The sequence below is a fragment of the Protopterus annectens genome, chromosome 3.part1, assembly GCF_019279795.1.
Source record: "Protopterus annectens isolate FY-2018-M chromosome 3.part1, PAN1.0, whole genome shotgun sequence".
Taxonomy (NCBI): domain Eukaryota; kingdom Metazoa; phylum Chordata; order Ceratodontiformes; family Protopteridae; genus Protopterus; species Protopterus annectens.
This window is the reverse complement of record NC_056732.1, coordinates 857,980,264-858,124,442: the sequence shown is the minus strand read 5'-3', so window position 1 is coordinate 858,124,442 and position 144,179 is coordinate 857,980,264.

Sequence of the window (144,179 nt, the reverse complement as noted above, 5' to 3'; positions counted from 1 at the left end):
CAGGTAACCATTTGTATGCCTTTCTGCCACACACAAAGAAACAGTCCTCTACTTTAGTAGTAACCTTGCTATGAATATACACTCGCCCTGCATGAAACATTTTTCTATCAATTATAGACAGCTGTTTATAAAGAACAGAATTATGTTTTACTTCAAGTGTTTTGTGCATCAATCCAAGAAATGAATCATAGTTTGTATTACAATAAAGATCTAGATTGTTACCGTTAGTGTAACATTTATAAGGAACAGTCACATTGCAATTGCTCCAACCCACCTGAACAGTATCATTTTTATAAAAACACACAGTTCCCTTTTGTGGAACAGACAAGTGCAATGCTATTTTATCTTGTGATGTAATGATTGAGGTATCATAAATCAAGTTCTTCCAGGTCTCATTGACCCCTAGGGGACTGTAGTCATTAATAACCACCCGTATGCTGTCAGCAAAGCTGTGCAAATCCAGCAATTCAAAACATTGAAAGTCTCAGCATACACATATTTAATTGCCTGGCAAGTGTTAAAGTTTGGATGCCAGTCGATGAGTCATGCTTCACATTTATTCAGTTCAGTCTGTGTGGCTGGGAAAAGGAAAGGCCACAACAAAAATATTATTGTCACTAGTACAGTTAACAGGACGATTATGCAATACTTCTGAAGAAACGGTTGTTCTGCATTCCTGTTTCTTCTGGACTCTATCATTTTTACTCTTGGCATGTGACATGATTTTTGTCCAGTTCAAAGTTCTTTACTAATTTACAGTGCGTCAGGTGGATCCAGGAGGCGCGCTCCACTATCTTGACTGCAGTGGGTGTCGACAGAAGCACATGATATGAACCTTCCCACTTTGGTGATGCCCAATTCTTTCTCTTTACTGTCTTCACCCAGACCCAAGTTCCGGGGGACACTGCCACTTCTGACGGTCTGGTTCATTCTTTATCTGAAACAGAATTTGACTGCAACAAATGTTTAGAATTTAACAGGTTTCGCATGTACTTAGCTAGTGTACTGTCAGCTTCCTGGTCTGTGGGCATGAGAGATTTCCACTGAGGTATATAATAAGCCCTTCCAAATAACTTTTCAAAAGGAGTCAATCCTTTTGCATTCGGAACAGTTCTCATGCTCAACATTGCCAGGGGCAGACAGTACACCCAATTTCTCTGCGTTTCTACTATTAACTTCCTTAGCTTATTCTTTAAAATCCCATTATGCCTTTCTACTAGCCCTGCAGATTGTGGTTGATACGCACAATGATTTTTTAAAGAAATACCAAAATGTCTACTTAACTGTTGTATGGTCTGGTTTACGAAGTGTGTGCCGTTGTCACTGTAGACCCTTTCCGGAATGCTGAATCTAGAGATGATTTCTTTAACAAGGACTTTGGCCACAGTTGCTGCATCTGGTTTTTTAGTTGGAAAGGCTTCCACCCATCTGGAAAACATATCTACAATGACAAGACAATACTTCTTATTTTCACATTTATTCAACTCTATGAAATCCATACAGATAGTAAGAAATGGATACGGTGGTGTAAGGAAAATCCCTTGCTTGGGCTTTAACACCCCTTGTGCATGATGTATTTTACAAACATGGCACATCAAACAAAATTTTTTAGTATAATTTAGGAATCCATATGTCATGAACACTTGGTTCACCAGCTGTACCATCCCCCCTGTTGAGACATGGCACTGTCCATGGCTCAACAAAGCTGCATATCTAAACAAATTAGACGGCAATATGGGTTTCCCTTTTTTAGAGATGTACAGCCCCTTTTCAAGAATTGCTCCTCGTTTTACCCATCTTTGTTTTTCAACTTGCGTAGTAAGAGTCTGCGTTGAGTTTAACATTTCTAAGTCTAAAATCTCAGAGGGTTGTAATTCCTCATTCAAAAGAAATAATTCTGAAGCTGCCTGCTTTGCAGCTGTATCAGCTCTCACATTACCTTTTGAAATCCTGTCCTGTTGCTTGGTATGAGCTGTGCATTTACAAATAGCTACTTTCTGAGGTAACTGAATAGATTCTAAAAGATCTAAAATAAACTGTGCATGATTGATTGGTTTGCCAGTAGATGTTATCATTCCTCGATTTTTCCACTGTTGCGCAAAAACATGTACAGTAGAAAAAGCATACTGGCTGTCAGTAAAAATGTTCACTCATTTACCCTTTGCTAAGGTACATGCCCCTGTCAAGGCAATCAATTCTGCTGCCTGTGCAGATAAATTGTGTGGTAAAGATTTTGCTTCTATAATCTCAATATCAGAAACTACTGCATATCCTACTAGGTTCTGTCCTGCAGGACCCCTTTTGCATGAGTCATCCACGTAGTATGTCACCTCGGCATCATCCAAGGGAACATCCATAAGGTCTTTTCTAGGCAGTGTCTTTTGCTCAATCACCTGCAGGCAGCTGTGTGGTGTGCCATCTGCAGGGGTTGGGAGCAAGGTAGAAGGGTTCAAAGTCGTACATCATTCAATTGTCATATGAGGTTGGCATAACAATATAGTCATACAGGAAAGATGCCTAGCAGGGGAAAGATATGCTACCTTCTCTTGCAGTAAAATAATTGCGACTGCATGAGGCACTCTCAATGTGAGAGGGTGGAACAAAACTACTGAGGCCGAAGCCTGTACTGCCATTGCAGCTGCAACTACTGCTTGTACACAGTGAGGTAAAGACCGTGCCACTGGGTCCAGTTGTGATGAATAATAAGCAATAGAGCGTTGCTTGTCCCCATGCTGCTGTGTTAACACTGATGTCATATAACCTTGCTTACAATCTACAGTTTGGAAAAAACGTTTATGATAGTTTGGTAATCCCAAAACTAATGAGGACGCTATTAACTGTTTCAGTTTGCAGAAAGCAGATTCTGCTTCTGGTGTCCATTGTAACAAATCCTGTGCTGCCATAGGCTTTTTATAAATCAGGTTAGTCAACGGTGCAGATTCCAAGGCAGAGTTTGGAATCCAACTCCGACAAAAATTGGTCATACCCAGGAAGGACATAATTTCCTTCTTGGTAGTGGGTTTTGGTGCTTGCAAAATTGCTACTTTTCTGTCCTCATCTAATGTCCTACCTCCCTTGGATATTACATATCCTAGGTATTTAACTTGTTTTTTCCAAAGCTGCAATTTATTTTTGTTTACTTTATGTCCTTCAGTGGCTAAAAATTGTAATAGCACTATGGAGTCTTCTTTACAATCTTGCTGGGTGGGGGACGCCAGCAGGATATCATCAACATAAAGCAAAATCTGGCTACCTCTTGGTGGGGTAAATCCCGCCAAGTTGCTTGCCATTTCTTGTGAGAATATTGTTGGACTTTCACAATATCCCTGTGATAGTCGCGTACATGTATACCTTTTCCCCTGAAATGTGAATGCAAACCAATACTGGCTGTCAGGGTGTATCAGTATAGAGAAGAACGCATTGCCGATATCTACCACAGAAAAATATTTCTGTTGAGGTTTTAAATAATTCAACAGGGTATGTGGGTCTGGCACCATAGGTGCCCTTGGTATTACTGGGTCATTTACAGCTTGTAAATCTTGGACCATACGCCACTCTCCATTCGCTTTCTTAACAGGAAGTAAGGGTGTGTTACATGGTGAATCAGGAGATTCCACCAGCACCCCTTCCTTAAGTAAAGCTGCTATAATAGGTTTGATTCCTACCTCTGCATCTTTTCTTAAGGGATACTGTCTTTTTTGTGGTCTAAATGCTGACTTTGGCATAATAGTAACTGGTCCCGCTATACGAATAAGTCCTACATCTGATTTTCCTGTTGACCAGAGAGTTTCTGGTATATTCTGTAAGGCATTCTCTTCTTCCTTCAATAGGAGTGCTAATCAGCTGTCCTTGCTAGACTGCAGGTGTACAGCTGGGTGGGTCTGAGTTATCCAATTCAACTTCTGCATTTGTATTCCCTGTTCTGACAGTTCTAACTCTGTCTGTTTTTCCCATCTCGTGACATTCTCTCCTAAGTCTACCCATTTTACATTCTTGTCCTTAGTTAAGCTAACATCTGGTAATCGATTAGATTCATAGAGTGCAAAGAACTCCTGGGGCAATGAACAGCTGGCTACACTGTTCCCTTCTGTGTCCCAGTACAGATTACGTAATATCAGTCTGTTTGTATGATTTCTAAACAATTCTTGCTCATATTCCTTATCAGGTCCTGGTGTGTTACAATAATACAGAGTACAGTGCAACAAATGCTGTTTATCAATGTCAAGGGAGGGGAACTTGCTGATGGCTATGTTCATCAACTCTTCGGTCACTGCCCCTGGACCAGTCATAACCAAGTCCTGGCTGTACCAATAAAACATTTTACCCTCCGTTTGCACTGCAAAGGTATCAATTTGTCGCTGTGCTTACATACCCTGCATAGTCGGAACTACTGCTATACCAAATAGCTGCATAAGGTCTCTGCCCAAGAGGTTTACTGGGCATTTTGCAGAAACAACAATTTTGCTTTTTTGGGTCAATCCTGAGACAGGATCAGTTATCACAATATTATGGGAGAGGGGCTCCCAATACAGCTGTCCATTAGCTGCTTTCACTAATATGTAATCAGGTGACTCTGAGTTCTCTGGCAGTTTGGAGGGATGTATCAGGGTCCGTGATGCCCCTGAGTCACACAAGAATCTGACTTCCCTCCCTTCTACCAGGAGTGTAACGTCTGGTTTCATGTCTGCTAAATAGAGCTCTAAGCTCAATAAAGCCAAATCTAATATTTCATTTTCTTCACTATCCGTGACTTCCTGCACTTCCTCTATTTCTTCTGTCACATTCTCTACTCCCTCTATCACATTCTCACTTGTCCTTTCTCTGCTATCCCCTTCTAGTGATTCCTGACTATCATATAGTCAGTCCTCACCCTCCTTGTCTTCCATGGTTGCTTTCTTGGTTTTTCTTGCAATCCCTTGCCAAGTGTCCCTTCTTACCACATTTAAAATATTCACCCCTTTTCTTTCGCCCTTCAGAGTCCTCTGATCACTGATCAAATTATTTGTTTCCCTGGGCATTTCTCTTGCCCTTTTTCCCAGACTGTACTACATAAACTTCTGCTCCATCTTCTACAGAAAATACTTGGGCTTTCTTTTTCTTTTTGCTATTAAAATGCCTTTCGGCATGCCTAGCATATTCAAGTAATGACTGTAGCCTGCTTGTACGATGATCTATCATGTGCTTTGTAATAAAGCTGCTTATGGGTGCAATACTGCCTTTTAAAAATGCATTCTTTAACTGCTGCTCATATGGGGAATCGTGTGTCTGATCTTCAGGAACCTGCATTCCACAATGGTTATTAAAACATTCTAATAGTCTGGCATAATATCTGTCAATAGCTTCACCTTCCTGTTGGATGCATTGATTAATACAAGTCCAGTCTGCCCTCGGCTTCTATTTCTCAGAGATTCGGTCTGTAAGACCTTTCACTCTGTTGTCTAATTCTGCGCTGGTATGTGGGAGGGGCCTGAGCGCAGCGTCACGGGGATTCCAGTTGCCACTAATCATGTGCCAATCTGGTCCCACAATTTGTCTGACTACTTTTTCTACCTCTTCTCCGTTTAAATTATAACTTAGCCTCATTCCTTGCAAATCTTCTAAGAACTTTCTAAAGTTAACTTTTGGATGAGGAATTCCCTCAGTGGATTTCTGGATGTCTTCCGGAGTCCAGGGTCTAAACACTAGAATAGTCCGGTTCTGACCTTCTTGCCCTGCCTGAGGATTAGGCACTTCTATAAGTGGGCATATTTCTTCTTCACTCATAAATCATGAATTTCTACCTATTTGATATAACTCAATGTCCACTTTTGAGTTTCCTGCCCGTGTTCAAGACCTGGTCTCGAAGGGATCTCTAATAAACGGTTTCGCTTTTGTAGTGTCTCTACTTACAGTGACATCAGGATATCGCAGGGGTGGACTAACTCATTCACTTGCCTCATATTCTGGTAAGGGAGGTGGAGGGGCTGACGCTATTACTAAGTTATTGTCCTCCTTATCTAAAAACATTGCTTTTGAATTATTACTCTTTTGTTTCCTTCAGTTTACTTCCTCAATCCACCTGTGTGCCTGAGGAATTCCTAATTCACGTTGCTTTTTTACCCGACCTTTAGAATTGGTTTTAAGCTGTTTGACAAGTTTAATGAGCGAGGATTTTTCTAGTTTACCATCAAATTCATACTTATTAACCCATTTTGAGTAGTATTTAATATTATCAGCACGCTGTGACTGCATGTATTTCACGTCTTCGGTTAACGGTGGATTTTGGGATCTTTTTGTACAATTATTACCCATTTTGTTCTACCCTTTTAATCATTATTGTAACTCCTTATTTTTAATGTGGTACCACGGATTTTGTTATAGTCTCTTCAGAATGACTGCCTACCTGCTCTGTTTCCCTGATCTATGACAAGACAGTAATCTTTTTGTCCCTGACTTGTATAAAGTCTTAACAAAACACAAATCTAGTCCCTGATCTAAAACAGAAAAAAGTAGATTCACCTTACCTGAGCCTTTGTGATTGATCACCTGCTTCAAGTAAACCCGTCCTTCAGCAGCAGATCAGAAAGTGGCTGGCCTCTTTTGTACGACAATTCAGTCGGAGGGTTTTTCAACTAAGAAGAACCGATGTGGTTTCTTCCCTGTACGGTTTCAAGCCACCTGGCCTGTCTGATCCGAGGCGAAGTGAGGGTTTCCGGTCCGAAGGACCAATCTGTCAAAGGAAAAAACTTCAAAGACCAATACACATAAGGTTCAGTTAAGGTATATTTATTTACTTGCCGCAAGGAGACAAAAACATGCATGTATAACTACTAACAGGAAGTATGTTTATTCTTATACTGTTTTACAAAACATGGCCTTCTATGGCTGACGTAATCAAACGCAACTTTCAGTATTGTTCTACAGCAGATGTTACTCAGATTTTCTGCTGACATGACTAGATTTGTGAGAAACTTTTGAGAAAAACAACCTGGCTTTGGCGGGCTCTAATTCGTTTACAAGCTTCCATTGTACAGTGTTACATTTCAAGGTACTGTTCTAATTCAGATACAAGCAAATGCTGATTGTAGTTCATATTTTCAAACAGGCTTTGTCCTAATTATCTATAGCTTCTACAGCTGTGTATTTTCTCACAGCACAAACGGAACTCCTTGTCTAAGCTTCATACAAGTAGTATTGTTCTATTCATTATTTTCCTAACATAAGCAGAAATCATCTGCTTCTCATTAAATTTCCAAGGCACAAGCAAGATTTTAGCTAACAATACAAGGTCAGAAAAGCATCTTCAGTTTGTACAGATTTATGTAGTATTAAATAGAATAAATGTGTTAACCCTTTTCAAGCTCTAAATGCACTAAGCATATTACTAATACACACATTAATACATATTTTTTCTGACAGAAACAAAATTTAAGAGTACTGGACGTGGTTGCCAACACAACGGAAGCTTGGGTAAACCCTTTAAATAAAATGTACATGGACGTGCTTTCTCTCGTGCTCCTATGCATGTGTTGTAATACCGCCATTAAGCCCTGAAATGCAGACTGCTGCCTAACAAGCAAAGTGCCTTCCATAGACCATTCATTTAAATAAAAGCATTTAAAATGCAAGACTCGAAAATCAGTAAACACATACAAATATAAATTCGTCCTCTGCAGCAGTGTCCTCCTTAGTTCTTGTATGATTAGCTCTTAATAAAGCACAAACAAAAAGTAGAAGCTCGGGGGATAATATGATCGTTGATACAATTCAACATTGTTTTAAGCCGATATCAATTACAATATTAACAATGAACATGTGTCACAAGCTTTTCAGTGAATATGGACCAAAAGACAAAAAATAGGGACATATGTTTTATTTATAAGTGGCTACAAACTTCTCCATACACTAAAACATTACTTTTTGAAACGGCCGTTTATTGTGGTTACTACAGAAATGAACCACAATGAACGATGGCAGTAAAAAACAACATTTCAATATATGGATGAGTTGGTAACCACTTATAACGGGCACTTCGTGCCATACCTCTCATCATCTTAGAGCAAGCAACCTGGACACAGAGTAAAATAAGTGTGTCTGGGGGCAAGGAAGAAAAATAGGGGCAGGTGATTTAGTTATCGGAGCTTACCCACTACTCCTGACTGTAAGTTTCCTTTTTAGAACGATCGTTCATTGTGGTTACTGCAGAAATAAATCACAATGAACGATCATTCTAAAAACTAAACAATTATCAGGAGTAATTGCTAAGCAGGAGGAACTTTAGAACTCCATGGCATACTTCTCAGCCGTTGAGCTCAAGTCATGTGGACCAAGCCTAAAATAATGAGGGGGGTGCAGGTTAAATCTTGTATAATATGCTAGAGCAACAGTGATGCAGAAAAATGTTAAGTCCGCTTCAGTTGGGAACGTAAAACCCAATTGTAGGTGACAGTGGGAGCCAAAACAGGACTGGAATTGAAAGTATACCGGACATTTGGAAAAAAAAAAATGATACTGTGGGCAGGAATGTTTGTTACGTGGCAAAGTGGGTGTTACTTTGATCAGCTTTAGTATGGACCCGAATTTTCAACACTGGGATTGTCCCTTTAAGACCTGAACATGATGTCAGACCACATGCGCACATGCACACATGCACACATGCACATGTGCACATGCACGTGCACAAACACACATGTGCACATGCACACATGTGCACGTGCACACATGCACATGCACACACATTCACATGCACATGCACACATGCACATGCACACATGCACACATGCACACATGCACACACACAAATACACTCCTCCCTAAAGCAGACACACACACACACACACACACACACACACACACACACACACACACACACACACACACACACACACACACACACACACACACACACACACACACACACACACACACACACACACACACACACACACAAAACACCAGCAATCTCAGAACATACACAATATAGGTGATGGTGGGGTACAGTATCACAAGCAAAACAGTCATATCACACATGTCAGCATGCAGGACATGTGTTGCTCAACAGCATGCAGTGCAAGTGTAGACAGTCCTTGTTACTAACAGCATACATGGCTTTGATGCATGTGTTTTGTTATTAGGTGATTGGCCTCCCCCGGAATGCAATGCATACATGGACACAACATTGCTGTGCAAGTATTCAAAACTCTGTAATGTACTGTGCACCATAACTCACAGGTCGACATACCATGGCTGGATGTGTATATGTATGTCAGATAGGTATCCAATGCTGATTACAGCCTCTGTGTCTTTAGCAAATAATTGTGGACACAGTTTTAGCACATGCATGATGAGTATTCACACAACATCATCAGTGGTGCATGTATAATTGATGGAATACCATTCGTCCACATACCCAATGTACAGTAGTTATGGTGAGTGTAGATCATATTGTGGACATGCCAGTGTCATCCATGTCATGGCATGCTAAAACACAATTGCATATTTAAACATCACACATACCCAATGTGTGTCATATGACCTAGCCACTCAATAGCATCACAAGACATATATGTGTCAGTTATGCAAATTGCGATTGGTATGCATATTGTTTAGAGGTGTGTATGTTTGCACACACACAACATTGAGGTGTATAGCAATGAAAGCTATGTGTAGTACTGTGGTTACAATAACTGGATTGGGTATAGTACCATAGGTCATCATCATGAAGCATCATGTAGTCACTCAAGGCTACACATGTTTCCCAAACCAGCACTAATCATGCTGTACTGAAACTGTACTACCTTGGCTACAATCACCATTTCACAACCAGTTATTACAAGGGTTTGTAAGGAGGCCAATAAGGAGCATTCCCTGACATGAATGTGTAGTGTGTTGCAGAATGTTTAAATGCCCCATGATAAGCCTCTACCCCTCAGGTATATTATGTTTAATGTGTGGATGAGATTTTGGAAACTGTAGTGTGTCTTTTCAGAGGGTTTGTGAATCCTTTATGTGTAGCATGTTAAAATGCTCTGTGTATGACACAGTTGTGTATGTCATTGCATGTTGAGTATCAACTTTGCCTTTCCAATGGTCACTACAGTGTAGCCACATTTGTTTGAGAAGGTCTGGGTATTGCATGTGTTTGAGGCAGCTAATCAAATTAGTGAGATGTGCGTGGTCTTACACCAAACATGCACAGCATGTATTATGGGTATGTGTGTTACATGTGTACATGGCCTACACCTTAACTATGACATGCACTTTTTATTTACAATAATAAATGTAGAACACACTCACCAGCACCTGTCTGCTGCCTTGATGTCCCCCCAGAGGGACCTACATAGAGATGAGACAGTTGGTCAGTGGCCACAACTGTGGCATTGCTACTGTGTGTTTGCAAACTGACAGTAGAACAACAGTTTACATTCACAGGCCTACAGATTATGTTCCAAATGATCAGTATTGCACAACAACAGTCTCCACATCTTCTAACTACACACTCCACATCTTACATATGCAGGATCTTCAAATGCAGATAACAGTAGTCTACAGATATGCCATGTTACCTGCATGCTCCATGTGTGCTTGCTGGGTGGCTCCAACCTCCATCATGGTGTATGCCTGCTGCTGTTGTTGTTGGGCAGGTGCCATGAGGCTCAGGAGCAGCTCCTCCACTCTGATGAGGGGGGATGGATATTAACACCACCTCCTGTTGCAAGCTGTTGTCTCCGCACATCAGAAGCACACTGACGGACATGTCTGAGTAGATCACTGCAGTGGTGGCGTACCTGCTCATATGTCCGGTTATGCAGGCCTACCTCATTTACCCTCTGGACAACATCTTGCCACATTACACTACGCTCCTGCTGGTTCTGGCTGGTTTGTGAGAACATTAGACTGTAGTGCTGAATCATACAGCTAGTAATGATCTAATCTTCAGCACTACTATAGCTGGGATTTCTGTGATGTGCCATGATCCCTGGAAGACATATAGAAAAAATATGTCTGAGCACTGAGCAAGTCATATGGCACATTTAACATTATACAGTACAGATATCAATGAACTGCCATATATAGCAACCTATTAGCTAACTGAGAGTGAAACACTTTAACTACCACTTATCACTGCTCACCCCATAACTGCTTGAAAGTGCCTGGCTCACTCTATCTAATGAGCCATGTTCTGCACAGCAACAAAATAAAATCACTATATAAGACCATACAAGAGTACCTGGCACACTGTATGCAACACAATGCACCACCTAGCCACAGCAGATATACATCAAGCTGATGTGTAAAGAAATATGTCATACAGCACAATGAGTGTAAGGTCCAGTAAATGTATTACTATTATACCACACAACTTGTTAATGGCAATCCTGTGGCCAAAATATGTGCACAATTGGGAATATAGGTTGCATACTGCTGTAGTCCACTATAAATGTTGCTAGATATGCAGTTATATGTTTTACCACACATATGATAGAGGACATGTTACAGACATACTCACACACACATCAGACATAATTACAGGACACAAAGTTATGGCAACCCGGATAAGATTTACGTGTGTACTATACAGTACTGTGTGTCAGTACTTACAAAACCTTAATCTTGAGGAATGTAATCTGTGATGAATACAGGGACCACACAAAACAGTGGATGCAAGCAATGTGGACATACACCATACTTTGCTGTACAGGCCCAGAGCTTCAAGTAGTACTACAGTACACACAGGATTTGGATTCAACATCAGTGCCAATCAATAATCATAGATGTAGTGCTTTAGCCTCCAATGACACACCCCAGCTAAAACCAAGGGACTTAATCACACTGTATGCCATAGCAATTTTTCTGCCTAGCAACAGAATACACAGCTTTTGCTGGGATCAAAGTAAGGACCCATAATACCATGACATAAACAGCTTCCCACTAAGCTATCCCACAAATACATATCTTTGACGTATTCACAAACACATTGACCATCACAGTCAGTCAACAGTACAGAGAATCTATTGCAACAAGTACATGTAGGTGTGTATGAATATATATGACTCTCTCTCTCTCTCTATATATATATATATATATATATATATATATATATATATATATATATATATATATATATATATATATATATATACACACACATCCATTGGTATACATATACATATATATGTAGGCACATATACATTTCACCTTTTATAGTGGGAATATCAATTATATAAAGGATGTGAGGTGTACAGTAATGTAATAATATCGCACAGTCTTGTGATAAATGCATTGAAAGTGTTCACAGTCCAGGTAGCTTTAGCAGGCCTCACTGGCTTCAACATTGCAAACTGAACAAATCACCCACACTGTTTAACCACCACTTGTCATATACCAGCACTGTATGCTGTTTTGTTTGTCACACACTAAAACCTACATACAAATATGCGCATACTAACCTTCACCAACAAAAATATATCTCCCCCCTTCAAAAACAGTTGCAATATGTCCCCTGCTCTATGCACATATACAGATGTGAATATACATGACACATATATATCTCTCCGTATGTGTGTGGCATACACACACAAGGTCCACACTGTTGTAAGTCCCTGGACCTCACAGCTGAACTGTTGGGCCTTGCTGCAACACAAACAGGTGTCACATGTGAACACACACTAACATTAGAGGGGGTATATAAAGCTAAAATGCTAGATAAGCATACTAGACTGCTACAGCAGTTGCCAATGCTAAGCTACACTTTAATATGGCTATCATGCATGTGCTGCTCTGTCACACCCATGTTTATATAATGGCAGCGCTAATCCCCCCAACAGTCATTGGCCACACTACTGTACAGAACACAGATAACATGGATCAGATCTTTGACATTTAATGCTGATCTACACATTTCACAGGTATATCCCACTGCCCACAGGTACATACTGTATTGTACATAGCAGTAGTTAAGCAGGACATCTGTGCATAGATAAGTACTGCTGCCACATATGAATGGTTCACATTATGTAGACTACTCTTCAAAAACTTCTACTATATGCTAATAAATACATATGTGTCACATACCTTTCCTTTGTATGATTTGGTATTATTTCTTTTTCTTTTTCCTTTTCTCTGTCTCTCTCTCTGTCTCTCTCTCTCTCTCTCTGTCAGTCTCTGCAATAGAGTAATTGAGTTTATTGGCAGCGATCACAGCCTGCTTTTGTAGGTATTTGCACATGAGCATGTGATAGCCTCTGCACCAATTAGTGACCACCATTTGCTAATTGCATGCAGCCTGCTGTGTAGTAATTGCAGTAATCACTGTCATAGCAACCCAGTACTATAAATTGCTAACTCAGGTAGGCGTGGCCCTTTCAGCTTTCCAAGATGGAGATCATCCTTGTTTGCTGTGGACATCATTGTTTAAGACAGAAGTTTGGGTATAGCTCTTATTTCAGAAGCCAGGGGTGTAGCCAGTGATTTACATTTTGTACTCAGACCTAAATGTTGCTGCTTCCAGTACACACTTGTCAGTGTAGAAATTTACTCACCCCTCAAAATGCTAACCCAAGATACATGGGAAGATGTACTTTCTTTTCAAATTTTACAATTAACTGCCACACAAAGCTAGTAATTCAAATGTATTCCTTTGGCACAAGAATTGTTTGTGACCTGCTATACTGTGAATATTCATTTACTCAGTTCTAAACAGTTTGTGCTTTTTTAGTGTTGACATTAGCACAAGCTGCTCAGAAAAACTGGACACATTTCAGTACTGTGATATGCTTACCTACATCCTTGGGAGACCCTGCACACACAGGTATATTCTACATTTGGGTAGGGGTGCAGAAGTACAGAGAGAGTACGTATTATTGTGTGAATTTTATCTTGCTGGACTTACAGGGTTGCTGTGTACATGTTAGTTTATCAAGGCAAGTAGTCTATCTGTGTAACTCCCAACTGTGGACCAATCCACATGGTAGACAGAGAGTAGCCTGATATTCTTTGTCTGTGCACCACACAGGTCTCTTCAGCACTAGAGCAATGGCATTGTTACAGTTGGTTGCTACCAGTACATGACTACATCCTTTTGTAGTTCAGTGTTGTATTCCTACATAAGGGTATGCTTCCGAAACTCCTTCCAAAGCTATTTGCACAGTGTGTAACAGCAGAAAGGCTGATATGCCTCTGTGCTTCTGCCTCTGCCAGACCTCTCAAACACTCAGGTACATATTTGAACAGACTCAGGGAAAAGTAGAGAAAAAGTCAGGGACACCTTTAAAATATTAGTGCCATTAAGTTGAGACTTTGGGAGAATCAGAGCATATGGATTAATACACCTTTTCTGAAGTAAAAGAAGTGTCTAACTCTTAATTATTGTCATTACTCATTACATGTAATTCACCACCTTTCTGGCCAAAATCAGTAGTTTTCGGAGGGATCCAGAGGGACAGAGCTAATTTTTTTTTCAAAATCAGGGACATCCCTGAAAATTAGGGACAGTTGGGAGGTATGGCCTCTGCCCTAAACAGATATGCCAGTGTTTGTCCTGCTATGATACTGTGTGGGGGTTGTAAAGTGATGGTGTAACATTATTTCCTGCTAGAATGGCTGCTTCTCTTATCACAGTCATGTAATGTAATCCCACAACAACTGTTGGTAAAGATCCACAGAACAAGTTGTGTGGTATGGCATTCCTATTTTTTCCTTTACATTCACTCATTCTGATGTATGATATATTTATTTCAGCACCAGCTTCTTGTATATCTACCGTGGATTAGTGGTACTTCATGCAGTGTAGTGTGTACAAGGTCCAGTGTTCGAGACTGACCGAGGTGTTTTATTTTGCTCCTGAGCAGAACAAAGGCCCTCACATACAGAGTGACTAAGGCACTTTTAAGCAGTTGTAAGCGGGTTTGATGGGTTTGCATGATGCTTAGCAATGCTTAAATAAGCGCAAACAAGTGCACACTTGTACAAACCCGCTATCTACTACTTAATGGTGCTTACTGCCACTAACCCCCGCGCTCAATTCTTTGAAAGAAGAGAAAAATAGGGAGATAGGAAAGTGGTGCAAAAGGGGCACAAAGATGGAAAGACAGTATGGAAAGTAGCTCAGGATGTGCAGGATGGGTGTAGGGAAGGTCCATAGCTGCCCATTTCTTTAACAGCAACAGCTGTGTATATGGAAAAAATTTGGAGGTAAATATGAAACTTTCAACCCCTGAGAGAGGGGTGAGAACAACAAAGTATGTTGTAATGCCAATTAAATTACATTTTATGTGTCCAGGGGACATGTGTGCAAAATGGGCAGCTATGTATGGGGTGTAATATTTTTTAGGAGCAGATTGCCCTTTTTTTTTTCATTTGAGAGTGGAATGTGGGGTAGGGGAAGTAGGTATATTTGGGGAGGTAGGTTGGGGCGGTAAACAGACAAGACAAATAAGACACATACAGGGGTGGAATATGACACATGTAGTGGGAGAACAACATTGACGGGGAGGGATGTTTGGAAATTGCAAGCCCATGAGCCCACAGATGGCAACAGTGGAACTGAAATCCCCACCCATGGGCAGTCACTACTGCACCTTCACAGCCCAGAGGGTGGCTGTGCTGGGGGCTGTGTAGGAGGGGCAGGCTGACCTGGGAGTTGCGCCACTCATGCCTCAAGCTGGCATAGAGATTCTGCAAAAGAACGCTCAATCTCTCTGTTTGAAGAGTGATAGGTGGCCCTCCTCTGCCCACGCTTGCAGGGGGGTGGGCATAGCACCATCCCCTGCAGTGTTTCCACCTGAAGTTGGCACAGGGCCAATGGAGGAGGAGGTCCCAGGCTGGGCACTGGACCTGCTGGTGCCAGGTGCCATGGCCAGCTGAGGTGGGACAGGTGGGTCCGCTGGGACCGGCCTTCCCATACGAACTATGTTTTGGAGAATTTAATAAAGATATGGGTTAGTAACAGACAACAACATTCCCAGTTAGTTATAACAGCATGCAGAAGTATTCCCATTAACCCAGCACACCAGAGTTTCAACAGTTGAAAAGCAAGCATAATGCATGCATATATAGAACAATAGTGGACATTACAACAGCCTGCAGGTTTAATTGATAGAAACAGGCCACCAATATTGTGGTATTTGAACAGGGCGCATGCATAGAAATGAATGCAAATATTTATAAACCAGTAGGACATATGTCCCAACAAATGTTTTGAGATTAGACATATCCATTGAGGTGTGGAATTGCATTTTTTATGCATGTACAGTAGGGTGGAAAAGATAGCTCAATTAACAACTTATATATCCTTCTAGTTTACACTACATTCCTATTAACTGCAGTTATATGTCCCTTGCATGTATTATTACACTACCCAATGTCCTTCTATTGTGCAATTGGATTTTGCTAGATCATTATATACATGAGCTGTATCTGACATACAAACTGTCCAGGATGCAGATGTTACTGCTACATATTTTGAGAGTTGCTCACACACACACACTACTGCTGAGATGGTACACTGACAGCTCTACTTTCATGTAATTATCTAGATATGTTCAGGTGAAAATGTTAACAGCTCCCTACATTTCTGGCAGCACACTGACATTTCTGGGGAACACAATACCAAGCTACTCATGTGCCAGATTAACCTGTACATGCTGGGCATGAACCAACAGTTAAGGGCTGTAAATATGCATAAAAGCTAATGGCACTCCCTTCTTCCACTTTATATGGGACTACCCAAGTGTGGGTTAACTAACACTGCTTAATACAACAGTACTATTTCTATAATGCAACAGTACAACAACATATCAAAGAAAATCACACAGACGCACTCCAGGAATTATACCGTTATTAAAGATTTATCACACCTTTATTTATTGGATTAAAACACTTTTTTGAAGGCTCTCTCATTTATTTTATATAACAGTACATGCAGAATAATTATTAAAGAATTATTATACCTTTATTTATTGGGTTAAAACACTTTTTTGAAGGCTCTCTCATTTATTATATATAACAGTACATGCAGAATAATTACTAATCTGCCTGGTGATGCAGCCTTTGCAGCCTATCTTCATGAGCCTGCTGATTCATAGCCCGGACACCTGCAGCTGTGAAGTAAATGCAGTGATAATGAAACATACCTACCCATAGTATAGACAAGAATAGCAATTCTTAAATGCTTAATACAATGGCTACTTACTCAGTACTGGGGCATTTGCCATCCCACGGGCCTCCTGGATCCACTGGTCCAGTTGATCCTCCTTACGTCGCTTCAGGTCAGAGGAATGGTGCCTGACTTGCTCACCAGTCCGAGGAACACCAGTGGCACTGGTGAGATTACGAGCTAGACAGTTCCAGGCCTCCATTTTGTATTGGGTTCCCTGGTACTGGCCGCACAGGAGTCTTTCCTCATGATTGTGCACAAGGAGCCAAACCATTACTTTGGTCTCTTCAATGCCCCAACGTTGCGCTCAAAATCGAGTGCCTTCTCCAACACCAGCCATGCTGACTGCAGAAGGGAGCTACAACCAGTTATGTCAAGTATTCCCTCCTGTGGAGCTAAAATATGCCTCATTTCCTGCACTTATTTGTGATTGGCCAGTTTTGAAAAAATTCAGCTGTAGGCACACCTGCTTAGCTGATGTTAGCAATGTTTAATATTCCTTTGACAGATATGTGTCTATTGAAAGTGAATGGTTATGAAATGCTGTCATGTCTTAGTGGTTATGTACTGTGACTATAGTGCACAGTATTCTGAATTCAAGCACTGTCACTGCTTTTTATTTTCCTACTGGCCAGACCTGAATGTAGGTGTGGCCATGTTTAGCCGTCTTTGCTCAACTTTGCCCGACTTTGCTCAGCATTGCTCGACGTTGCCCGATGTTGCCCGATGTTGCGCTGGTTAGTGCGGTGCACAGCTATGCACAAACATGTTCTGTTTGCGCTAGTTTGCACGATGCGCAGCTCCGCGCAAAGACATTGCGCTAGTTAATGCAGTGCTCAGCTACGGGCAATTAAATATAAATATGCTCAATACTGGTAAAATATGCTTAGCAGTGCTTTACATTGCTTAAAATAAGTTACTCATACATCAGAATGCATAACCATTTCACCTTCCTATATATATATATATATATATATATATATATATATATATATATATATATATAAAATTAGTTCACTATTACATATTAAATTTCAATGCTTTTTACATAACTTTAAATAATACATCTCAGGAAATACTTTTGTATACAGATTTCAAACAGAAAATGAAAAGTGTAGTGGTGGGACTCAAACCGGGAATACCTCCTCTTTGTGTGAAGGCTCTAACCATTACGCTAATGCTATTTCACTTAATTTGCATATATTTTTCTTATTATCCTCTTCGGTGTCTAAACTGCTAACTGTAGCTAAGCAATGGGCAAACCCGCACAAACACGTGCAAATAAGGGCAACTATATTGGAAATGAAAAAAAAAAAAACATTTCTTTTACTTTTTATATTTGTATGACATTTACTATATGGGGGAGTGTACTGTTAGAATGTACACATGTGAGCGGACTTACTCATGTAACTAGACATTTCCCGAGTTACAAACTTGCAGGGGCGTGGATTTTTGGACTGATCGGCAGTCCGACACGCCCCCTACACTCATCCACGATCCGTGTTAGTTTTAGAGTTGAATCAGCGCGCCCTCATTAATATGCATGGTGCACTGCCATCTTACTCTTAGACTGGCTCTTCCATGTAAGACTAATTTAGTCTTACACGGAAGATTAGTGAATCCTGGGGATATACTTTCTTGCTTACTGATAGATAAATCACAAAATGCAGAACACAATGATCATGAAAAATCTAATGTACGTGAGGAAGTATTTCATTCTGGTGCCCTCTTTGCAGTTAAGTTTAGTTCAGCCTTGATACAACTGGCAAAGATGTTAAGTGATTTCACAGAGTGAATATAAGCTTTGCTGGAATGCTATTCCAGATTTTGTCATTAAAACCACAGCATGTCTTTTTGTTAGACTAAGAGCAAATAATTCCATACATGCAGTTTGTTTCATGTATCAGATCATTTCCATGAACATATGGCTGCAGTATTTTCTATTTCTTTATATGAGGATTTAATTGCAAATTAACGAGGATTTTTTTAAAGTACTGCTTATTATCTTTCCATGTAACCAATATATGTTATCTGATAAAAATAACAGTAGCATCTGTACATTTATCTGCCAATGTTGCTAACGGAAGTTTATTATCTGTATGTTAACAGCTATCCCACTGTCCTATTATAAAATGTTGCCTATGCATCTGTATTATTCATTTGCAAACACCAGTCTTTTGTTTCATACAGCTATTAAAATATCTTTAAACCAACCATAAGTTTTGCGCCCTAAGTCTAGATTTTTGTGCTGACTGCAAAATAGCTTGAACTGAACTATATATATAGCAGATCCTGTGCCTACTGTAATTTCTTCTCTTGTCAACACATCATTTACTGACTTATCTATTAATTTACATCTAATTTATGTAATTTTCCTTTGACTTTCTGCACTTTGATTTTAATCAGTTCTACCCTACCATGTTGGAGACATGCCAAGTCATAAATCTGCTTGAAAATCTAATAATTTTCTACTAGTTTAGTATACCATATATAATGATCATTTCTTCCTGTCTGATCTATGCATTTTGTCAGAACTTAAACAGACCATGCCCTCTCACTATAAATTAAAGCATTTGCTCTGAATTATTCTGCGTGTCTAGCTTTATAAACATTAATTCTATCAGTTACACAGAACTTTTTCATCAAATAACTACATCATGTATCAAATGTTTTCTGTCTAGGTGCACCCTAGTCCCATCTGCTGCTTCTGTGTCATATTCTCTAAACAACTTATGTTTCATTATTTTGTTTATTCTGATTTTATTTATTTAAAATGTGTTTAGTGGAGTATAGAGGTGATTATTATCACCAACTCCCATTTTTCACATTTTCTACATGGGGCAGGGTGTCATGTTAACTGTTGTCATCCCTCTCGATTCAATGCCACTCTCCTACTTTTTTGACAGTCATGCCTTACTGTCTCAGGTCTTTCACACAATCCATCCATTTATTTGCTAGATGTCCTTGTTTCCTATTGCATTCTTCCTGTCTACCTGAAGTTTTCTTCAGCAGTTGTTCTTCTGCTTTCTGCCACGTATGACCAAACCACTGTAATCTGCTTTTTTTGACCTGATCCTCATTTTGATCTTCTTTAGCTACTACCTTCTTTAGCGACTGTCCTCATTTCCTCACTGTCCCACATTCGGCATCCAAGCACCCTCTGAAGTACTTCATCTCTATCAGCTCTAGCTTCCACAGCTGCTATGTCTTCACTGCTCAGGTTTCTTGTACCATACAGTAGTAATGGTCAAACCACTGTTTTGTACACCTTACCTTTCAGGTTCTTTGGTATTCTTTTGCCATATACTAACCCAGAGACTATTGACACCATTTGACTGTAGCCCCATTAATTCTTGCTTTGATCTCCTCATTCAGACTTCCTTTTTCCTCAATCACCCCTATCAGGTACTTGAAGTTTTTATTTTGTTCCACTAGATTCCATTCCAGCTCAGTTTTCAGCATATTCTGACCCCCCCCCCTTTGCTGCCATTACAGTTGGCTTATCTGAAATTGGTTTCATCCTGTGTGTCTTTAGTTTTTCATTCTATTCCCTTATCCTTTGATGAAGTTCTTGCTCAGAGTCTGCCTATAATACCACATCACCGGCATACAGAAAATGTGTTGATCTGATCCCTCCAACCTGTTTGGTAATGAAGTCTATCAGCAATATGAACAGCTTTAGGCTCAAAGATGAACAGTGATGAACTCTGTTTGGGAACCCCTGTGTGTGTCCAAACGCTAATCATATTTGAGTCACTGGGTCCCTGTACACAGCCTGCACAAATTCTACCAAAGTTTCTGGGACTTCAAACCATTACATGGCTGTCCACATTGGCTTTCTTTTGGACTTTGCCAAATGCATTTTCCAAGGCCAGGAATGCCCAGTTGGACTCCTTCCTCATTTTTAGCTTATTTTCAATTATCTCTCGCAAGGCAAACAACTTGTTCTGTTGCATACTAATCTTAATCTGAACTGCTTGTCTTCCATCTTAAATTCTACTATTCTGCATTTTCATTCATCACTCATTTTCTGTATAACTTTATTGCAGTTTGATAGGAGTTTTATACCTCTGTACTGGCCAGTGTTATGAATGTCCCCTTGTTCTTGTACAGTGGCAGTAGTATGCTTATTCTCCAGTTGTGCGGATTGTGCCTTTCTCTCCATACTGTTATGAGTTCCATTTGGAACCATTTCTGCACTAACTCACCCAACCTCTTGATCATATCTGTCTTTGCCTCGTCTGAACCTGCTGCTTTCCCTGTCTTCATTTTCCTTATTACTGTTCTTATTTCTTCATAGTGTGGGTTCCTGTTCATCTTTTGTCACAGCCTCTGTCTGGGGCTTTACAGCTTCTGTAGTGTATTCTTCACTCAAAACCTACTAGGAGTACTCCTTCCATTTGACATTCATGTCCTGTAGAATGGTGAGCATGTTGTTACTGTCATCCGTTACAAAGGGTGTCCAGCTATAATTTTTATCTTTCTGTCCTTACCTTTCAACATGATAGGGATTCTTTGTCCCATTTACTGAGTCACTTTGCAGAAGCTTTTATACTGCTTCTGATATCTTGTTCTGAAATATTGCAACTGCTCTCTTAACCTTTTGTTAGCCATGCAGAAATCATTCTTAGCCTGATTCATCTTTTTCTCTCTCTCAAATTTTCATACACTCCTTTCTTTTAATGATTTCCTGCACTTCTGCATTCTGCCACCAACGTTACTTATGCATATAGCTTCCATACCTGGATCAGCAACATATCTGTTCTATAGGCCCTACACATGCTGTTTTGATGCATTGCTATTCCTCTTCAACTTCACCTATTTACACTTCTTCCTGAGGTGTTAAAGCCCTAAATATTTCATTGAGCTCTTTTGGTTTACTGGGGGATGACTTTGCAATTGGTGATTCTATCCTAGTGCCATTTTCTTATTAGGAGGAAGTCTACATAAGTTTCATGTTGGCCACTCTTGTATGTGATCTATTGACTGTCTCTCTTGCCGAACCATATGTTGGCCACCGTCAAGTCATTCACCAAACAGAAGTCTAGAATGGCCTTTCCTTCTTTATTCCTGTTGGCCCACCCACATGGACTCAAGCAGTCCTCATAGCCTATTTTGCCTGACCTGGTATGTGCATTCAGGTCCTCCATTTTCAACTACAACTTATGTTGTCCTGCCTTATCTAGTAGGGCCTGCAACTGCTACTTGAATGCATTTGTTTCCTTGCTGTCACAAATCTGCAGCTGGGAAGGAGTTTATATAATGAATACTGCCTTATCCTTACACTGGAGACTGATTGCCAAGAGCCTCCCTATAATTATGATAACCTCCCTCACTGTCACAGGGTATAGGTTTATACTAGGTGAATGACCACCATGGCCTTTACAAGCCTAGCCATTCAACCCAACCAGGTTTGGTCTCAGAGTTCCTTGGAAGCCTATAAGTTGGGGTATGTATGTAAAGAGGCAGTTGAGGGTTATGTGTGTCTTTGGGGGGTATGCTAGTTGGGAATTAGTTCACTTACTGCCGACCTCTTCACAGTTCTCACACAACTTATCATCTGTCCCCTGAGGAGTGGACTCTGAATCTCAAGCCAAGCCAAGTTGCTTTGCTAAACTCCCCTTCAATTTCAGACTCAGCCTGGGAATACAAAGAAAGTCAGAACTACGGGCATTCATAAAAGCACCATGATGTGTACACCTTCATGTACATGTTGGAAGTAATCTTTTTGTATTCAGCAGCAGTCCTAACATGGTGCTGCATTGTGCTTTCGCATAATGATTTGCAGAATCACACAGGGCTGGTTGCTTGGCTGTGCTGAATGATAATGAGGCAGTCCAGGGTAAAGGCATATGCTAAATAGCCATGCGTTCTCCCCTGCAGAACTACTTTCAGTAGGCATTTATATGCTGAATCATTCAAGAAATCACTCAACCATGTAGATAAGCACTGCTGGCTCCATCGCATTGTGGTAGTAAACACAGCCAAAAGGCCAAATTCATCTACTGAATATGATAGGAGTACAGGGATTGGGGATCTACTTTAAACCAAGTGTCATAATGGCACATACAGACGTGCAGAGATGGGGAGGGAAACACTAGCCATCAAGCATACTAGACACATGCCATAATGGAAGTTCAAGTATTATGGGGATGGGGGGGTGTTTGGGGACACACTAGCCACAAGGGAAAGTACAGTTATGCCCTACCAACACTTCCAAATATACAGGGATCGAGAATTGGGGGATCCAGTAAATAGGAGGAAGGCAGATAGATCATGGACTGGTACTGGGTCTGTGGTATGAGTGTGTGTGTGTGTGTGTGTGTGTGTGTGTGTGTGTGTGTGTGTGTGTGTGTGTGTGTGTGTGTGTGCACGCGCATGCGTGCGTGTGCACATGCATGTGTATTTGTGCTTTAATGAGCATTTATGAGTGAGAGAGTGATTGATGGGAAGAAAGCAAATGCCTACAAGAGCAACAGTTAAGTACTGTGATGTGCAGATTGGCAGTGATCTGCACATCACAGTTGTAACCACAATTCAGAGATATTGTACCCACAATTTAGAGATATTAAATTATTTATTTATTTATTTATTTATTTATTGGAATTTGTTTACCTGGAAAATCTAACTGAGCAGTGACCTTTTTCAGTGGAGGCCCAGAGAGAAAAGCCCCATTAGGTATTGTATGAGGAAGCCAGGAGTAGCAAAAAATAAGAGTGGTACATGATATGTATGAGGATAGTGTGACAGTGGTGAGGTCTGCAGTAGGAGTGACAGATGCATTTAAGGTGGAGGTGGAATTACATCAAGTATCAACTCTGAGCCCTTTCTTATTTGCTATGGTGATGGACAGATTGACAGATGAGATCAGACAGCAGTCCCCGTGGACTATGATGTTTGACAATGACATTGTGATCTGTAGTGAGAGTAGGGAACAGGTTGAGGAGACCTTGGAGAGGTGAAGATAAGCTCTACAGAGGAGAGGAATGAAAGTCAGTAGGACTAAGACAGAATATATGTATGTGAACGAGAAAGAGGATAGAGGAATGGTGAGGATGCAGGGAGTAGAGTTGGCAAAGTTAGATGAATTTAAATACTTGGGATCAACAGTTCAGAGTAATGGTCAGTGTGGAAGAGAGGTGAAGAAGAGAGTACAGGCAAGGTGGAGTGGGTGAAGAATAGTGTCAGGAGTAATTTGTGACAGACGGGTACCAGTAAGAATGAAAAGGAAGGTCTACAAGAGAGCAGTGAGACCAGCTATGTTATATTGGTTGAAGACCATGGCATTGACAAAAAGGCAGTAGTCAAAGCTGGAGGTGGCAGAGTTAAAGATGTTAAGATTTGCAATGGATGTGCCGCGGATGGACAGGATTAGAAATCAGTATATTAGAGGGTCAGCTCAAGTTGGATGGTTTGGAGACAAAGCCAGAGATGTAAGATTGTATTGATTTGGGCATTTGCTGAGGAGGCATGCAGTGTTTACTGGGAAAAGTTGGCTAAGGATGGAGCTGCCAGATAAGAGGAAAAGGGGAAGGGCTAAGATAAGGTTTATGGATGTGGTGAGAGAGGACATGTAGGCAGCTGGTGTGACAGAGCAAGATGCAGAGGACAGGAAGAAATGGAAACAGATGAGCTGCTGTGGCAACGCTTAATGGGAACAGCTGAGACAAGAAGAAGAAGATGGAGACATCATGTACATCATTTGTATTGTTCCATCATTTACTGTCAGTTTCATTCATGAGAAGCAGTTCCATTATTCCAAAATCATTTACAGTCTAGATTAAAAAAGCAGCTGCATTGTTTCATACGGATACAGTTTTTTAAATGCAGGGAGGTATGTGCAGTGCAACATCATCAGTATGCATAGATTGCCAGGACTTATGTATTTGGTACTATAAGGACCTGTTCAAAATCTCAAGACATAGGATGATAAGATAAAGCGTCAGAAAAGTTCAAAGAAAGGAAGGAATGAAGGAGGCAAAAGGAAGATAAAGAAAATGAGATTATACTGGATGGCACAGTTATGATAGCAGTACCTGAAATTTTGTGCAACAGAGAGTTATGGCACAAATACATACATCTGAACAAAGCCATAAATAATGAGAGGACAAAGGGCCAAAAATAAGGGCACTTTTTAAATACTGATCTTACAAACTTAGAAAGTGGATAGAATAACAGGTTTTGCATTAGCATGAATTTTCTTTTTTTTTTAAAACAGATTTTATTTATCTTTACATATAGTCAAATAATCTTGATAATTTTAACATTCAGTTATTTCAAAACATATATTAATAAATTAACATGCATAAAATAACTAAAGTATTTTAAAGAACATCAACTTTCATAAACTTTCATTGATCTATACACAAATAGCATTTCATGGATTAACTTATTCCTTTTTTAACAAATTCTGTAAGTTAACCCACATATTGTATGCATATGTTTTCCCAGATGTTCATGATTTTAAAGTCAAAATTTCTAAGTGACATAAATCAGTAATACCATTCTTAAACTCTATAAAAGATGGAGGGGAGTCTGAAATCCAATATCTAGTAGTAATCTTTCTGGATACAGCAAGTATTGACCAGATTAAAAGAAGTTTTATTTTTTTAATGCAATTTGGTATGGATGTGTTGAAGGGAACCATAGATCTATTTGTGGTAAAACTGTCTGTAGACAATGCTGGTAACACATTATTAACTTTCTCCTAGTAAACTTTCAGTTCAGAGCAATCATAAAACATATGTGCCCATCCTACATTTGCCCTTGATTTATATTTCTTACATATGTTATCATTTTTATTGATCTTATTCATAATTTGTGGGGTATAAAATGATCTATACATAAACCTCCAGGTGTATAACTTCCACTTAAGAGAATACATTGTTTTACCTGCTGATTCCAATATATATATTTTATCTTGTTTTTAGGTGTTTCATTGTTAATTGAATAATAGTAATTCCAAACGTTTTCTGGGCAACTATATGTTTCTTCTCTAATGATTCTGTAAATGTAAGAAAGTTTACCTATATGACAGGATTTGTGTTGTAAATTTAATCCCAAGTAGTCTATCAAAATAGGATAATCTTGTCTAGTTGCAGGAGACATTAGGTCAAGTTTTTTATTAGGAATTGTCTAAAGGCTTGCATGTTTAGCCAGAGAAATTTGTCCAGTTCAAATTCTTGTATTATTAAGTCTATAGTTTTAACGTTTCAGTCTGATATAATCTGAAATCAAAAATTGAATTCTTTGTATTTGTGTGATAAATTCTTATTTGGATCAGATGATAACAAACTTTCTTGAGTAAAGGCTATGGGAAATATCAAGAAAATCCATTATTTGTAGATGGGGTGATTACACATGAAATTCCTAAACATTGTTAAGATATTAGAAATATAATTTGTTGGATGTTTTGGTGTAACATAAGTAGTAAAGTAATATTTTAAAATCCATAACATGGGATTATTTAATATATCTGTTTTGTATGTCTGTGGATTTGTAATTAATACCATGCTTATTGTTTCCCAGTAATTTTTCGATTTGGCTGAATAGGTTGTATCCACTAATTGAGTTATAGTTTTGATTATGGAAGAAATTAAATATAGGTTTAGGTCTGGGAAGGCTGTTCCTCCTTTGTTCCAACTGTTCAGATGATATTTAAAGGCTATTCTTGGCTTTTTGGGAGTCCAAAAGAATTTTAACAACATTTATTTTTTTAATTAATGATTTGGAGGGTAATAATAAGATAGATTGAATAATATAGAGAATCTTGGGAAGAATTAGCATTTTAATTATAGTAAGTCTTTCTTCTGTTGTAAAATAAATTGTGTTCCATCTCGTTATGAGTGTTTGTATGTTTTCAAAACATTTATTATAATTTAGATGTATTATGGTCTTGATATCTTTGGCTAATATAATTCCTAGATATGTAATTTGTTCAATGTTAGATTCATATTTATAATTTTTCCCCTTTATTTTGTTTTTACTTGACTAGATGGGGAGAATTTTTGTTTTATCCCCACTGAAGGTTTAACCTGATATTTTTGAAAACTATCTATAGAATTGAATAACGAAGCTATGGAAGAATCATTTCCTTTTTTAAGTTATAAGAACATCGTCAGCAAAAAGCTGAATTTTGGAAGATGTTTCTGTGTTAATATTTAATAATTCTATGTTTTTATTTTTCCTTATTTCGTTAGCCCAGGGTTTCATTATCAAGGTAAATAGTAAGAGAAAGAGTGGGCAACCTTGTTTAGTTGTCTTTATGATTGGAATGTTTAGTGATATAAATGTACCAGTTTTAATGCATGAAAACGCCCCTTTATATGTGTTCTATTAAGTTTACAAAGTTATTTGAGAAGTTTAGACATTCAAGAAGTACAAACAAATAATCCCAATTTACCAAATTAAAAGCAGAGTTTATGTCCAGGCTTATTTAAGTCAGATCGTTTTTATTCTTTTGAGAATAATCAATTAATGCTAAAGTTCTTTGAATGTTGTCAAATGTATTTCTGTTAACTATAAGCCTGTTTGAGCTTATTCTATTAAATGTGGTAGGAATGTTTTCAGTCTTTCAGTATAAATATTCATGAACATTTTATAATCAATGTTCTATAATGAGATAGGCCTATAGGAGGAATAATACATTGGGTCTTTATTGGATTTCAGAATAGGTGAAATAAATGTTTATTTCCAAGATGGGGGTGTTATAGATTCTTTCTGGGCTTTTAGCACTACATTATGAAGTAAGGTAAGAGCATGTTTAGGCATTATTTTATACAAATCTGGTATGATACCATCATTACCTGGTGCTTTATTTGATTTAAGTTTATTAATTTGAGTCTAGATTTCTGAATTTGCCATTTGTTTATCTATAATATCTGCTTGTTGTTTATTAAGTTTTTTATTAATGTTTTTATTTTCTTTTGGCTCAATTTTGACTGTATTTTGGTTAATTTTAAGAACATTATCTCTGAATTTGTCTATTATATCATGTAGATTAAAGCATTTCTTTTTTTTTCTTTGCAGAATAAATCTCTTTAATATGATTATGTTTATTCAGTCTTTTCATTTTGTTTTTAAGATGATTTAAATGTTTGGGGTTCATTGAGAAAGCAAGAAATGCATATTTTTCTAAGCAAACCATAGTCTTATGATTTAATATTTCCCTGTATTCATTGTTTAGTTTATTTATTTCTTCTTTTGTATCTTTATTAATAAGTTTATCATTATTATTAAGCTGCAATAAGTCTAATTTATTTTGTATCTCCTTTAAGTTGTTATCCCAAGTTTTCCTTTTATTAGAGTACCGCCTGTTGATTTGTCCATATACATATGCTTTTAAGGCATCCCATGTGTATATATCTGAGATGTCTGGAGAGGAATTTGTTATTATAAAGTTTTGAGTTTATGGGTTTATAAATTCTTTGAATTCTTTTAGTTAAGACAGATAGGCAGGAATTCTTCTGATTTGCACATTAAATGCTACATTGATAGAAAGTTCAAAAACAATTGAGTTATGGTAGGATAACGGGCATGAAATGATTTTAGATTTAGTTAAGTCATTAATTATTTGACTATAGATCAGAATTCTGTCTATCCTAGAGTAGGAATTATGTCTAGTTGAGAACGTATATTGTAGTGATTTAGGGTCAGCATGTCCATATATGTCATTTAAGTGATATGAACCAATAAAGTTTATTAAATGTTTGGCCTGAGAGGTTATTACTTTTCTCCAAGGTGCTGGACACATTTTGTTTTAGGATACAATTAAAATCTCCTGCAATAATGATATTTCCTTTTGATAGGAGAACTACTTGGTTTAGATGTTGTTTTACTGTAGTAATGCCTATAACAGGCATCCAATATATAATGATCAATGTGAACAGTTTCCTATTTCTTTCTACTGCAACTAGACAAAAAATTCCATTATCATCTTGATAAGTCTTTACTATTTTGGGTGACAGTAGTGATTTATTCCAAAGGAATGTGCTCTCAACTTGTTCAGACTGTATATTTGTTAGTGTTTAATGTTTTTATATTTGCTTCAATAAATGTGTTTCTTGTAAAAAAAATTGTTAGATATATGTAAAGCTAAATATCTGAATAAACTCCCTCTTTTACATGGGTTATTTAAGCCACTGATATTAATTGAAATACCATTCAGTGAAACCGTTCTAAATGTGTGTGATTGCTAGATAAACCACAAAAGGAGGGGGAGTATCAATATTCATCAAAGATACCCACACCTCCAGGCTGGTGGCACAGCACGAAGCATCAGAGACTATCCATGTGCAACTAACAGTGGGTAAAACTGCCTTCCAGTTTATAGCCTGCTACAGACCACCCTCCCAAACCCAGGAACCCCACTCAGCCTTCCTGAGAACACTGGAAAATATGAAGGTCTCTCCAAACACCATTATATTGGGCGACTTCAACTACCCTAACATAGACTGGGAGCATTACTCTAGCTCCAACACCCTAGCCCAAAGGTTCCTAGAATTTATAAACTCAAACGCTATGGAACAACTTGTTGCCACTCCCACAAGAGGGGAAAACATACTGGACCTGATCATCACCAACATGGGGACTCTATGCTCCAGACCAGAAGTGTATCCCTCACTGGTAAGATCAGACCATAAACTAATCTCACTAGATATTCACATCCCGACCCCAGCCCCTGCCCAGAAAACCACAGTGAAAAACTTCTCTAAAGCAAATTTCACACTCCTCAAAACCGAGGTGAAATCCTTCAAAGCCCCCGGGCCTGTGGAAAATACGTCCCAGACCGCAGAATCCTTTATAAATGCATTCTATGAACACCTTCAGGAATGCATGGATCAAGCAATCCCAAATAAAACCAAGACCCAATCCTCCAAGGTTAGGCATCCTGTCTGGTGGACCCCAGCCATAAACAAACTATACAATAGAAGGAGGAAGCTACTACATGATAGAGCAAAATCCCAAAAAGGGAAGGCATCTCTGATCAGTGTTAGCAAAAAACTACGGGCACTCATAAAATCGTCTAAGGCCAGCTTCGAGAGAAAAATTGCACAGGACACTAAGGATAATCACAAGGCTTTCTTTAGTTATGTTAGGAACCTGGGTAGGAATTCCCAGATATGCTCAGTATTAGTCCAAAATTACAAAAAATACACCAAACCCACAGACATTGCCAACATCCTATCTGACAGGTTCAGCGCAAACTTCTCCCCCCCCTTCCCCACCAAAAGGGCAAATATCTATCCCAGCAGAGTGCTGCCCCCCTGACATCTCAGATGCTCAGGTAAGAGCCGCCCTCTCCAAAGCAAAAAACACAGCATCAATGGGACCAGACGGTGTCCCGGGCTGCGTCCTACATGAACTCCAAGAAGAACTAAACCCAAACGTAAAACTACTGTTTAGTCTCAGCCTTACTACAGGATATGTACCCAAAGAGTGGCGTACAGCAACAGTGGTCCCTCTCCACAAAGGTGGTGCCTCAACGGATCCTGGAAACTATCGCCCCATAAGCCTGACTAGCTTGTTCTGCAAAGCTATGGAAAGGATCATCATGGACCTCATAAATAAAGATATCAGGGACCTACAGACACTAGATTCTACCCAGTTCGGCTTGGTTAAGGGCAGATCCTGCCTCTTAAACCTGGTCAATTTCTTTGAAATAGTCACCAAGGCCATTGACGAGGGGAAGGTGGTCCACACAGCCTACCTGGACCTTGCAAAAGCCTTCGATACAATACCCCACTCGGGCATTATAGATAAGCTCACCAGCTTAAATATAAACCCCTATGTCACTAGATGGGTTGCAAACTGGCTCAAGGACAGAACCCACATGGTTAGAATTGCTGGAGCCATGTCAGACTCCAAACCAGTTACAAGTGGTGTCCCACAAGTCTCAGTCCTGGGACCTCTCTTGTTTGGTATATATTTCTCGGAGGTACAAGCCAACACGGAAGGACTGTGGCTGACCAAGTTTGCAGATGACTGCAAACTGGGCGCCATAATCGACACTCCAGCCGACACAAGCATCCTCCTAAAGGGCCTCATAGAAACAGACAACTGGTGCCAGAGCCATGGCCTCAAGCTAAACGCCATAAAGTGTATAGTCATCCCCTTTGGCAAAAACAAAGTGCCCACAAATTACCACATAGGTGGTAATCCATTAAGTATGGAAGAAGTAATTAGGGTCCTGGGTACCCAAGTTGATAGCAATCTCTCATTTGACAACCACGTGGCCAAAGTGGTTAGAAAAACATTTTATATAACCCACCTAATCATGAGGGGATTCACATCTAGATCAGGGGAGGTCATTGTGCCTCTTTACTCATCCTTCATCAGGCCCATAATTGAGTACAATGCCTCTTTTGGGATGTACCTTACCAGACACCCGCAGCAATTGGAAAGACCCCAAAAGTACCTCACCAAGAAGATCAAAGGGCTCAAACAGATGCCATATGCTGTCCGGTTAAAGAAACTCCAGCTCTACTCAGAAACATACCGCCTGCTCAGAGGCGATCTGTGCCTGACATATAAAACCATGTCCAACCCGGAATTAATGGACATGCTGCACCTCAGAAAATCCAAATCCCATCGAGCTACATGCTTGAGAGACTTGAAACTCAGCACTGAAATAAATAGGACATGCTGGAGGGACAGATTCATAACCCAGAGGCTCCCTTCACTCTGGAATAAAATCCCAGTCCAGGTTAGGCAGATTCCCTCACTGACTCTCTTCAAGAGGAATCTTGATGAGTGGATGGGAGATTGTAGGTTTACCCCGGGTATCACTTCTGTGTCACTGTTAGACAGAGGCAGAGTATACTAACCTCAAAAAAGGGCATAGCAAAATTCACTTAAAATGGGTGGCGAAAGCCAAACACATTCTGGCTAGGCTTATAAATGCCCTAGGGCAGATAGCCTAGTATGAACTTATGAACCTATGAACCTAAGTATGATGTGTCATTTCCTAATGAGTTTCTTATATTTTCCCCTCCTGTATAAGTTATATTAGATCTACATATCATACATAATGATTTATTGTTGGTGAGATATGTTTTGGAATTCTTATAAATTATAATCTTGTATGTAGTAAATATAGCGGATGTCAAAAGTGAATGTTCATTATAACTATGAGTACAATGAAAACTTTAAAAAATAAACTACTTAGATTTACTTCCCTGACTATAACAGCAGAAAATCAGCATCCACCTTATGATTGTAAATAGTACTTGAATCAAATTATTAATTTTAAGTACTGCTCCTTTAAGTAGTTTAACTATATTGATATATAACTCATTTGCTAAGTTCTGCTAAGTTCAATATTCTTATTTCTTCTGATAATACAGACTCTAATGAATCCCATAAAAGAGAAAAGCACAAACATTAAAGGTCTAAATAAGCATATGAATTTTTAATTATAAGATTAAGACAAATAGTCATAACTGTTGCTAAAATATCTCCCTTTAACTAGAACAGATTCCATTTAAACAGACTAGAGAATAATAAACAATGAAATTAAGTCTGCCCTTAAGTAATCTGTATTATATTTTAGTCACCATGCGTTTACTAATCTGAAATATAATATTCTCATGAACCATGTTAATTAATGTCAATGAAAAGCAGTGTATGTAGTATCTTCTTATAAGTATGCACAAACTGTATTATATCATGGTACTTGTTCCTTTTCACACTAAAGAGTGGAGTGAGAAAGAAAAAACTATGGATATCTTATATTTTATACACATTGGTTGTACTTTTTTTCATGTAATATGTTTATATCCCCTTCTCTCTTCTGTACTCATTTTGTCAATCATTACTTTCTTCTACTTTGCCTTCCCACTTCCCAAACTTACTATATAATAACTTTTAACATCTATTATGATTTTAACAGCACCTTCTTTTTCTATTTCTTTGAGGTACGTAAATTAACATATGTATTAAGAAAGTTACAAAGTCTATTAAAATATATACAGTGTAAATACGGTATTATAAAGTTCCTTTATAAGTTAAATAAAAAGTTATCATTGTTTCATATATCTTTTAACATTCAACATATTCATTTTGTTTTAATACTTAAATAGCTATCATCAATGAGATGTTGTTTTAGCCTCTAGCAGGGCTTTATACCAACATTCTTACCTTTCCTCATTGGTTCTCTAATTAGAAGACAATACATAGATTAATTTGTGATAAATAAAACATGTATTGAATAATATGAAACTATTCCCCTTTTCTTTTGAAATAAAGTGTACCTTAACTTCACCACATGCAAGGGGAGAGTCTCTGCATCTCTTACATTAGAATGAATATCCCAGGTATTAACTTGATATCTAATATAAAAGGCATTTTCCCTGAGGCAACAACTTAATATAGCACCAAAACAGCATAAAAGTAATTTAGAAAATTAAGACAGATTAATCTTGTGTTAGTGTGTTAGTATTTGAACTCATATAAATTAAATTAAATGCTTCAATTTTCTGAATAAACTCAAAACTATAAGCCATAAGTATGAGTTAAACATTGTATATAACTATTTTATCTATATACATACTTCACTGACTTGCATATTTTATATACAAATTTAAACAACCAAAAAGTCAAACGTTTGAAATTAAGATTTTTAGGGATCTCTAAAGAATACAAATTACATGTTTAATTAAATAACTCACTTTTCCTTTTCAAAACTGTAAATGAAGATCCGTTTTCTTTCTTCTTTACTTGCGAATGCATGATTTCCTGGTTTTAGTGGTCTTGTTGCATTTGCATCGCGTAAGTCTAAAAGTAAAATGTATGTCAGTATTTTCTGACTTCAACCCTCAACAATCTGCCAGTGATTTGACAGAAAATAAAAATTTTATGAGAAAGTGAACAAAAATAAGAGGAAATAATCTGGGCATTCTGTGAAAATCTGTACAGTTGAGACATATGCATGAGAGACATTAATAGTGTTATTAGTAGGAAAAAAGAGAGAGAGGGTAGCTCTGGTGAGGTTGTATGGCTGGATGGGAGACAATGACATTTGGCTGATAAGAAGATGTGGGCCTTTAGCTGAGACTGAAATTTAACATAATATGAGGTGCCTTTTATTTGTGAGGGAGCAAGTTCCCAGAGTATAGGACCTAGTATAGAAGAGCAGTGATCTGCAAAGTGGTGCTTAGATTTTGGGGAGCAGAGTGGTTGTGGTTTCTGATGCTGTAAAATCAATGTTGTCTAAATAGTTTAGCTGCGACAGAAGAGAATATCTGATTATCTAGGAGTTTTAGTGGTTGGCATCCTTGGAAAAAGACAACTCTTTATTGAACAGGGAACCATTTTGCTTTTTTTAGTGTTTTACAGTGGCAGACTTAATTGGTGATTGTTTAAATTTATGTGAAATTTATTTTTAATGCTAAAGCTATGGGGGAGGGCTGTTTTCAAATTGAGTGAGTAGAATGCCTTTGCTTATGGTTTCTCGTGAGGTCTTGGTAAGAAAATGGGAGAGACTGTTGGCCTAAAATAGTAAGGAATTAACATTTTCCTTGTGTAGGCCCCCCTGCACACCCCACACACCCTGCTATTTAAATATACCAACTCCGAGATCACACTACATTGCATAAAGGGAAATCTTTCCATTGCACACTCAATGGAGATCCCCATTCAGACTGTTTGAACTTTTAAAAGCTTGATCATATGGTCCCGGCCATATGAAAGTTGAGCTTTTAAAAGTTCAACCATCTGAAGGGGACCCATATATATATATATATATATATATATATATATATATATATATATATATGGATTTACTTCATAATCTCGAAATACTGAAATCTCGAATTTCAGTATCTTGAGACCATGACCCAAAAATCCATAAACTCGAAACCCCAGAAGTGTGAAACTTAAAATTGTGACTTCTACACTAAACATACCACAGACACAAACACAAACATATACCTTCCTTCACATACCCAAACACCCACCCTACGTAAAACCCTCCACACACCCCTTACTTAAATATACTAACTCCGAAGTTGCACTACACAGACAAACACACAAAAATACCACCACAAGCTACATTACCCTCCAAACACACATAACACTAACAAAACACAAAGACACACACACTAAAGCCCCTACCCAAAACCCGTAAAACACAAACACTTACCTACATCTTCAACCACCCAGTCACACACGCAACACCAGAACCGCTAATTCAAACTCTCCTAACTTCGGGATTTTGAATTTCGTGCTTCTGGGGTTTTGGTATTCTGCACTTTCTCCCTTCTTTCTCGGGTTACTGAAACTCGGGATTTCAATAGTTTGAGATTTTGAAGGGAACCCATATAGATATATGGATCTACTACACTTTATTGAGTTACCAGAAGACTGAGTGTGAAAATCTTAAGACCACAATGTCAGAAGATGAAAATACTGAATGATTATGAGATTGAATCCCATAATACTGAAAATGGTAATGGTCTTGTTTGGTGAGTAGTAATAGTGCAGTATTTTTTAAGTAGTTGTAAACCTGTTGTAGGGAGACGTGGCAGATACTACGTGTACTAGTGAAGGGAGTTTGTAAGCTTGCGTAGTTTTACTCTTGCAGAGACGGGTAGGTTTGTGGTGTGAATGTTGTTTGCGGTGTTGGTATGAGTGAGTAAGAGTGGATGTGTTTCTGACGGCAGTGTGTACAGGTGCATATTTTTTTTATTATGTGGATATTTTTTGTGGAGATTTTGAGGAGTTTGCGGTACAGTGTGGATCAGTAAATTTACCTTTTTTCCACTGTACTGCAACCTCAGAGTTGGTATATTTAAGTTGCAAGGGGTGTGGGGTCTCCTCCCCCCCTCCATAAACATTTGTAACAGCATATGCTTAATGTTTGTTATCTTTATTTGGAGGGAGTGGATTTTCACTTGTGCTTTAGGAATTTCGATGTTCTGCAATTTGAGATTTTGAGGGTCAGTGTTATGAGTTTTTAGTATTGCGCAGGCTTGATGTTGTGGTCTCGGGATTTTCACACTCCATCTTCTGGTAATTCGATAAAGTGTAGTAGATCCATATATATATATATATATATATATATAAATATATATATATATATATATATATATATATATATATATATATATATATATATATATATATATATATATATGTGTGTGTGTGTGTGTGTGTGTGTGTGTGTGTGTGTGTATGTATTTAGTGGTGCGAAAAATCATAATCTTAACTTGAGAAGGTGGCTGTTGTTGAAGATCCTGTGGAACAGGGTTAAGATATCATCTTTCACTTCTTTCTGGACATGTGGAACTGACTTGTTTATGTGAAATATTATTGTATTATCAGCACTGAGTAGGATTCAGGGAGAAAGCAGGTCCATAGGAAGTTTATTTATAAAGATGGAGAATAGCAGAGATGAAAATATGGAACCATGTAGTACTTCTTTATGAAGGCAGACCAATTAGGAAACTGAGGTATGCATTTTGACAGAAAACTGGTGATTTGTGAGGTAGTTTTGAAACCAAGGCAGGAAATTGGGACTTATTGGGATTTGAAGTAGGTGATGGAGGAGGATGTAGTCACTGATGTTGAAAGCTTTTGTAAGGTTGATAAAGATGGCATCAGTGAGCTGGCATCCATCCACAGCTAGCAATATCTCATTGATCATGGCTACAGAGCTCTGACTGTGCTCTGAATGGTCCAGAACACATATTGGTTATAGCAGACGAGGTTGTAGGAAATGACATATTGAGTGAGTTGACCTTAGATATTTTTTTCAAGCAGTTTGCCAAGAGCATGGGAATAAAGACTGGTCCATACTGAGAAGTTCTTTTGGGGTTAGATTGCTTCAGGATTGCCTGATAGTTGCTATTTCCATTTATATTTCATGATATTTTGTGTTAATCAGAGACAAGTAAGACAATAAGATGTGATGCATAAAGATTTTGAGAAAATCCCTGCAGTGGTATATAAAGCATGGATAGGGCCCATCTGATTCTGGTGAGCTGTCAGTGTATATTTGTTGCAGAAGAGGTTCTAGCCCTCTTGTTCTGACTTATTTATATAAATATTGAGGAATGTAGCAATGTGATTCTGGCAGTGTGGTGACAGTGTGACTGAGAGGGAGGGTAGGTTGGAGGATTCAGACAGAAAGACAGACAGAATGTAGGTACTGTGTTTGTTGAGTTATTTTGAATATGCCTTTCTGTGAGTCAATTCACATCTCTCCTGATAAGTTTTGGTGACAGCTATGGATTTTTGAAATTGTTTCATATGTTGACTTTTTTGTCATCATATTGTTTGTTTTTCATGCTTGTCTTATTCCATCTATATCTTTTAAAAGATGTTTTATTTCAGGGGTTAGCCAAGCATTTCTTTTTGGTGTTTAAAGTTGAGAAATTATAGAGAAGAATGTCTCCTGAAGGGATCTGAGTGTACTTATGAGAGTTTCTGCAGTAATATTAGGGACTGTTTGGGTTTAATATGAAAGACAGACTTTGTTGGAGAGAGCTTCTTTAAGATATGTTTTAACGTTTGAGTCTGTCTTAAAATGGAATGAGATTGATTTGGGGGGATTTTTAGTTGTGGAAGAATGTATTGTAAAGCAGCTAACAGAAGGAAGGTAGATGATAATGCTTCAGATTGAACTGGGATTGCTGGTGATTACTAAATCTAGAAGGAAACAGGGAAATGGTTGTTAATGACAAGTTGTGTCACATAGGCTCTTGCAGTAGTTTAATGTGTTGAAGATTAGCAGCATTTTGTTGATGTCATGCTAAATACAGTGAAGTATATTCAAGTTAAAATCACTTAAGAGGATGTGTTTTCTTTTGTTTCCTGTTTGGGATGTGATTTTTTTTATTTAACATTTGGAATTGAGTAGATGTGATAAGAGGAGGGAGGGAGGTAGGCTACTGAGAGGGATTTTTTTGTGATAATTTCTAGAAGTAAACAGTTGGGGCAGTGGCAGAAAGTATGTTAGCTTGGGCTAGGGCTTGGATGTTTAAATGAGTTTTAGAGAGTATTATACTTCCACCAACATTTCTTGGATCAGGTATTGCATCTACAAAGTAATCATAATATGGGAAAATGGTGTAAATATGGATTGTATTTTTTGTGAAGGACTTGATAATAACTAGTATGCCAGGTTTGTTTAGTTTAAGGAGACTGTCAGTCTGGTTTAGTTTGATATGCAGGTTTTGTGCATCTATTAATAGACAAAAGAGATGGAATGGTCCAAAATTGGTTTCAGTGTTGCTCCTTTAAGTAGAATGAAGGGAAAGGGAAGGGTGTTTGCCGAGTCTTTTGGGGAATTCTATTGCATTTTTGTGCAGTGAGAAACATTCACAGAGGTAGATAGGTAGAGAGTTGAGGTGTGCTTAAGATGGCTGTTGGTTAGGTGATTTGAGGAAGAGGTTGAATAATCCTTGTTGGACAGTGTATTTTAGGGCTTGATGAGATTATTTGAATAAAACCAGAGATTACAAATAGACGTTTGGGGGGGGGGGTCATGGTAGTGTCTATAGGTAATTATTAATAGCTTTAAGCAAATTAATGGTATCACAAGGTCAGCATTTGCTCTCATTGAAAAAAATCTAAATACAATCTGGCCAAATATATTGTGTCTCTTTATTGCTTAGTACCCTTTAATTATGATTACATTTTATATCTCAACACTGTACCCTTCTATAGACCAAAAGTCTATAGATCCTAAATGTAATTCTTATACATTTTTTTAAATGTTGCATTAGCTTGTAACATTCTTCCAATATTTCTTTCAGTATTGGCCATGTTTGAAGTCCAGTGCCATTCTTCAATAAGACATTTTTTTGAGGTCATCTGCTGCAAAGTATTTGCATTCCCGAGTAACTGCAGCATTTTTGGATACCTCAGAATAGATATTTTTCTAATTGTTTCCTTAAATTAGACAATTATTTCATAGGGTGACATAGCTCTGTTTGTCTTGCTTCTTTGAATTTCAATAATATTGTAAAATATCAAAGTAAAATTATTCAAAGGATGCATCCCATCAGCTCTGTTTCATTCACTTAACACTGATAAGCTTTGTTGCACTGTATGGTTTGTTGGCAATAAGCATACAGTGCAGTAAGAGAATTCATATTTTATCTTACTGTAGTGTACTCTCAGAGTTTGATATATTTACAGCTGTGAGAGAGTGAGGTCACCAAACTGCAACATCTTCTTCCCAGATGAGCGTGCTGGGGAGACTTTTTAAATTGATTTTAATGGGTTTGATGGAATACTTTGAAAGTGATGCATACCTCTCAACTGTCCAGAATTTTACAGAATGTCCACATTTTTGCTTTATATTTACAGTCTAGTCTTCATAAAATTTGTGATTTTCTAAAAATCATTGAGAGGTATAGTCACAAATAAATACATACATTTGAGTTTCAGACTTCATATTATTAAAAAAAAATACATGCCAATGCAACACCCAGTATTCAAGCAACTTTTTAATTTATTAAGAGCGATATTAAAATGTGTCCCCCATTATTTATCTTTGCCTTCCCAATTATTTTTGACACTTTATCAAGCCTTCTTACACTAATAGATTGAAAACCTTGATATGAGATATGATATGTTGTATTCAATGGTTTCAGTTCTTAGTGTAACTGGACATTTATGAACTGATATAGCCCCCACTATATTATATATATATATATATATATATATATATATATATATATATATATGTACTTTCTACAGTCAAAACACCACAACCTCAACATGTCAGCCCAATATAATAAAAAAAAAAATATGGTAGTAAACAGCACATGCTACAAGGAATAACCCTGGAGCGTGAAAAAAAAGTTTTTAGCAAGGGGCTTCCCTTTGCTAATTACATATATCAACTCTGAGTATACACAATAGTGGGCAAAGTGCATATTTTCTGACCCTGTTATTCATGTGATCAACTACAAATGTTAATCAGCTTTCTTATTGAACAAGTTAAGTAGGCAGAAAGCTGACAACAATTTGAGCAGTCAAAACTCAGGTGTCAACTAAAAAACAGACAACTGAGAGTGATTGTAAATGTCACTATCATTTTCAGTTATCTGTTTGTTTTTCAGTTTATACTTGAGTTTTGAATTTTTAGTTGGTGTTTTAATGTCAACTCCAGCTCATTCTCTGTTTGATTTTTAACAATTTGAACAGTAAACAAAACTGGCCTAATTATATATATATATATATATATATATATATATATATATATATATATATAGAGATATATATATAGATATATATATATATATATATATATATATATATATATATATATATATATATTCACTTAATAATCTCGAAATACTGAAATATCAAATGTCATTATCTTGAGACTATAAAGCCGAAAAATTAAAATACTGAAACCCCAAAAACACAAAATTCAGAATCGCGACTTTTAAACACATCCTACACTACACAAACAAACATACATACCCCTTCCTCCCCACACTATAACAAACAAAACACACACAAACACAACAAAACAAACACATGAACCTACCCTACCCCCTCTGCTTATATATACTAACACCGAGGTCGCACTAAAAAGACACTGACATGAAACCCACCACTACACAATCTACATTCCCCTTGTACAAACACATCACATACATACAAACACCACCAATCTCCACACTTACACACTCACACTCTTACCTACTTACCGTAACCTACACCTACAACTTCCCAGCACACTAATATACACTAAAATCCCTACCCAAACCCCTGAAAATATAAATTCTTACCTGAATCTCCAGCTACCCATTAACACAGCGCACCACCACAACAGCTGATTCGACATTTCCAGATTTGGTTATGTGGTCTTTCGTGGAACTGGGCTTTCTCTATTGTAGTCTCAAGATACTGAAATTCGAGATTTCAGTATTTTGAGATAGTGAAGTGAACCCATATGTATATACATATACATATATATATATATATATATATATATATATATATATATATATATATATATATATAAATCTACTACGGTTTATCGAACTTTCAAAACTTCGAAGACCATATGGCAGAGACCATATGATCGAAGTTTTGAAACTACAAACACTTTGCAGTGAGATCACCGTACAATGCAGAAGTCAAGATTTGCTGTTTTCCTCACTGTAGAGCGATCTCAGAGTTGGTATACCTAAGTAGCAGGGGGTATGGGGGGGGTGAAGTTGGGCTTTCCCCCCCTGCAAAAAGGTAAGTATATTGTGTTTGTTTTGTTTTTGTGATTTTTATTTTTATTTCAAAGTTTCAAAACTTCAATCATATGGTCTATATATACATACAATGAAACAGAGGATATGTAGAACAAACCCATAAAAAGAAAAGGGAAAACTAGTTGTACAGGAATGATATCATCATATTACATGCCAAAATAGACTGTCATCATAAATACTAATGTTAGATCCATGTTAAAGATCATCCTGCAGTCTTATTATAAACAAGAAAATAAGATTGAATGCTTGATTAACCCACAAAGGTCATTATGAATTCCCTGGAGCTGGAGTTCTAAATGTATGTCAAAGGCTGCTCCCTGTGTTAAAGCAGATGAGTACTGAATGTTATGTAAACTGAGTTAGAGCTGACAAAGCTCTTTTAAGGGTGAAAGCGCTCATCTATTGTTTTTTTCAGTAAAGAAATGTTGATTTCTAAACTTAAACTCCTTCCATCAGGGTACCCTGTGCTGTGTCCCTACTAATCACATTGTCAGATTGTTAAAGAAATGACCTTGATGGTGCCACTGCATCATATTTTGAGTAGAGTTAAAATGCCCTACAACTAATGAAGATTTCTTGACCACATGCAGTCATATTAACAGAAGCAGCATCCTATGCAGTATGGATTTTTTATGAGATGTACAAATTCCCCTTAACACCAACTGCTGTTCCTCTCCTTTATACCCTTCCCATTTCTTACATGTTAGTCATGTGCTGTCTACCACCACCCTGTAGTTAGGTGGGTGAGATATAATATCACCATCTTTCTTTAATATCTGTTACCCATCTCCTGAAACTATTTTCTAAGGGTTTTCATCTTGTTCCATTTCCTTCTCAAGATGTAGTAAACATAACCTTCCTGCTATAGAGAAGGGATGCCAAACAACAGAAACATTTTCATACGTACCACCTTTAAAGGCTACGGGCAACTTGTAGAAGCAAAATCTCTAAGCATCATCATTGTCGGAAACTTAAACATGATAATGTGATGTGCTTTATAATATAAACCTTTCAATGTTAGAAATAATGAAATATTTCTTTTTTTTAATTTTTCATTTAACAGATCTTCTGTTTGTCATGAGTTCAATTCCATCCTCCAGAAGAGCTTATCTGATATCTCAGGCCAGTTTGTGGACATGGAGGCAGAGTGGATTATTTTCCTGACCTCATCACCTGTAGCAGTGGCAATGAGCTGAATAAAGAAAGGTAGGCAAGGTTTTTCATTGTTATAGCCAAGTGCCCAGGTGGAGTACACCAGTTGTGAATGAAGCCAACAAATTAAAGAAATGAGCCTTCTCTCCAACGTTAGTTGGGGCTCCCTAGACTTGCCTAACAAGCAACTGACAAGCCAGGATGGCAGCAACCATGACAATTACTGCAGTGAAGTTCCAGGAGTGGGAAGAGTTTCATAAGATTATGGGATAAAATATTCAGAAGGCCTCAAAGAGACTGTGGCAAACCAGCCAGTCATTCAGGAGGGGTTAGCAAAACATTGTCCCGGCTGTTCTAAGCAAGGACAGAGAAATGCTAACTTCAACTATTGACTTTCTTTGGAAATGGAAGGAATACTTTAAAGACATCCCAAATTAAGTGGGCATGCCTTTGTCTGATAAGGCAGAGCCAAAAGTAAATGGTAAGACTAGATCCAATTCTGTAGATGGGATGATTAGCATGATTAAACATATATTCAATTGCAAGTTTGCAGCAGTTAATAAAATCAGACTGCAAATGTTGAAAGCTCTGGATACTGTTGATGTGTTCTGGTTTTTACTTATTTTCAACACTCTAAATAAATAGATTTGGATTAGAAAACTGGGGAAGCAATTGCTATTTTCATGTAATTATTTTAAGTTCTGAGACTCAGAAGTGCAAGTCTCAGAAAACCAAGACTGAATGTTCTGTCAATCTCTCTTCCCAGTCCTTTATAACCTCCTCTAATTGATTTTTATAGTTACCATGCTATATCTTATATGCTCTTCTAATTATTCCTGTTTTAATGGTAGCTTCTGTTCTAGATTCTACAAAAATCTCTACCAGTGCTGGTCTTTCATTTAGGACTCCCATATTTCCTTATCTTTGCCTGTATTCTGATAGCAGTCCTTGATAGGCATGGCAGTCTCTAACTTGCAGTCCAAATAAATTGTTTGTGTCTTCCCATTCGATCATCTTTCCCTATCTAGAATGCTCCCAATACTTTGGTTCCTTTGCCAGTTTTCTTTGATAAATTCTAGCCCCCTCTTGCCTATTGTCTATAACCCCAATTGCAGTCATCCCTATCGGCAGAATCTCTTTTCTCCATTCCCATGTTAGCTTAGTTCTTAGGATACTTTCTGTTACTTTATGGATATAATATTCTGTATGATTATTGTTCTTCTTAAAGGCCTGCATTAAAAATCCTAGTCTCTCCTTATTTCTTGAAGTTCTCTCATTTCATCATCATTCCTTTCCACTCTGAATTAGTTTTCTGTTTGTGCTATATATAGGAGCCTTAATTGTCTAGCTCGGAAATACCCCCTTCAAATCAGGTAATCACAATCTTCCCTGTTCTACTGGAAGAATCAGCTTTTCTCACTTGACTCATGCCATCTTCCTCTCTCAGATAAAGTACTTCAGCTCTTTATTAATTGCTATTCACAACTTCTTCTCAGGTAGATAAATATATGTCTGACCTGTGTATAACACTAATGGGACTAAAAGCATTTTAACTGCTTGTATCTTACTATCCATATCCATATAACAAAGCTTCCATTTTCTCAGTTTTTGTGTTATCTTTTGTTTAGTCTCTTCCCACATATCCTTAGCTGCCACACCAGAATCATTTTAATCCTTACTCCTAAATACTTCATTCCATCATGTCCCATAAGAAACAATGGGAGGATATGTATATCCTCTTTGGTTCAAGGCTCCAGAGAGCACCCCAGCACTACTGGGCTACAACTCATACCACACATTTTGGCCACAGAACACGGACCGAAACACAAAAGGAGGGGGTGTATCCATATTCATCAAGGATACCTACACCTCCAGGTTATTGGCACAGCATGATACCTCTGAAATCATCCATGTGCAACTAACATCGGGAAAATCTGCAATGCAAATTGTGGCCTGCTACAGATCACCCTCCATGACCCAGGACCACCACTCCACCTTTCAGGAGACACTGGAAAACATGAAGGTCTTACCAAACACCCTGATATTGGGCGATTTCAATTGCCCTACCATTCACTGGGAAAACTAGCCAGGCCCAGCGATTCCTGGAATTCGTTAACTCAAACACCCTGGATTAGCTGTTAAACTCCCCTACCAGAGGTGAAAACATATTGGACCTGGTCATCACCAACATGGATGACAGGTGTTCCACACTAGAGGTCAACCCGTCACTGTTTAGATCAGACCATAAACTAATCACTCTGGATGTCCACACTCCACCACCACCCCCAACTAAGGAAACCATACTAAAAAACTTTTCTAAAGCAAACTTCACCTTACTTAAGACAGAGGTGGTAAGTTTCACAGCCCCCATGATAAAGGATAACATTGCCCAAGATGTAGAAACCTTTACAAATGCACTCTATAAGCACCTACAAGGATGCATGAATCGCACCATCCCTAGCAAAACCAAGACTCACTCCTCTAAGAGAAGGAAACCAGTTTGGTGGACCCCTGCAATAAACAGGCTATACAATAGAAGGAGGAAACTAGTTCAGAAAAAAAGCAAATCCCAAGAAGGAAAGACATCCCTGATAAGTATCAGTAAGAAACTGAGGTCCCTCATGAAATCATCCAAGGCTAACTTCGAAAGAAAAATAGCCAAGGATTCAAAAGATAATCACAAAGCCTTCTTTAACTATGTTAAGAATCTAAGTGGCAACTCGCAGATATGCACTGAACTAGTGCAAAATAGCACAAAATATACTGAACCTACTGATATTGCCAACATCCTGGCAGATAGATTCAGTGCAAACTTCACCCCCCTCTCACCTCCAAAAGGGCCCACAACAATACCGGAAAAGTGTATTGTCCCAAAAATCACAGACACACAGATGAAAACAGCCCTTTCAAAAGCCAAAAACACAGTATCAATGGGACCAGATGGTGTCCCAGGCTGCGTCTTGCACGAACTACAGAACAAACTAACCCCCCACCTAAACACGCTGTCCAACCTCAGCCTCTCCACAGGCTACGTGCCCATAGAATGGCGCACAGCAATGGAGGGGCCACAATTGACCCTGGTAACTATCATCCCATAAGCCTGACTAGCTTGGTCTGCAAGGCTATGGAGCACATTATTGTGGAACTCATTAACAAAGACATTAGGAACCTCCAAACACTTGACCTGACCCAGTTCAGCTTTGTTAAGGGCAGATCATGCCTACTAAACCTGGTTGACTTCTTCAAGACAGTCACCAAGGCCATAGATGAGGGAAAGATGGTTTACACAGCCTACCTTGACCTTGCCAAAGCTTTCAACACCATTCCCCACTCAGTATTACAGAAAAACTCACCAACCTGAACATAAACCCCTACGTCACAAGATGTGCTGTCATCTGGCTTACAGACAGAACTCACATGGTAAGAATAGTGGGCTCCAGGTCCGACTCTAAACCAGTCACAAGTGGTGCCCTGCAAAGCTCAGTCCTGGGACCCCTAATGTTCGGCATATACTTCTCAGAAGTGCAGACAAACACAGGAGGACTATGGCTAACCAAGTTTGCCAATGACTACAAACTGGGAGCCATAATTGACTCTCCAGCTGACACGGGCATCCTCCAAAAGGGCCTTACTGAGACAGACACCTGGTGTCAAAGTCATGGCCTCAAGCTAAACGCCAAAAAAATGCATAGTCATCCCACTTGGGAAAAAAAAAAAAAACACCCACGAATTATCACATAGGTGGCAGTCCACTTAATACAGAAGAGGTAATAAGAGATCTGGGGACCCAGGTAGATAGTAATCTCTCCTTTGACAGTCATATTGCCAAACTAGTTAGGAAATCCTTCTATGTGGCCCATCTAATTACTAAAGGGTTTGCATCTAGAAATAAAGAGATTATAATGCCCCTCTGCTCGTCACTCATCAGACCCATAATAGAGTACAATGCCCCATTTCGGATGTACCTCACAAGACACTTCCAACAGCTGGAAAGACCACAAAAGTACCTCACCAAGAGAATTACTGGTCTCAAACGTATGTCCTATGCAGCCCGAATGAAAAAACTCCGACTGTACTCAGTGGCATATCGCTTACTCAGAGGTGATCTCTGCCTAACTTACAAATCCATATCCAACTCAAAAGTGATGGACATGCTCCACCTGAAGAAATCCAAGTCACTGTGAGCCACACGCTCTAGTGAGCTAAACCTTGCCTCAACAATAAATAGAACATGCTGGAGTGATAGATTCCTTTCACAGAGACTCCCCATGCTTTAGAACAAAATTCCAAATTACATCAGGCAGAGCCCCTCACTAACACTCTTCAAGAGAAACCTTGACGAGTGGATGGGTAACAGAAAATACACCCCTGGGATCACTTCATTGGCTCTGCTTGACAGAGGATCAGTTAATTAATCAATGGGGCAGCGAAAGCCAATACACTATGGCTAGCTTACAAATGCCCTCGTGCAGATAGCCTAGTACCTACCTATGAACCTATATGCCTCCTAAATATGCAACAAAATCTAGAAGATTTAAGATTTTCACTTGGAAATGTTTAGACAGATATAGTTATACGTGAAGTAGACTCCAGAGAATTTTTCCTTAGGTAGACAGCAAATGTTGGAGCTGTGATGGGGAAGAAAGTGGTAATCGGGAACATATTTTCTGGAGTTTTGTGATTTGGCAGGCTTTGAGGATTCCCTGTGGGACGCACTGTTGGAGATGTGGGGTGGAAGGACTAGTGTGACGAGGAAGATGATTTTTCTGAACTATGAATCAGAATTGCCTACACAGGCCTTGCTGTGTCTAATTATGCCGACTGCCAAAAAAGCAATTACTGGAATATGGAAATTAAAATCTAAACCATCTATACTAGAAGTAGTGAATATAGCAACAGAGATAAAATAACTAGAATTGAGGTCCTTAGAGAAAGGTAAGGGCAAACTACATAGAAAAAAATGGGAATTGTGGTCACAATACATACAGGGGAAAGAAGGCAGGACTTAAACAAGCTATATAATGTTTGAAAACAATTGGGTAGATTATAAGTAATATATAATGTTTGCAACTGGGAGTGTGTCAATGTAGATTGTGATGTAAAATGCTTGCAACTAGGATAGTGTTGGTGTGGTTTGTTTTCATATATACAAATGTATGATTGCCTAGGTCATAAGTGATGGTTTAAGAAAGATGTTTCTTGTTTAAAAAAGAGCAGGAATTGAATAATTTATGTAATGCTGCTTTAGTTATATGATACATAGCAATATATGTGAAGTATAATGTTTGTAAACACGAACTTGTTAATACAGTTTGATTACTTTCATATAAATGCAAATCTGCCTATGTCACAAGTGAAAATTCAATAAAGGTGTTTAAAAAAAAAGACTGAATGTTTATAACCTTAACTTGCATATACTATGACAACCATTGTGTTTCAAAGTATTCCCTCTTTTCCTGGGTATAGCAGTCTTGGAGTTAGTATATATTATAGGTAGCAGAAGTTTGTAGGAGCTGGGGATGGGATTGCCTCCCTTCCAAAAGCAATTTTACAGGAAAAAAGTGATGTTTGATATTCATTGTTCTCTAATCTGAGTGTTTCATTTTCATAGTTCTGTGACTCACAGTTGTGAGTTACAGAACTGCAGTAGGGTGCCATATTTTCATAAAACGGTGGCAAAAGGGCATGCTACAGTTATAAATACATCATAGTCCTTTGCTTCCCTGTTCTACTCGCAACTGATAAAAAGGAAACTGCACAGAAAAGTCAAGTTGTTGATTGAAGAATACTATTGATTCTGTCCTGGCTGTGAAAACTGCATGAAGTCATAACATGTCTACAGTTATAAGATGGCTCATAGGGACCATCAGGTTTGGCAATACTCTATACATGTATTCTGTAGAGATAACCAGGCTATATGAACATGTGACTAGTCTGAGTTGAGAAGCAGCTAAAACATTATGGGGATTTTAGGGCACTCTTGTGAGCCATTTGATCCCTCTTTTTGTAGGGTTGGAGGTCTGTTTGCATTCTTTATGTTGACAGATATACTCAAGATGGGTGTTGGACCCTGACAGGAGTTCATCTTGCTTCATACCATTCATGATTTCCATGGTCAGGATATCAAGATGCAACCAAAGCATGGAGGACTTTTTTTTTTGGGGGGGGGGGTATAAAAGCTGCATCTTTTTCTATTTTAAAACTGTCATTTTTTAACTCATGTGTCTGTGATCACTGTCATCCAATAAAACACTGTGTTAATGAACAACAACTCTCACTTTAACATCACAGCAAAAGACAGCACCACTATATACCCAAATGAACACACCAAATGAGTGGAAATAGACAAACTAAAATTTGACATTCACATATCCATGACCTTAAAAAAAGTCCACAAAAAACTAGGAGCGTTATACTGAAATAAGCAACTTCTCACCAAAGCAGCAAAGATTTCAATAACAAATTCCCACCTTATCTCCACCCTACTTTATGCCTCTCCAATATATACCAACCTAAGGCAATGCGATCTAAACAGGCTAGAGACCTGCTACAACAAAATTGCCAAATTCGCCACAGGGGCATCCTACCTTAGTCACCACTGTCTCTCACTTGCTGAACTGGGCTGGCTTGAACTCCCTCACCACTTTCAATGGTATCAACTCTCACTCGCCCACAAACTAGTAAACCATCCACTAAATGTCCCATCCCTCCAGAATCTACTACAACCCTATGGCACCACCAGACCACTAAGATCCAGCAACAAAAATCACTTGCAGATCACTAAATCCAATAACTCTGCTGGTGAAGCACTATTCTCTTGCACCATAGCAAAATTATGGAACCCCCTCCTACCCACAATTACCTCCATACCATCATGCACCCACTTCAAAACTTTACTAAAAGCACACCTAAAATCATGCTGGCTATGCCCTTGCAACTCCCACTCTAATATCACCCATCCCATCCAACCACTACCTTTCTTTCCACTCTACTAACTACCTTGATTATAGCAAGCTCAGATGCTCATAAGCTTAGTACTTATTACACAGCAGGAACTTCTCATTGTTACATTTGTTAATGCCTGTTATGTACTTCACAGATAAAGATTCTGGTTGTCTACTGATGTACTATGTTCTTAATCTGTAAATATGTTGTAAGTAATTGCTATGTAAATTGTTAATCGCTATGTAATCCAATGTAACTACTATCTGTTTATTTTAACTGTGGAGCTTTTCTCCCCGGGCCTCCACTGAAAATGGACCTATGTCCAGTCGGACACTACCGGTCAACAAATATAAATAAATAAATAAATAAATAATAAAGGGGATGAGATGAGAATTAGCACTTTTAACCCTGAGAGTTTGATTCTTTCCCAGTAGCAAATGAATTTCTTCTGAGTTAAGAAGGCAGAACCTACCACAAGATGAGGAGCTGAAGCATTACAGGCTTTTATTTATGAGTTTGGGTTGAAGGGAGCAGGAGATTGTCTGTCTGATGTTTCAGCCTGCTGTAGTACTGCTAGTATTGCACTGGACTGTGGCACTGATGCGGCAGATGATTTCTGTGGCAAAGCTCTCAATTTACCAGTCACTTGGTATCCCCTTCCTCACTTATGGTCATAAAACTAGATGAATGGCCGAAAGAGTGAGATCCCAGACAGAAAATGTGGAAATGAGGTGCCTTCAGAACATTGCAGAATTCATACTCCTAGGCAGAATGAGGAGTTCAAGAATACGGAAGGAACTTGGAGCCATACTTCTGAACTGCTCAGAATCTCTCTAAACGTCCAGAATTTTGTGTCTTATGTTTATTCTGTTTCTTATAAAATTTGTGGTTTTCTGATAAGTCATTGAGGATTAAAGTCACTAAGCAGAGTCAGAGATGTGAGTTTTAGATTTCAAATCCTTCTGAAAATGCTTGCTAATGTAAAACATGTTGTTTTAGGAACTTTCTAAGTTTATAAGCAATCTGTCCTAACAACCTTCCCCAAACCAATGTTTAAATACCAGAGGATCCCATATGTTTCCTCTCCCTTCTACCCTTGACTGTTTTTGCTTGGTGTGTATATATTCAAGTTCCATTGGACCCCGAATAAGAACTTCCTTGATTCATCTTTCCAGCTGCCTGTGTATTTGTACTGTTAGCAAAGACGCCAATATAGTAGTTTTAACACATTATTTTGACCTTCAGTTCAACAAACAAGTATACCGCAATCAGAGATAAGATCTACAGCTGCTTCTAAATGTATACTACAGAACCTGCTATGATGACCCATCACTGGACCAGTAATCAATCAGCCTTATTCCTCACCACTGGCTCTAGTGGGGGACGCACACTGGGAGGATGAGAGATACACACACACACACACACACACACACACACACACACACACACACACACACACACACACACACACACACACACACACACACACACAGTATTTCAAGATGCAACTCTTTGTATCAAGTGTAATTTCCCTTAAGAGCACACAGAGACCACAATTAATCTGGGGCTGGTTTCTCCCTCTTTCCCCAGATCCCCACTAAGACTCCCCACTGGCACAGCTATAGAGTTGAGATCTCAGCTGATTGGCCAAGCGAAGACCTCCAGCACCCTCTCTGTCCAACCAGTGCTTTGCATCCCTGCCCAATAAGCTAAAACATACAAATACACACACACACACACACACACACACACACGCACACACACACTCACACACACACTTTGAGAATTGATTTATATGCAAACACACACATACACCTGGGTAAGGCTGGCAAAGGTTTACTAGCTATGCCCCCTTTTGCCCAGACTATAAGGTAATTATTACTGCCACCAGCTAACACCTTATTAGCTACTTTAAGGTCCTTAACAAAGTGTGTCCAATCTTACTGTGTGATATTAATATTAATATTAATGGTAGTTTGACCAAGCCAAGACTATTAGGAGTGGCCAACACAGTTTCACCGAATAAATATGCAAGTTCTCTCAAAATTGAAATATCTCTAGTCAGATCAGCCACAATGAAAGGCTTAAATATGTTTAATAATAAATAATAAAAGAGGAAGAAAATACTCAGTAGATATTCACAGTGACATCAAAGTTCAAAATCACAGGAAATATTTAAAACAACACTGCAGGACAGTATCAAATAAATAAAGAAAAATATCTAAACTAAGTTTTGCTATATTTCTGACTATATCTAAGAGAGTTACTCTACCACAGAAACTTACTTACAGAACAAGGCAGATGTGGTGAATTGTTCTTGTCAGTTCCAAGACATATTACAGAATGCTCTGTCTCTCTAAGAGACTTTTTGAATTAATATCTTAAATATTACTGCTGGGATAACTTGCTTCTTATCATCTGACTCTATCCCAGGTGAAACCCCCACTGCTGGAATCTGGCAGTATTTAGAATCTACCTGTGAAAATACATAGACCTCAGACCTTTGGCAGATGCTGAAAGTCATAAAACAATTGCATTCCTTTATAATTTCAGAGGTAGTAATTAGTTCACTCTAAAGACAATACAGAAAGCTTCTCATTACAGACTCTATGTCTCTAGATACGTTGAAAACTGAACGATACCATCTTTTATTGCATAGCCATAAAGTAATTTAATTTCAGCTATTTTCTGAGGTTAACCTCCTGTATTCCAGTTTCTACTGTTAAAATATATATATTTACAGTATTATAGTCCCTACTGAATGGTGCACTGCTACAGTCATCCCTCTCCATAAAGGGGGAGTGACTACAGACCCTGGGAATTATCGCCCAGTTAGCTTGATATGTAAGGCTATGGAACGCATCATCATGGACCTAATTAACAAGGATATAGGGAATCTTCAAAGTCTAGATCCTATACAATTTGGTTTTGTGAAAGGTAAATCATGCCTGCTCAATTTGGTTGACTTCTTTGTGTCAATCACCAGAGCTGTGGATGAGGGCAAGGCAGTTCATACAGCCTACATCGATCTGGACAAGACCTTTGATACCATTTCCCACTCAGGAATTAATGATAAAATCACCAAACTAGGCATCAACCCCTATATCACTAGGTGGGTTGCAAACTGGCTCACAGATAGAACCCACAGTGTGAAAGTACGGACTCCAAGTCAGACTGCCGACCAGTCACAAGCACAGTCCCACAGGGATAGGTCTTGGGTCCTCTCCTGTTTGGCATGTACTTCTCAGAAGTCCAGGCCAACAAAGAGGGACTATGGCTGGCCAAGTTTGCAGACATCTGCAAGCTGGGAGCCATTATTAACTCCCCAAGTGATGTAGACATCCTACAGAAAGGTCTCACTGAGACCAGTGACTGGTGTTAAAACCATGGCCTTAAGCTTAATGCCAAAAATTGCATCGTCATCCCCTTTGGGAAAAACTCAGTTCCCACTAATTAATACATAAATGGGAGCACACTGAACACTGAAGGTGTTATAAGAGATCTGGGGACACAGGTTGACAGCAACCTCTCTTTCAACCACCAAATTTCCACTGTGGTCAGAATGTCCTTCTATGTGGCACATCTCATTACCAAGGGTTTTGCATCCAGGAAGAAAGAGGTCATCATCTCTCTCTACTCTTCCCTCATTAGGCCAATCATCGAGTATAATGCCCCATTTGGCATGTACCTTACTAGACACATGCAACAGCTGGAAAAGCCACAAATATACCTCTCAAAGAGGATCCTAGGCCTTAAATACATGTCCTACATGGATAGACTCAAAAAACTCCAGCTATTTTCTGTCTCATATCATCTTCTAAAAGGCAATCTCTGCTTGACTTACAAAGCTATGTCTGGCAAAGCTCTGTTAGAAATGCTACATCTAAAGAAATTCCAATCCCTGCACCATATGCTCCAGAGACCTCAACCTCAGTACCACAACCAACAGAACATGCTGGAGGGTTAGGTTCATAACCCAGAGACTGCCCATGCTCTGGAATAGACTTCCCATACATGTCAAACAATGCTCCTCACTGGCCCTCTTCAAGAGAAATCTTGATGAGTGGATGGGAAATAGAATGTTCACCCCAGAGATCACGCTAGTGGCTCTACTTGATAGAGGCACTGGAAACTAACATCGGGCTAGGCTTGTAAAGGCTCCAGGGCCATTAGCCTAGTACACACCTATGAACCTATTTAAACAGTTACAATAGTGGATGTACATTTCTGTTCTATTCCAGTAGAGCACACTGTGGTTATATTTTAAGCACAAGCACTTTATAAAATACCTTTTTAACACATGTCTCTACAAACCAGTCTGATATACACATGACGTACAGTTCTAATACCTTTGTAGCACAAGCATCTTCTATACATCATGTTGATATTCACAAATTACATAATTATTTACAAAATTCTAGCTAGCTGTGCTGGCAATATTTCCTTTCATCACAGTTATTCCCCCCTTCGAAGAATCAAGCTAGTTTTTCAAATGACCCTTGAGAAATGCTGCTTGAGAGGGATAAGCCTATCTGGGAATACCCTGTCTTGAGATTCCAGCTGCCTTGGCATTGTTGACACCAGTACAGTGCTGCACTGTAATTTCATATGCCTGCATTTCTATGCTCCACCATAGCAATTTTGGATTTTGCTGGCTGGATCCCTACAACCAGATCCCCCTCAGACTCCTCCTGCCTTCTACTGCTAATACTAAGCGTCAGGGCCTCCCTATCATGGTAAGGTTTCATCATGTTAACATGGAACAGTTTGTGCCCCTGCCTCCACCCTAGCAGTTCTACCATTTACTTAACATCACTGACCTTTCTTACCATTTTGAAGAGGCCCTCCCAAGCTGCTTGCAGCTTGTTGCATCTGACAGGAATGAGAAGCATAACCTGTAGCCCCACAGCATACTCTTTATTTTGAGCATTCCTGTCATACCAGACCTTTTTCTGCTGTTGTTCTTCTGCCAAGCTCTCCTGGGCCAAGCCCATGAGTTCCCTGATCCTTGTCCTGAGGTTTAGGACATATGCTACAACAAACTCCTTGTGGGATTCACACTCACCTTCCCACTCATCACAAATTAAATCTAGATGTCCCCTCACACTATGCCCATGCAACAACTCAATGGGTAAAAAATTCCTGTGGATTCCTGGGGTACCTCTCTGTAAGGAAACAAGAGATGTGGCGAATATTTGTCCCACTCCCTCTTAAACTGGTCTGCAAATGCCCATAGCATGGTCTTCAGTGTAGAGTTTAACCTCTCCATAAGACCATTAGTCTGGGGATGGAAGGGTGCATCTCACAATATTTCTTTGTGTAGACTTTGTAAATCAGCATTAGGGTAGTTAGCTGCTTTTGATTTAAATTAAACTCTCCTTAGCCATTCATGTGTTAAATGTTAATCAAAATGTGTTGTTTCAATAGATCTCTGCACTTGGCACTGTATCTGTGGGCTTTCCATTTTTTTTTCCTTTAGTACCGGCCACATTCTTTATATACTTTCTTATGTATTTTTGGTACTTTCTGTTGCCACCTGATTTTTGTCACTCCATTAAAAATGGACTTTGATGAATTTCTGATAAATCTGGAAATGAACGATGTTAACTGATATATTCAATTTAAGTTTCTTGCTACATCTCCATTAGCAACACAGTTTTTTGGTTTATTACTTTTTATGATTTTTTGCATTGGCAAAGAATAATTTTGGTTACAAAATGCTTCTGCTAATAAAAGATAATATGTCATCTTAGTCTTATTTTCTTCAGAGTTTAGAACTTTTGCTGTGTTTGCATCTGATGATATCAAATAATATGTATGCAGGCCAGTGACTGCAGGGCGACACATATAATCAGTTTTAAGGAGGCCCATATCACCTTCAGATCAAGGTAATTGTTGAGTGTATCTTGTCATGCAATATTATATAGTAGTTTATTGGCCATTTTGGGCTAATTTTCATCTCTTTCAATTCCCTGCAATAAAACCCACATTTGCAAGGTTTTTATGCTTGTATACAGCTCAGCAAGGTGCCCTGCAGAGTTCTACAGCAGCAGAGAGACAAAAGAGAGACTTTGGAGTGATTAAGTATCATTTGTCTGCATTTTCTTGCTGCCTTTAGCTAATTCAGCCTAAAATGCTGATTTTTTAGAGTTTCTGTAATTTAAAAAGCTTGTTTCAGCTACATATTGTATTTATTTTACTGCTTGCACTTTAACAAAGTCATTTTTGTGTTTAAAGTACATGCTTAACTGTTGTAGGCTACACACTCAAGTGTGATACCCATTTCTTTGCATTTAAAGTGTTTTTCTGATTGTATCTAATTTATTTACTGAAAAAAACAAACAAAAAAATATACTTGTTTTCCCACCTTTCTAAGCTAGTATAGTCTAGTTTTCAGGTTAGTGCTGAATTCAGGGCTGTGTTACAGGTTTCTGTGTTTGCCCATAAATTACTTGGATAGAAGGAAGTTTCTCTGTTCACCTGTGAGAAAGGGGAGCTTTGAGCAGCCTATCTGTCCCTGGAGGAGGGGTTTCAGCCCAGAAATTAGTAGTTTATTGTCCATTTGGGCTAATTTCTATTTCTTTCATTTCCCTGCTATAAAACTCGCATTAGCGCGATTTTGCGCACTAGGCAGCACCAGTTAGCCAGGGTATAACTATTCCCGGCTCCACAAAGTCTACTCTTCAATTTTTCCCTTGGAACTAGACAAACTTTCATCTTAAGCACTCAAACCATTCACTTAGCCTGGCACTTGCTCAAAACTCATAGCAAGCACTAATAAACCTTAGCACTAGATCCTCCTATACTGTAGAGAAGGACAAGGCTATCTATACGACCTTGCCAGCCAATCAGTAAAACAGCTCACTGTACCTATCCAGGCATACCCAAAGGGCAGTTTCAGGTGTACTCTCTGTTCCAACTGGTGAATCTGGGAATTTTGAGACAATGTTACAACTGCCTCATGTACACACACAACCCTCTCCTCCTACCACCAAACTAATACATGCAAGAGATGCAATTATACAGCCAAATTGGAGGCTAAGCTCTCTCAACCCAAGACTGGACCAGACAGTCAAGAGGAGAAGGGAATTACTTGCATCACACCACCAGTCTCACATAGACCTATGAAACCAGCACTGGCAAAAAACACACATAAATACACAAAAACATACTCGGAGGCTCTGAATAAAAATCTGCAAAAGCAACAGAGACCTCCAAAGCAGACATCCAAGCAACCTCCACCCCCAACACAAACCATGAAACACATACTTCACAAAACCAGTGTGCAATGCAATAACAGCCCTTAAGGCAAAATAACATACCCAACACACTAGTAATAGGTGACTCTATAGTCAGGCACACTGATGTCCCACTCACTAGGCTGAACAAGGAGAAGATTACTGTTAGCTGCCTGTCGGGTGCCAGGAACCTTCACATAACACAAGCACTCAGGTCACTCCAGAACAAGTACAAATACGACTCTGTCATTGTCCATGTTGGTGTGAATGACCTGAGCCATACCTCCCTAGACTACATGAAAAGAGACATGGAGGAGCTCTCTGATCACGTAGCACAGGCTGGTATGACCCTGACCCTGAGTAGCATCCTGCCCTCACCAAAAATTATACCACGGTATAAAGAAAAAATTATCAGTTTCAACAATTGGCTAAGCTTCTGGTGTCATTCAAAGGGGATCCAGTGTCTGTCAGTCTGGGATGACATGCTCGACAAGCCACATTGCTTTGCTAGAGATGGCTTGCACCTGTCACCCTTAGGCTTTCGAATACTGGCCAAGGCTCTTGCCACCCTCATAGTGCCTTTTTTAGAAAGGCTCAAAAGAAAAACCCACTGCCGTAAATAGCATAAGTAACAAATAACTGAAAGTAATGCTACTCAATGCCAGAAGTCTAAACCTCAAAATGCACACACTGGAGACACTCCTCAATATGGAGAAAATCGATATATGTGCAGCAACAGAAACCTGGTTTAAGAATCCAGAGAGCACCCCAACACTACCAGGCTACAACTCATACCATACATTTCAGCCACAAAACCCGGACCAAAATACAAAAGGTGGGGGCGTATCCATATTTATCAAGGATACCCACACCTCCAGGTTAGTGGCACAGCACTATGCTTCAGAGATCATCCACATGAACAAACAATGGGCAGAACTGCAATTCAAATTGTAGCTTGCTACAGATCACCAACCATATCCCAGGACCCCCATTCTGCATTTCTGGAAACACTGGGAAACATAAAGGTCCTACCAAACACCGTGATATTGGGTGATTTCAATTACCCAAGCATTAACTGGGAAAACTACTCAAGTACTAACTCCCTTGCCCAACATTTCCTAGATTTTATAAACTCAAATGCCCTGAATCAACTTGTCAACACCCCCACCAGAGGTGGCAACATACTGGACCTGGTCATCACCAACATGTGTGACTGGTGTTCCACACAGGAGGTCAACCCCTTGCTGGTTAGATCTGACCATAAACTAATCACTCTGGATATCCACATTTTGCCCCCACCACCGGTCAATGAAACCACCATGAAAAACTTTTCAAAAGCAAACTTCCCGTTACTTAAGACTGAGGTGGAATGTATCAAATCCCCAATGCTAAAGGATAACGCTGCCCAAGCTGCAAAATCCTTTACTAATGCACTCTATGGGCACCTACAAGAATGCATGGATCATGCTATCCCAAGCAAAACCAATACTCACTCCTCCAAGAAAAGGAAATCAGTCTGGTGGACCCCTGCCATAAACAAGCTATACAACAGAAGGAGGAAGCTAGTACAGAAAAGAGTAAAATCCCAAGAAGGGAAAACATGCCTGACCAGTATCAGCAAGAAAATACAATCCCTCATACAAGCATCCAAGCCTAGTTTGAAAGAAAAATTGCCAAGGACTCCAAAGATAACCACAAGGCATTCTTTAGCTATGTCAAGAATCTAAGCAGCAATTCCCAGATCTGCTCGGAGTTTGTGCAGAATGGCACAAAATGCACTGAATCAACCAATATCGCCAACATCCTGGCAGAAAGGTTTAGTGCAAACTTCACCCCCCTCTCTCCATCAAAAGGGCCCATAACCATACCAGAAGAATGTAGTGCCCTGAAATCACAGACACTCAGGTTAAAACAGCCCTCTCCAAAGCCAAAAATACAGCATCAGTGGGACCAGACAGTGTCCCAGGCTGTGTCCTACATGAGTTCAAAGATGAACTAACCCCTCACTTAAACTCACTGTTTAAACTCAGCCTCTGCACAAGCTACGTGCCCATAGAGTGGCAAACAGCAATAGTTATTCCACTCCACAAAGGTGGAGCCACAACAGACCCCGGGAACTATTGCCCTATAAGTCTGACTAGCTTGGTCTGCAAGGCTATGGAGCGCATCATCATAGATTTCATTAACAGAGACATTGGGAACCTACAAACGCTGGACCATACCCAGTTCGGCTTTGTTAAGGGCAGATAATGCCTCCTAAACCTGGTGGACTTCTTTGAGACAGTTACCAAGACTGTAGACGAGGGAAAGGTGGTCCACACAGCCTAACTAGACCTCACAAAACCCTTCAACGCCATTCCCCATTCTGGTATTATAAACAACCTCACCAGCCTGATCATAAACCCCTACATCACGACTTGGGTTGCCAACTGGCTCACGGACAGAACCCACATGGTAAGAGTTGCGGAAGCTAGGTCTGACTCTAAAATGGCTACAAGTGGCATTCCCCATGGCTCAGTCCTAGGACCCCTCCTCTTCGGCATATACTTCTCAGAGGTATAGGCAAGCGCAGGAGGACTATGGCTGACCAAGTTCGCAGACAAATGCCAACTAGGGGCTATAATTGACTCTCCGGCTGACACAGACATCCTCAAATAGGGTCTCACTGAGACAGACACCTGGTGTCAAAACCATGGCCTCAAGCTAAATGCCAAAAAGTGCATAGTCATCCCCTTTGGAAAAAATAAAGTACCCACAAACTACCACATAGGTGGTAGCCCCCTAAATATGGAAGATGTAATAATGGATTTGGGGACCCAAGTAGATAGTAATCACTCCTTTGATAATCACATTGCCAAAGTGGTTAGAAAATCCTTCTATGTTGCCCACCTAATCACAAAAGGGTTTGCATCCAGATCAAAAGAGGTCATTGTGCCCCTCTATGCATCACTCATCAGACCCATCATAGAGCACAACGCCCCATTTGAGATGTACCTTACAAGTCACCTGCAACAGCTGGAAAGACCACAGAAGTACCTCACCAAGAGGATGACTGACCTCAAACAGATGCCCTATGCAGCTCGACTGAAGAAACTCCAGCAGTACTCGGTTGCATACCACCAAGTCAGAGGTGATCTCTGCCTGACATACAAGGCCATGTCCAACCCAGAATTGATGGTCATGCTCCACCTAAAGAAAACCATATCCCCTCGAGCCACATGCTCTAGGGATCTAAACCTCACCACAACAATAAATAGGATGTGCTGGAGGGATAGATTCCTATCCCAGAGACTTCCAATGGTCTGGAACAAGATTCCAATCTGCATTAGGCAGAGCTCCTCACTAACACTCTTCAAGAGTGCATGGGAAACAGAAAGTTTACCCCAGGGATCACTTCAGTGGCTCTGCTGGACAGAGGCACAGGGAACTAATCTAAGGGGGTGGCGAAAGCCAACACATTCTGGCTAGGCTTATAGATGCCTTTGGGCAGATTGCCTAGTATCTACCTATGAATCTATGAACATATATATATATATATATATATATATATATATATATATATATATATATATATATATATATATATATATATATATATATATATATATATATATATATATATCTACATATATATATATATATATATATATATATATATATATATGTATGTATAGCTGTACATGGATAACTCACTTCCGTGAAAGTGCATTCTATCTAAAATGCACTTTCGCGGAACAAAAAAATAAACAGTAAATAAAAAAAAAACAACCACATTGAGCAGTATTATGCAGGGGGCAAGGCCTCCTGCACCTCCCCTCTTGGGGGCTGCACCCCACACACACACCCCTACTTTAATAGTGTCCCTCCAAGATCACACTACAGTGGGGAAAAGGGAATATTCTCTTATATACACTGTACCACAGTCTCAACAAGAGTTTCCTTAGTTGTACATCAACAATATACGTTGATGTACAACTAACGTTGCTTGCAAACTGCAGACCCATATATATATATATATATATATATATATATATATATATATATATATATATATATATATATATGTGTATATATATATATATATATATATATATATATATATATATATATATCTAGGTTCCCCTTCAGAAGACTTGAAATTTTAAAACTTCTAATTTCATATGGTCGAGACCATATAATCGAACTTTTAAAACTTTGAATGTTCTGAACAGAGATCTTCCTTGCTGTAGTGCAATCTCAGAGTTGGTATATTTAAATGGCAGGGGGTTTGGGGGTGCAGGGGGGCTTGCCCACCTGCAAAAACATTCAGGAAATGTTTTTTTATTTTGTTTTTTTCTTTCAGTTGCTCAAAGTTTTGAAACTTCCATCATATGGTCTTGGCCATATGAAATTTGATGTTTTAAAACTTTAGTCATCTGAAGTAGATAAATATATATATATATATATATATATATATATATATATATATATATATATGTGTGTGTGTGTGTGTGTGTGTGTGTGTGTGTGTGTGTGTGTGTGTGTGTGTGTGTGTGTGTGTGTCTGTATATTTGGTAAGTATGAACTAGTTTTCATTTTTTTTTTTTTTTTGTCCAACTGATGCAATATTTTTGGTAACCAGTAAATCACCAAATCAGTAAGTTAGGAAAAGAAGAGTAAGCTGATTTAAAGCTTGAATTGTATTTCTAGATGGTAATAAACTTTCACCCTTTTTAATTTTTCCAAGACTTTTGGGTTTCTAATACCGTGTCAGGAATGGACCCCATTCCTAAGTCAAAGTATGATTAAAGTTCATGAAATGAGTATTGCCTTAATCTTCGATGTTAGCCAGAAGTACTCTTCACAGCACCCACAATATGCCCAGAAATGACTCCTTCTGCAATTTATATTGAGTTACATGTATCGGTAACATATCTAAATATGACTGTAATTTTTTTGTATGAGACCCATTGATCTTACAGCTATTGGAACTGTCTGAGTATCCTTCTTCCACATTACCCTGATTTCTGCCTGAAAATCCTGTTTTTTATGACTTTGTGTGTCTCTGTGTAAGGCACTTTAATCACTGGGTGTAGCAATTTCTATGATTAATGCTACTTTTGTCTTCTTTTCCTGGACTACTATGTTTGGTTTTCTCACATCTGTTTTTTGAACTATTGGTAATGGGTGAACCCATGTGATATAAACTTAATTTTCTATAATGATTTGTGACTCATGTTTCCAATGCTTCTCAGCTACTTCAATGTTATAAAGTTTGCACAATATTCATTGGAACAGTCTTGTCACATTTTTATGCCTTTCAGTATACTGGCCATCTGCCATTAGTGTATCACACCCAGCAACAAGATGTGAGACTGTTTCCAGTTGTTTCTCCAACATACTCAATGGACTTTTTAAACCAACGTGTATGTAGTCCACTATCCTGAACCACCAATATTAACCTTTCATCTTTGGGCTTAAATTCACCTTTCCTTAACCATTCCTGCATTAGATTATTATCGACATGAGGTTGTTCCAGGAGTTTTCTGTACTTGCAGCTATATTTTTGCATTTTCTACATTTCTTGCCTTCTCTTCTGATCTTTCACCTTATTTTCTTTCTTTTTTTGGCGCATTTAGTTGCTGCCTGACTTTTATCTACTTCTGGTTTGATTTCTAGTCCCTCTTGACAATGATATGTTTCTGCTAACTAAACAGAAAAGTTATCTTTTACTTGCTCTCCTCATGTTTTAAAACTTTCACTATGCTTGGGTCTTGTGAGATCAGCAGATATATATGCAGTCTTACGACTGCAGCTATATACATGTAATCAATTTCGATGAGGTCCATACCTCCTTCAGAATGGGAAATACATAATCTTGGTATGCACTGATTTTTATAAATCATTTGATAAGCATGAAGCATTTTTCTTTTTTTCCTATCCAACTAATGAAATACCTTTTGGGGCTACTCAATTAACTGTAAGTTAAGAACAGGAAGAAGAAATTGGTTTATAGCCTGAACTTTGTTCCTAAATGTCAGAGCTGTCTTCCATACTAATTTTAGTCTTCTAAAATATTCCTTACCAAGTTTTATTCACATTTGTTCATGCTTTATTGCTGATCCTTCATCAGTTCCCAAATAATTATACACTTCCTCTTGCTCAAGTTATTTTATGTCACATTCCTGTCTCAGGCTGATATTTTCTTAATGCTGCACCTTTCCTCCTTGAAATCTTGCCTTTGCACATTTATCAAGACCAAATGACATTATTTTATCATCTGAGAAAGTTTTGACCATTTGCAGTTGTGCTTTCCATTCTTCATCTGATAAACTATACAGGCTATAAAAACTGAACTCATGATATTCCATCCCGCCAAAGCTACTGTATCCCTGTCTTCATTCAACATTGTGTCAACAAACACACCATCATCTCACCCACACCTCAAACCAAATTACTGGGAATAGAAACAGATTGCAATGTGAGATTTGTCATCCACATATCCCATACTATAGAAAGCACACAGCAAACTTGGCACACTGTAAAGGAACAAGCAGTTTCTTACAAAAAACACAAAACTTTGCTATAGATCAAATCCATCTGATTTCAACTCTACTTTATTCATCACCTGTACTAACTAACCCAGCGGTGGCTGGTGACTTCAAATCAAAGAGGGCTGCAGAAGACAGCTGAATGGGTGGGACCAATGGGAAGCGGTGTGATCAACTAGAAAGAGACAGAGCTATGCTCAAAACCACAAAACTGGAACTTTAATTAAATACACTGCCCTGGGTGTCAAACCATCATTATGAGAGTCCAATCAAGATAAAATGAAGTGGAGAAGAAAAAAAATATTTCAATGCATTGGCTACATGACAGCTTACTTAATATCTAGATGGAAATATAAAGGTTGTGAGGCATGGAAAAATAAATTACTTTTTAAATACATTACTGGAATGCCAGTCGAAATAAAGTATAAAAAACAAGCAGCACTCAACTCAAACCACTTCTCCTTGCACTGCAGTTCTAATTATAATTTATATTCAGCTTTATAATAGTACCAAGTAACATGCTGAAAGTAGCAATCTCTGTGATACGGATTACCCCCACTTGTAAAAATGCTCCTTATTCAAAAAAAACCTGATGTGGTGCTGCCTGACAACAACTATCTACTTGTTTCATTGGGAAAACATGATCAAAGTAAAAAAGTAAACAGTAAACAAGAAACAAGCTCAAGATAAATTGCTTAAAGGATTACTGCACAAGTTATGGACCACGCATGATAGATTGGCATTCTGTTTAGCTTACAGGTAAAGCCTGCAAAGATGACTGCAAGTCTCCAACAAATGTAATGAGACTGAAAATACTGTAATCTTGTCCTTTATTACAAATGCTGTAATATGCAATTCAATACCTAAGGCTTATACGTTATCTAGCTATGTAAATATTCTCTCCATGGCAACAACAAAAAATCTTTCAATGTTGATAATTCTTTAACAGTATGCTTATTAAAGATGACTTGCATCTTACAATCCCAGACAAGCTTACTTGATGGTCATTAGAGCATTGCTACTTAAACACAGAGTAACATGCACTGCAACAACATGCATTTTCTGAATAATAAGAAGCATAAAACAGTATAAAATTATGACAGAAAACCAGAACATTCTGCAAAATCAAGGATAGATGAAAATCCACTGTAGTACTTGTGTCTACCTTAGATAGGAGGATATTTTGCACACTTACACTACATAACTGCTCCTTGCCTTGCTTGGACACATCCAGAGTCACTACATGGGGGAGTGGGGAACAACAATTATGTCAAAATTTGAAATGTCTCTGGTTGATGGTGATGGCCCTGACATATTTGTCATACCTCTCAACCTCAGAGCAAGAAATCTGGAAAAAGCCATAAATAGAAGTGGGACAAAAGCCCAGAAATAAGGCCAATTTTTAAATATCGCTCTTATAAACTTAGAAAGATAATAAAATAGTAGGACTTGCATTAGTATGACTTTTCCGAAGGGTATGAAATCGATAACTCAAATGTCTGTCATTATTTTCTAACTTCAATTTTTAATTATTTGCCACTAATTTGCCAGAAAATCACACTTTTATGAAAAACAGACCAAACATTTGATGCAAAAATATAAAATAGCCACACAATACAGCTTGGAACCTGTCAAAAAAGGGACACTTTTTCAATATTAGTACTGTTAGTTGAGCAGCTGACAAAAGAGAATCTATATGCATTTCTAAAATAAAAGTAATCTGCAACTCTGATCATTACAATTATTTATTAATTGTAAACCCACCATGTTTCTTCCAAAATTGCCATTTTGCGGAGGGATTATTAGGAGGAGAGCAACATTTTGAGCCAAAATCAGGGACATTTGAGAGGTTTGGATATGCCTAATTCTATAAAGTGATTTATTTGCACATACCTCTCAACATCTTAATGCAGGAAATCTGGACAAGGCCAAATATATTTGGAGAACAAACAAACAGTACTAAAAGTTGCTCTTGTATAAACTTAGACAGTTGATAGAATAACAGGTCTTGCTTTAGCATGCATTTTTCTGAAGTGTATGAAGTCTGAAACTCAATGTCTGCCATTCTTAACTGATTTCAATCCTAAATGATTTGCCAGAAAACCACAAATTTTATGAGGAACAAACCAAAAATAAGAAGCAAAAATCTATTAATTCTGCAAAAATCTAGACAGTTGAGACATATAGTTCAGCCAGGAGAATTGTGTGTCAGAAATCCTACATGTTTGTGCTTGCAGATAGTTCATTTAACTTGTTCCTAATCGATCAGATCCAACCAAGAATTGGGAGGGAACATACCTAAGTTGATCAGATAATCAATAAATGCCTTCCTGATTTGTATTAAATTATATTCCTTGTATAATACAGTACAGTTGTTAGAAGGCTTTTTACATTTATTCATTTGAAGATTTTTCCAGTAAACAATGAAACAAAATGCTTGCACCAATAATGACAGAACTGCTCAATTCAGAACATTCCCATCATAAAAGTCTACTCAAACTTGTACAACCCACCAGTATCAGTAAATATGCACAATCTCTGCAGAAGTAAAAGTCATCTAAATAATTCCACATTAAAGAGATCTGTAACTAATGAAGAGGTTGCTGCTAGCAAACAACTTTATATTTCATTGTTTCATCTACAAATAAGTGCCTGCTGCCATTGAGGATAAATTGCCAATGTTACATTAGAAAAAATGATAAGCTAGTAATATTGCAATAGAGAATGGATGGCAAACTGATAACAGGTGGTTCATAGTTACTAGGTATCTCTGCCAAAGAGGACATTCTCAGGACTGCAGCATCCTCCCCCTTTAAAAGTACAACACAGTACAGTAATGCATCTACATACTGTGGGAGTAGAACCCAACAGCTTTCTGCATCGAAAGCAAGTACACTACCTGTTGCCCTATTAACGATGCAAGTAGACTCAGCATAAGCAGCACTAAACTTCTCTAAAAGCTCTCAGCTCCTTGTAAAATCCAGTTAACACTCAATTGTATCTCTCAACTTTGCAGCACAAGAACTCTGGAAAAAGCTGAAATGTATTGGGGAGGGGGGGGGGCAAAAGCCCAAAAAAAAAAAACAGAGACACATTTTAACATTGCTTGTATAATCTTGGAAAGTCATTAGACCAGAATGTTATATTACCACCGTAAATTTCACTGCCAAATGTTGAACCCAGGATCCTATACACTGCAGTCAGAGCAACATACCACTATGCCATATAAGCTATTTCTTGAAAGGAATGAAGACTGAAACTATCATTTAGTGAATTCAGTTCTCACCATAGCGCTCAACCTCTGAGCAGTAAAAACCTGGACAAAGCCAATAATGGGGGATACAGCCCCAAAATAGGGACAATTTTCAAATATTGATCTTATAAACATATAAAATTGCTAGAATAAAAGGTTTTGTGTAGTGTAACCATGCATTTTCTGAAGAATATAAAGTCTGAAATTCAAATGCCTGTCATCAGATTCAGAACAGACATATGAGGCAAAAATCTGCAGTGTGGTGGGTAGAGAAATCAGGCTCTTGCTACCTGTATCCAAGATACAGGGTTTAAGCCTGAATAATTCTAATCACCAGGAATATTCAGTTGGGGCATTACACACACACACACACACACACACACACACACACACACACACACACACACACACCAGTCTGAGGTATCTGGGGCTGCCATTACTCCCTGAGTGGTTCTGATATATTCCTTCTGAATTACAGCATCAGTCTGAGGTATCCAGAGCTGCCATTACTCCCTTGCAGCAGCAGTCAGTATCTGGAGCCGACATTACTCCCTTGCAGCAGCAGTCAGTTTGAGAGTGTGTGCATGTGCTGGGAGCCAAACAGAGTGCATCAAATATGAGCCAGGAGCCAATCAGTTGCAATGTAGACTGCAGACATTGCAGTCCATTCTGCTTGCAGTATATGTGTTTTGTAATATAACTACATAGACTTCTGGGGCATCTACACTGACTGCCTTCTTTTTGTAATCTGGACTGGTTAGATGGCAGTCCAGATAGGAAAGCAAAAAGGAAAGTGCACATGCACAGGACTTGCAAGACTTGCAGCTAGTTTTCTGTCCTTTTCATTTTACAGCTGGGAGGAAGGGGGGGCTACAGTCCTGCAGTCTAATAGCACAAGCCACCCCTGAACTAACCTAAGAAAAAATGAATTAGCTAAACTAGAGTCCTGTTATAACAAAATCTCCAGGTATGCAGCAAACTCAGTCTTTAGAACTCATTACTGTTCTTCACTCAGACAATTCAACTGGTTAGAATTCCTCTATCTCTTACTCTTTAACCAACTAGCCATGGCACAGAAAATCTTTGATCGACCTCAGAATACATCTGCCCTTCAAAACCTTCTACAACCATACTCCAACAAGAGAGCCTTACACTCTAGCAACAAACCCCTTATGCAAATAACAATAGCCGACAATCATGCTGGAGAGGCCCTCTATACCAACTACATTGCAAGGATCTGGAATGCATTACTTCTAAACATAACATCTAACACAGTCTTAACTCAATTTAAAAAATGTTAAAAGCACACTTGTTAAGCGAGTGGTTATGTCCATGCACTGCTCCTGATTAAACTGTCTCTCTCAGCTAAGATAATTTACCTCCACTACATTGACTCTGATACATATGATCCCTGACCTCTAATAACCTGGCTGCAATATATGCTCAGAAAACCCAATATGTGCATTTCTAACTAATGATTCTGTAAAAACTATTTAATAATTATATTAATTCTCTGTACAATGCTATAGTCTCATAGATGTAACCCTGTGATATAATATGTTCTCATAAATCTACAAAGTTGTTTGTATTTTATACTTTAAAGTCTGTCTTTAACTTGTATGTGCTATGTTGAACTTTTCTCCCCAGGCCTCCACTGAAAAAGGACATGTGCCCAATTGGACTTTCCTGGTAAGCAAATGTAAAATAAAATAAAATAAATACAGTTTTAAATTATCCATATGAAGATGAGAAATCTTTACATTTTGTAGTTTTCTGGAAGCCAGATTGTAACCATGACCTAATCTAGTAAGCAGACATCTTAATGGGTTAAGAGAAAGACAAAATAGCAGCAGTGACAAAGAGCCACCCAGGGATATCCCCCTTTGAATTTTTATTCCTGGCTTAGTAATTTCTCCTTTATCATGGTTTAATTGCAAAGTGATCTGCCACTGTTTCATGGTCTCTGTAATGTACTCGATAAATGTAGGGTGTATCTTATACATTTGTAAGCACTCTTTTATTCATGAATGTGGAATACTGTCTATCCATGCTGAGATTATCCCCCTTTTTACAATTCTCCATTATAACTTTATTTAACAACAGATTATTTTTTGTTCCATATGACCTTTTTGTTACCCCTTTGTTCTACTGCCATGATTGAGTTTTCTTCTAAATAATTATAAACTGTTAGCATCAATTCCAGTGAATGGTTTATACATTGTTGTAAGGCAAGCTATTGGTCTATAGATTTAGAATACCTTGCTGGTTCACTCTTAAGGAAGAATATAATTTTTCCTGTAGTTAACCAGCTTGATATCTGTCCAGGTTGTGCATATAAATAGTTCTTACTCATGGATAAATTTTCATGTAATGATGTTAATACCCTTAGCCAGAAGTTATTATTATTATTATTATTATTATTATTATTATTATTATTATTAGTAGTAGTAGTAGTAGTATTGTTGTTATTATTATTATTATTATTATTATTATTATTATTATTATTATTATTATTGTTATTATTATTAGTAGTATTATTGTTATTATTATTAGTATTATTATTGTTATTGTTATTAATATTATTATTATTATTGTTATTATTAGTAGTATTATTATTGTTATTGTTGTTATTATTATTATTATTGTTGTTGTTGTTGTTTCTGTTGTTATCAATAATACAAGCATTGCTGCAATGTTCTAAACATTGAACTGACTCTCTAAAATGTGCTTTCCAATTGGTAACCTTTGCAAAAAGGTCTGCAAAAGCAGCAATGATCCACCTTAGACAACACACTATTATGGTATACCCCCTGCAAAACAACTCATAGCCACAAACCAAACCTTTCTAAAAGTAAACAAAACTAATTCTAAAACACGAGACAAAGTTTCTAGTATCAGCTTGCCTATTAAACGGAGCAAACCATTCACATCTCTCAAAGCAATCACTCAGATATCAATTTTCAAACTTGAAAGCACATCTACTCAGAATCAATAGTTGTTCTTTATATTCAGTGGTTTAAGATATATGAACATAAATTGTACTTAATACACAACCCATAGTCCTGTGCCATTACAATTACTTATTTTCTCTACAGGGCCAAATCTATATACCAAACATTTATTTTTTCCCTCCCCCACACCATCTTTATGCTTAAAACTTATATGATCTAGTAACTCGGTGATAAGAGTAGAAGTGAGTGCAACCGGTTTCAATGTAATTTGCAACAGATAAGTTGTACTATAATATACATGAAAGTCAATATGGAATGTATACATGTTATTCCTGCAATTACATATAAACCATGACTGCATGAAACGTTCAGTAGAATATTGTATCAAGTCATTAATGTAACCAGAAATAATCCATTAACATTACTATTAAAATGTATGTCAGTTTAGATTGATTCCTACAATGTTATTTACATTTCTATGTTATTAACAAATTAGTTAGGTGTCAAAAATGCATTAAAACTGAATCTGTAGCCCTGTATTCACTTGTTCATGTATACAACCATAGTGCATTGAACCTGTTCAAGTGGTTACTCAAATTATTAAAGTTCAGTGAAACTGAATAGTGCATATTCAAATTGTTTAGTAATGGAATTTAGTCTGTATTATATCAGTATGCTTTATTTGTGCTTTACAAACTAATATTTGTGGTGGATGGCCCTCCTTACTGCTCCTGTCTGAAAACGAGCACTGCCCAACAGGGTTAACACATCAAATTAGTATTTATTATAATAACACAGAGATGCAGAAAGACTAAAGAAAGATAAAAGAAGAGTCAGCTTTCTTGAAGCCAGTACAAAAAAAGGCTTGCGACTGAAACAATAAACCTATGCATTCAGCGTGCTTCATGTTTTTCTTGGTTTGTGTACATTTAATACTCTAGAGCATTAATTAATTTAATTATTACTTGTTCACTAAAAGCAGAGATTCAGAATATGAAAGTTCTCCTTAGTGTGATCTTATGTAAACAGCAAAAACTCAGCTTTTCATTTGTCTCAGCTTCTGTCAGAATACTTATTTATTATAGAATAGTTAATGCATCAGTAAGTGACCCATGACTCCACAGCAGAGAAAGTGAGTGAATGGAGCTGGGCAGCCATCTTTAGTTACATAAAGGAAATGGACACAAGTTATGGTTAAGATAATCAAAAGAGTGCGATCAGTCTTACTGCAAATTTATTTACTTATCTTTGAAAAAAAGTGGGGCAAAAAGACTGAAAGAAGTCATTTTTCATTAGAACAAATGGTGAAAAAGAAAATCTGTAAATTATTTCTTTTTAACCTGACCACAGCCATCTAAAAGGTAGAAAGATCACTAATGGAAATACCTGTAGGTAATCTAAATGGTAATCCTTTGATGAATTACAGTGACTTGCCAGGCATTTGCTTTTGTGACATTAGCTACATTGAAATATTTGTTTAAAGATTATAAAGATTAATCGGACAGCAGCAACAATTATGACCCATATGGACTTAACTAGTGATGCAAGTACTATGCTCATGACTGAACTGTGAACAAATAAAAACGTGTTGGAGTATATTAGTTAGTTTTCAGAGGGAGAAGCTGATACCCAAAGTAAATTACTAAATCATATTAAAGCAGACATTGGTTTAATTGTTTGAAGGGGAAATTGGCACTGTTCCAGGAATTTATTTTTTTTGCGGGGGGGGGTGCTTGCCAACTGCACCACCTATGTGAGGCGATACCCCCAAATTATATACAGCTACTCTGCAGTTGCACAACAATGGGAAAAGGGGAAACACCAATGTTGCTGAAAGGTATTTTGGCACTTTTACCTCAGTCTATCTGCATTCATGGTAATAGCTGTCAATAGACTGATAGGCAATCGCAGTATTAAGGTGCATTTTCATCAGATGCATTTCTCATGATCTCTATGCCATAAAATGATTCTTTGAAGATAGTAAAGCAATCTCTGACATTCTTTATCTGATAAGTTATGCAGCCTGACTGAAAAAGAGCTGACATGTCACAGAAGCTGGCAACTTCTACTTAAATAATCATACCTATTAAGAGAAGGGGAGTCATGATACTTTGGAAGAAAAATATAGATACTCCACAAATTATTTACAAACATGAAGATCAAAACAGCCTTCTTACTCTTATAGATGTAAAGTTTAACAATAGAATATGGACTTTACCTAATTATTGTATATTGGAGGACTCTGACACCGGTAATAAGAGAAAACATGGTGTTGTTGTTTTTCTATGTTGGAATGAAGGGGTGATATCTGTAGCTGCAGCTCTGGAGACAGAAAGCAGAGCGAACAAAGACCTGGAAGAAGACACCAGGAGGAAGCTGGACATTGCTACTGTTATATGAATGCAGAAGACAGATCTACTAAGCATCTCAGAAAAAGAGAGAGAGAGATACAGATGCAGGGAGATGGAAAGAAAGAGAGAGAGAAAGAGAGCGAGAAAGAAAGAGACAGATACAGGGAGATAGAGAGAGAGAGAGAGAGAGAGAGAGAGGCCTACTTAAAGAGGATGTATTCCAATTGTATAGGATTGCCCTGGTGGTATTTACCATGAGATTTTGTTGAGTTATAGGACTTTTATTTGAGAATAATTCCATACTTGTCAAGGACCACTTCAGATCTAGATTAATGCCCAGAGACTGACTAATTGATCTCCTCGAACTTAGTTAACCAAAGAGATGTTAAGTTTCTGCTTTATAGCATGCTACAGAACACTCTCAATCTCTAAATATGATAGTGTTAGACTCCTGGAAGTTTTATAAGATATTCCTTTAAACAACAACTTTATAATCCTAGATTTCTCCAGTTACCCAGCTGTAGACTGGATCACGTGTACATCTAGCATGAGGTATGCCCAAGGATTTTTGGATTTGATAAATGCAAATTCAATGGCTTTTATAGTTGCTGAATGCACTACAGGCATGAATAATCTAGATCTAGTCCTCAGTAATATTGCCACTACCTGCTCCAATTCTCCTATCCCTCTCCACATAAGTCAGACCATAAAAGATGACTTTACTCTTAGAACCTTATATAATTATATGATGAAATATTTAATTTATCCATGACAATTTCCTCTTACCTTGGCACAGCAGCTAACTTCACTAAGAAGTTTTATGCCCATATGGACAAATGCATCAATCTAGCAGTCCCACCTACAGACAAATACAATGGGAAAGTTAAAATCAAATACATGCTACTCAACTGAACAAACTATATATCAATAGATACAACTTCTTAAACTGAAGAGTAAGGCAAGAAAGCCTCAGAATGAGGAGCATTCGATGTTCATGTGTATTTATGTACCTGAGACTAGGAACAGTACAAGTTAATAAATAACATTAAGCATAGATGTAACACATAAATACAAATAAGACAAAATAAATGAATACAATAAACTGGTAAAAAACAAGATGATCAATTATAAACCAGTTTGAACAAGTATGTTTTTAAACCTCGTTTGATCCCACTGTATTGATGGGAATCCCAAAGCCAAAGTGGGAAGCAAGTTTAACAAGATGACCTACAGCTAAATGATTAATAACCAGAAGACAGAAGGTTCTAGGGCTGAAATAGCTAGACATCTTGAGTGCTGTAACTGCATTCTACAGCTGTAAAAGATCTGATAGGTAAGGTGGAGAGCTCAGTAAACCAATACATGGATCTTGTAGATTATCCACTGCTTTGTAGGTAGCCAGTACATATAGGTTAATAGGTTCATATATGTTTACTAGCGTAATGGCCACAATGGCATTTTTAAGTCTAGCCATAAATCCCAAATCTCTGACAAGTTCTGCTTCCCTTAATAATTTTAAGCATAGGCTTTGGAGATGAAACATTTACAGGAAGGGGCCTGGGAAATGAACCATTTACAGGCTGTCTGTGTCCATTAGAGACATAGGTGCCAAACCAGGGATGAATTTCCTATTCCCCATTCAATTGTCCATGTTACACTTGAATTTGTTTAGGGAAGAACTCTGCTTCACATGGATGGGGAGCCTGTTCCTGAGAAAGGTTAGTCTTTAGGATAAATACCTGTTTCTCCAGCAGATCCTATTTATACCACAGGCAGGGTTTAGGTCTTTAAAATGGGTAATTCTGATGTTGTTTGTTTTATGGATATACAGTAGGTCCATTAGGGTGGGATCTGACAATGCCTTGTTTGCCAGGCATAGATCTCTCCTCAATACCTTGTAGTCAACAGACTTTAGGAATAAGGCCTTGAGGCAACCTGCATAGGACATGTTACTTACATCTTGTATTCTTTTAGTGAGGAACCTCTGTGGAAGTTCCAATTGTTGGAGATGCCTGGTTAGATACCTACCAGTGGGGTCACTGTACTCAATGACAGGTCTGATGAATGCCGAATACAGTAGAACAATGACTACCCTGGACCTGGAATCAATACTTTTGTTTGTAAGTCACATGACATAAGAATGATTTCCTCATTGCTGTAGACATATTATGGTCAAAGACTAGTTTAATCTCTGTGCTTGTTCCCAAGTCCCTGACTACTGAGTCTACTCTTAAGGGTTTATTTTCATTATAATAGATACCAGTGGTGGCTACCTTCCCAAAGAAATTATTATGCATTTCTTGGCATTTAGTTTTAATCCATGGCTCTGATACCAGTTATTTGTCTGTGTCAACCCTTCCTGGAGACAATTTTGAGTTGGTAGAGATTTTTTGACTGCTCCTACATTGCAATGATCTGCAAATTTAGTCATCCAGAGGACACTGACATTGGCCTTGACTTCAGAGAAGTAAATGCCAAAAAGGAGCAGTGCCAGGACCAGTCTTTGAGGGTCTCTGCTTGTGACTGCCTTCATTGTAGAGGTGGAGACCTGAGTTCTAACTTCTGGGTCTTGTGTCTGAGCCAGCTGGCTATCCACTGGTTGACACAAGGGATTATATATACCTAACCACTTGAGTTTGTCAACAATACCCAAGGGTGTTATTGTGTCAAATACCTTGGCCAGGTCAGGGTAGGAAATGTGAACCATTTTGCCCTCATCCATTGTAATTTCCATTGTAATTATTTCCATGGCTTTCCACATAAGACTAGTGAGACTTATGGGTCTGTAGTTTCCATGGACTGTAGATGGCCCACCTTTGTGCAGAGAGATGACTGTTGCTGTTCTCCCTTCTTGAGCCACAAAGCCGGTTTGGAGGTTACATTTAAATAGCAGTTACAGAGGGCCTGATAGGTCATGTTTCATGCTATTTAGAAGGCATCCTGAGATATTGTCTGGGCCCACTAATGCAGTGTCCTTGACCTTTGAGAGAGCATTAAGGACTTGTGATAGTGGGGGGAGTTTTATTTGCTAGTATTTCCTGATGGAAGGTTGAGGGGGAGAGAGGGGTCAAGTTGGAGCTGAATTTGTTTGCAGCGAGATTTGCTATATCTTTTGGCACAGTACAGGTGGTTCCATTAACAATGAGCTCTGCACACAATTGTGTATTGCCTTTGAGGTTGTGGACATAGCTAAAGAATGTCTTGTGGTTATCCTTGGCCTGGAAGGCAAAATTTACCTCAAATTTGGCTTTGGTAGACTTTATTTGTACTCTGAATTGTTTGTTTAATTGGATGAGAGTACTTTTTATCCTGCTGGGTGCTGTACTTCAATTTTTGCCATGACTTTTGTCATTCTGTTTTACAGCCTAATCATGTGATTCCACCAGGGTGGCTTGTTTTTTTTTTGAGTTAGTTTTGTACTTCTTCCTGGTGGATACAGCTGCCTTTATGCAGCTATTAACATGCTTGTATAGGTTTTCTGTGAACTGTTTCAGGTATTCAGCAGTGTTTTCAGAGTTTATGGGGGCTTGATATTTTAAAGGTTATCACTTAATAGTAGGAGGTTTACCTTAGAGTACTTCCAGAATAGTCCAGGTTTAGATGGGTTCCAGGTTTTACTTCTACATCCAAAGAAAACCATTTTGTGGTCTGACCTTACCGGAGAAAACAGTACACTAAGGGGTGTGCAGTACTCTCCCATGTTACTGAGGACCATATCCAATATGTTTGCACCCCTGGTTGGTGTACTAATAATCTGGCACAGCTAGTTTGTGTTTAAAAAACCCAGGAATCTCTGTGTCTGTATGTTTGGTGTCATATATACATACATACACACATACATACAAATGTTTCAAGAATGGGCATTGATGCCGTTCTAGCTTGCCAATATACCAAAACACATGTTCCCGTAATAAGTATCCAGGCTGTTCTTAAAAATATCTAAAGTAGTACTTACTTTAATGTAATTTGGTAGCCTGTTCCATGCATCAGCTATTCTGTCAAACAACCAATTAATACACTTCTCATTCCTGTTGAATCTCCTACATAGGTTGTCTGATGATTTTCTAGTACTTTTTGTTAACACCAAACATTCCCCGAGGTATTTGTCACTAAATGCCCTATACACCTGAATAAGATCTCCTCTTAGATATCTGTAAGAGACATTGTACAAGTTCAGATATTTTAGTCCTTCATAACAACTTAAATTTTCACATCCATGGATAATCTTGGTATATTTCTGTTGTATTCTTTCCAGTTTACTCATGCATGTTTTCTTATAGGGTTTCCATATTGTTATGCCATACTCAGGTTTGGGTCTAATGTAACTAACAAGTAATAACATCATTATTTTTGATTTCCTAGACTTTATAAATCTATAACTATCATTAACCAATTGGTTGATATGATTAGAAAAACTCATAGCTGAATCTACCCATATACCCAGGTCCTTAAATGAGTCTACAGTTTCAATCACTGTGTGCTGTATTCAATATCCACCTTTGAATTTATGTCTACCAACTCTCATATGCTTAGGTTTTGGTGCATTTATTAGCATATTATTCTCCTGTGCCCAAATGGTCAATTTAGTCAAGTTATTTTGCAGACATGCCTTATTTGTAACACATGTAATCAGTTTACCAAATTTCAGGTTGTCTGCATATAGACTGTAGAACACCTCAGATGAAAAGGTTAGGTCCGAAAGATACAATCTAAACAAGTAAGGGCCTAGGACAAAGCCCTGTGGGACACCCTGACTGTAACTAAGGATTTCACCTGTCCAGTTGCTGTATGATACTTGCCATGTTCTATTTGTAAGCCATGCAGCTATCCATTTTATTAAGAGTACATCAATACCTAGTTGTACTAATTTATTGATCAGTGTTATGTGTATGACCCTGTCGAATGCTGAAGTTAAATCTATATAAATTACATCACAGCACAATATTTCATTCATAGCAGTTACTATATTGTCATAGAACATCATGTCACAGATGGTAATAGATCTGTTTTCAACATATGGATGATGATATATGGTTTCAAGTCCCAACCTATCCAGTTCTGACAATAACTTATCCAATATTACCTTCCCCATTATTATTCTACAACATGAAAGTAGACTTAAGGGTCTATATGACTCTGGGTTTGTCCTACTCCCCTTTCTATTAAAAACAGGTTTAATAAGCACATCTCAAATCTTGAGGAATCTCCCCATATTTATATGACCTAGTGAATAATAGATATAATGGTACTGTAAGTTCTTGCTGAAGTGTTCTCAGGTCATTGTTATTAATTTTCATAGGTTCATAGATTAGTACTAAGCTAACTGCCCTTGTGAGCCATTTTAAGCTTAGCCAATTATCCCTTGTGATACTCAAATGCTGCACCTTGTGTTTGTAAGGCAAACACTTTAACCATTAGGCCACCCTCCCAACCCTCTTATGCACCTATGAACCTATAAATGTACACAAACCAAGAAAAACATGAAGCAAGCTGAATGCATAGGTTCATTGTTTCAAGTCTCAAGCCTTTTTTTTGTACTGGCTTCAAGAAGGCTGACTCTTCTTCTATCTTTCTTTAGTCTTTCTGCATCTCTGTGTTATTATAATAAATACTAGTTTGATGTGTTAACCCTGTTGGGCAGTGCTCATTTTCAGACAGAAGCAGTAAGAAGGGCCATCCACCACAAATATTAGTTTGTAAAGCACAAATAAAGCATACTGATATAATACTGACTAAATTCCATTACTAAACAATTTGAATATGCACTATTCAGTTTCACTGCACTTTAATAATTTGAGTAACCACTTGAACAGGTTCAATGCACTATGGGTGTATACATGAACAAGTGAATACAGGGCTACAGATTCAGTTTTAATGCATTTTTGACACTTAACTAATTTGTTAATAACATAGAAGCGTAAATAACATTGTAGGAATCAATCTAAACTGACATACATTTTAAAGCATAAATGATCTGTTAGAGGACATTTTAATAGTAATGTTAATGGATTATTTCTGGTTACATTAATGACTTGATACAACATTCTACTGAACGTTTCATGCAGTCATGGTTTATAGGTAATTGCAGGAATAACATGTATACATTCCATATTGACTTTCATGTATATTATAGTACAACTTATAGAGAAAAAAAATAAAAATAAAATAAAATAAAAATAAATAAACTTATCTGTTGCAAATTACATTGAAACTGGTTGCACTTACTTCTACTCTTATCACCGAGTTACTAGATCATATAAGTTTTAAGCATAAAGATGGTGTGGGGGAGGGAAAAAATAAATGTTTAGTATATAGATTTGGCCCTGTAGAGAAAATAAGTAATTGTAATGGCACAGGGCTATGGGTTGTGTATTAAGTACAATTTATGTTCATATATCTTAAACCACTGAATATAAAGAACAACTACTAATTCTGAGTAGATGTGCTTTCAAGTTCGAAAATTGATATCTGAGTGATTACTTTGAGATGTGAATGGTTTGCTCCGTTTAATAGGCAAGCTGATACCGGAAACTTTGTCTCGTGTTTTAGAATTAGTTTTGTTTACTTTTAGAAAGGTTTGGTTTGTGGCTATGAGTTGTTTTGCAGGGGGTATACCATAATAGTGTGTTGTCTAAGGTGGATCATTGCTGCTTTTGCAGACCTTTTTGCAAAGGTTACCAATTGGAAAGCACATTTTACAGAGATAGTCAGTGCAATGTTTAGGACAGAGCAGCAATGCTTGTATTATTGATAACAACAGAAACAACAACAATAATAATAATAATAACAACAATAATAATAATAATAATAACAATAATAATACTACTACTAATAATAACAACAATAATAATAATAATAATAATAACAACAACAATAATAATACTATGAATAATAATAATAATAACAATAATAATAATAACAATAATAATAATAATTTTGTCTCCTCCCAGTGCTTTGCTTGGATCCAGTTTGCACAGTTCTTTTTCAATATAATTTAATTTAATTCTGATATCTGGGGTTACCTGGATGTCACTAGGACAAGTCACCACCCCTCCTGTGGAGCCAAACTGCTTTGCATAAGATTTTGTAAATATATCTCTAATCTGTTGTGCCTGAGAATACATTTTAGAATCTGCACAGTTTATCAATTTGTGTGTCTTTACTCCTTCCACATCTTATATATCTATAAAAAGGTTTCCTATTATGCTCAGTATCTTTATATAAATTTTCTTCAAATTGTTCTTGATTTTGTCTCACACTATGCTTAATCTGTTTGTCCAGCTTGTTTATTTCAGTTTTCAGGCTTAGTTCAACCTCTCTTCCATTTCTTATATTTTTTGTCTCTCACCTTAATCAGATATCTTGTTCTTATGGAAATATATCCCCCTGATGTTGTATGCCTAGATCCTGATGTTAAACATTTTTTTGATTTTTTGCACTCAAACAATTTCTCTTTCAAAACTTTCCACTGAACACCTCACTACAGTTAGTTTTACATAGTCACTGTTTTGCTTCCATATAATCTATAATTAGCCTTCTGTGTATTGGCTTAGATTGCAGTTTGGCAGAATTATCTAGCAACAAATTAACCTTTATAACCCCCATGATCACTGGACATCAATGGTGGTAAACCTTGACTTGAGGTTACAGTAATTTCTTTGGGAACACAAACGATGTCTAGTATGTTCCATCCCCTGGTAGTTTTTTTTACAACCTGAAGTAATTGTTGTTCCTGAATATACACTGAATAATTCCCTTACTCATGTTGCAGAATCAATATTATTCCAGTCTGTTTCTGGTAAATTTAAGTCCCCAGCTAATATTATTATTCTCTCCTGTGTTTCATGTAAGAAATTTGTGAATTCCTCTTGGTCATCTTCACTTGACTTTGGTGGGCTATACACGCCAACAATTGTTATATGTTCCAGGGTTGTCTTTATTGCCACAGAAACACAGTCTATACTATTGGTGTTATCATTGAACATGTAATAATCACAGGTCTCAAAGGTATATTTAATCCCTATCATAACACCTCCACCTGATCTTTTATTAGACTGTCTGTTACAATAAAAACATTGCCAGTTAATAGTGGGGTAATTAAAGTTGCCTATGAATACTGTGTTGGATTGAATGGTGAGTGTTCATTGTCCTGTTTGACTAGCCTTGAGGAATATTTATTTTTTATATAAATCTAGACACCTCTATCTTTAGTTCCATTCTGTGTAGTAGCTGGGCTAAAAGTTTAAAAGGCATTATAGCCTTGCACTGCTAGTATGCACTCCATGGCTATAAACCATTTCTCAGTGACCACACAGATGTCAGCATTCTTTTGGGTGAGGAGAGCTTGTAGGGAGTGGAGTTTTTTGTTTAGACTCCTAGCACTGCTCAGTAATACTCTCAGATGTTCTTGGTTTTGATTTACTATGTTGGAAGTACTTTCGGTTTGGCATTGCCAAAAAAAATACACTATGGGGAAGGACAAGATTTAAACTAATAGTCAAAAGTTTGTAGGGAAAAGTGGAAACCATCCCTTGTAAAGCAGCATGGTCTGTTGACCATCTCTTTACATGATGACAAATATTGCACCCCCTTAAAATGACTCTAGAAATTAACCCAGTCATTAAAGTCACTCATCTTCTATTTGTATTATTGCATCATCCTTGGAGGAGGTAAAATGATGCTCAATGATAGGCTCATACCAGCTTGAGGCACATATTCCAAGAGATCCATGATGTCTCTCTTCATATAGCTTAGGGAGGTATGTCTCAGATCAATTACACCCACATGGACTATGATAGATGTATACTGGTACTTGTGGTCTAATGATCAGAGTGCATGTGTAAGTCTACAAGTCTGTAAGTCTAAACCTCAAAATGCATGTACTCGAGGCACTCCTCAGTATGGAGAAAATCGATATCTGTGCAGTAACATAAACCTGCTTTAATGCTCCAGCAAGCACACCAGCACTACCAGGCTACAACTCATACCATACATTTTGGCCACAAAACCTGGACCGAAATACAAAAGGTGGGGGTGTATCCATATTCTTCAAGGATACCCACACCTCCAGGTTAGTGGCACAGCGTGATGCTTCGGAGATCATCCATGTGCAACTAACAATGGGCAGAATGGCAATTCAAATTGTAGCTTGCTACAGATCACCCACCATGTCCCAGGACCCCCATTCCACATTTCTGGAAACACTCGAAAACATAAAGGTCCTACCAAACACACTGATATTGGGTGATTTCAATTATCCAAACATTAACTGGGAAAACTACTCAAGTACTAACTCCCTTACCCAACATTTCCTAGAATTTATAAACTCAAACACCCTGGATCAACTGGTCAACACCCCCACCAGAGATGACAACATATTGGACCTGGTCATCACCAGCATGGGCGACTGGTGTTCCACACCAGAGGTCAACCCCTCACTGGTTAGATCTAACCATAAACTAGTCACTCTGGATATCCACATTCAGCCCTCACCCCCCATTCAAAGAAACCACCATGAAAAATTTTTCAAAAGCCAACTTCCTGTTACTTAAGACCGAGGTGGAAAGTTTCAAATCCCCCATGTTAAAGGATAATGCTGCCCAAGCTGCAAAATCCTTTACTAATGCACTCTACTAGCACCTACAAGAATGCATGGATCATGCTATCCCAAGCAAATCCAAGATTCACTCATCCAAGAAAAGGAAACCAGTCTGGTGGACCCCTGCCATAAACAAGCTATACAATAGAAGGAGGAAACTAGTACAGAAAAGAGTAAAATCCCAAGAGGGGAAGACATAAAAGATCAGTATCAGCAAGAAACTTCGATCCCTCATAAAATCATCCAAGCCTAGCTTCAAAAGAAAAATTGTCAAGGACTCCAAAGATAACCACAAGGCATTCTTTAGCTATGTAAGGAATCTAAGTGGCAATTCCCAGATCTGCTCGGAATTAGTGCAGAATGGCACAAAATACACTGAACTGACCAATATCATCAACATCCTGGCAGACAGGTTCAGTCCAAACTTCACCCTCCTCTCACCCCCAAAAGGGCCCATAACCCTACCAAAAGAATACAGTGCCCCAGAAATCACAGACACTCAGGTTAAAACAGCCCTCTCCAAAGCCAAAAATACAGCATCAATGGGACCTGATGGTGTCCCAGGCTGCATCTTACATGAGCTCAAAGATAAACTAACTCCTCACCTAAACACACTGTTCAAACTCAGCTTCTCTACAAGCTTCATGCCCATAGAGTGGTGCATAGCAACGGTTATTCAGCTCCACAAAGGTGGAGCCACAACAGACCATGGGAACTATTGCCCTATAAGCCTGGCTAGCTTGGTCTTCAAGGCTATGGAGCACATCATCATGGATCTCATTAACAGAGACATTGGAAACCTCCAAACACTGGACCCTACCCAGTTTGGCTTTTTTAAGGGCAGATCATGCCTCCTAAATCTGGTGGACTTCTTTGAGACACTTACCAAGGCTATAGACAAGGGAAATGTGGTCCACACAGCCTACCTAGACCTCGCAAAGGCCTTCAATGCCATTCCCCATTCTGGTATTATAGACAAGCTCACCAGCCTGAACATAAACCCCTATGTCACCAGATGGGTTTCCAACTGGCTCATGGACAGAACCCACATGGTAAGAGTTGTGGGAGCTTGGTCTGACTCTAAACTGGTTACAAGTGGCATTCCCCAGGGCTCAGTCCTAGGACCCCTCCTGTTCGGCATATACTTCTCAGAGGTACAGGCAAGCACAGGAGGACTATGGCTGACCAAGTTCAGAGACAACTGCAAACTAGGGGCTATAATTGATTCTCTGGCTGACACAGACATCCTCCAAAAGAGTCTCACTGAGACAGATACCTGGTGTCAAAACCATGGCCTCAAGCTAAATGCCAAAAAGTGCATAGTCATCCCCTTTGGAAAAAACAAAGTACCCACAAATTACCACATAGGTGGTAGCCCCCTAAATATGGAAGATGAAATAAGGGATCTGGGGACCCCAAGTAGACAGTAATCTCTCCTTTGATAATCACATTGCCAAAGTGGTTGGAAAATCCTTCTATGTGGCCCACCTAATCACAAAAGGGTTTGTATCCAGATTAAAAGAGGACATTGTGCCCCTCTACGCATCACTCATCAGGCTCATCATAGAGTACAACGCCCCATTTAGGATGTACCTTACAAGACATCTACAACAGCTGGAAAGACCAAAGAAGTACCTCACCAAGAGGATCACTGGCCTCAAACAGATGCCATATGCAGCTTGACTGAAGAAACTCCAGCTGTACTCGGTTGCATACTGCCTACTCAGAAGTAATCTCTGCCTGACATACAAGACCATGTCCAACCCAGAATTGATGGACATGCTCCACCTAAAGAAAACCATATTCCCTCGAGCCACATGATCTAGGGATCTAATCCTCACAACAACAATAAATAGGACATGCTGGAGGGATAGATTCCTGTCCCAGAGACTTCCCATGCTCTGGAACAAGATTCCAATCTATATTAGGCAGAGCTCCTCACTAACACTCTTCAAGAGAAACCTTGACAGGTGGATGGGAAACACGAAGTTTACCCCGGGGATCACAGCGGTTCTGCTGGACAGAGGCACAGGGAACTAATCTAAGGGGGTGGCGATAGCCAACACATTCCGGCTAGGCTTATAAATGCCTTTGGGCAGATAGCCTAGTACCTACCTATGAACCTATGAACCTATGTGCTGGATCCAGGCCCCTGATAAGCAATGAACTATGACTTTCTCCTTACTCAGAATGGTGAGAGAGACATCAGTGTATCTCACAAAGGCATCTCCAATGATCAGAATATTGGATTGTGTGGTGGCTTGCCTTATGGGCTTAGAGGTAGAGGCTTCATAAGATGTGGCTCTATGTGTTGATGTGGGTATAGTTTTGAAAGAATGACTTTGTGACTGCTGAGGCTATCTGTTATGTGTACTTTATCTAGGAGGTCTATGGGGTTTAGGAAGGTTACATTTAAGTGCCTCAGCATATGTGGGTCTATGTGTCTGCTTTCAATTGTGTGTGATGGGTACAGAGTCTGTACTACTGATAACCTGATTGACATTAGGAGTTAATTTATGTGAGAGGTTTGCCTTCAGTGACATTGTGTAAATACATTTCTCACATAACACATCAGTTTGTTTGAGAATTAACTGGGTGTCAGTAAACATGACAGAATTTCCATATTGCCTCAGGATGCCCATATCTACCATATGGTAAATGTGATAATGGGAAAGCTCACATCCAGGGCAAGAGACTCTTTGTTATTGATTAGAAGGTTGGAGTTAGAATATAATGTAATGTCAGGAGTGTTTGGTTTGCAACTCTGGAGGGGAAATTCTTGTCATGGTAAACTAGTTGTACTGTGCAAAACTTGGTATTGGTGAAATTTCAAGAGTGCTTTTACAGGAAAATTGTCAACTGTAGGTGTCTGCATCTATACAAGGCATTGACAGACACTTGAGGGGAAACTAATAAGTAGACCCTGATAATTTATGGATGAAGTATTTAGAGAGATATTCTGAAATTAGTTTAGACAGCAACAAATCAAGCAGTACTTACTGAAAAGAAAGAATGAACTTGCAAGAATGATGGAAAGAGGAGAGTCGCCTGAATGGCTACTGCCTGGCTATTACCAGTGCTGGTCTCACAAAGCTTCATGCTGCTGGGATGCAATGCTTCTTTGTTTCTCTCATCAGAAACAAAACAGAAGCACCATTCCCAAGATGAGAAGTAGACCACAGGCTCTTTAGTGATTACTAGTCTTGTCCCAGATGTAGGCTTGCTGTAGCCTTTTCCTGGTAGATGCATTGAGTAGCAAACAGACCAGTCAGGAAGGTCAAACAAAGACACTCACTGCCCTCTGCTCCATCTCTCACCAGGAACAAAATATAAGCACAGATTCCAATCTGGCACCTTTAAAGTAGTTATTACATTTTCCAGTGATTAATAGTCTATGGGAAAAAAATGTTCTTAAGCTTCTTCTCTCACCAGGAGCTAAACAGAGGCACTAATCCTAAAATAAGTACTGAGAGGTAGGATGTGGGCTCTTCAATAATTGGTGTTCTTGGAGTGAATGATGTAGATTTTAAAGGTAAGATGGATAAAATAAGTTAATAGCCTACGCATTGCAGGCAGCACTAAGCAGTTAGTTATAAAAGAGGGGTAGAATTCAAGCTTTAGTAATCTAAGCAGAGAGCCACTAATTTTAACAGAGCAACATAGATTGGATGGGGGTGACACTTTTTTTTCTGGTTCTATGGAATAATGGAATACAGTGGGGCAGCCCAAACATTTAAATAGTTGAAGGGAAGTGATTTCATAAAATGATAATTTTGTGCTTACTTACAATAGTGAGTGAAAGAAGAGAGGGAAGACAATATGTTAGAAAATTAACATAAGAGACAGGCAGTGAGAAAGACAGTTGAGTTTAAAAACACACCAGCACCAGCATGAAAGGGTGGGAGAAAATTTAATTTCTGTGTGACTCACAAGAAACCTGTGGTCTCTTTTCTAGTTTAAATATGCAATCAAAAGCATAACAGAAGTAAAACACAGTGCAAAGAAAATAAATCATGATACACACTATAGAAGAAGGCAACGGAGCAGTACAAAATACAAGAAAACAAAAACAAACTAACCTTTCCCTCACAGCAAGCTACGGTGGAGTCTGAGTGAGCTTTTCCAGTAGTGCCTTTTGCAGTATTCTGTAGAATTGAGTAATTGTATGGTTTCTTGGGACTTAAGTTAGTAAATGAACTGCATACAAGTGAGTCTGAATCAGGTATGCAAGCATATAATGTGTTTCCATTGTCTAAATGGAAAGAAACCAGAGCATGCAGCACAATAGGAAGGTGTTTAAGGGTGATATTCTGCAAATGGAAGTAAGAAGGTTTTACCACAGCAGAGATCTGGTCTTTAAGTGATAATCAGCCATCAAACATCACACCAAGATCACACAACTCTGACACAATTGAAAGTCTGCTGCTTGGATAAAATAAATGAAAAGCAGAGTCCATCAATGCTGCATGAACCACACATGCTAGTCTTAGAGTTATTTGAGACTGTAGCTGACCATCCAATCATGGATAAGCTCTAGGTCATGTAAAAGGGATTTAAGGGCAGATAATGTTACCTAGCAGCAATAGATAAATGGTGATCAGCAAGTGACCAAGAATGGAGCCCTGTGTTATTATACAGACCAAAGGGGTTTGAGGCTAAGATGTTACCCGTGAAAACTCCCTGTGAGTGCAGCAACCAGGTAGGCATGAAGCAAACCAGTCAAGTACAGGCCCAAAAATCTGGAATGGTCCACCAACTCAAATGCAAACAAGAGATCGAGAAGGACAAGAACTAATAGCATTGCTCTCTTACAATTAGGCTACCATTAAAACCTCATAAGGAGTCGTTTCAGTAGTGGTCTTTGGTCTTGAGGCTTCTGTTATTTGTGATTTACTTTTCTGAGGTACAGGCCAAAACCAGTGGGCTATGACTGAACAAGTTTGCAGATGACTGCAGGGAGGGTGCTATCATCAATTTCTCTAGTAATGTGGACATCCTCCAAGAGGGTCTCATCCAAACAAATAACTGGTGCCAGAAACATGGCCTCAGGCTGAATACCAAAAAATGCATCATCATCCAATTTGAGGAGAGGGACATACCCACAAATTATCACATTAATAACAATGTCCTAAGCACACAATCAGTCGTGAGGGATTCGGGCACCAAGGTTGATAGCAACCTGACTTTTGACCACAATGTTGCTTCCATTGTACGAAAAGCTTTCTACATAGCCCACCTCATAAGTAAGGGTATCTCATCCAAGGACAAGGAGGTCATAACAAACCTGTATTCTTCCCTTATAAGGCCCATTATTGAGTACAATGCCCCTTCAGCATGTACCTCACAAAACCAATGCAGCAGCTGGGGAGATCACAGAGGTTTCTCACCAGGAGAATCCAAGGCCTCAACTATGTACCATTAACAGATAGGCTAAAAGCCCTATCCCTCTACTCAGTTTCTCCTCAAATGTGACCTCTGTCTGGCATACAAGGCAATCTCGGACACTACCTTGATGGGATTGCTGCATATCTGCAAGTCAAGCTCTACTCAGGTAACCCTCACGTGTGGCCTCAACTTGGTGTGTGACATCAATAGAACTTGTTGGAAGGACAGATATGTATCCCAGAGACTCCTCCATCTGTGGACTGATCTTCTTCTCCACATCAAGTAAAGTACCTCTTTACTCCTTTTTAAGCACAGCCTGGATAAATGGATAGGAAACAGAAAATACACACCTGGAATTCCACCTGTGTCCCAGCTGGACAGGGACATTGGGTGCTCACTTGTTTAAACATAGGCTAAACTCTTGGCTATGCTTATAAGGGACTCAGGGCCAATACCACAGTAACTTCCTGTGATCCAATGATCTTATGCTCCTATGTATATTGCCCTAAAATATTGAGTTGAATAGACTGAAAATATCCTTCTTGCTCAGCCAGAGATCCAGTTGAAAGTACCCCACTTCCACAAAAGTCCTAACAAGAAATGAAGATTCAAGATAAGAAAATTGTTGTCAAGGTCAACACTGGAAGATCGACAGCTGAGATGACCGACAGTTTAAAAGCACGAAACTTCACATGCCCGACAAACCACAATCCCGACAATCAACAAAACAAAACAAACACCTTTTCCGAAAAACACACAGAACAACAAAAAACTTACAAACCTACATTAAACCTTACATACACAACTATCTATGCACTAACCTTAACCCAAACCCTAACCCTAAGGTCTGTCACTATCACTCACTCACCTAACCCGCATCCTAACCCTAACTCACTTAACCCGCCCTTAATCCTAAAGTCTGTCACTATCGCACACTTACCTTAACATGTCGGTACTGTCGGTTCTCAGTGTTCTCATCGTCGGTGTTTTGCATGTCTGTGTTTTCAAGTAGACCCATATATATAAATATATATATATATATATATATATATATATATATATATATATATATATATATATATATATACATATATATGAAGGGAGATACTAAGCAAGTAATAGAGGTAGTGGCAATGTCACATAACAGTGTAATGACAGGCACTAGGGATGCCACCACAGACCTAGAAAGACATGGATACAAAGCACACTTGGTGTTATGCATAACAGAAATAACAGCATTCAGGTCATCAGTGTAAGGAATGCCAAAGTCTTCCAAGTAAGAATGAAAGAATATTTTCCAGTGACCAACTGCAAGTCAAACAGGGTAAGTAGGGAGAAAGGAGAATCTGTTGAGGGAAGCCTTGACACCAAAGTAACATGCAAACAGTTCACATTCTTTTGATCATTCTATGTGAGTTTTAGTCAAGAAATCCTTCTACTTACAACAACCTCTATCCAAAGGTATTACATCTAGATCAAAATATGTTTTTGTTCACTTAAACTCCCACTGATCAGATGTGTCATAGAGTACAATACTCCCTTAGGAATGTATCTCACTCATTAACCTCAAGAAGCCCTCAAGCTTGCTAACAAAAAAGATCTCTGGTCTTAAGTACCTTAGTTGAAAGGACAGACTGGAAGCCCTGTCTCTGTACTCTGTATCATATAGACGCATATGTGGGTGATTGCACCTAGCTTACTGTTTCATTAGGGACCAGGTGGTCTTTAATATCCTATATCTGAAGTAAAACAACTCAGCTAAAATGAGAGCCAGTGACCTGAACCTTCATCAACAGATAAACAAAATGTGGTAGAGTGATACCTTCCTCATGCAGTGCTTCCCCTTCTCTGAAACAAACTTTGTCTGCAGGTTAAGCAGTAGGATTCCATATTTCCTTAAGAAGTAAACTGTATCACTGCATGGGTGTTCTTAAATTGTCCTGAGACTAACTGATTTCACCCTCATAGAAAAATGACACCAAACCAGATGGAGGATATTGGAGAGGAATATATGGCCATTACATTAAAATAGCCTCAAAACACCTATACAGCCTATGAATTTGCTGAACCTGCATTTTTATATTTTTTACAGTAACCTGTATTGTTTTTCTAATGCCAGCAGCCATACTGCACTCATTGTGTGTGTACAATCAGAAACACACTCACACACACATGCATACACAAATTTACACAAAATGAAGACATAGTTAGTGGAGGTATATTATACAATTTAGAAAATGTTGGGTAAATAGTTTGCTTGTTTACAGAAGTATGTATGTGTTTGTATATTTGTATGTGTGCATATGTGTGTGTGTGTGTGTGTGTGTGTGTGTGTGTGTGTGTGTGTGTGTGTGTGTGTGTGTGTGTGTATCTATATATATATATATATATATATATATATATATATATGGATCTACCTGAGATGGTCGACAGGCCATATGATCGAAACTCATTTGGTTGACAGTTCATTTGGTGGACAAGCATGTTAACACCCCCCAATGTGGGGGCTGTGCCCCCACACACACCCTAACTATATATATCAACTCCAGGGTCACACAATATTGGGGAGGGGGGAAATCTGCCTGTCGACCAAATGAACTGTCGACCAAATGAGTTTCGATCATATGGCCTGTCGACCATCTCAGGTAGACCCATAGATATATATATATAATATATATATATATATATATATATATATATATATATATATATATATATATGTATATATATACATATATATATATATATATATATATATATATATATATATAATATATATATATATATATATTTATATGGGTCCCCTTCAAAACATTTAAAGCCCATAACATCTAATTTCATAACGAGACCAGACTCAGAACTCAACTGAAGCAAACAGTGCAGCAACCATAAAAGTTCAACTAGAAAAGAAAAAGCAGCAAATGCACTGTGTGCAAAATTCCATCTCTGTGTCTTGGGAATTCACCTCTATTCAACTCTCATGACAGTCCACAACACCTTCAATGAAACCAGGTAGAAGTGAACAAAAGTTTATTGTAATGCCAACAAACAAAGAATGGTTAAGTGCTTTCACTCCTGAGGAAGCTTGTTTTATTCAAGTGAAAGCGCTTAACCATTCTTTGTTTGTTGGCATTACAATAAACTTTTGTTCACTTCTACTTGGTTTCATTGAAGGTTTTGTGGACTGTCATGAGCGTTGAATAGAGGTGAATTCCCAAGACACAGGGACGGAATTTTGCACACAGTGCATTTGCTGCTTTTTCTTTTCTAGTTGAACTTTTATAACAAGACCAGAACATCCAAAACCCCAAACATCTAAAACCCATAACACCGAATTCCATAACATCTAACACTACAAATCACATGAAAATAACACCCCCTCCACATATAATGATACCAAACTAACAAACACACATTTTACTATGTTTCTGCAGGGGAGCTTGTTACAGTGGGGATAGGAAATTAACTTTTTCCCACTGTAGTGCGATCTTGAATTTGGTATATTTAAATTACGGGGGGGGGGGGCTGCAGGGGGGCTTGTACCCCTGCAGAAATGTAGTAAAAAGTGTGTTTGGTAGTTTGGTGTCGCTATATGTGGAAGGGATGTTATTTTCTTGCGATATGTAGTGTTAGATGTTATGAAATTCGATGTTATGGGTTCTAGATGTTTTGGGTTTTAGATGTTCTGGTCTCAATGTTATGAAATTAGATGTTATGATTTTAAATGTTTTCAAGTAGACATATATATATATATATATATATATATATATATATATATATATATATATATATATATATATATATATATATATATATATATATATATATATATATATATATATATACACACACACACATATATATATATATATATATTTATATACATATATGCATATACATATAGATATATAGATTAGATATACATATACATATACATATATAGACATTTGCATACATACATACCTCTCAACCTCTTAGAGCAAAAAATCTGGACAAAGCCACAAATAATTGGGGGACAAAATAGGGACACTTTTTAAATATTGCTCTTATAAACTTAGAATGCTGATAGAAGAACGGGTTTTGCATTATCATTTCCTTAATGATATGAAGTCTGAAAATCAAATGGCGGCCCTTAATTTTTCACTTCAGTCCTCAATGATTTAATTATTTATTTAATGTATTTATTTATTTATGTATTTATTTATTTATTACATTTGTTTACAGGGAAAGACCACTGGGCCTAAAACAGTCCATTTTCAGTGAAGGCCCGTGAAAAAAAGCTCCATAGATACAGAAAATATTAAACATTAATTGGTACAAAAGTAGATACAGTGTTACAGATAGTGATTATATACAGAATATATCCGTAAAAGCAGGAGTTTTGTTGGTTGCCAGATGAATTCATTCAAAGAAGTATAAATAGAGATATATTAATCAGCATTATTGTACCAGTATCAACAAGTGATGAAAAAAAATAATAAATATGGAGAAAGTATCATCAGTCACTAGTAGCAAAAAGCATAGCAATTTAGTTATCACATATGGAGAAGAAGGAGGTTAGGTTATAGAGCAAGTACATAGCCAGGAAGAGTCGAGATGATTTTTCAGTATTTGAAGTTGGTGGTTGATTGCTAAGTAATTTGCCAGAAAACTACAATTTTATGAAAAATGCACCACAAATATCAGTAAAAAGAATCTGGGCATTCTGCAAAATGTGGGATAGTTGAGAGCTATGCATACATACATACATATAAATATATAAACATGGGTCAACTGAAAAAGGACAACTGACCCAATCACCAGTGTTCACAAGATCAACCACAAAAGGTCTACTTTGCAAGTATTGACATGCTGTAATTCATGCACTGAACAAAAGTGCACTTGTAAAACACAGCTTAAAAAAAAGAGTAAGATATATTTTTTTTTGCAGGGGAGCTGCAACCGCACACCGAATGCATACCAAACTCATATGGTTCTTCTTTGATGTCTGACTTTTACATAGCCCTTCTTTTTTATACTTTCAAATGACAGCTGTGCTTAATTTTGCATCATAATCTTAAACTCCTCTTAAAGGGGTTTCTGCTTTGTTCATGGCCAAAACAAGCAACATTAGATCACTTATAAAAATAGAAATGTGGACACTTTCCCACTGAAAACCACCATATTTTGTTATTATGATATTGTATGCAGAGAGGAGAACGCAACATATTTTTTCTTTGACATAGCTGTCAAGAAAATGACCTTCATAAAAAAGCAGTGTGGGCAGTCATTCTTATGCTTAGGAAAATCATAGGAGCATTAATAAGTACAATAGTTTTGAAATTCTAATGAGAAGGGATATGGTAACTTTATATTTCAAAGTTTACAATGCTACAAACTGTTAAATTAGCTGGACTACATAGTTTTATGTTACAGAAGTATAAATGTATATCTTAGGTAGATATATGACCTTTGTCTAATCAGCCATGTTTGCAAAAAAAAAAAAAATTTCTTAAGTTTACGTGACAAGAGATTCCTGTTGTAATGTTTCTTGTGAATCTCAGTCAGATGACAATAACCTTTTCAGCATCTTAACAGTTAGACCATACTTGATGGTTTTCCAATTCAGTTTCTGTATTCCTGTTGTTTTTTGCACAAATGAATCACATCTACAGCTTTCCAGCCTTCATATTCTTTATAACCTTTTTGTTTTGAAAAATGTAGTTAGGGGAGCTGCAGGTTCCTTAATTAGTCTTTCATGAATTGGTGACTACATTATATTCATTCTGGATGATACTAAATTCTTTTGTTTTTTTTTTTTTTTTGGCATACATTCTTTTCTAAATGGTGTAGTTGTTTGTAATAGCGATCCCAAAGCCTTTCCTTTTTTTTTTGTGAATGCGAAGTGAAATGACTAAACAGAATTGTTTGACTAAGGTATTTAAATATTGCTACACTGTATTACATTTTGCTACAATCAAGATCTGCATTTCCTAATTTAACATCCGGTTGTATTGGCAAAAAGATGATAAACAGCTCCTGACATTTTACATATCTTTGCAGGGACAGTAAAATTATGATAACAATTAACTGGACTGGTTTCATGTTTGGATAGTGATATATAAAATGTTAATTGTAAGACTGTTTCCACTGGACAAAGATTTACTGAGATAAAAATGAAATGACTGGTTTGGGTGCATGATTAAGGTATACCTTCAAGATACTCATGCAGTCTTCCAGAACTGCATTACACACCTCTGTAAGAGATAAAGGCCACCTCTAATTTTAGTCCTGCTTTTTAACTTAATATTTCAGATGGCAAGCTAGCATTTAAACTCATCTTCAGACTTATAAGATTTGGAATGACCTTTTAGCATCAGAATGACTAAAAGAAAAGATTCCATAAAGCAACATGACACTGGCCGATTTCTTAAGCACACAGCAAGTCTATATCTGAAAACAATTTTGTATGATGCATTTAGAAATATATCTGAAAATGTATTTTTTTCTAATTCTAAGTATAGAATTTAGTAACATAACCATTTTTGCCATAAACAAAATCAAAAGCATAAAGAATAAATAATGTTATATGTCAGATTTGTTTTAGGTTAATGTCTAAGAAATTAGCACCATGCATAGCTTCACACAATATTCCACATTTTTAGTGTGAATGCGCTGCCTAATTACATTTATTCTCTCTTTTCTTTTAAAATGGTTTGACCAGTGTTTCCAACATCTTTTTTTTTTCTAGAAAGTGACTTTGGTGATGAATTGTTCCCACTTCTGTAGCACAGATGTAATTAAAACAATGTGATAAAACAACATATGCAGGGCAGCAGCCACTTAATTTCACAGAAAGGATTCTTATGAAGTTAATAACATGTCTTCATAAAATGAAATAAAAGATGACTATGATGTGTAGGGAGTGAACTAAGATTATCTGCCTTCATCCTGCTGTGAGTTTATTAGCAAGAAAAAAGTTTATCATTTGTAACAAGACCACGTCTTTATTCCATTTTGACTGTTTCAGTTAATAGGTTAGAAATTGTGCCCGTTTCTTCAGTGGTATCTGCTTTAACATAGCCAGAAACTGATTAAAAAGGCTGTATGATACAATAATACTAGGGAACTCCTTTCAGTGCTTTGTGGCGTTATACATTGTAAGACAGTTTGTGATTGCCATGCATTCATAATGATCAAACACTGATTATATATATATATATAGCTTTCAGCAACTTGAATGTATAAAAAAAAAAAATAACACTTTAGTTACCTTAAAACATCATTTGCACAGAGGCAAGGACCTCTGTACGCTCTGTGTGTAAGTAATGTTTTCATTTTTTTTTGAGATGTTGACAGGAAATGGGAAATCTTCTGTTTTGTGCTTCCGCATTCAGAGCGAAATGGGAGATATCTATTTTCCTCACTGTAGCGCAATCTCGGAGTTGGTATATTTAAGTAAGGGAGGTGTGGGGGGCACAGCCTGCAAAAGCGATGTTTGACTTTTTTTTTATTTTTTTTTACGTTTCATTTTAGGAGTTCAAGTTTCCGAAAATTGAACTTATGGTCTCGACCATATGAAGTTCGATTTTTTTGGGAATTCAAGCTTCTAAAGTGAATCCATATATATATATATATATATATATATATATATATATATATATATATATACATGTGTGTGTGTGCGTTTGTATATATATATATATATATATATATATATATATAAAAATGCACACACATATATGTATACACACACACACACACACACACACACACACACACACACACACGCACACACATGCACACACACACACACACACACACATACACACACACACATACATACACACACACACACACACACTCACACACACACACACACACACACACACACACACACACACACACTCATGCATATAACTGTCAGACACAGGAACAACAGCATTCAATAAGACCAAGAAGGATACTAATGGTGTTAGGGTTTATAAGAGCCATGCAGGATCAAAGCTGTTAATTCCACTGTTTTCCAAACAAACAGTGTAATGCTTAAAACAAACAGGTCAAGCAGAAACAAAGTAATGAATTTGCTGGGACATTATCATACAGATGTAAAGCAAAATTCCAAAATGAGGTATTACTCTAGGCCTTCTATATCCCTGATTCATGGCTCTTTGGACAGCATGCAGCCAACACACCCCACCACGACCATACCTGGAAAGAAATTACAACTAATGTGAATGTGTTTCATTGGCAGGACCACAGATAAAAGATAGTGTGCCACAGACAAGACCACAGATAAGAGATGGTGTGCTACAGGGCCACTCATTTCATATGATATGAGTTGGATATCAAAGCACACAAATCTTGGTATGAGTATATAGGTTAACAGGTGTGTGGGGGAAGGCACTGAGTGTACCACCTCTTATGGAGACAGAGGAATCACTGGCCCCTGAAAGGGAGGAGCACCTCTACAGAATCCAGTGTGGTGCTTGATGTTAGAGCAGAGCTGGACACGCCCCAGAAACTATTCACTACAGAAACCTTATGTGTATCAGTACCTCTGTTCCCCTTAATCAGTAAAAATTTTAATGAATGCTGTCTGATTTATGGTATAAATGCACATCAGGAAATCAACGGCTATATCCATCTCTGCAAGGTATGCTCATAGGGTATTACTTTTTATCATGTTTATATTTGTAAAACTCTCAGTTGCTTTTGTAGTTTTGGTTCTAGGTCATACCCACACTTGATATTTTGTACTTTGGTGTATTTGCATGGGATTATTTATCTAGGGATATATACTGGCCCTAGAAGAGAGGTGTCTAAATCTTCCCGTAGAACTTATGTTAGAGAGGAACACACAGGGTGTTGGTAATAATGCTTGCTGGAGACATGGTTATCTCCTTCTCCCTGAGATTGTTGTGACAGTTGCTATGACCAAACATATGTGCAGTGCCATCATGGAGGCACAGGCTAGTAGTACCACACCTATGTGGTAGATAGTGAAGGTGATCAGGGGTGTGCATGATAATCTATGAAAGTGTGTATCCCATATGTGTGTGATTCCTTGGATAGACTGAATTACACTCTGGATCAAACAATGTCTTCTCTGGCATACCTGCCAAGGCTGAGGAGCCATCTACAGAGCTGGTTGTCTGCTACATCCACAGAAGTTATCCAAAATGGCCATGGAGGACCAACATCCCACTCCTGCAGTGTTTGTACTTCCACAGCAACATCTGGTGAGGTGTCTACTCTCCATAGAAGACATTCACTTAGTCAAGGTCTTTCTCATTGCAGGCAATGCTTGTGGTCAAAGAGCTCATTGCCACAGTCATGGTACACTGAATGATACTAAGGCCGCTTCTGTCTCAACCTTCCATCGCCAAAATGTGGAACACTTCCCCCATAATGTCGATCAAATGGGCAAAATGTGTAACACTCACTAACAACTTCAGCTAAGATACTATGGTTATTAAAAGTTTTTTTACACATAAAAAGAGATCTTTTTCACAAATTTATATAAGCCGGTATTCATCAGCATTATGTGTCATGGATATTTGATAAAAAATCTTAATGGAGAATGTGTGTCAAACCCTTTCAATGTGTAACACTTGGGACCTTAGTATTTTTAAGACACAGAATGAGGAATGTTTGTCATAATGAGGTACATTTGAGAGGTATGCAGCCTTCTTATAAATATGCTTCTCAGTCTTTAAAAATGTTGATTTTCCCATGATAGTGGGGCTGCTAAAACCCAAGCTTAACAGCTAGCTATCCTCTGAGCTAAAAGCACTGCTTAAATTAATGAATCAGAATTAGTTCCACTGGAAGCAGTCCCAAAATTCAGGAAACTTCTAAGATGCATCCTGTTTGGAGACTTTACCAAAAAAAATTGTTGAAAGCATACTACTCACGCTCTGCACAAGAATTCTGGATGAAGCCAAAAATAATGAGGTGGACAAAGGCCCAGAAAGAGTGATAGATCTTATAAACCTAGTCATTTGCTAGAATAGCAGGCTTTGCTTTAGCATGCATTTACAAAAGGATATTAAATCTGAAACACAAGTGTCTGTCATTATACTCTAATTTTAATCCTCAATAATTTTCCAAAAAAAAAACAAAAAAAAAAAGATTTTATGAGGAACACACTAAATGCATGAGGCCAACATTTTGACATTCTGTGTTACTGGATATCAATTGAGAAAAGAGATGTATACTTTGTACAATACCTTTTTACTAAAAGTGGAATCCATCTTCTTTTATCTCACACTGAAGAAGGAATTTTTTCCAAAAGCTTTATGGTTCATTACATTTTTGTTATTCATCAGCCAGCATTTTCAGAGTCCATTTGTTTTGCTGGATTTACTTTTGTGTTTTCATGTTGACACTGATTTACAATAACCTATCCTGTTTTTTTTTGTGGTTAAAATGGAACTTGACAGCATAGGTCTAGCATGTATTTCCCAGTGTCTTGACATTTCATAGTGCCAGTGTGGATGAAAGTAATCCATCTATCTATCCATCCTCAACCCTTTTTCCCATTTTGCACATGGGGTCCAGGTGTCACTTCAGCAGTGACAATCATCTTGAGCCGAGGTTAACTCTGCCGGGTGGCTAGCCTTGCTGCAGTAATTCATTCGTACCAATCACTCGTGCACACTCTCTCACCTATGGCCAATTTAGAGTGTCCAATCCACCTACTGTATGTCTTTGGAATGTGGGAGGAAACCGGGGCAGCTGGAGGAAACCTACGTGACCACAGGGAGGACATTCAGACTCCATACAACTTATGCCTAATATGGGAAAGCTTAGATAAGGGGTCTGCATTTTCTCAATAAACAAGCAATTTAAAGATGTCTAGTTTTAATTGTTCAGTGTTAATAGCCTGATAGATAACAAAATGTTTACTCAGAGCTTTTACAGTAGAAAGATGATTGCAGTTTCTTTGTTCATGGAGACAAGACCTTCATTGCTTAGTCTTCCATGGATGTATGTTAATTTACAATAAAGAGATCATTCTACTTTGTGGAACTGTGCTAAATTAATTTATTTTATACCTTAGAGTTGCTATGAGACTCAATTTCAAGCCATCTGGCAATTACTGCAGCAAAAATCATATTGCGGGCCCATCACTGACAGTTTTATATCTAGTGTCTTTCTGTTGAGGCAGCTATCAGCTATAATCTTTTTCACCTTCAGCATACCTTGAAACTACTGCAGGTACATTTTTTTGTTAAATTAATTTTTTAATATAATTTATTGTATGAGTGTGGATTTCATTGTATGAATGGATTGTTCTCATATAATACTGGGTATTTTTCCATTGCTCTGATTTTACAATGAGTACAAATGTGGGATTATTGAAAGAGCTGGAGACTGGGACTGCAAATGACACACTCCAGACAAGTATATATTTCACAAATATGGAAGAGACAGCTGTAGTTATTTGGTGAAATGGCCTGAGCTCACTAAAAGTGATGGCACACTTCATTTACCAGAAGATGGAACTTTAGATAAAACTATTTTAGAAAATCTTAAATAGAAGCTTCAACATAAATGAAATAAGGTACCTGCCTCTTGATGGACAGCTTTTAATGACTGGCAAGAATAGTCTAAAAGTAAGGGAAATTAATCTGTTTAAAACTTAATTCTTCAAAATTAAACACTCAGCTGCAGGAAGCAACTAGAACAGTTAATACATTACAGAAACATGCCCTTGGGAACTTTATTCTTTGAAACAGAAATTTAAAAAATAACTCAGCCAGATTCTTCTAGCAATGACTGGCCCTCAATTCCCTCAGCACCCCCTCTCCCTTATGCAGACCATCTTGCATCTGAATTTTATGAGACCAACTCACCTCCCTCCCTGGGGGAACAGGGATAAGGTAGGCAACTGAAATAGTTCCATTCTACTACTTCTCCTGCTCCTCTAGCTCCCAAGCAACTTTTATTGCACCATCCCATCCTAAATGTTTTGTTTAATCTACTAGATTGAAGTCACAGCAGCAGCAAAAACAAGCCATGTCTTCAGGATCAAAAGAAATGCTAATAGGAATAGAAAACACAGAGAAAAAAACTGTACCAGAAGCAGAAGCAATTCCCTACAAGAAAACAAGTAGGAAAATTAAAAAAAAGATTCAGTAAAGCTGCATCTTCTAGCAAAATAAATGTTCTAAATAACTTTAAGTGGATCACAGCACAACATTCAATAGTTGTTGATGGGGAAGAATTTAGATGGAACCCATCTCCTAGGCAGAATTCAGAGGATGACTTTCCTTCTGACTCATCCTCTAATGAGGATACTCCCCCTAACACTTCTCCACTTGATGTTCAACTTCATCTTTTGAGAGAAGTATCTAACCCTACAGCACTGAACAGTGATGTCAAACCCACCATAAGGGTCGTTCGCCCATAGATCATGGTAGATTCTCAGACTATAATAGATACCATTCAACTAATTCACACTCATTCCAACAAACATGCAAAGATTTTAAAAGGACATTTAACATTGAAAATCCCTACTATTGATGATGTGTGGGTAGTTTTGAAGGCTTCTACCCCCATCAGATATTTTGAAAAAGATATAGGAAAAATTTGCTATTGGTAATACTATTCCAGAATCTACAGGTGGAGGGTTTTCAGCAGCCAAGGAAAATGTATTCAAGTCAATCACTGTGGCATGCCTTGCAGCACCTAAGTGAGCATGAATTAAAGCTATTGTCCAAAAAACAATAAATAAATAAAAAAAATTCTATTGATGCATACTTGCAGAGCAGGTTGTTTCAGGGTACCCAGAACAGACAGAAGGTGCTGCTGTCAGTGCGAAGCATACTACTACTACTACCTATACAAAATCAGATAAAAAGATCTATTTGAAATTACCTGGTTTGGGTATACATAAAATTGTTAAACAAGCACAATATGTAGCAGCAAAATTATTTATTTATTTATTTTTATTTATTTATTTAAATTTGTTGACCGGGAGTGTCCGACTGGATGTGGGTCCATTTTCAGCGGAGGCCCGGGGAGAAAAGCTCCACAGTAAAATAAACAGACAGTAGTTACATTGGATTACATAGCGATTAACAATTTAACATAGAAATTACTTACAACATATTTACAAATAAAGAACATAGTACATCAGTAGACAACTAGAATCTTTATCTGTGAAGTACATAACAGGCATTAACAAATGTAACAATGAGAAGTTCCTGCTGTATAATAAGCACTAGGCTTATGAGCATCTGAGCTTGCTATAATCAAGGTAGTTGGTGGAGTGGAAAGAAAGGTAGTAGTTGGATGGGTGGATGATATAGAGTGGGAGTTGCAAGGGCATAGCCAGCATGTTTTTAGGTGCGCTTTTAGTAAAGTTTTGAAGTGGGTGCATGATGGTATGGAGGTAATTGTGGGTGGGAGTGAGTTCCATAATTTGGCTATGGCGCAAGAGAATAGTGCTTCACCAGCAGAGTTATTGGCTTTAGTGATCTGCAAGTGACTTTTGTTGCTGGATCTTAGTGGTCTGGTGATGTGATAGGGTTGGAGTAGATTCTGGAGGGATGGGACATTTAGTGGATGGTTTACTAGTTTGTGGGCGAGTGAGAGTTGATACCACTGAAGGAGGTGAGGGAGTTCAAGCCAGCCCAGTTCAGCAAGTTAGAGACAGTGGTGACTACGGTAGGATGCCCCTGTGGCGAATTTAGCGATTTTGTTGTAGCAGGTCTCTAGCTTGTTTAGATCACATTGCCTTAGGTTGGTATATATTGGAGAGGCATAAAGTAGGGTGGAGATAAGGTGGGAATTTGCTATTGAAATCTTTGCTGCTTTGGTGAGAAATTGTTTATTTCTGTATAACGCTCCTAGTTTTTTGTGGACTTTTTTTAGGGTCATGGATATGTGAATGTCAAATTTTAGTTTATTGTCTATTTCCACTCCAAGCAATTTGGTGTGTTCAGTTGGGTATATAGTGGTGTTGTCTTTTGCTGTGATGTTAAAGTGAGAGTTGTTTTGAGTATGTTTGGTGGGTTGGAAGATGAGTAGTTTAGTTTTGTTTGGGTTGAGTATTAATTGGGCATCGGATAACCATGTTTCAACAGAGGAAAAGGCTTCTTGTGTGACTTTTTGCAGTTTGGGTAGGGACTGGCCTGAGCAGATGATGGTCGAGTCATCTGCGTATTGGATGAGTGTGCCATGTTTGTTAGGGAAGAAAAAGAACAACAAAATAAATTAGTAGATCTTCAACTTTAACAGTGTAAAGGGGCATAATGGGAGGAAGAGAGGAAGTAGTGGAAGGTTTAGATTTTTCCAGAAACAAGTCACAGGATAATTTCCACAGGCTTTTATCATCTTGCTCAAAATCAAACTCAGCATGGTGAACCACGTATCGACCCTTGTTTAAATTGTGGCCAAAGCAGACCCTGGCATAATGAATGCCAGTGAATTCATCCTTTCCACCCATGAATTAGCCTAATATTCAAACCATGCAACAGTTGTGGAGATAGTCTCCAACCTGAAGTACTGCTTTGTAGCCAGCAATGTGGCAGCAAGATAAATAGGACAACCATGAACAGCAGACACAGCTATTCCACTTGTTACCAGTAGACCAGGAAGGTTCTTTTTTATTATTAAAGTGCATATTTCAAATCTTTCTTTCCTCAAAGACATGGGAGCAACTCAGTCTTTGATAACTTCATCAAATGTGAAAAACCTTCCACTTTCTATACATCCTGTTACAGGTGTAGGAGTCTCCAGGATTACACTGGACTACACAGAGAAAAAAAAAATCCATCCCAATTCAAATAGGTTCATTAAAACATTAGCATGCTTTTATTGTAGGCAATTCCACCCATCTGAATTTGTTAGGTAGAGATTTGTTATGAAGGGTACTGTGTTTTACATTCTGGATGTAGTCTATTTGAATGTCACAAATGAACCCTCTCCATTGGGCCTGTATCCAGCCAATATTTGGATGAAAATACGTTCTTTACAGTACTTAAATTGGAGCAGACCTTCAATGTGGCTGATATAAAGGGACTTGAAGCTGTCCCCCACACCTGCGGACTACCCATGATGACGAGAAGAAGCTATTATTAACCATTAACAAAACAAACTGGTTTGTGATAAGGGTGACTTTGTGTCAAATCATTTTTTACAGTTGGAACATAAATGGTAAAAATATAAAAGAAGGGAATGACAAGCAAAATGCAGCAATTTTTCAACTACACGTAGTGTTTCATTTGCCACAATGGATACAGAGTCATCATATGTGGCTATAGACCACTCTGGATGTTCTTACAGAACTTTGAATAATGATTCCCAGTCAGGGACAAGTACTTTATCACAGGGGAAATTATTGGATCAGAAGATGATTGGTCAAAAACACAAGAGAGATTTCAGCCAATGTTTCCAGAAAAATAAAACAATTTGAAGAAACGTTGAAAGTAATTTATGGACAATTATGTATACATCATGTTGGTACTAAAACTGATAGTAAGACATTGGACACTGTTGACTATTACAGCAGTTTACAGGATACATGTATGTCTACTAAAGTACCTATTTTTTTTTCTAAGGTGTTAGCTAAAAGATGGAGGATTATTACTGATTTATATAAATTGTTTTGTAATATCAAGTTACATTCATATTATGCTGAAACTAATAAGGCAGTTGAGGCCTCTGAGACCTCCTCTTTGGATGATATTTTTTTTCATGTGTAGAAATGTCTGATTCACAAACTGATGCTTCTTTTTTTTCCTGTTTTAGAGGGTTTGTATAATAATGATAATGATATACTAGGTTTAAATATGAATGAATTATCTGGAAAAAAACATTTTAGTTCTTGTCTTAATATCAAAAATAATTTTTAGTAGTATTTGAACCAATAGTTATGAAAGAAATAGTATCATTATTAGAAGTAGAGCATACTTATACTTATTCACTGAGAAAAGAAGAGTGGACTGCTTCACATGAATTAGTATTATGGACACATGATAATAATACCCTGGGATTCATGAAAGCTCCGTGCAAGAATAAGCCTATTCTTGCACTGAGTGTATCATGCCCGTGTAGCACAGCAGCGTCCCTTGCATATTCATGAAGGCATGCTACTGTATAACCTGCATGGGCATGATCCATGAATGAGTGCAGGGGGCGTGTCTGAGGAGTACTTGCACAGTAAACATGTCTCCTTCACTCAGGAAGTGCTGTACAGCACTTTGAAAACAAAAACAGTGTCCGCGCACACTCTTAGCATACCTCCCAACTGAACAGATATTTGCAGTCCATAAAATCAAAGCTGAACAACGCTAAATTTTGCTCAGCTATGCTTAGCCAGTTTAAGCATTGCTTAAATCTAAATGCTTAGCAATAATTAGTGTAGCTAAGTGGATTTGCACACTGGTAAGCAGTGCATAACATCTACCCCTTTAAGCAATTCTTATCTTAGTTAAGTGGGTTTGCTTGTCATTTAGCTTAGCTCAGCATATTCAAAATCCACCAATCATGACAAAGGGTGGGAATCCAGCCCTATTTAAACCCCACAGGTGGGAAAGCAACCATAACCAGTTGTAGATGACCACTGCAGGCACTATGGCTGGCGTTGGTGAGGGTGTGCACTTTTGGGTTCAGTGTTGGGGCATTCAGGAGTCCAGGGTCATGGTTGGACTCCTCGTAAAAGACCATGAAGGGAGACTACTGCAGGACCAGTACTAGGGCTCACAATACAAAGCGGAGGCTTGGGACCATCTCACACTTGACCTCACCAGTGCTAATGGTATCCCTTGGACTGGTGATCAGGTCCAGCACCATTATGCTGATTTGAAGCATAGGAAGAGGGCCCTCTTGGACCAGTGGATCCAAGATGCTTGAGCACAGAATGTCCCAGCAGTGCGTAAGTATCAGTATCAATTATTGTGTAACAAAGTCCAGCCTAAGTATGAGATGGATAGGTATGCATAAATGTTTCTCTATCTCCTGTACAGCTGCAAATGAGAGGGCTGTGAACGTGGATGTCCATGCCAGCAGGCTACTAAGGCTGCATCGCAAGGCTGGTGTGTACAAATCTAGTTTGCAGTAGTCAGGGCAAATAAATAGAAAGTAGTAGAATGTCACCTGCCAGTAGTTAGAAATGTGTATTGTTTGCACTGAATAAATGAGACATTAGCAGAGTAATAGTGACGTACAGGATATATATCAATAAAAGTGTCAGTACCTGTCACAGGTTCATAGGTTCATAGGCAGGTATTAGGCTATTGGCCCTAAGGCCTATATAAGCCTAGCCAAACGGTACCCTGGCTTTTGCCACCCAAGAAAATTATTTTCCTGTGCCCCTGTCAAGCAGAGCCACAGAAGTGATCCTCAGGGTGAATTTCCTATCTCCCATCCAATCATCAAGATTTTTCTTGAAAAGTGCAAATGAGGAGCTATGTTTCATAGAGATAGGTAGTTTGTTCCAGAGTTTGGGAAGTCTCTGGGACAGTTATCTATCCCTCCAGCATGTTCTGTTTATTGTGGTGACAAGGTTTAGATCCCTAGAGCATGTAGCTCGGAGGGATTGAGAGTTCTTTAAGTGGAGCATGTCCAACAGATCTGGGTTTGACATAGCTTTGTATCTTAGGCAGAGATCTCCTCTGAATAGGTGATATGTGACAGAGTAAAGCTGGAGTTTTTTGAGACGTTTTGCATAGGGCATCTGTTTAAGGCCAGTAATCCTCTTTGTGAGGTATTTCTGCAGCCTTTCCAGTTGTTGTAAATGTCTTGTGAGGTACATACCAAAAGGGGCGTTGCACTCTATAATGGGTCTAATGAGTGATGAATAGATGGGAACAATGACCTCTTTTTTCCTGGATGAGAAAACGTTTGTGATGAGGTGTGCCATGTACAAGGATTTTCTGACTACTGTGGCGATGTGATTATCAAAGGAGAGACTACTGTCCACCTGTGTCAAAAGGTCTCTTATCACACTTTTGGTGTTAAGTAGACTATCGCCTATGTGGTAGTTCATGGGTACAGAGTTTTCACCAAAAGGGATGACAATACACTTTTTGGCATTGGGTTTGAGGCCATGGCTTTGACACCAGGCATCTGTCTCAGTGAGGCCCTTTTGTAGGATGTCCACATCATTAGGAGTTTTGATTATGGCTCCTAGTTTGCAGTCATCTGCAAACTTTGTTAGCCAAAGACCATCTGTGTTAGCCTGTACTTCAGAGAAGTAGATACCAAACAGGAGAGGAGACAGGACTGAACCTTGTGGTACTGCACATGTCACTGGTCTGAAGTTGGATTTAGAGTCTGCTACTTAGGTTCATAGGTTCATAGGTTGATACTAGGCTATCTGCCCTAGGGCATTTATAAGCCTAGCCAGAGTGTGTTTGGCTTTTGCCACCCTTTTAGATTAGTTGACTGTGCCTCTGTATAGTAGGTCACAGAAGGTAGCCCTTTTAAGATTAGTTTACTGTACCTCTGTCAAGCAGGGACACAGAAGAGATCCCAGGGGTAAACTTACGATCTCCCATCCACTCGTTAAGATTTCTCTTGAAGAGGGTCAGTGAGGGGCTCTGCCTAACATGGATTGGGATTTTGTTCCAGAGTGAGGGGAGCCTCTGGGATATGAATCTGTCCCTCCAGCATGTCCTATTTATTTCTGTGCTGAGGTTCAAGTCCCTGGAGCATGTAGCTCTAAGGGATTTGGATTTCCTGAGGTGAAGCATGTCCATTAATTCTGGGTTGGACATGGCTTTATACGTCAGACACAGATTGCCTCTGAGTAGGTGGTACGCAACTGAGTAGAGCTGGAGTTTCTTTAGCCGAACTGCATAGGACATCTGTTTGAGCCCCTTGATCCTCTTGGTGAGATACTTTTGGGGTCTTTCCAGTTGCTGAAGGTGTTGGGTAAGGTACATCCCAAACTGGGCATTGTACTCAATTATGGGTCTGATAAGTGATGAGTAAAGGGGCACAATGACCTCTCTTGATCTAGATGTGTACCCTTTCATGATAAGGTGGGCTATATAGAAGGTCTTTCTAACCACTTTGGCAATGTGATTGTCAAAGGAGAGATTGCTATCTACTTGGGTCCCCAAGTCCCTAATTACTTCTTCCGTACTTAATAGATTACCACCTATGTGGTAATTTGTGGGCACTTTGTTTTTCCCAAAGGGGATGACTATGCACTTTTTGGCATTTAGCTTTAGGCCATGGCTCTGGCACCAGTTATCCGTCTCTGTGACACCCTTTTGGAGGATGCTTGTGTCAGCCGGAGAGTCGATTACAGCACTGAGTTTGCAGTCATCTGTGAACTTGGTCAGCCATAGTCCACCCATGTTAGCCTGTACCTCTGAGATATATATACCGAACAAGAGATGTCCCAGGACTGAGCCTTGTGGGACACCACTTGTAACTGGTTTAGAGTCTGACATGGCACCTGCTATTCTGACCATGTGGGTTCTATAAAATAAAATATAAAAAGTCCTGGACACCACGTAGGTTTAAAAATACTTTAGAATTTTCACGAAACACAGAGGATGAGCGCTTTCGTCTAATGACTAGACTTCATCAGATAAAAGCACTGGTACAAATTACAACTTTTATACACAAATTCTAATTAAGTTAATTACACTCAATCAATATTTAAAGGGACATATTTAAAAACCTAATACTACCCTGTATGGGTGAAACTTATGTTACTGAGAAAGACTTAGTCATATTTTTCTTATGTGCATTTCTCCACAATAAAGTATCTTGTAAAATGACAAAAAAAGTATTCGATGTTATAATCAATTAATCAATTTTACATATAAAAATATATGAATATATAAATATATAAACATTTATATACAAATATATATATATTTATTTTATTTAAACATTTTCATCTTTTTTGTACAGTACAGGTTTAATGCTAATATAATCATTTAAGCCAGGTGGGGTGTTTGATTTACACCTAAGCTGCCATAACAATTCCTTGTGTAGCAAAACATTTTTTACATCACCCCCTCCCTTAGGAAAATCCCTTTGAACTATATCAATAATACCAAATTTGAATCTTATAAATGTAGAAGGGCAGGTTACACTGTGTTTATACAAAGCGCTAGTTTCTTTGTGGGTCTTGATGTCGTATAGATGTTCATAAATATGGTCCTTGAATGCCCTCTCAGTTTTACCTATGTAGTATGCACTACAAGAAGTGCATAAAGCCATGTAGACCAACATTTTAGACTTACAATTACCTTTGATAAATCTCACCACACTTTTCAAACTATTGTTTAGTGTAACACTTGCCTCACTAAATATGTATGCACAAACACTACATGCTCCACAAGGATTAGTAGCCTTATACTGAATAGATTCCTTATTTCCTTTTTCAAAAGTCCTCTTAAAATTGATTCCCACCTTGTATGTGAAAATAGGTTGCTCGCCCACTAACTTGTGTATCTCCTTATCAATTTTCATTAAATTCCAATTATTTTTGATAATGTCTAAAAATGACTCTGAAAACATGTTGTATTGAATTATACATGCTGCATTATATTTGTTCCTTTCCAATTTAACTGCTTGAGAGATCTGAAGCAGTTGACCTAATAAAGCTTTATATTTAGTACCCCATTTTTTTATAACTTCTTTTAGAATCTCAGTAACCATTTCTGAGGGATATTCTCTTTCAATGAAACATTTACCTAGGAAATTCATTTCCCGTTCTAAATCACAAAAGTCAGAAGTCATCCTGGCTATCCTGACTGCTTGACCTTGACCTTGTATATTAGCATTAAATATGTACTGTACAAAAAAGCTGAAAATGTTTAAATAAAATAAATATATATATATTTGTATATAAATTTTTATATATTTATATATTGATATATTTTTATATATAAAATTGATTAATTGATTATAACATCGAATACTTTTTTTGTCATTTTACAAGATACTTTATTGTGGAGAAATGCACATAAGAAAAATATGACTAAGTCTTTCTCAGTAACATAAGTTTCACCCATACAGGGTAGTATTAGGTTTTTGAATATGTTCCTTTAAATATTGATTGAGTGTAATTAACTTAATTAGAATTTGTGTATAAAAGTTGTAATTTGTACCAGTGCTTTTATCTGATGAAGTCTGGTCATTAGACGAAAGCGCTCATCCTCTGTGTTTCGTGAAAATTTTTGGGCAGGATTCACGAAGCCACCGTGTAAGAGATACAAGGCTTACACGGAGGCTGCAGTTAAACGGTGTGACGTCAGCATGTCATGCATATGCATGAGGGCATGCTGAATCACACCTAAGGCTAACACGGTCCATGGAAGACAGTAGGGGGCGTGTCCGTAGGCCGAGCCCTGCAAGCAGACACGCCCCCAGAAGAGTAAAAGTGCCCAAAGTAAACACCCACGACAGAGGCCATGGAAATGTGAATAAACACAACACAACACATGCCCCCACAGACTATGAACATAAAATATATAAATGAACATGTTATATATTTTTTTTAAATCGTAAAGATGTTTGCCCGTGAGTGCGCTCATTTGCACGGGTGTGCCCGTATCTTAGCCACAGTTAGCAGTCAGTGGAAAAGCATATAAGAACTAAATATGCAATGTAAGTCACAAAACAATAGCGTAGTGGTAGAGATGTCGGCTGAAGAGCAGGCAGTCATGTTTCGAGCCCCCACAACATCAATTTGTATTTTTAGTAAAATAAGCACGAAACAAGTCCCTGACAAATATGTACACATATAAAATTATATTTTATGCAAAATGTAATGAAATAGTCCATTTATTTTGAAGAAATGTGAGATAACAAAACAATAAAAAATGCCAGATGTGCCTACAGCTGAGCTACAGTTTAACAAGGTGAGTGCATCTGCCTGTAGGTGAGCAGTGGTTTAACAGGTGTAAAATGAGTGCCCGTAGGTGAGCAGTGGTTTAACATGCTGAAACTGTGTGCCCCTAGCTGAGCTGAGCATAATATGTGTGCTAACAGCCAAATAAAGCGTAAACCAGCGTACCCCGTTTGAGCGGAGCTGCGCACTGTGCCAACAAGCTAACCGGCGGGCAACGTTGAGCAAGCTGTATCAAAACTGCCTTTAAACAGACACACCCCCTAGCCTGTCTAGACAGTCATAAAATATAAAAAGCAGTGGCCAGGTTCGAACCCAGGCTACCATGCACCATAGTCAAGTCACTGAACCACTAAGCCATGACAGCTGTACCTAGAAATGCAGTAATAGCAAATATATAGGAATGAATACAAAGTGGAGCATGACAAAGCAGGTTTTGTGAAGTTGATACAATTCCAAAATGGCCAATCACAGATAAGTGTGGGAAAAACGGCATATATAAGCCCCATAAGCGGGAATACACAGCGTAAACGATTGTAGAACTAACTTGCAGCCAGAATGTCAGGAGTAGGTGAGGGCAGTTGCTTTCGAGCACAGAGGGGGGTGTTGAGGAGTCCAGATACATGGTCTGGCTCCTAGTCCACAATCATGAGGCCCAACTCATGCAGGGCCAGGTCCTGTGGGGAGCATATAGGGCTGAGGCGTGGGACAGGTTGGCTCATGATCTCACCAGTGACACAGGGATTCCAAGGACTGGTGAGCAGGTCCGTTACCACCATGCGGACCTGAAGAGACATAAGCAGGACCAATTGAACCTTTGGATCCAGGAGGCCCGGCAAATGCCCAACGCCCCACTACTGAGTAAGTTACATTTAATTATGTATGTAAGAAATTAAACTAGCTGATATTATGGAGATGTGTATTCCAATATTACTTCATTTATATTACAGCTGCAGGTGTCCGTTCTGCGAACCGCAGAGCCTATGGCGATAGGCTGGTGCGGTTGCGCCACCAGGCAGGTCAGTAATCCACTCCCAGTAACTATAAAGAAATATAAAAGTATGACAGTTAGCAAAAGAGTACAGTGTAGTCACTAAGTAATAAAATGTGCAAGTAACAGTGTAAGAGTGTTTGCAAGTGTTGCTTGATTACAAAAGTGTGTTGCAGTCTGTAATCCAAACAGAAAAATGAAAATGTCTGAAATAAAGTCTGAAATAAAAATGCCCCACCTGTAATATAATAGTACACAACCTGCAGCAGGCTGAAAAGTACAGCTGCAGAAGATGAGCAAATCACATGTGTGAAATATATCCCTGTTGAAATACTGAAACATGACAGAAGTGAGACTGCTGGAAAGGATTGTAATAACTACAGGTAAAACATGTCAATAAAGCCTAGAAGTAAGTACCATCCTGAACAGTAAAATGAAAACAAGTGAGAGAGTGTGAGAAAGAGTTATGAATCCACCAATAAAGTAGTAATAACCCCTGAATAAAGTATACTGCAGTCAGTACAGAATGAAATGAATGCGACAAGTAGAACCAAACTGCGAAATGTGTTCAAAGTGTTGCTGCAGCTGGAATGTGTATCCCAAAATCTGGATATGTTGCTCTCAGTCTGCAATATGCAGATAGTATGATTGTCTGAAATACCAAACATCCCCAGTTGTCTACAGCTATATAAAGCAAATGTAGCAGGATGATGTAGCTGAACAAAGCCAGATATGAACGTGTATGAAGAACAATAAAATGTATATTGATGTAGCAGTAACAGTCCTATCACCAAATTGAAGTAGTTATCATATAGGAAACTGTAGTTAGAACAGTAGTGTGTATATATCTGCAGCTATTAGAAATGTACAGCATATGTATTGGTATTCGAAGGTGTTAATATTATTTTCTTCACCCACCCTATAACCACATATAATCCATTCCACGTGAAATTGGTATGTGCAATCACAATTAACACCCCTGGACATTTGTCCTGTTGGGTCATAAATATTTGCATGTACGTTGATGCATCTGCCCTGTTCATACATCCAAACGTGATGGCCTGTTGCCATCAATCAACCCTGCATGTTGTTGGACTGTGTATTGCTGTTCAAATTATGCATGTGTTATGCTCGCTGTTCAATGGTGTGAATATCTGGGTGTTTGGTTAATGGGAATACTAATGCATGCTGTTACGACTAATTGCGAATGGTATTGTATGTTACTAACCCAAACTGTCATGACATAATGCAAAACATAGGACGACAGGGAAGGCGGGTTCCAGCGGACCCACCTCTCCCACCTCAGCTGGCGAGTGCACCTGGCACTAGTGCCCAGTCTGGACCCTCCTCCGGTGGCCCTGTGCCACCTGCGGGTGGAAGCGCTGCAGGGGATGGGGCCCGTCCCCCATCTGCAAGTGTGGCTGGAGGAGAACCACCATTCACCCTCCGTAGCATCCGGACTGTGGTGCATAGGGAGATCTGGGACTCTGTTCTTGGGCCCCTATGCCAGCTTGAGGCACAGGTGGCACAACTTACGGGCATGCCTGTTGCCCGGCCTACACAGCCCCCAGCACAGCCCTGTCCTGGGCAGTGAAGGAACAGTGGCAACTGCCCATAGGTGAGGATATCAGTTCCACTATTGCCATCTGTGGGCTCATGGGCTCTGGATATCCAAACATCCGTCCCCGTCAATTGTGTAACCCAACCCACACATGTCATATACCGCCCCTGTATGCGTCTTGTTTGTCTTGTCTGTTGACCTACCCAACCCACCTCCCCAGCTATACCGACTTCCTTCACCTGACATACCACTCTCACCTGAAAAAAAAAAAAAAAAAAAGGGCACTCTGTACCCACAAAAAAATTATGCCCCATACATAGGTTCATAGGTTCATAGGTTCATACTAGGCTATCTGCCCTAGGGCATTTATAAGCCTAGCCAGAGTGTGTATGGCTTTCACCACCCATTTTAAATTCATTTTGCTATGCCTTTTTTCGAGGTTAGTATACTGCGCTTCTGTCTAACAGTGACAAAGAAGTGATACCCGGGGTAAACCTACGATCTCCCATCCACTCATCAAGATTCCTCTTGAAGAGAGTCAATGAGGGACTCTGCCTAACCTGGACTGGGATTTTATTCCAGAGTGAATGGAGCCTCAGGGTTATGAATCTGTCCCTCCAGCATGTCCCATTTATTTCAGTGCTGAGGTTTAAGTCCCTCGAGCGCGTAGCTCGATGGGATTTGGATTTTCTGAGGTGCAGCATGTCCATTAATTCCGGGTTGGACATGGCTTTATAAGTCAGGCACAGATCGCCTCTGATCAGGCGGTATGCCACTGAGTAGAGCTGGAGTTTCTTTAACCGGGCAGCATACGGCATCTGTTTGAGCCCCTTGATCCTCTTGGTGAGGTACTTTTGGGGTCTTTCCAGTTGCTGCAGGTGTCTGGTAAGGTACATCCCAAAAGGGGCATTGTACTCAATTATGGGCCTGATGAGGGATGAGTAAAGAGGCACGATGACCCCCCTGATCTAGATGTGAATCCCTTCATGATTAGGTGGGCTATATAAAATGTTTTTCTAACCACTTTGGCCACGTGGTTGTCAAATGAGAGATTGCTATCAACTTGGGTCCCCAGGTCCCTAATTACTTCTTCTGTACTTAATGGATTACCACCTATGTGATAATTTGTGGGCACTTTGTTTTGCCAAAGGGATGACTATACACTTTTGGCGTTTAGCTTGAGGCCATGGCTCTGGCACCAGTTGTCTGTTTCTATGAGGCCCTTTTGGAAGATGCTTGTGTCAGCTGGAGAGTCTATTATGGTGCCCAGTTTGCAGTCATCTGCGAACTTGGTCAGCCACAGTCCTTCCATGTTGGCCTGTAACTCCGAGAAATATATACCGAACAAGACAGGTCCCAAGACTGAGCCTTGTGGGACGCCACTTGTAACTGGTTTGGAGTCTGACATGGCTCCAGCTATTCTAACCATGTGGGTTCTGTCCTTGAGCCAGTTTGCAACCCATCTAGTGACATAGGGGTTTATATTTAAGCTGGTGAGCTTATCTATGATGCCCGAGTGGGGTATTGTATCGAAGGCTTTGCGAGGTCCAGGTAGGCTGTGTGGACCACCTTCCCCTTGTCAATGGCCTTGGTGACTGTTTCAAAGAAATTGACCAGGTTTAAGAGGCAGGATCTGCCCTTAACAAAGTCGAACTGGGTAGGATCCAGTGTCTGTAGGTCCCCAATATCTTTATTTATAAGGTCCATGATGATCCTTTCCATAGCTTTGCAGACCAAGCTAGTGAGACTTATGGGGCGATAGTTTCCAGGATCCATTGAGGCTCCACCTTTGTGGAGAGGGACCACTGTTGCTGTACGCCACTCTTTGGGTACATATCCTGTAGTAAGGCTGAGATTGAACAGTAGTTTTAGGTTTGGTTTTAGCTCTTCTTGGAGTTCATGTAGGATGCAGCCCGGGACACCGTCTGGTCCCATTGATGCTGTGTTTCTTGCTTTGGAGAGGGCAGCTCTTACCTGAGCATCTGAGATGTCAGGGGGGCAGCACTCTGCTGGGATAGATATTAGCCCTTTTGGTGGGGAGGGGGGGGGGAGTTTGCGCTGAACTTGTCAGCTAGGATGTTGGCAATGTCTGTGGGTTCGGTGTATTTTTTGTCATTTTGGACTAATTCTGAGCATATCTGGGAATTCCCACCCAGGTTCCTAACATAACTAAAGAAAGCCTTGTGATTATCCTTAGTGTCCTGTGCAATTTTGCTGCCCATTCCGCACACATGTCTGCTGGACATGGAAACTATCAATTACAATTGGCTGTACAACAAGTATTATTGTTGTCCTGACACCTCTCTCAGGGGTGGAAGGTTTCAAATGTCACACCAAATTACATACATATGCACAGCTGTTGCTGATGAAGAAATGGGCAGCTATGGGCCTTACCTACATCCCTCCTGCAAAACCCAAGCTTGTTTCCCTACTGTCTTACCCTCTTTGTGACCCCTTTTTTACCACTTTCCTGTCTCCCCATTTTCATTTCTTTCAAAGAAAATAGCGCGGGTGTGCGCCAGAGTAAGCACTGTTAAGCGGTTGTAAACGGGTGTGTGCGGAGCTGAACGCCACTGCGCATGTGGGAGCTCTGCGCAAACCAGTGCTAACCCAGTTACAACTGCTTAAAAGTGCCTTAGTCACTCTGATTGACAGGTCCTGTAGTCAGTTCAAAAGCAAAATAAAATCCCACTGTCAGTCCCGAACCCAGGACCTTGGAAACAGTAGTCTGCATGACCTACCACTAAGTCATGATTGCTATTTAAGAACATTGTGCTAAAATAAATATATCATGTAATAGTAGGAATGAATGTAAAGGGAATATAGGATGTGTAGTACACAAAGCATGTCATTTATACTTACTGTCAAAACTAATGGATTTCCATAATAGTAGTGTGTGAACAGAAACAGCCATGCTAGTTGGTAGCTAGTAGGTAATAATGTCAGTTAATGTACATATATAAATGTATGTATATTTACATATATATATATATATATATATATAGTTGTAGGTGTCAGTGTGCATACACACTTACTACAGGAAACAGGAGAGAGGAATGGAGAAATGTGAATCTACAACACAGCCTGAATCATGAGAGAGATACTAACCTTTACACTCACAGAACAGTGTCCACAGCATACCAGCATGGTCCCCGCCCTTACAATCTGAAAGGGCAACGCCTATCTCACATACCCTTTTATAGCACTGTCCTGAAATCACAGTGAGAACTGCAATCAGTACACAACTGGCTGCATGCAATTAGCAAATGCTGGCTTACAATTGGTGCAGAGGCCACCACATGGACTTATGCAGATACCTCCAAAAGCATCCTGTACTCACACTCCACACATACAATACGTTCATTGCACTGTCTGGAGGCAGACAGAGAGAGAGAGAGAGAGACAGAAAGAGAGAGAGAGAGAGAAAGAAAAAAAATAAAATAAGAACACAAACAACAACACACGGTACACAAACTAAGTTGAAGCTGTCAGCAGTGACAGTACCAAGCCATGCCAGCAGCAGCAGGAAGCTGTAGTAGCGGTAATGCAACCAGCTGCTACAAACACAATAGTCTGCATACTGTGAACCCTCCATATGTGTCATAGGTCTGTATCTATAGGTATGTCCATGTGATATGTTGTGTGCACGTAGTTCCACCCAAAGGGGATGACTATACATTACATGTCATTCAGTGTTAGGCCATGATCCTGGCACCAGTTTTCCGTTGCGGTGAGGCCTGTCTGTAGGATGTGTGTGTCAGCTGGTGTAACGACTATGGCGCTTAGTTAGCAGTCATCTGGGAACTTTGTCATCCACAACCCGCACATGTTTGCTTTTACATCTGAGAAATAAATGCCAAACAAGAGGGTCCTAGGACAGAGGCCTGTGGGATACCACATGTGACTGGCATTGAGTCTGACATGGCTCCTACAATATCGATATTATGGATTCTGTATGTCAACCAGTGTGCAACCCATCATGTGACATATGTAGTAACATGTAAGCTAATGAGCTTGTCTATGATGCCTGAGTGGAGTACTGTGTTGAAGGCCTTAGGCAAGTCCAGGTAGGCTGTATGGATTGCGTTGCCCTCATCAATGGCTGTAGTGACTGTTTTGAAAGGTCAACCAGGTTCAAAAGGCAGGATCAGCCCATCACAAAGGCAAATTGGCCGGCAACAAGTGTCTGCAGGTACCCAATATCGATGTATATGCATCCCATACTGAATCATTCCATAGCTTTGCAGACCAGGCTGGTTAAGCTTATGGTGTGGTAGTTCCCAGGGTCAGTAGAGGTGCCTCCTTAGTGGAGTGGGACCACTGTTGCTGTATGCCAGTGTTCAGGTACATATCCCGTAGTACGGCCAAGGTTAAATATCAGTCTTATATGCGGTTGTATGTCCTCTTGGAGTTCATGTAGCACACATCCAGGGATACCATTAGGTCACATTGATGCTGTGTGTTCTGCTTTGCTGAGGGTGGCCCTCACCTGGACATGTGAGATGATAGGGAGGTTATATTCAGCTGTGATAAGTATTTCTAAGTGTGGGGGAGAAGGAGGGGGGATACGTGCACTGAACCTGTCTGCAAGAATGTTGCCAATATCTGTGTGTTCGGTGAATGTTAAGTAGGTGTGTAGTAACTCAGAGCATATCTGAGGCATTTGGTCCATATGTGTAACATAACTGAAGAAGGCCTTGTGGTTATCTATAGTGTTCGTGGCCATTTCCCTCCCAGAGTAGGCCGTGGATGTTGTTATGAGAGACCGTAGCTTATTACCAGTGCTGACCACAGATGCCTTCCCTTAATGTGAATCTGCTCTGTCCTAAAGTAGCCTCCTTCTATCGTTATACAATCTGCCTTTGGCTGGGGTCCACTGGACAGGATGCCTAACCTTTGTGCATAGGGTCTGAGTTAGAAATGTGTGTGCATGTTCCATGCATTCTTTGGGATGTCCGTGGGAAGCATTCGCAAAGGGGTCAGCAGTGTGGGTTGTGCCTTCCACTGGCCAGTGGGCTGCATGGATACCATCTCAGTTCTAACAAGTGAATAACTGTCTAATCACATACATATCAAAGTAGTCTACTGTGCTGGTGGTGGTGGTGGTGGGATATGTATATCCAGGCTGAGTAACTTGTGTCCAGATCACACTAGTGGATGGCATTCCACATACAGTACCTTGGTATGAACCCCCAGAGTGAGGTTGAGCATTGGACCCATCGCAGTGTGCTGACCGATGGGGCATGCTACTATGTTGTATGGAATGTGGCAGGTATTGTTGCACAGGTGTTGGCTGAGCACTGATATCTGGCCATGTACTTGTGTATCCACCAAGAGACACACACATGCTACATATGGGAGTAGTAGTATATCACTACAGTTGAGTATCATGTATAGTATGTGTGCCATATATTGCTGACATAGTCTGATGATATCCTGTTTGTGTTCTCTTCCAGGGACATGGCGCATCAGTGTAATCCTGCCTACTCTGCAGCAGAAGATGAGGAGATACACCAGAGCCTGGTGCGGGATTATGACATACTGTTTTCCCGCACCAGCCAGAATCAGCAGGAGAGGGCTGCACTGTGGCAAGACCTTGTCCGTAGGGTAAATGACATTGGCACGCATAATAGGACATATGAGCAGGTACGACATCACTGCAGTGATTTAATCAGAAATGTCCATCAGCGTGCGTCAGATATCCACAGGCAACAGGTTGCCACAGGAGGTGGGGTGGCCACACATCCCCCCTCACCAGACTGGAGGGGCTACTCCTAAGTGTTGTGGCTCCAGCCATGGAACATCAACAGCAATACACCTGCATCATGATGGAGGCTGGATCCACACAGCAGCACCACATGGAGCATGCAGGTAATATGCCATATGTACACTTGACTGTTCTGTACACTGTTAGTTTATGCATGTGTAAGGTGTGTCCGTGGTATGTAGCTGTCAACATAGTATGTAATTGTGCAGGTGTGATATTGCCAATATCAGCAGCTGACGTGTGAAAGGCAACTGGTGTACTGCTGCACTGTATCATATGCAGTATCAATGGCACAGTTGTGCCCACTGACATTAATCTCCTCATTTCTGCAGGTCCCTCCGGTGTTACAGCAAGGCAGCCCATCCATGCTGGTGAGTGTGTTTTAACAATACCTATAATAGTCCTGATAGTGCTAGTAATACTAGTGTAACTCAGTAGTGCTCTGTGTGTATACTGCGGGGTGTGCATGTGTGCATGTGTGCCTGTGTCTACGTGTGCATGTGTGCATGTGTACCTGTGTCCACGTATGCATGTGTGCATGTGTACCTGTGTCCATGTGTGCATGTGTGCCTGTGTCCATGTGTGCATGTGTGCATGTGTGCATGCGTGCATGTGTGCATGTGTACACGTGTGCATGTGTGCATGTGTGCATGTGTGCCTGTGTCCACGTGTGCATGTGTGCATGTGTGCATGTGTGCCTGTGTCCATGTGTGCACGTGTGTATGTGTGCATGTGTCCACGTGTGCATGTGTGCATGTGTGCATAAGTGCATCACTGGTAACATTGTGTAGACATTGTAAACTGTGTTTCCTGTCTTCCTCCCACAGGTTCTGGTGCTGCTCTGGTGTCCCGCAGCAGGGAACCTGAATCTGGTGCCACAGGTACTGATAATGATGATATCTGTGTAATGGCACAGGAAGGTGTGTCAGGGTCCATCATTGGTCAGCCAATTGACAGTTCACAGCTGTCAACCCCATCATTGCGCACAGTCATCCTGCCAGTACATCTTATGTCACCATTGTCCCTAGGTGATGGACAGGATAGAGTGGGCATTGACCAGGGTAATGTGGTATCTGTGGCACATGCTTCCCCACACAGCAGCCATGGGCAGGGTCCTGTGATGGTACCACACAGACAGTTGCCCATGGGTTCTCGTGGGAGCATCCGTGGGCGTACTGCCTCTGGTAGATGTGCCCAAAGAGGTCTGTCAACCTCAGCTATGTTTCGGACTGTCATGCAGACACAGTCGCGTATGGAAAGGTACACCAGACAGGGTCTGAGGGAGCTGAGAGCATGTCGCACAGCCATGACGGACAGTATGCGTGACATCACGGATGCTATCCGTAATTTCACCGATGTCATAGACAGACATTGTGGGGACATATTACAGCAGTTCCACAACCACATGTCCATGAGCCAGGGTAATGGTGGGCGGTTGCGGCGTCGACGTGGCTGTATGCCAGCAACAGCAGCAGCTGGCAGTCGGCGCGAATGACAACAGGCCCGCGGACACCCCCATAGTGCCAGCAGCAGCCCCAGCAATGCTGGGTCTGTGCTGTCATCGGAACGCCCCAGGAGACCACGTGCACATGGCTCTGGACAGTCCCAACAGGGACCTGTGTCCAGTCAACACACTCCACCTTCTGATGACAGTACCCAGTCTGGCTTAGTACCAGATACGGTCTGTAGAACCCCTGCCAGGCACAGGTACCGTGTCCATGCCCACAGACACTGATCCGTATGACCTGCCAGGTGCAGTCTGTGGCTGTCCACAAACTCCTGTATATGGCAGCCATGAGCTGGAACTGTGTGCATGCATACACACATGCAAAATGTTAACACCTAGGGCTACCACATACACGCACACACTGCACCAACAGTGCCCCACTCTGTACTGCTGTCCCTCACCAACACACATACACACACATGTCAATTTGTGGTATCAGTGGCAGACTCAGGCATACCTAATTCACACCCTGTGCATATGATGAAACTGTGCCACCTCCTGCAATCTCCAACATCAGTGCAGGAACAGGTAAACACGTTGCTGATGCACAGGGTGACTACATAGAAGTGTATTAGTAGTATCATATTGGTAACAGTACAGTGTGCTGATATGACTGTGTGTATATCCCAGCATGCCTGATGCAGTAACCGTATGACTGGCCTGAATTGTTATCTACACCCATAGTAAGTACCATAGTGTAACAGCTGCACATTATTGCATACTGGTGGTAAGGATGTCAACAGATAGCCACATACATGGGTAGCACAGGGGGGAAGCTAATGCAAGTAGTGATACGCAATGATGGACATGTACAGTAATGGTGGCAAGTTGCCCACAACGACTATGCAATGTGGATGTTTGCGCATGTTGATATGTGTGCAGTACCAATGTAATCCAAATCACAATTAACTATGACATAATATCATTTCTACCATGGACATCTGAGCTGTGCATTCCTGGGTACATGTTGATAGTGCCTACATATTTGCACTGTTACCTACTGTTAGTGTTACCCATTCTTTGTTGTACAATGGACTACTTCCAACCCTGCTTACTGTAGCTTTGTTTGCATGCATGTTCACTTGGGGTTCCCTGAAACACTGCTTCCACCTGCAATGCAGAGTTACAGTGCTTCTGTGGACTCCTAGTGACATCTGCATAGCGTACTATACGTATGTCAAGTTCACACATGACAGAATGTCACTGTCTGTCCTGTTCGCATGTACGTTGCCTGTGACACATTGCACATGACTTACCTGGCATTTACCCACGTGTGCAGTCATATATGCCAGTGCTATGAAATCAGTAGCAGTACACCCACACATACACACCTTCAGTATGTTGTTCCCCATTGGCCCTATGTGTTGGTACTCACCATGGCAATCACACTACTAGGGTAGCATGTGCAAAGGTAACCTGTGAATCACCTCTATGGTCCAGTTGTGGTTTATGTGAGTCATGTGGCAATGTCACAGCTGCCACATGTATGCAGTCAACCTTCACCCCTGGCCAGGAACGTACAACACATGTGTGGGATGCCACCACATAGCCAATCTGGGGACTGAGCACTCTGAACCCAGTACTGCCATACCCTGTCAGGTGGCATGACATACTACAGTGACTACAATACCAGTCTGACATAGACCCACACTGACAGTAATCTGAACACACTGGGGCATACTTGGAGACTCAGAATAGCATCCTGCCTGAGCATCATACACCTCCGCAGCTGGTACACAGGCATATGTTACGTTATGTCTACATTCTGCTCAATCTCCAATGTCATTCATAGGGTATCCACTGGCTGTCAACGTGTGCTTACATGCTAGGGAAGCCACAATGATTTGCGAGGGGCAGCTTGCACGTGACACCCATGGGCCATTGTATATTGGTGAAGCCCCTTGATACACACATAGTGCCTTTTGCTGCAGGACACGGATTACATAGCCACCTCCACGGGTATCACACAGGATCGGACACTAACAGTGATGCTACTCAACACCAGCAGTGTACACCACAAGATGCATGCACTGGACACTGTCCTCAGCACGGTGAACTGCAATGTCTGTGCAGTACCAGAGTCCTGATTCACGGCTCACAGGTGCAACCCATCACTGCCAGGTTATACCTCATACCATGCCTGTCGTCCCCTACACATGTAACACACATGGACAGGGGGGTGGTATCCCAAGGCACCACAGATACACACACCTCCAGGTTGTTGGCACAGCACAAAGCATCAGGGCCTATTCATGAGCAGCTAACAGTGTGTTGGACTGCCTTCTGGTTCATAGCCTGGCACACACAACCCTCCCATACACAGGAAACCCACCTATCCTCCATAACAACACTGGCAATATGACAGTCTCAAGAAATGTCTTTATATGGCTGGACTGCATCCAGCCAAACATTGTGCGTGAGCATTACTGTAGCTACAACACACTAGCTGTAAGGTTCCCAGCATGTGGTCACTGAATTGCAGTGGAATAACATGTTACCACTCCCACAACAGGTGGGAACATGCAGCACCTGTTCATCGACTACATGTAGGCTATATGGCCCAGACCAGATGTGTATCCCCTGCTGTAGGTATTATACCATATACAACCCACACTGTATAGACACATACCGCTTGCGGCCCCTGCACAGTAAAACACAGTCATATTGTTATGCATTGCGAATACCATTTATCCACTCGAGGCACGTGTCAGACATGGTAACTACTGCAGGTCACAGGTATTTATGTGTATGTGTCACACGCATACATCATGTGTGCATTGCCATTGCTGGTTTAGGCAATGGCATGCATTGTTATGCACAAAGACCCACACAAGGTCATATTGTGTGATACAACCACACGTGGCAGTTGTGGGTTTCCAAAACATACCTATCTGTGCTCTGACAATGGTAATAGTCCCAGTAGCGGAGCGCACTATTGGCATTACTGGCCAAGTAGCCCTGTTTGGCTGTACTGATAGTGTGGTGACATCCCCTGTGTTTACTGGGGGAATATGCAGCATCTGGTGGATTGTAGTATTTGCCAAAAGGATCTGTTCTTTCACACTTGCAATTACACACACCCTACTACCCCCCAACACACACTTGCCATTTGCAGGATTCATACCCCTACCTAACTATGTCACAACACGTGAGAGAGACGCATTAGCGAAGCACACTATTCGGATTACTAGGAGGTTCCTCTTCTCCGGCTATACTTATAGGGTGCTGACATCATCAGTGTTTGGAAAGGGTAATGTGCATCATGTAGTGTGATCTCCTGATTGCCAAAAAGCACATATTTTTCAAACAGAATTGCACACACACAAACTCCCCACATCCAAACACACACACACTTGCAGATTTCAAACTCCTACCTAATTATGTTATGACACTTGAGAGAGATGCATTAGCTGAGTGCGCTATTCGGATTACTGGAAGGTGTCCATTCTCCAGCTGTATGTATAGGGTGCTAACATCATCAGTGTTTGGAAAGGGTAATGTGCATCATGTAGTGTGATCTCCTGATTGCAAAAAAGCACATGTCTTTCATACAGAATTGCACACACACAAACTCCCCACATCTAAACACACCCACTTGTCATTTGCAGGTTTCAAACTCCTACCTAGCTATGTTATGACACTTGAGAAAGATGCATTAGCAGAGCACGCTATTCGCATTACTGGGAGGTTTCCTTTCTCCTGCTGTACTTATAGGGTGCTGACATCATCAGTGCTTAGATAGGGGAATGTGCATCCTGTAGAGTGTTTTCACAGTTGCCAAAAGGGACATCTCCCTCACACAGACTTGCACACACACTAACCCCCCTCCACACACACTGGGCAGTTGCCGGATTCAAGCTCCTACCTAACTATGTTATGACACTCGTGACAGACGCATTAGCGTAGCACGCTATTCACACTACTGGGAGGAATTCCTTCTCCTGCTGTACTTATAGGGTGCTGACATCATCCGTGCTTAGCTAGGGGAATGTGCATCCTGTAGAGTGCTTTCACAGTTGCCAAAATGGACATCTCCTTCACACAGACTTGCACACACACTAACCCTTCTCCACACACACTGGACAGTTGCAGGATTCAAACCCCTACCTAACTATGTTATGACACTCGTGACAGACGCATTAGCAGAGCGTGCTATTTGCATTACTGGGAGGGTTCTCTTCTCCTGCTGTACTTATAGGGTGCTGACATCATCAGTGCTTAGATAGGGGAATGTGAATCCTGTAGAGTGTTTTCACAGTTGCCAAAAGGGACACTTACCTCACACAGACTTGCACACACACACACACACACACACACACACACACACACACACACACACACACACACACACACACACACACACTGAACATTTGCATGGTTCAAACTCATACCTAACTATATTATGACACTTGAATGAGACGCATTAGGAGAGCGCACAAATCGAATTACTGGGCATCTGTTCTGCACATGCAGTATTTATAGGATGCTGACATCTTTATTTCTACAGAGGTATGTACATCTAGTACTACCTGTCAGGTGGGGGATAGCATATATATGCATTTTCAGCCACCTACGTCAGGGTCAGATATGCACATCGCACTGGCAGGTTATGTTCTATACCATGCTTCGTGACCACAGGACCTGTAACACACAACACAATCAGTCCAGAACACCACTCCCACATCCAGGACACACACTTTGCTTCCCTGGGAACAGTGCCGGGATATGCAGGTGTTCACATACACCATTCCAGTTGTTAACATCAGGTACAGGCATATTGTGTGTGGGAACTACTCAGGCCTCTACCACTTTACCCTACAGCCACTACAATTTGTGGGTCCATGTGCTATGGCAGAACCACTCACCACAGCCACATGGGGAATACATATTGCACCTGTCCATCTGCAACATGGGTACTCACTGTTCCACACCAGAGGTAGACCACCATTGTTGATATCTGACCATACCCACCTTTCCCTGGACATCCATATCCCATCCCCACCCCAGGCAAGGTTGTCACTGCAAACAAACTGTATTTAGCACAAGCAGACTCTACACTTGTGAAGACTGGGGTGGACGACTTTAAAGGACCCATGCTGGGGGACTATACTGGCCACTCTGCATAATCCTTGACAATTGCATTCTATGAGCATGTGTAAGGTTTGCATTGATCATGCTATCCCACATATACCCATGACTGCTCCACAACAAGACACCTGTCAGGTGTACACCAGCCATATATGAGCCGTCCAACAGACAAAGTGAGCTAATACATTGCAGAGCTGTAGCCCACAGAGGGAGGACATCTGTGAACAGTACCGGCACGACACTTCATTCCCACATAATCATCACAGCACAGTGTTGACAGTGGAATTGTCCAGACAATGCAGATAGGGCTCCCCTCAGTCTGTTATTGATGCCCACTTACTGTTAGAGGTCCTCAGCAACCCTCTTCCAGCACACACCAACAACATGGATGCGGCTTAGCACATTCAAACCCTGGGATCTCCACTGTGCCCCCGCTTGACAGTGGCACAGCTTACTAGCCTCACACGTTGCCTTATGTGACCTACTTTACAGTGGCACAGTAGCCTACTGTACTGGGGATGCAGATGCCAAGCACACTCTGGCTAAGCTGTCATTCCCTAGGGCAACAAGCCTAGTATTGACCTCTACACCCATATGTTCAATTGTCAGATGCACAATATTTGTTGTGCTGTTAGACTGTTTGCAGGTCTTTATTGCCATAGCATTCCCTGTTCCTATGAACAACTTGTGTATCTGTGGAAGATGTTTGAATATGAGGGCGATCCACTATATCACTTATGTCTCTGTAGTCATTTACTGTGTGCATTGGGCAGATTGCTGTGTTGTGGTTGGTTCCTGGAATGACACGTACAAATACCAGATATGTGTGGCCAACTGCTAAACGGAGATATGGCCTAAGTGTGTGAGCATGCCCAGTTCAGCCTTTCCATGGCATGTTGTCTGACATATGCCTCATTTATCAAAGTGTGCGAGCATGCCCAGTGTGAGCTTTCCATATGGTGAACTCTGAAGTCCACCACATATTTGGGTGTGTGTGAACTTCAACAATATCTCACGTTTATGGTTGTGTGTTGGGTGTCATGTTGTGTACTAACTGGCCAACTGCTTCGTGTCTGCCACAACAGGGATTATACTGTGCCTGCAGGGATTGCATGGGATACTTTGCATACAGTTGTCAACATCCTTTCATAATGACCTAACACTGTAGTACTGTATAGTGTACTGGTTCAGTACTTTCACTGTGGTGGACAGTATCCTGGGCTTTAGTCCTATCACTGCTTGACATCTTCATAGTGAGCACAACAGACTGTGTAGGGGCCAGTTGTGCACATATGGCCATGTTGCATTATGTTCAGATATGGACTACCTACACCAGGCTTGTCCAACATTGGTAGTGTATTCCACAACATAGGTGGACATTGGCAAACACTAGCGATGTTCCCTAGGCCATTTCTGATGCTAGTCACAGAGTGTGTTTGTCCTTCGACACACATTGTAACTGGAGTTTGCCATGATATATGTCATGGTTAGTATACTGTGCCTCCGTCTACCTCTGACATAACAGTGATACCCAGGGTTAACCTACTATCTCCCATCCACTCATCAGGATTCCTCTTGAGGGGTGTCGATAGGTGACTCTCCGGCTAACCTGTACTGGGAGTTTACTCAAGAGTGGGGGTGGCTTCTGTGTTATGGATCATTCTGCACAGCTTGTCCTATGTATGTCAGTGCTGGGGTTCAGGTCTCTCATGTGCGTAGCTCACTGCCATTCAGATTGTACAAGGTGCAGCATGTTCATTGATTCCAGCTTGGACATGGCTTCATACATCAGGCACAGCTTGCCTCTGGGTGGGCAGTATGGCAGTGTGTGGAGCTGCAGTTTGTTTACTCAGGCAACACATGGCATCTGTTCATGCTCTTTGCTACTCCTGGTGGGGTACTGTTCTGGACTTTACAGTTGATGGAGGTATCTGCTGAGGTATATCCCACAGGGGCTATTGTAGTCAATTGTGATGCTGATGAAGGATGACTGCAGAGCCACAGTGACCTCCCCTTATCTAAATCTGACAACCTTCATGATTGGGTGGGTATATGGTATGTTTCTGTGAACACTACAGCCACATGTTTGTCCAATGCAGGATATATATCACCTTGTGTCCCCAGGTCTCTCATTACATGTTAGGTACGTAATGGGTTAACACCTGTGTGGTAATTGGTGGGCACTTACTGTATATCCACGGTGGTTGTCTATACACAGTTCTGCAATTAGCTTGTTGACATGGCTATGGCTCCAGTTGTCTGTTTCTATGTGGCCCTTTTGTGGGTTGCTTGTGTCAGCTGGGGGTCGGATATGGTGGGCAGTTTGTACTCCTCTGCATACATGTTCAGTCACAGTCCTTCCATGTTGGCCTGTACCTATGAGACATATATACGGAACAGGGGAGGTCCCAGGACCAAGCCTTGTGGGATGCCACTCATATCTGCTTTGTAGTCTGACATGGATGCAGCATGTCTGACCATGTCAGTTCTGTCCTTGGTCTGGTTTGCAACCCCTCTACTGACATAGGGGTTTATATTTAAGCTGGTGAACATATCCATACTGAACTCGTAGTGTATTGTCTGGAAGCATATGCACGGTCCAGCTATGCTGTGTGGACCACATTGCCCTCATCAATGAGCTTAATTACTGTTTCAAATGGGTCAAACATGTTTAGAGGCAGGATCTGCAGTTACGACAGCCACACTGGGTAGGGTCCGGTGTCAGTAGGTCCATGATAGCTTTATGTCTGCGGTACATACTGATCCTTTCCATAGCTGTGCAGACCACGCTTGTCAGGATCCTGGGGTGGTAGTTTGCAGTATCCATTCAGGCAACACCTTTGTTGTGAAGGACCACTGTTGTTGTACACTGCTCTTTGGGTACTCCTGTGGTAAGGCTGACATTGGGCAGTAGTGTGATTTGGCATTCCATTATTCTTGGAGTTCATGATGGCCTCAGCCCAGGACACCATCACATACCTTTGCTGCTGTGTGTTTTGCTTTGTAGATGATGGCTGTTACCGCAGCATCTGCAATGTCAGGGGCCAGCATTCTGCTGGGATAGATATTTTGCATTCTGGGGGGGGGGGTTTGCACTGAACCTGCCAGGTTGTATGTTGGCAATATGTGTGTGTGGTTGGTATGCTGTTTGTAATATCTGTGTGATTCGGAGCATATCTGTGAATTCCCAACATGGTTCCTATCATCAGTTAAGTAAGCCTTGTGATTATCCTTAGTGTCCTGTACAATTTGTATCTTCATAGGTTCATAGGTTCATACTAGGCTATCCACCCTAGGGCATTAGTAAGCCTAGCCAGAGTGTGTGTGTCTTTCGCCCCTTGCTATGTGACTATTATGGCCATTTATGATTTTCTTTACTGTGCCTCTGTCTGGACGTGACACAGTGAAGACCCCCAGTGTACATGTACGATCATCCATCCACTTGGCAATATTCCTGTTGAGGGGTGTCAGTGAGGGGCTCTGCCTAACATGGATTGGGATCCTGTTTGTGGGTGTGGAGAGCCTCTGGGTTATGTATCTGTCCCTCCAGCACATCCTATTTCATTATGTGTTGAGGCTGACATCTGTCACTCTCACAGCTCCAATGGCTTTCATTTCCTGTGGTGGAGCATGTCCATTACTCCTGTGTTGGACATGGCCTTGTACAACAGACATACAATGCCTCTGTGTAGGCAGTCTGTGACTGCATTCAGCTGGGGTGTCTACAGCCAGGCAGCGTATGACATATATTTGACACCCTTTATCTTCTTGGTGGGGTACCTTTGAGGTCTTCCTAACCGCTGCAGGTGTCAGGTACGGTACATCTCATATGAGTCATTGTACTAGATTATGGGTCTGATAAGGGAACAGTACAGGGGCACAGTGACCTCTGTTGATATAGATGTGAATCCTTTCATGATACGGTGTCCAATATAGACAGTCTTTCTAGCCACATTGGCATTGTGAGTGTCACATGACAGGTTACTGTCGACTTGTGTCCCTAGGTCCCTGATTACTCCTTGCATACATAATGGTTTACCACCTATGTGGTAATTTGTGAGTACCTTGTCTGGTATTTGGTGGGACATTCATACTGTCCAGTGTCTTCAGGATGTCTGGGTGGGGTTCCTGTGTGTGAGAGTGTGGTCTGTCACATGCTACAGACTGTACAGCAGTTTTGACTACACTTAGGTGCACATGGGTGGTCTCCGCTGTTTCGTGCATTGTCAGTTACCTGGCCGTATGGGTGTCTGTGCTGCATATGGATACTCCCCCTCCTTTGATGTTTTGGTCCAGGTGTTGGGGCCATAACGCATGATATGTGGTATAACCTGGTAGTGCTGGTGTGCTATCAGTAGGCTTGCAGCAGGCTTCTGTCACTGCACAAACATCAATGTTCTCCATACTGGGAAGGGCCTCAGGTGCATGCATATTGCAGTTTACACATCTGGCATTGGTCAGCATTACCCTTATGTTTCTTACCACTTATGTTTTCTAGGGTGGTGGGTTAGTCTTTTTGGCCTTGCCTACATACGGCTCTATGGAGGTGGCAAAGGCCTTATCCAGTATCCAGACGCCCAGGGGTAACAGGTGCAAGCCATCCCTGGAACAGCAGCATGGCTTGTCATGCATGACATCTCAAGCAGACAGACATTAGACCCTCTTGGACTGACAGCTGTAACTGTGCCACCTGTTAAAGATGATCATTCTGTGTTTGTACTGTGGCATCATTCTTGGTGAGGGTTGGATGCTGCAAACGGCCCGTGTCATACCGGCCTGGAGTACATACTTAGAGAGCTCATCCATGTCTCTTTTCATGTAGTCCAGGGAGGTACATCTCAGGTCATTCACACCAGCATGGACAATGAGTGCATCATATTTCTGCTTGCTTTGGGGTGACCTGCATACTTGTGTTATGTGGCTTATTGTGGCAGCCTGCAGGCAGCTTACTGTACCCTTTCCCTTGTTCAGTCTGGTGAGTGGGACAGCAGTGTGTCTGCCTATACAGGCACCTATTACAACTGTATCAGGCATGTTGTTTCTCCTTCTGGCCTGTAACTGTTTGGCACACCAGCTTTGTGTACTATGTGTTGCATGTGCTATGTTTGGAGGTTGTGGTTGCTTGGGATCTGCTTTGGAGGCCTCTGTTGGTGTGGTGTGTTTGTAATTAGGGCCTTTGGGAATGTTGTTCTGTGTTTATGTGTTTGGTTTACAGTTGTGATAGGTCTATGTGGGACTGGGTTTGTGGTGTATGTGGTTACCTTCTCCTCCTGACTAGTTTTGACAGTACTGAGTTGGGGGAGCTCAGCCTCCAGTTTGGATAAATGGTTGCATCTCTCACATATATTTGTATTTATTGGGGGGAGTTGTGGGTTGTCTGTGTACTTGGTGCAGGTGTCACATTGCCTCTGGATTCACAGATTCTACTTGTTGTGGCTGGCCTTAGTGGATTGTATGTGTGGATATATTTTATTGCCATACTACTGATCAGTGATTACTTCCCTTTTTATGTTTGCTCTATCATGTAGTAGCTTCCTCATTCTCTTGCATGGTTTGGTAATGGCTGGAGTCCAGCATGCCAGATGCCTGTGTGTATGGCATTGTGTCTTGTTGTTATTTGTGATTACATAATCCAAGCATTCCTGGCTGTGTTCATGGAATGCCTGTATAACATGTTCTGCGGTGTGTCCCATATTCTGCACCTGCACAGGGCCTTTCGTGGATTCCACATCGGTTTGGAGGGGTGCAACCTATACTTTACACATGTTTTTCACTGTGGTTTTCTGGCCAGGGACTGTGGTCAGGATGTGTATATCCAGTGTGATTACTCTATAGTCTGGTCTTACCAGTGAGGGATACACTTCTCATCTTGCCATCCAGTACACATGTTGCTGATTATCATATCCAGTATGCTTACCCCTCTTGTGGGAGTGGTACATTGTTCCTGGGCATTTTTGGTTTATGGATTCTGGGAACATTTCTCCTACTGTGTTGGTGCTAGTATAATGCTCCCAATGTATGTCTTGGTATTTTCAGTCAAGCAATATAATGTGGTTTGGGGGGCTTGATATATTCATGTGTTCCAACATAGGTCAGGTGCAGTTCCTGGTATTAGGATAGTAGTCTGCAGCAGGCTATATACTGGGAGGTGGTTTTAGAAATTGGTATTTGACCATGGCTAATCCATGCTGCTTCTTGTTGTGGTACCAACATGGGGGTGTGGTTATCCTTGACATTTATTGCTAGTCACCCTCCTTTTGTAGCTTGTTCCATGTTTTGCAGCTGTACAGCACAGTATGAGGTGTAACCTGGTAGTGTTAGGGTGCTGATGTGAGCCTTGACCCAGTTTTCTATTACAGGACTGATATCAACATTCTCCATGCTGTGTGCGTTTACACTACACGCATCTTGCTGTTTAGACTTCTGGCATTGGGTAGCATTACATCTAGGTTCCTATCCCTTGTGGTACCTATGAAGGTGGGTTTGTGTTTTGAGACTTACCTATTCAGGGCATGCTGTGGGTACTGACAGCCTTTGCCAGTATCCATGGGGCCTGGACTGATAGGTGCTCGCCACCCCTAGCAGGTGGTGCATCATGTCATGCTCAGCATGTCTTTCCAGGCTGAAACACATTGGCTCCCCTTTGACTAACTGCATTACTTCAGCCAGTTATTGCAATTGATCATCCCATCGTCATTTTGTGGCTTCATGCTTGGTGAGGGTGGATGTTAGTCAGGGACCTCAGGTGTGCATATAGTACATGGTGTTACAGTACTTAACACATGGCATTCATGCCTCAGTTGGTGCTGCAGGGCTGCCTCTGTCGGATGCACATATTACACTCCCTGTACATGTTTGTGAGCAGGTCATGTCATTTTAGGCATCCCTGTTATTATTTGAGTTATTCAGAGGGGGTATCATTCCCAGGGTTCCTACTGAGCCAGTGTATGTGCTATGCGTTGCCTCTTTGCCAAGGCCAGGGCATACTGGGCACGCCTCCTTCTGCCTACTGGGGCAGGCTCAGGTTGTTCCTCCTCCGAGTCACGCTCTGCCTGTGATGGCCTTGGCAATGGTGGGGGGCTGTTTTTCCCAGCCCTATGCTGGTCCTGCTGCAGCTGTTTTCGCAAGATCATATTATGTAGCATAGCACATACCATGACAATTTGGGTACATGTAGTTGGTGAGTACTGCAAGGCTCCACCAGATGTGTCCAGACACTGGAACCATGACTTGAGCAGCCCAAACACACGCTCTATTACATTACGTGTTTGTGCATGTGCCTCATTATGGCGTTCCTGTTCAGGTGTGTGTGCGTTTCTGATGGGTGTCATCAGCCATGGCTCCAGTGCATAACCTGCATCCCCCACTAGGTGTCCGTGTGGGATGTCCCCATTGGCAAATGTCTGGTACAGCTGCGTCAAATGCCAGATGTGGGAATCATGGTAGCTCCCAGGGCAGCCAGCACACACATTCATTATTATGCCCTGGACATCACACACGACCTGGCAGTTGATGGAGGGGAAGCCCTTGCGGTTAATGTAGGCCCTACCCCGCTCACCGGCTGGTGCTTTGATGCGTATGTGCGTGCAGTCTATTGCACCCACTACCTCAGGGTATTCCGCGATTTGCTGGAAGAGACGCATATTGCTGGCCAATACCTCACGGGCATTGGGGAAATATACATGATCACCGACATGTGCTGACATGGCATCCAGGAACTGGTGCAGTACCCTGGAGGCTGATGCCTGTGATATCCCCATCATATCACCAGTTGGTCTCTGGAAGGTACCTGTTGCTAATATTCTTAGGCCAACACATACCTTGGTTTACACTGGGATGGGTTCCCCTCTGTTGGTTCTGTGTGTGAGGCATGGCCTGCACAGCTCAACTATTTGCTGCAGGAGCTCTCTGTCCACTCTATAGCACTCTACTATCTCCAGTTCATGTAACCCGTGGTAGGTGACCTGGGGCATGTACACTCTTCTCTGTCTCCTCACTGTGGGTTGTCTGGCACCATCTGCATTGTCACCACCCTCAGCAAGTCACCTATGTCTCATTATGACAGCTATGGCAGCCCCTGGCATTTCTGCTCTGAGTTCAGCTTTTTCAGTTTTCACTTCTAATAGCTTACTTCTGTCTTGCAGTGTCTCTTGAGAGAAACATCCTGCACTGCTGTTTGCAGAGTTTTAAGTGCTGGGCTGGGCTACTATTCTGCCTGTGTAATTGCATGCTTCTAATTGTTTTCACCTGCTAGCTCCAGCAGTATTCCCTGCTAGCTTCCTACTAATTCTGTTGCTTCCTTTTTCCTTTCTGTTTCCTCAGGGGGGAGCAGCATGCATACCAACAGAAACGCGCTCACAGTGGCTTACACACACGCACACATGCTTACATGGTTCAGGATCTGCCTATTCGGGTTAAAATGCGCGCACACCAGCGCAAACAGTGTTACAACTCTGCCAACAGGCTCCCACATGCTCAGTCTGCCCTACACGCGCGCACACTAGTGTAAACAGTCTTCAAAGTCTACCAACACGCTCCCACATGCTCAGTCTGCCTTACACGCGAGCACACTGCCCTGCTCGTGCTTCATGGCGTGCACATGTGCGCATGCATGCCCAGCAAGAAACTTTGGTGTAGGTAACAGTGTACACCTTCCATTTCTTGACTTTCCCATGCTTATCTTGTGGCACTCCTCTTTCCCTGATCTGTGTCTGTCATCTGTCATGTTACACTGACCTCCAATGAACTGCATTTCTTTCTACCATTCCCCCCTGTGATGTCACCTATCTCCTACTCTATTCCTCCCCCTTATGTATCTCTTACACTACTCAGACTGTGCTCATTTGCTATGTGACTGTGGGATTCAGTATCCTAACCCTCATTTACATGAGATTGCCTACTAATGCTTAGTTACATGTCTTAGACTCAGCTTCCCCCCTTAGCAACCATTACACGGTGACCGTGTTGTTTTTGGTCTGCTGGTCCCTGCATTGTCATTCCATGTATTGCATAAAACCCACATTTGTGGGTTTATAACCTTCATTTTATGTTTTATACAGCGCAGCCTGTTTGCGCGGGGCTGCGCTGCGTTTAAACATCGCCGAAAAAAAAATTATATTTTTTTTATATTTGCTATTTGCATCGGGTTACCTTGCCAATGGCCACATATTTGGCCATTGGCATGCTGCCTGACACATATGCACCCTTTATTTGGAGCTGACATGGCTCCGCTGTGATTTTTGCAGAAACATACTCAGTTGTCAACTGAGTACATTTCTGCAGCTAAAACGTCTCTTACACAGGCTGGTTTCTGCTTCGTGGATTGCTAATATACCTCATTTGCATACCTTTCGGCTGCAAGTGAGGTATTTAGCATATCCACACCCAGTCCGTGTAAGATATGTTTTAGCTGGTCTCTTACATGGAGTTTCGGGCTGTTCCTGGATTGCGAGGCTTGCATGGAGTGTTACACGTCTCTTACACTCCATGCAAGCCTTCGTGAATCCTGCCCATAAAGTATTTTTAAACCTACGTGGTGTCCAGGACTTTTATATTTTATTTTATCGGTTGGTTTGGTTTCATTTACTACAGCATGTGGGTCCTATCCCTGAGCCAGTTTGCAACCCATCTTGTGACATAGGGGTTGATATTTAAGCTGATGAGCTTATTTATGATGCCCGAGTGGGGTATTGTGTCGAAGGCTTTTGCGAGGTCCAGGTAGGCTTTGTGGAATGCCTTCCCTTCATCTATGGCTTTGGTAACTGATTCAAAGAAGTCAACCAGGTTCAAGAGGCAAGATCTGCACTTAACAAAGCTGAATTGGGTAGGATCCAGTGTCTGGAGGTTCCCAATGTCATTGTTTATGATTTCCATGATGATACGCTCCATAGCTTTGCAGACCAGACTAGTCAGGCTTATAGGGCGATAGTTTCTGGGGTCTGTTGTGGCACAACCTTTGTGGAGTGGGACCACTGTTGCTGTATGCCATTCCTTAGGTACATATCCTGTAGTAAGGCTGAGATTGAACAGTGACTTTATATGAGGGTTTAGTTCTTCTTGGAGCTCGTGTAAGACGCAGCCCGGGACACTGTCTGGTCCCATTGATGCTGTGTTTTTTGCTTTGGAGAGGGCAGCTCTCACCTATGCATCTGTGATCTCAGGAAGGCTACACTCTGTTGGGATAGACATTTGCTCTTTTGGGGGGGAAGGGGGAGTGAACTTTGCACTGAACCTTTCTGCCAGGATGTTGGCAATGTCTGTGGGTTCAATGTATTTTTTGTCATTTTGCACTAACTCAGAGCATATCTGGGAGTTGCTTCCCAGGTTTCTGACATAACTAAAGAAGGCCTTGTGATTATCTTTAGTGTCTTGTGCAATTTTTCTTTCGAAGTTGGCCTTAGATGATTTTATGAGGGATCGTAGTTTCTTGCTAGTACTGATCAGTGACGCCTTCCATTTTTGGGATTTTGCTCTGTCATGTAGTAGCTTTCTCCTTCTGTTGTATAGCTTATTTATGGCCGGGGTCCACCAGACAGGTCTCTTGCCTTTGGAGGAGTGAGTCTTGGTTTTATGTGGGATAGCATGCTCCATGCATTCCTGCAGGTGTCCATAGAATGCTTTTGTAAAGGATTCTGTATTTTGGGCCATATTTTCCACTGGCCCGGGGGCTATGAAGGATTCCACCTCAGTTTTGAGAAGTGTGAAGTTTGCTTTTGAGAAGTTCTTCACCGTGGTTTCCTTGACTAGTGGTGGGGACGGAATATGGATGTCCAGTGAGATTTGTTTATGGTCTGATCTTACCAATGAGGGGTATACCTCTGGTGTGGAACATAGAGACCCCATGTTGGTGATGACCAGATCCAATTTGTTTTCCCATCTTGTGGGAGTGGTGACAAGTTGTTCCATAGCATTTGAGCTTATAAATTCTAGGAACCGTTGGGCGAAGGTGTTTGGGCTTGAGTAGTTTTCCCAATCGATGTTTGGGTAGTTGAAGTCACCCAATATAATAGTGTTTGGAGAGACCTTCATATTCTCCAGTGTTCTCAGGAAAGCCGAGTGAAGTTCCTGTGTTTGGGAGGGTGGTCTGTAGCAGGCTACAAACTGAAAGGCAGTTTTTCCCACTGTTAGTTGCACATGGATGGTCTCCGATGCTTCGTGCAGTGCCACTAACCTGGAGGTGTGGGTATCTTTGATAAATATGGATACTCCCCTTCCTTTTGTGGTTTGGTCCAAGTTTTGGGGCCGGTAAGCATGGTATGAAGTATAACCTGTTAGTGCTGGGGTGCATTCGGGAGCCTTGAACCAGGTTTCTGTTACTGCACAGATATCGATATTCTCCATACTGAGGAGAGTCTCGAGTGCATGCATCTTGAGGTTTAGACTTCTGGCGTTGAGCAGCATTACCCTTAGTTTTTTTGTTTCTTTGTGTTGTCTATGGGGGTGGGTTTGTCTTTTGAGCCTTGCCTAAAAAAGGCACTTTGGGGGAGGCAAGAGCCTTTGCCAGTATTCGAAAACCCAGGGGAGACAGGTGCAAGCCATCCCTAGAGAAGCAACTTGGCTTGTCGAGCATGTCATTCCAGGCTGACAGACACTGGATCCCCTTTGAATGACACCAATACTTTAGCCAATTGTTAAAATTGATCATTTTGTCTTTATACTGTGGCATCATTCTTGGTGAGGGTAAGATGCTACTCAAGGTCAGGGTCATACCGGCCTGGGCTACATAATCAAAGAGCTCCTGTACGTCTTTTTTCATACTTTCACAGAGTGGGTTCTGTCAATGAGCCAGTTGGCAACCCATCTTGTGACATAGGGATTTATACCTAGTTTAGTGAGTTTATCTATGATTCCAGAGTGGGAGATGGTGTTGAAAGCCTTGGCAAGATCTAGATAGGCTACGTGAACCACCTTACCCTCATCTACGGCTTTGGTGACCACTTCAAAGAAGTCTGTCAGGTTTAGGAGACATGATCTGCCTTTTACAAACCCAAACTGGGGAGGGTCCAGAGTTTGGAGATTACCAGTGTTATTGTTTATAAGTTCCATGATGATACATTCCATAGCCTTGCAGACCAGGCTCATCAGGCTGATGGGGCGGTTGTTCCCAGGGTCTGTGATGGCTCCCTCTTTGTGGAGTGGGATAACCGTTGCTGTGTGCCATTCAGTGGACACAATTCCTGAGGTGAGGCTGTGATTGAACATGGTACTTAGGTGGAGTGCCAGTTCATTCTGTAGTTCATGTAGAATGCAGCCTGAGATGTTGTCCGGTCCCATGGATGCTGTGTTCTTGGCTTTGGAGAGTGTGTTTTTTACCTGTGCAGCCATGATTACAGGAACTTTGCATTCTTCCGTTTAGGGGGTGAGAGAGGGGTAAAGTTAGCATTGAACCTATCTGCCAGGATGTTGGCAATATCAGTTAGTTCTGTATATTTAGTGCCATTCTTCTGTAACCCAGAGCAGATCTGAGTGCTGCCATTGAGATTATTGACATAGCTATAGAATGCTTTGTGGTTGTCTTTAGTATCAGTAGCAATTTTGTTTTCATAACTAGCTTTGGAGGATTTTATGAGGCATCTCAGCTTCTTACTGAGGCTGACCAGGGAGTTCCTCCAATCATGGGAATTTACACTTTTTTGCAACAGTTTCTTTCTTCTGTTGTAGAGTTTGTTTATGGCAGAGGACCACCAGATTGTCTTCCTTTTTTTGGAGGATAGCATCTTGGTTTTGTTAGGGATTGCACGATCCATGCACTCGTATAAGTGCTTATAAAGTGCATTTGTGTAGGATTCAGCAGTTGTACCTCTATTGTCCATCAGCATGGGTGTCGTGAAGTTTGCCACTTCTGTCTTAAGAAGTGTGAAGTTGGCTTTGGAGAATTTTTTTGCAGTGGTTTCCCTAATGGGGGGGTGGGATGTGGATGTCTAGTGTGATTAGCTTGTGGTCGGATCTGACCAACGAGGGACTGACCTCTGGTGTGGAACGCCAGTTGCCCATGTTGGTAATGACCAGGCCTAGGATACTGCTGCCCCTGGTGGGGCTGTGGATAAGTTGATCCAAGGCGTTGGAATTTATGAATTCCAGAAAACGTTGAGCACAAGAGTTGGTACATGAATAGTTTTCCCAGTTAATGGTGGGGTAGTTGAAATCACCCACTATTAGGGTGTTAGGTTGTACCCTAATATTTTCTAGTGTATCAAGAAATGAGGTGTGGGAATCTTGGGGCATGGTGGAGAATTTGTAGCAAGCTACAATTTGGATTTCGGTCTTGCCCAGAGTTAGTTGCACTTGGATAATCTCGGATGCATTATGCTGAGCAACTAGGCTGGAGATGTGGATATTCTTAATGAATATGGACACGCCTCTGCCTTTAGTGTTTCGGTCCAGGTTAGGTGGCCGAAAGGTGTGGTATGAATTACAGCCTGGTAATGCAGGGGTGCACTCTGGAGCCTTGAACCAGGTCTCTGTCACTGCACAGATGTCAATGCTCTCCATTTTAAGGAGTGCCTCGTGTGAGTGCATTTTGAGGTTTAGACTTCTAGCATTAAGTAGCATTACCCTCAGATTTTGCTTGCTTGTACCTGTTATGGTGGTGAAATTGTCATTTGAACCTTCCCTAAAAAAGGCACTATAGGGGTGGCAAGAGCCTTAGCCAGTATCCGGAATCCCAAGGGTGACAGATGCAGGCCATCTCTGGCAAAGCATCATGGTTTGTCGAACATGTCATCCCAGGCAGATAGATACTGGATCTCCTTAGAATGACACCAGAAGCTTAGCCAGTTGTTGAAGTCAATCATTTTGTCCTAGTACTGTGGTATCATTCTGGGTGATGGCAGGATGCTACTCAGGGCTAGGGTCATACCTGCCTGGGTTACAAGATCGGACAGCTCCTCCATGTCTCTTTTCATGTAGTCCAGGAAGGTACATCTCAGGTCATTCACACCAACATGGATAATGACAGAGTCATATTTGTACTTGTTGTGGAGTGACTTGAGTGCATGCATTATGTGGCAGATCCTGGCACCTGACAGGCAGCTGACAGTAACTTTCTCCTTGTTTAGCCTGGTGAGTGAAACATCAGTGTGCCTGACTATAGAGTCACCTATGGCTAGAGTGTTGAGTATGTTGTTATGCCCTATGGGCTTTGGCTGAGTGGCACACTGAGTTTGTGGGCTATGTGTCATTTGGGTTGTGTTGGGGGGTGGAGGTTGCTTGTGTTTCTGCTTTGCTGGTCCCTGTTGCTTGGGTAGATTTTTAGTGAGAGCCTCCGTGAATGTAGGTGTGTGTTTTGTGTTTCTATGTGTGTGTTTTGGTGGTGTAGGTTTTGAGGGACTATGTGATGAGTGTGGTGTGGTGCAAGTGTCTACCTTCTCCTCTTGACTCTCTAGTCCAGTCTTGGGTGAAGAGAGCTTTGCTTCCAGTTTGGCTAGATAAGTGCATCTCTCACAGGATGTAGTTTTAAGTGGTAGGAGGAGAGGGTTGTCTGTGTACATGAGGCAACTTCTGCATTGTCCCAAGATGCCCAGATTCATCAGGTAGACAGGAGAAAACACCGGGAGCTGACCCATGCCTGGATATGTGCTTATTTATTAAGTACGAAAAACTGTTTTTCTCTAAACAAGTGAGGAAAGTTGAGTGCTGTAGTAATTTGTAGCTTATTTAGAGCTTACAATGAGTTCTGAACAAGTGCTGAGCTCAAAGAAATAGGTTTGAGTGCTGAAACTATAAAACTGGCTAGTTCTAATAAACAAAATTAACCTAGAAGGCTTTCCTCCAACACAGACAGGCTTGGGGACTCAGAAGCTTACAAACAGTCCTGGATACAGCAAATCTGTATCTGTATCTGGTCAATAAAACTCAAAACCCCAGACTGTTGTATTTACTTTGGTATGTGGTAGTATGAACATGAATGTGTACCGGTTCTGCACAGCAACTATGGCTCTGACACCATTAATTAATTGAGGCTCATCTGACAAAGATTGTGAAGTTGTAAAACAGATTAACTATAAGAAATGTTCCATGCACTAAGATCTGATCCCTAAATAGTTATGTGCTAACCATTGTTTTCCATACTGTAATATGTCAAGGTATGAATACACAGTATAAGAACTATCTGCCATGCATGAATGTCAGAATTACAAGGCAGATTGTCCAAACAAGAGAGTATTATGCAGAAAATAGTTAAAAAAAAGGCAAGAGTTTCCCAATAGCTCATTGTGATGAAACACAATCTTATTGTACCTTTTTGCACAAACAGGCATGTTTCGAATCCTGGGAGTGGTATTAAGCTGTATGCATAATCTCACTCAAAAATATGTGTCGAAACAGTCAGGTATTGTTAACAGAAATTTTGTCCACAGGTCCGCCAGGTAAGAAAAGGTGTAAATGAGCTGTAAGAAGGCTGTAACTATACACTGTGTACAACCCCAAGGCTGCAAATGACAGCAAGATAAGTACATACACCAAGTAGTCTCCTCCAAGAAATGTTCAATAGTCACACTTTCACAGCTAGTGGTCACCGCCACCAACACCCAGAGTGACCGATAGAAATCAAGGTGCAGTATGGCAGTAGGACACACACACACACACACACACACACACACACACACACACACACACACACACACACACACACACACACACACACACACACACACACAGTATGAGTGCACATATGTAACCCTGACTATGTGAATATGGGTAGAAACAGTCAGGTAGTGTTAACAGAAATGTCCTCTACAGGTCTGCCAGGTAATAAAAGGTATAAATTAGCTGTAAGAAGCCTGTAATTATACACTGTGTACAAACATACCACTGCCCAACCCAAGGCCATAGGTTGATGTAAAGTGTAGTAATACCTGGAGAGTAATGATTAGAGCAATGATCATTAAAGTTGTGAGCAAGTGAAGCCTATACAGTTGTTAATTGACATCTCTCTCTCTCTCCACCACAATATCTGCACCAATAATCTGAACACATAAATCAACGGGTATGTTTTTATTTATTTTATTTTTATTTATTTATATTTGTTTTTCACCAAACCTACTGTTGGGATGTGTGTCCTATTGTTCTACAAATATTTAAATGTTTGATTATTAATGTTCCCTGTTCAAATACTATCATTGGTGGCCTGTTGTTATCAATGTAACCTGCATGCTGTTATAATGCCCACTATGGTTCCATATATGCATGTGTTCTGCTTGCTATGCAACTGTTTCAAATATGTTGTTTTGGGTTAATGGGAACATGCATGCATGTTGTTATAACTAATCCTGGAATGTGCTGTTCATGACTAACCAGCATATGTTGTAAAACCTCAACATCATAGCACATCTCGGAAGGCCTATCTCAGCAGATCCACCTGTCCCACCTCAACTGGCCGTGGCACCGGGACCCAGCACGTCTGGGACCCAACCCAGGACTTCCTCATCTGCTGGACCTGCACCACCTTTGAGTAGAACTGCCTCAGGGGATGGGGCCCATCCACCCCCCTCCAGACCGGGTGTGGACAGGACACCATCACCCATAGTCAAGTCCAGGGATTGGTGCATAGTGAGCTTCAAAAGGAGTTTTGAGATCAGCTACGCCAGCTTGAGGACCGTGTGGAGCATCTTGAGGGTCAGCCTGCCCCTTCTGCTCAGCACAGCCACCTTTGGGGCCTTGAAGGTGCAGTGGTGACTGCCCATGGCTAGGGACCTCAGTTCCACTGTATCCATTTGGGGGCTCGTGGGTGCCTAATTCCCAACCACCCTCCCTGTCCAAGGTATTTATCCCCCACATGTGTCATATACCACCCCTGCCTGCTGTCTTCTCTGTCTTGTATGTCTTCCTTCCCAACTTACCTCCCAACATCCTAGTCTCACCTTACAAAAAAAAAAAGGTAATCTGTTCCAAAAAAAAAAAACGTTGCCCCATACATAGGTGTCCATTTCACACACGTGTCCACTGGACACATGTACTCTAGTCTAATTGGCTTAACAATACATTACTGTTGTCCTCACCTCTCTCTCAGGGGTTTGAGTGTCCAAATTCTCCTTCAAATTCTGTACAAATGGACATCTGTTGCTGCATCAGAAATGGACAGCTATGGACCTACCCTACACCCATCCTGCACATTCACTAGGAATCTTTCATATTGGTTTTCCCTCTGCATGCCCCCTTTTTCAACACTTTCCTATCACCCCTTTTTTCTTTTCTTTTAAAGAATGCATGCAGAAAAGTGGGAGTATGTGGCACTAAGCAGCAGTAAGTGAGTTTGCACAATGCCTACACAGATAAAGCAGTTTCCCATTTAACCATGTGTTTGCATCACTTACCATCACACAAACCCATGCCAACCCGTTTACAACTGCTTAAGACTGCCTTAATCTCCCAATCTCCATTAGTCACTGTTCTGCCCAGCAGCATAACAATCAATCCTGCCAAGTCCTGAACCCAGGACCATGTACACCATAGTCAGAGCAATGTACTACTACACCATCTGAGCTGTAATAATGAATGCTGCTTTTTCAAATATATCATTCAGTATATGTATAGAATACTAGGGAACAAACACTGTGGAATCAGATATGTATGGTGATAGATAAATATGAAAAAGTATATACATCAGATATTTGGAGCTATCCATATAAAACAAATGCGTCTAGAATATATATATATATATATATATATATATATATATATATATATATTGTTATATAAATATATGTATAGATATAAAAAAGTGTATATATATATATATATATATATATATATATATATATATATATATATATATATATATATATATATATATATATATATACTCATAACATGTAGTGGAGTCATACCCAGCACCATACCGCTCCACCTCTTAGAGCAAGAATTCTGGACAAAGGCTGTCAAAATCGGGAGACAATGGGCCAAGACAAGGGACATAATGTATGCATTTCAGTTATAAATGTAGATTGTTGCTACAGTAACAGGGTTTGTGTCAGCATACATGTTCAGAAGGATGTGAGTTCTGAAACTGAAATATATGTCATCATTTACTGACAGAAATCCTCACATCATCACAATGATTTACCACAGAAATGAAAATAATAATTCTGTGGAACAGAACATACATATCAGCAATAATCCTGGACAGTCTGAAACAATCTGGCCAGTCGAGAAGTATGCTCAGAACCCCTTAGTGCAACAAATCTGGACCAAGCCTGACAAAGGGGGTGGGGATAAAGCCAAGAAACTGGGAACATATGCCAAAAACTGGAGTAGATAAGGTGACACAGTTGCTGCAGTAACACCCTCCTGTTTGTTGTAACATATATTGACTGGAATAGCCCAAGTCCAAAGCCAAATTACTCCCCACTAGTTACTGATATAAATCTTCACATCATCTCACTGATGTGTCAGACATACACAACACATATGGAGGCCAGCCAACAGTACATCTGATAAATATCTGGACATAACATCACAGTAGGGAAACTATACTGAGCTGCTAGGCATGTCGCCAAGTGCTGTCTAAACTACAGGCAGACTGACACAACACTAACCCAATTTTGGTATGGGGGAATACACATGTAATTGCAAATATATCAGGCACTACAGGGATGTAACAGTACTGATATACACCAGTGTGAAAGTGAATACCCATAACCAATCTCACCACGTACAAAGTGACATACTGGTAAGCCACATGAACAGTAGAGTATATGTACTGTGTGAACAAAATCATCAGCATGTTTGCCACTCACACACTACCCCTACATATACTGGCCCAATTCACAGTGCAGTCTGATGCCTGACTGTGGTATGGGACATGTGTCAGTCTGCCCCTGCAAACATATACAGGTAATAGAGCACCAGAAACTGGAGCAGCATGCAAAGTTAGATAGAAAAGGACCTATAACACTTACATCTACCCCGCCAACACAGGCCAAATAACACATTCACAATACACTGCTACACAATCCTGACAGTCTGTCAATAATTGCCAGAAATACACAGTCCTCTCAACTGTATAGAGTCCCACAGAACGTCCAGTCTTTGTCCTCATATAAAAGGCCTCCTACACATAACATGCCTGGCAGTCTGATACATTACTAGGATGATATCAGGAATGAAGTCACTATATAATGATATATTATACCTGTCCACCTCTTACAGCATGACATCTGGACAAAGCTTGGCATACATGGGGTCAGAGGCCCAAACACAGGGGCATTATTGACATATTGCTGCTATAAACTGAGAAAGTTGCTGGTGTAACAGGGTTGTTGTAACATATCTGTTCTGAGGGATATGAAGTCAGAAACACACATGGATGTTACCATTTACTGACTACAATCCTCAAAGTATGCTACTGAAATTCCAAGGCCAAAAAATGTGTGAGTAACACAACAAATATTAGAGTCTAAACTCTAGCCAGCCTGCAGATAGCCCTACAGTTGATACACACACTGAAACTGATGGATTATACCAACTGAAATGGAAAAAAAAAACAAAGGTATGTCAAACAATTAAGCATGTAATGGAATGTAGTAGGGGGTATGGAAACATGGAAAATAGGAAGTTCAAACAATATTATGTCTCAACAACACATGCACTGATATATTGCTGAGCAGACCCTATGGCCATAACATCTGTGTCTGTCTGCAGTGACATAGAACACAGCTCAGGCCCCTGAGTCATCCTAGGAAAGGATGGCTCACATATGACCAGTGCTGGAGTGTGTGTTGCACAATACTAACTGTGACACTGCTAGGCCAGCTGTTGGGAAGTCACAGATATGCATATGTTAATTGTCAATACAAATATATGTTTGTCTCAGACATGTGATGGACCTGTACAGGGTATTTGCATACTGAAATACTGTTGCAGCTGTGTGTGTTGAACTGTATGTGATATACTGAGCTCATACCATTCAACTGTCCAGTGTTATGCACACTGACCATATGTGTACCTCATATTTGTAGTTATGTCATCAAGAGTTGTGTTATGTCTGGCAAATAATTGTAAATGTGTGAACACTGAGATTACAACATCACCTTCTCTTTCTTTTGCCTGTTACCATTAGTGGTCGCCACAGCAGATCATCTGTCTCCATGTCTTCCAGTCCTCTGCATCTTGCTCTGTCATACCAACCACCCGCATGTCCGCTATCACCATATACATACACCTTATCTCAGGCCTTCCTTTTTTCCTCTTACATGGCAGCCTCATCCTTTCCCAAATATACTCATCATACCTCCTCATCACACGTCCAAACCAACATAATTCTGCCACTCTCTGGCTTTGTCCCCAAGCTGTCCATCCTGGGCTGACCCCCTAACATACATATTACTAATCCTGTCCATGCTTGTCACACCCAGTGCAAATCTTTACATCATTAACTCTGCTACATCCAGCTCTGACTCATGCCTCTTTTTTCAATGCCAATGTCTCCAACTCATATAATATAGCTGGTCTTACTACCCACTTTTAGACCTTCCCTATCACTCTTAATGCTACTCATCTGTCACAAATCACTTCTGACACTCTTCTCCACCACCCACATCCTGCCTGTACTCACATCTTCACCTCTCCCCTGCACTCGCCTTTACTCTGAACTGTTGTTCCCTCTATTTACACCTATCCACCTTTTCAAACTGTACTCCCTGCATCCTCATCAATCCTCTATCCTCCCTCCCATTCACACACATATATTCTGTCTTAGT